This window comes from Ranitomeya imitator, chromosome 3 (genome assembly GCF_032444005.1).
Source record: "Ranitomeya imitator isolate aRanImi1 chromosome 3, aRanImi1.pri, whole genome shotgun sequence".
In the NCBI taxonomy this organism is placed as follows: domain Eukaryota; kingdom Metazoa; phylum Chordata; class Amphibia; order Anura; family Dendrobatidae; genus Ranitomeya; species Ranitomeya imitator.
Genome location: NC_091284.1, coordinates 83,652,695 through 83,796,873, shown reverse-complemented (window position 1 = coordinate 83,796,873; position 144,179 = coordinate 83,652,695). Strand labels below are relative to the sequence as shown.

General features: G+C 46.1%; 1 protein-coding gene across 1 annotated transcript; it reads left to right on the top strand.

Annotated features, from left to right (window-relative positions):
* Positions 1-55,098: 55,098 nt before the first annotated feature.
* Positions 55,099-113,646, top strand: TOMM70 (translocase of outer mitochondrial membrane 70). Its single transcript, XM_069761032.1, has 12 exons — positions 55,099-55,388; positions 68,248-68,421; positions 69,302-69,428; positions 73,177-73,286; positions 74,382-74,530; positions 77,913-78,120; positions 95,595-95,729; positions 96,666-96,773; positions 105,807-105,923; positions 107,447-107,544; positions 109,447-109,569; positions 110,229-113,646. Exons 1-12 carry the CDS (start codon positions 55,161-55,163, stop codon positions 110,380-110,382), a joined length of 1,731 nt encoding a protein of 576 aa, XP_069617133.1. The 5' UTR covers positions 55,099-55,160; the 3' UTR covers positions 110,383-113,646.
* The last annotated feature ends 30,533 nt before the right edge of the window (positions 113,647-144,179 follow it).

The window sequence follows — 144,179 nt, the reverse complement described above, 5'->3', positions numbered from 1 at the left end:
GCTTCAAGAACTGTACAATATGTAAAACAAAAGGACAGCAGCATTCTGTGAAGGCCAAGACATACAGAAACACTGGAGACATTAACTCCAAGCTGTATTGTCATACCAAATCATTCCACTTTCCTATTCTACTGAACATGCCACTCTCAGGCTAAAATGCCTACAATAATGGACAAACCTGTAGGTCTTGGGCTCTAAGCCTACAATTTTAGGCAAGTAGGTTCGATTAAAATCACATGTAGGTTAATGGGAGAAGTGCAGCGTCAGACTAGGAGGCAGTCATAACCTCCAATACTAGACTATACTACAAAAAAACTGACAAGCAACTCCTTAGTGTGAATAGGTGCAAGCTGCAATAACTGCACAATATGTAGTAGGATAGGAAAGTGGTATGATAGGACCCATCAGAGAATTGTCACCTTGCCGTGGTTGATGAACCCACATGAATTGGCCAATTTAAGCACTAAGAACCTTCCATTTTTTTGTAAGTACATCTTACTGAGTAACAATACAGCTTGGAGATAATATTTCCATTGTTTCTGTATGGGCCTTCACAGAATGCTGCTGTGCTTATATATATGGTACCTATTTCCTTACCAAAATACTTTTTAGTCTCCACACATTCCATTTAAACTGTACATTGAAGTCACGCTGGAGTTCAGTTTACTGATTTGGTCACATATCTCGGAGTTGTTACTGGATACACTGGTGCGATTTGATTTCTGTGACACTGGAGTCTGAGCTTCAGACATGTCCTGTTTATCCTTTCTGACAAGCACAGTCTATTTTTGTACGCCACTTTCTAACTCGTGTCTCAAAAGCATTTTGTGAATGGGGAAGTACAGTATGTATAATCTAGCACCCGCATTACGGCTTCACATGGATTCCCATGCATTTCCTACAACATTTCAATTTTCAAATACAAGAAATTAATCATAAATATTACCTTTTCTATATACAGTGGCATAGAGTTGTACTCAAAAGTTTACATACCCCGGCAGAATTTTTGCTTTCCTGGCCTTTTTTCAGAGAATATGAATGATAACACCAAAACGTTTTCTCCTCTCATGGTTAGTGGTTGGGTGAAGCCATTGATTGTGAAACTACTGTGTTTTCTCTAAATCATAATGACATAATGACAAACCCAGTACTTGCTAGAAGGATCCTTGCAGATGAGATGATCGTGGTTGTGCCTGAGATTGGTGAGGCAAGGGTAAGACAGAAGAAAGTTTGCATACATTGATTGGCGGGAGATAGAGAGGGGCATCATGAGCACCCTGCCTGTTGAGAGCCACCCTGATTATCAGCCACTGTGGATGGTGACCACACTCCCGCAATGAGTCTGCTAGAGCGCAGAAAATGGACCGACCTGTACTTGAGGAGGTGGATGGAAGGATCTAACACTGCTAGTCTGGAGTCAATAGAGGAGTTCCAGACTCATGGATGGGTTGTTGGATTTAACATAAAGAAAGGTTATGCGCTCCTGGAGGAAGAATCGACCGGGCACAAAGTTTATGTGAGCCGCGACGTGGTGAAACGAAAGTGCCTGCCCTCACAACTCCACAGTCTGTATACGAGAGAGGTTGTGGAGTTTGTGAAAAGTGCATGCCGACTGGGCTGGTATGAAGCGACCTTGGTACACCCCCACACATGGGAAAATATACTAGAACAAGACCAGGAGGTCTTCAAGTGGAAGGCTAAGAGGGAGGCTAGTCAGAAATGGGCTGAAGAGACCCCTAAAGGGTTGTCTTGTGAGGAAAACTCAGCCCCTAAAGGATCGTTAGCAGGGTGAGAAGAAGGTTGCTAAAATCCCCCAGAGGGACGTGAACTAGCTGAATCTCCAAGGGTTCAATAATTTAGCTTGCCAGACCTATAGGCTGGGGAGGCGAACGTAGCAAAAACAGTGCTCAGTGAAGATAACCAGGCAATAGTGGGCTACGTGGTCCAAATGTTCCGGGACATTCTACCCATACCGAGAACCAGGGCTGAAGTTTTGTCTGGTACCTGTGGGAAAACTGACAACCCATTGGGCCTTATCTTCTATGCCTGTTTGTAAAGACTGCCAAGTGTCCAGTAAAAGTTTGTTTTTATAAAACCTGTGTACCCTGGATTGATTGCTGTCAAGGGTCCAGAAGAGGAAAACCTGGAGCCAATGAAGGCCAGCAGGCCAGAAGTAAGTGTGATGCACCCCACACACAGCAGCACACCAGGATGGGGACATGTATTGTCTATAGAGTACCAGAGCGAGTGGGAGCAGCAACTCACCCATGGCTACCTTGCTTGAGCACTTTACAAGAAGATAGCATTCAAGTTGCCTTTTCCATTACTTTATATTGATGATATAGCCTCATGAAAGATCACTAAATATCAGATTGGTGGGTGTCCAACGTCGAGCACCCCCATCGACAAACTGTTCTCAATGCTAACGACACAGCCGTAGCCACGAGACAGTTGATGAAGCTGTGTTATTCAGCTATGCAAGTGCTAACATCCACCGTCCGCTAGCACAGAGAACAAGGTGCAAGGTGTCAGACCTCCATCAACCTGATCTGATATTAACCCCTTCAAGTCGCGGCCCTTTTTCGTTTTTGCGTTGTCATTTTTCACGTCCCTCCTTCCCTCCTTCCCAGAGCCATAACTTTTTTATTTTTCCATCAATATGGTCATGTGAGGGGTTATTTTTTGCGGGACGAGTTGTACTTTTGAACGACACCATTGGTTTTACCATGTTTTTTACTAGAAAACAGGAAAAAAATTCCAAGTGCGGTGAAATTGCAAAAAAAGTGCAATCCCACACTTGTTTTTTGCTTGGCTTTTTTGCTAGGTTCATTAAATGCTAAAACTAACCTGCCATTGTGATTCTCTAGGTCATTACGAGTTCCTAGACATCAAACATGTCTAGGTTATTTTTTTATCCAAGTGGTGGAAAAAAATTCTAAACTTTGCATTTTGGATTTTTTTCTCGCTACGCTGTTTAGCGATCAGGTTAATGCTTTTTTTTTATTGATAGATCAGGCGATTCCGAACGTGGCGTTACCAAATACGTGTAGTTTTTTTTTTTATTGTTTTATTTAGGATGGGGCGAAAGGGGGGTGATTTAAACTTTTACATTTTTTATATTTTTTCATATTTTGAAAAACATTTTTTTTTTACTTGTGCCATGATTCTATAGCCTCCATGGGAGGCTAGAAGCTGGCATAGCCTGATCGGCTCTGCTACATAGCAGCGATCATCAGATCGCTGCTATGTAGCTGAAATGCAGGTGTGCTGTGAGCGCCGACCACAGGGGGGCGCTCACAGCTGGCCGGCATCAGAAACCATAGAGGTTTCAAAAACCTCTATGGTTACCTTCCTGATGCATCGCCGACCCCTGATAATGTGACAGGTGCGGCGATGACATCATTTCCGGCCGCCTGGCCGGAAGCGCCGGTTAAATGCCGCTGTCTGCGTTTGACAGCGGCATTTAACAGATTAATAGCGGCGGGTGAATAGCGATTTCACCCGCCGCTATTGCGCGCACATGTCAGCTGTACAAGACAGCTGACATGTTGCGACTTTGATGTGGGCTCACCGCCGGAGCCCACATCAAAAGGGGTGACACGGCATGCGCCGTACTAGTACGGCGCATGTCGTGAAGGGGTTAATGACCAATCCTGGGGATAGGTCAACAATATATTGAAATTGTGGAACAGCCCCTAACACTGGTAATCCCCTGGTAACAAATGTAGTTTGTGAACTTGCATATATACAGTGGTATGTAAAAGTTTGGGCACTGTTATGACCTGGTGGTCAGGACAATAATGGACCTGGTGGTTAAGAGCACACGGAATGACCTGATAGTTACTGATAATAAGGACGAGCTCTGGGACGTGGGAACTCTGCTGACCGCAATCCCTAAACCTATCAAACACACTAGAAATAGCCGTGGATTGCGCCTAACGCTCCCTAGGCAACTCGGCACAGCCTAAGAAACTAGCTAGCCCTGAAGATAGAAAAATAAAGCCTACCTTGCCTCAGAGAAATTCCCCAAAGGAAAAGGCAGCCCCCCACATATGACTGTGAGTAAAGATGAAAATACAAACACAGAGATGAAATAGATTTAGCAAAGTGAGGCCCGACTTACTGAACAGACCGAGGATAGGAAAGGTTACTTTGCGGTCAGCACAAAAACCTACAAAAAGACCACGCAGAGGGCGCAAAAAGACCCTCTGCACTGACTCACGGTGCGGAGGCGCTCCCTCTGCGTCCCAGAGCTTCCAGCAAGCAAGACAACAAATTAAATAGCAAGCTGGACAGAAAAATAGCAAACCAAAGAAATACAAGCTGGAACTTAGCTTCTGATGGGAAGACAGGTCACAAGAACGATCCAGGAGTGAACAGACCAATACTGGAACATTGACAGGTGGCATGGAGCAAAGATCTAAGTTGTTATGAACGGGTGATTCAGAACCACAATGGAAAAGTGGTTAAGAGCACACAAAGTGACCTGATAGTTACTAATAACATAGGACGAGCTCTGAGACGTGGGAACTCTGCTGACCGCAATCCCTAATCCTATCATACCACACTAGAGGTAGCCGTGGAGCGCTCCTGACCAGACCTAGGCGCCTCGGGCACAGCCTGAGAAACTAGCTAGCCCTGAAGATAGAAAAATAAGCCTACCTTGCCTCAGAGAAATTCCCCAAAGGAAAAGGCAGCCCCCCACATATAATGACTGTGAGTAAAGATAAAAATACAAACACAGAGATGAAATAGATTTTAGCAAAGTGAGGCCCGACTTACTGAATAGACCGAGGATAGGAAAGATAGCTTTGCGGTCAGCACAAAAACCTACAAACAACCACGCAGAGGGCGCAAAAAGACCCTCCGCACCGACTAACGGTACGGAGGTGCTCCCTCTGCGTCTCAGAGCTTCCAGCAAGCAAGAAAAACCAATATAGCAAGCTGGACAGAAAATATAGCAAACAAAAGTAACACAAGCAAAACTTAGCTTATGCAGGGCAGACAGGCCACAAGAACGATCCAGGAGAGAGCAAGACCAATACTGGAACATTGACTGGAGGCAAGGAACAAAGAACTAGGTGGAGTTAAATAGAGCAGCACCTAACGACTTGACCTCGTCACCTGAGGAAGGAAACTCAGAAGCCGCAGACCCACTCACATCCACCAGAGGAAGCTCATAGACAGAACCAGCTGAAGTACCACTCATGACCACAGGAGGGAGCTTGACCACAGAATTCACAACAGTACTCCCCCCTTGAGGAGGGGTCACCGAACCCTCACCAGAGCCCCCAGGCCGACCAGGATGAGCCAAATGAAAGGCACGAACCAGATCGGCAGCATGAACACCAGAGGCAAAGACCCAGGAATTATCTTCCTGACCATAACCCTTCCACTTAACCAGGTACTGGAGTTTCTGTCTCGAAATACGAGAATCCAAAATCTTCACTATATACTCCAACTCCCCCTCAACCAAAACCGGGGCAGGAGGATCAACGGATGGAACCACAGGTGCCACGTATCTCCGCAACAATGACCTATGGAATACGTTATGGATGGAAAAAGAAGCTGGAAGGGTCAAACGAAAAGACACAGGATTAAGAACCTCAGAAATCCTATACGGACCAATGAAACGAGGCTTAAACTTAGGAGAGGAAACTTTCATGGGAATATAACGAGATGACAACCAAACCAAAACAGAATTCATCATCTTTCCCCCATCTCACTCTACCCCTCCACCAGACCTATCCATCAATGTCAATGGCTGCTCACTATCCCCAGTCCCACACGCCCGGTGCCTCGGGGTGATCCTCGACTCTGCCCTCTCTTTCAAGCCACATATCCAAGCCCTTGCCTCCTCCTGTCGTCTCAAACTCAAAAATATTTCCCGGATCCGTGCTTTCCTTGACCGCAACACTGCAAAAACGCTAGTGCATGCCCTCATCATCTCCCGCCTCGACTACTGCAACCTCCTACTCTCTGGACTCCCCTCTAGCACTCTGGCACCGCTCCAATCCATCCTACACTCTGCTGCCCGACTAATCCACCTGTCCCCCCGCTATTCCCCAGCCTCTCCCCTGTGTCAAGCCCTTCACTGGCTTCCTATCGCCCAGAGACTCCAGTTCAAAACCCTCACACTGACATACAAAGCCATCCACAACCTGTCTCCTCCATACATCTGTGACATGGTCTCCCGGTACCTACCTACACGCGACCTCCGATCCTCCCAAGACCTCCTTCTCTACTCCCCTCTCATCTCTTCTTCCCATAACCGCATCCAAGACTTCTCCCGTGCTTCCCCCATACTCTGGAACTCTCTACCCCAACACATCAGACTTGCGCCTACCATAGAAACCTTCAAAAAGAACCTGAAGACTCATCTCTTCCGACAAGCCTACAGCCTGCAGTGATCCTCAACCTACTGAACAGCCGTACAGCCAGCTCTTCCCTCTCCTAGTGTATCCTCACCCACCCCCTGCAGACTGTGAGCCCTCGCGGGCAGGGTCCTCCCTCCTTATGTACTCGTGTGCCTTGTTATCTGCTCATGTTTAATGTATTTGTCTATATTTGCCCCGTATTCACATGTAAAGCGCCATGGAATAAATGGCGCTATAAAAATGTATAATAATAATAAATAATAATAATAATAAAATCCCCAACACAAAAAACGTATCAACCAAATACCCTGTTTTTTACATCTTTTACTAGCACTTGCGGATTACTGCAATAATTTTTTCAAACTGAGTGTTTTTGGTTTTACTATTCTCTTTTGTGTCTTCAAATCCCCAACACGAAGTCGGGGACCCACAAAGCACCTGCGGTTAGCGAAACGTTGAGCCTTCTCCTGGGACAATGTCAAATTGTCCACTACATGAGTCCAAATCTGCTGCAACCTATCCACCACAGTATCCACACCAGGACAGTCTGAAGACTCAACCTGCCCTGAAGAGAAACGAGGATGGAAACCAGAATTGCAGAAAAACGGCGAAACCAAAGTAGCCGAGCTAGCCCGATTATTAAGGGCGAACTCAGCCAAAGGCAAAAAGGACACCCAATCATCCTGATCAGCAGAAACAAAACATCTCAGATATGTTTCCAAGGTCTGATTGGTTAGTTCAGTCTGGCCATTTGTCTGAGGATGGAAAGCCGAGGAAAAAGACAAATCAATGCCCATCCTAGCACAAAAGGCTCGCCAAAACCTCGAAACAAACTGGGAACCTCTGTCAGAAACGATGTTCTCCGGAATGCCATGTAAACGAACCACATGCTGGAAGAACAATGGCACCAAATCAGAGGAGGAAGGCAATTTAGACAAGGGTACCAAATGGACCATCTTAGAGAAGCGATCACAAACCACCCAAATGACCGACATTTTTTGAGAGACGGGGAGATCCGAAATAAAATCCATAGAGATATGTGTCCAGGGCCTCTTCGGGACTGGCAAGGGCAAAAGCAACCCACTGGCACGAGAACAGCAGGGCTTAGCCCGAGCACAAATCCCACAGGACTGCACAAACAAACGCACATCCCGCGACAGAGACGGCCACCAAAAGGATCTGGCCACCAAATCTCTGGTACCAAAGATTCCAGGATGACCAGCCAACACCGAACAATGAACCTCAGAGATAACTTTATTCGTCCACCTATCAGGGACAAACAGTTTCTCCGCTGGGCAACGGTCAGGTCTATTAGCCTGAAATTTTTGCAGCACCCGCCGCAAATCAGGGGAGATGGCAGACAAAACTACCCCCTCTTTGAGAATACCCGCCGGCTCAGGCAAACCCGGAGAATCGGGCACAAAACTCCTAGACAGGGCATCCGCCTTCACATTTTTAGAGCCCGGAAGGTACGAAACCACAAAGTCAAAACGGGAGAAAAACAGCGACCAACGAGCCTGTCTAGGATTCAACCGTTTGGCAGACTCGAGATAAGTCAAGTTCTTGTGATCAGTCAAGACCACCACGCGATGCTTAGCTCCTTCAAGCCAATGACGCCACTCCTCGAATGCCCACTTCATGGCCAGCAACTCTCGATTGCCAACATCATAATTACGCTCAGCAGGCGAAAACTTCCTGGAAAAGAAGGCGCATGGTTTCATCACCGAGCCATCTGAACTTCTTTGCGACAAAACAGCCCCTGCTCCAATCTCAGAAGCATCAACCTCGACCTGGAACGGGAGCGAAACATCTGGTTGGCACAACAGAGGGGCAGAAGAAAAACGACGCTTCAACTCTTGAAAAGCTTCCACAGCAGCAGAAGACCAATTGACCACATCAGCACCCTTCTTGGTTAAATCAGTCAACGGTTTAGCAATACTAGAAAAATTATTGATGAAGCGACGATAAAAATTAGCAAAGCCCAGGAACTTTTGCAGACTCTTCAGAGATGTCGGCTGAGTCCAATCATAAATGGCCTGAACTTTAACAGGGTCCATCTCGATAGTAGAAGGGGAAAAAATGAAACCCAAAAATGAAACCTTCTGAACACCAAAGAGACACTTTGACCCCTTCACAAACAAAGAATTCGCACGCAGGACCTGGAACACCATTCTGACCTGCTTCACGTGAGACTCCAAATCATCCGAGAAGACCAAAATATCATCCAAGTATACAATCAGGAATTTATCCAGGTACTCTCGGAAGATGTCATGCATAAAGGACTGAAACACTGATGGAGCATTAGAAAGCCCGAATGGCATAACCAGGTACTCAAAATGGCCCTCGGGCGTATTAAATGCTGTTTTCCATTCATCGCCCTGTTTAATACGCACAAGATTATACGCACCACGAAGATCTATCTTGGTGAACCAACTAGCCCCCTTAATCCGAGCAAACAAATCAGACAGCAGCGGCAAGGGGTACTGAAATTTGACTGTGATTTTATTTAGAAGGCGGTAATCAATACAAGGTCTCAGCGAACCATCCTTCTTGGCCACAAAAAAGAACCCTGCTCCCAATGGCGACGACGACGGGCGAATATGACCCTTCTCCAAGGATTCCTTTACGTAACTCCGCATAGCGGCGTGCTCAGGCACAGACAAATTAAACAGTCGACCTTTAGGAAACTTACTACCAGGAATCAAATCGACAGCACAATCGCAATCCCTATGCGGAGGTAGGGCACTGGACTTGGGCTCATCAAATACATCCCGGTAATCCGACAAGAACTCTGGGACCTCAGAAGGGGTGGATGATGAAATAGACAGAAATGGAACATCACCATGTACCCCCTGACAACCCCAGCTGGACACAGACATTGATTTCCAATCCAATACTGGGTTATGGACTTGTAGCCATGGCAACCCCAACACGACCACATCATGCAGATTATGCAACACCAAAAAGCGAATATCCTCCTGATGCGCAGGAGCCATGCACATGGTCAGCTGGGTCCAGTACTGAGGCTTATTCTTGGCCAAAGCCGTAGCATCAATTCCTCTCAATGGAATAGGATACTGCAAGGGCTCCAAGAAAAACCCACAGCACCTAGCAAACTCCAAGTCCATCAAATTCAGGGCAGCGCCTGAATCCACAAATGCCATGACAGAATAGGATGACAAAGAGCAGATCAAAGTAACGGACAAAATAAATTTCGACTGTACCGTACCAATGGTGGCAGACCTAGCGAACCGCTTAGTGCGCTTAGGACAATCGGAGATAGCATGAGTGGAATCACCACAGTAAAAACACAGCCCATTCTGACGTCTGTGTTCTTGCCGTTCAGCTCTGGTCAAAGTCCTATCGCACTGCATAGGCTCAGGTTTATGCTCAGATAATACCGCCAAATGGTGCACAGTTTTACGCTCACGCAAGCGTCGACTGATCTGAATGGCCAAAGACATAGACTCATTCAGACCAGCAGGCATAGGAAATCCCACCATGACATCCTTAAGGGCTTCAGAGAGACCCTTTCTGAAAATTGCTGCCAGCGCACATTCATTCCATTGAGTGAGCACAGACCACTTCCTAAACTTCTGACAATATATCTCTACCTCATCCTGACCCTGACACAGAGCCAGCAAATTTTTCTCTGCCTGATCCACTGAATTAGGTTCATCATAAAGCAATCCGAGCGCCAGAAAAAACGCATCAATATTACATAATGCAGGATCTCCTGGCGCAAGGGAAAATGCCCAGTCTTGAGGGTCGCCACGTAATAAAGAAATAATGATCTTAACTTGTTGAACTGGGTCACCAGAGGAGCGGGGTTTCAAAGCCAGAAACAGTTTACAATTATTTTTAAAACTCAGAAACTTGGCTCTATCTCCAGAAAACAAATCAGGAATAGGAATTCTTGGTTCTAACATAGAATTCTGGACCACAAAGTCTTGAATATTTTGTACTCTTGCAGTGAGATGATCCACACAAGAAGACAGACCTTTAATGTCCATCACTACACCTGTGTCCTGAACCACCCAAATGTCTAGGGGAAAAGAAAGACAAAACACAGTGCAGAGAAAAAAAAATGGTCTCAGAACTTCTCTTTTCCCTCTATTGAGAAGCATTAGTACTTTGGGCCTCCAGTACTGTTATGAACTGGTGATTCAGAACCACAATGGAAAAGTGGTTAAGAGCACACAAAGTGACCTGATAGTTACTAATAACATAGGACGAGCTCTGAGACGTGGGAACTCTGCTGACCGCAATCCCTAATCCTATCATACCACACTAGAGGTAGCCGTGGAGCGCTGCTGACCAGACCTAGGCGCCTCGGGCACAGCCTGAGAAACTAGCTAGCCCTGAAGATAGAAAAATAAGCCTACCTTGCCTCAGAGAAATTCCCCAAAGGAAAAGGCAGCCCCCCACATATAATGACTGTGAGTAAAGATGAAAATACAAGCACAGAGATGAAATAGATTTTAGCAAAATGAGGCCCGACTTACTGAATAGACCGAGGATAGAAAAGATAGCTTTGCGGTCAGCACAAAAACCTACAAACAACCATGCAGAGGGCGCAAAAAGACCCTCCGCACCGACTAACGGTACGGAGGTGCTCCCTCTGCGTCTCAGAGCTTCCAGCAAGCAAGAAAAACCAATATAGCAAGCTGGACAGAAAATATAGCAAACAAAAGTAACACAAGCAAAACTTAGCTTATGCAGGGCAGACAGGCCACAAGAACGATCCAGGAGAGAGCAAGACCAATACTGGAACATTGACTGGAGGCAAGGAACAAAGAACTAGGTGGAGTTAAATAGAGCAGCACCTAACGACTTGACCTCGTCACCTGAGGAAGGAAACTCAGAAGCCGCAGCCCCACTCACATCCACCAGAGGAAGCTCATAGACAGAACCAGCCAAAGTACCACTCATGACCACAGGAGGGAGCTTGACCACAGAATTCACAACACTAAGTGGAGTTAAATAGAGCAGCAGCTAACGAATTAACCTCGTCACCTGTGAAACTCAGAAACACCCACCAGAGGAAGTCCATGGACAAAACCAGCCGAAGTACCATTCATGACCACAGGAGGGAGCCCGACAACAGAATTCACAACAGTCCCCCCCCTTGAGAAGGGGTCACCGAACCCTCACCAGAGCCCCCAGGCCGACCAGGATGAGCCAAATGAAAGGCACGAACCAGATCGGCAGCATGAACATCAGAGGCAAAAACCCAGGAATTATCTTCCTGACCATAACCCTTCCACTTGACCAGGTACTGGAGTTTCCGTCTCGAAACACGAGAATCCAAAATCTTCTCCACCACATACTCCAACTCCCCCTCAACTAACACCGGGGCAGGAGGATCAACGGATGGAACCACAGGCGCCACGTATCTCCGCAATAACGACCTATGGAGCACATTATGGATGGCAAAAGAAGCAGGAAGGGCCAAACGAAATGACACAAGATTGATAACCTCAGAAATCTTATACGGACCAATGAAACGAGGCTTAAACTTAGGAGAGGAAACCTTCATAGGAACATAACGAGACGACAACCAAACCAAATCCCCAACACGAAGTCGGGGACCCACACAGCGCCGGCGGTTAGTGAAACGCTGAGCCTTCTCCTGGGACAATGTCAAATTGTCCACCACATGAGTCCAAATCTGCTGCAACTGTGACGCCCGAGAGACCGGGGTACCCAGCACCGGACCAATGGGGTCTGTCTCTTGAGGGGGATGTCACGGGTGGCTTGACCTGGTGCTGTGGCCTCAGGCAATGCACAGTGTAAAGGGTATCGTGAGGGAACAGGCACTTACTTGATCAGCAGCAGGTTCTCCCAGCGGTGATGATCCCAATCCTGGATAGATGGCTATTGTCCAAATGAAAGACTGAGGCACTGAAATGTTTAACCAGTTTACTTTAACAAAAAAGGATTTACAACCAGTCCTGTCACCGGAGTCTGTATGGGAACTCTGAGTTATTTTGACCCTGCCGGGGTCTTCGCCTCTTATTGTACGCAATATCTGTGTGGCCCTGCTGCTGTATGTGAACTGGCTGCCGGCCCAATCTGTCCCCTCCGGGTCCTGGTTCGATGGGCAACCCGAGTCCTTTTATCGGCTTACCCCCTCCGGGAGTACCGCTGAACTCTGTGTCTGTTGCTGCGTCCGACCCTAGTGAAGCTGATATCACCTCACGTTTTTCCGGTTGCTGTATTATATGTAATGAATACAGCCACGGATCCGGTATCCGTCTTTGCGCCTGTTCTGGGTAGTGATTAATGCTACCCGGTTCTCACAATGTCCTTTTTCTCTATCCCTCTTCTCCTCAGGCCGGTGATTTGGGCCTGGAAACCGTCATAGGGCTGTTAGAAATTCAGCTGTATGACCTCTCACTTTCAGCTCCTTAGCCCAACTGCCCAACTGCCAGTTCTTCTCTCAGACCAGAATGGATCAAGGGGAGTCTCTGGAGCTCCCCCTTCTGGCCGGAGGAGGTAGTGCAGTCTTGCTATTTTAGTATTTGTATTCAGTGTCAGTAACTATATTTGTGGCAAATACCTCTAGGGGTGCCACATTCCCCCTTAGTTAAGAACAGTACTCCGGGACTGTGGGACGATAACATTTTGAAATAACAATTAATATGTACAGAGTCTTAAAAATGAAAAGTTACAAAAACCACTCAAGGAAACAAAAATAGAGTTCTGTAAAAAGTCACTTCAAATAGCGTCCATTAATACAGTTCTATCCTTGAAGGTACTAGGAAAGGCACTGCACTTTGTGTCCAAGAATTTAGTTCCATTTTTCCAACGGAGTTATCAATATAACGTCTAAAGAAAGTTCAAAAAGAGCAAAAAGCAAAGTTCAAAAAGCAGTCTTTCCGGAGCTTTGACTTAGTGCCTCCGGGCTGATAAAAAGTTCAAGAATATGCAAGAAGTTCATACAGACAAGTCTCTGTAGGTACTGGGCTTAAACGTTGCAGAATGATAACAATGACTATAGTTTTATAGTTGGTAATCTGCATACCTGGCCGGTAACTGACCCTGGGTACTACGCTGTGATCTACGTAATAGCGGTGTCTCTTCATAATGGTGTACTACTGTCTACTGCGAATGTAGTATCTGCCCGCTTTGCTAAAGATAATTCCACGACTATGGAGTTGGCAAGTCCACCGTGAATGGGATCACTCTGATCAGGAATCTGTTCTTCCTGGCCTGGAATCTCCTGTAGTACGGGGTCAGCCTCTTCCTGTCTTGGGACTTCTGGTTTTGGGTTCGGTGTTGGGTAAAAGGCCACCATGGGAACCACTACTGCACCATGGTATGTTAGTAGGGTTTTGAGAAAGTCTCCTATACAGGTGTGATACATTTCCTCTTCTTTTTCCTTTACTGGTTGGACCTGCATGGGTTGAATAACTTCTGGTTCTGGCTGGACAACTTCTGTCTATTTCAATGCTTCCGGACATAATTTAAGATTGTCTCTTGACACTAGTACAGATGATAAGCCTCCGTTTTTGCTAATGAGACACATTTTAGGATTATCCATTCTTGTTGGTAAAACTGTGTGGGGTACGGCTTCCCACTGATTGTCTAGTTTATTGGTTCGACGATTTCTCTTGAGCACTTGGTCACCCGGTCTTAATGGGGTCGCTAGAGCATTCTGGTTGAAAGTTCGCTCTTGTCTTTCTCTAGTTTGCTGAAGGCTTCTTTCCACACTCTCTTGCACTTGGCGATACTGCTTTTGCCGTATGATATCCCAATTGGAGTCTTGAACTTCTGCGTCTGGTTTCAGAATTCCCATTTCTAGATCGATTGGTAATTGGCCGGGTCTTGCACGCATAAGGTAAGCTGGGGTGCAGTTGGTGGAGCTCACCGGGACATGATTATACAGATCCACCAAGTCAGGCAATTTCTCTGGCCATTGATTCCTTTCTGTCTCAGGTAAAGTCTTTAGTAGGTCTATTACAATATGGTTCATCTTCTCGCATAAGCCGTTTGTTTGTGGATGATAGGCCGTCGTCCGGATCTTTTTGCAACCATACATATTACAGAATTCTCTGAAGATCTCTGATTCAAAGGCTGTACCTTGGTCGGTGAGAACCTGTTCTGGATATCCATGGGGTCTACAAAAGTACGTTTGGAACGCTTTGGCTGCTGTTTTTGCTGTCAGATCTTTTACGGGTACTACTACCAAGAAGCGTGAATAATGGTCCACGATGGTCAAGGTATAGACATAGCCGGACCGGCTTGGTGTCAACTTCACTTGGTCCATGGCTACAAGTTCAAGTGGTTGTTTGGTGATTATGGGCTGCAGTGGTGCTCTTTGGTTCTTTTGATCGTTTCTTCTGAGGTTGCACGGGCCACAATTTCTGCACCACTGTTCGATTGATTTTCTCATCCCGACCCAATAAAATCTTTCTCTTAGAAGTACTTCTAACTTTTTCCAACCGAAGTGACCAGCACCATTATGGTAAGCTTCGAGGACCATCTTGACATCTTGTTTAGGCACGATAATCTGCCAAACCAATTCATGTGTTTTTGGATTGGTGTACCTTCTACAGAGCTTCCCTTGATACAGGAACATTTTGCCTCTCTCTTTCCAGAGTTGATGCGTCTCTTCTGGGGCATCCTCATCGGGATATGCACTTTGCTCAGTTAACAGTTCCTTCACCAACTTCACAGCCGGATTGCTGTCTTGGGTGTCAGCCCATCTATGGTGTGCTAACGGATTAAAATTCACCTCTTGTTGTTTCTGATAGGTACTCGACTGATGATGTTTTGCCTTGGGATGATGGAAGGCTGGTAGTTCAATTTCTTCAAGCTCCCCCGTTTCTTCTTCTACATCTCTCAAGTGTGGCATCCGAAATAGGGCATCGGCATTTCCACTCTTGCGACCTGCTCGATACTTGATCTTGAAGTTGTAATTAGATAACCGGGCTATCCATCGCTGTTCTAACGCACCTAATTTGGCTGTGTCCAGGTGGGTCAACGGATTGTTGTCAGTATAGACAATAAATTCTGCAGCGGCCAGATAGTGTTTGAAACGTTCAGTCACAGCCCAAACTACTGCCAGTAGTTCCAATTTGAAGGAGCTATAATTTTCTGGATTTCTTTCAGTAGGCCGGAGCTTTCTACTTGCAAAGGCGATGACTTTCTCCCGACCTTCTTGCTTTTGTGACAGCACCGCTCCTAGTCCCACATTACTGGCATCGGTGTAGAGGATGAAAGGTTGATGGTAATCTGGGTATGCCAGAACCTCTTCTCCGGTTAGTGCCTTCTTTAGTTGTTCAAAGGAGTCTTCCCTTTCATCGTTCCACTGAAAAGGAGGGTTTCGGTTTGAAAGTTTCTTCGTCTGCCCTACCAAGGCGTCTTGCAAGAGTGCTGCCAATTTGGTAAATCCTTTTATAAATCTGCGATAGTAACCCACCAATCCCAGGAATTGCCTCACTTCTTTTGCGTTGGTAGGTCTTGGCCAATCCCTTATGGCGCTTATTTTCTCGGGATCCGGTGCTACTCCCTCTGAACTCACGATGTGTCCCAGGTACTGTACCTTTGGCTTGAGAAGGTGACATTTGGATGGCTTGATTTTCATGCCATACCTGGATAAGGCTTCGAACACTTCTGCCAGGTCTATTAAGTGTTGTTCGTAAGTCTTTGAGTAGACGATCACATCATCTAGGTACAGGAGGACGGTCTCGAAGTTCTTGTGTCCGAGGCAGCATTCCATCAGCCGCTGGAAGGTACCGGATGCGTTGCAGAGTCCGAATGGCATGCGATTAAATTCACATAGACCCATTGGTGTGGTGAATGCCGTCTTTTCCTTATCTCTCTCAGCCACAGGGACTTGCCAATACCCGCTTGTTAAGTCTAAGGTGGAAAAATAATTAGCAGATTTCAAAGCAGTCAAGGACTCTTCTATCCTAGGCAAGGGGTAGGCGTCTTTATGGGTGATGTTATTAATCCGCCGGTAGTCTACGCACATTCTCATGGTTCCGTCCTTTTTTTTGACAAGCACTAGAGGGGCCGCCCAGGGGCTACAGCTGTCTCTTTTTACCCCGGCCTGTTTCATCTCCCTCAGCATATCTTTTGCACATTGATAGTGAGCGGGCGGTATGGGTCTATATCTTTCTTTTATTGGGGGATGGTCACTGGTGGGGATTGTGTGTTCTACCCCTTCTATCCGTCCGAAGTCCAATGGGTGTTTACTGAAGACTTGTTCATATTCCGTCACTAGCCTATACACCCCTTGTTTTTGATGGGTAGGTGTTGAATTTATGCCCACGTGTAGCTGTTGGCACCAATCCTCCAATTCTCCATCTGAGCCGTTGACTTCCACCTGACAGGTTGGTTCTAAGGGCTCAATGGCTGTGATGGCATTGTTGTCAACAGTATATAGCTTTGCCACTGTAGCATACCTTGGCAAAGTGACCTCTTCCTCTCCACAGTTCAAAAGTCGTACCGGCACTCGTCCCCGGTATACCTCGACTACTCCTCGTGCTGTGAGTATAGTGGGCCTGCTGTCGGTGTACACTGGTTCTATTAAGGCTTGATAATCTCGTCCCTTAGTACCAATGGCTGCTCTACACCATACCAGCATTTCTGTTTTTGGTGGGATTACAATAGACGTTGGATCACTTACCCTCACACTGCCGATTTCTCCACCTGCAACTTCTACCTGTTGCCTTAACATCAATACTTTTATTTCCCTCCGAAGAACTCTCTGCTGGCAGGATTGGGCAGTTTCAGCAATTTGCTGTAAGACAGAAATAACTTCGGAAAAGCAGTTCTCTAACACATTCATTCCTATCAATACAGTTGGTTCACAGTTCCGCCGGTCAACATCAACAACAATTATACCCTGTTTCTTCAATTCTACTTTACCAATCTTTATGGTCATCTCCCTGAATCCTAGTTTCGGTACCAACTTACCATTACTGGCCCATATACCTAGTTCAACATCAGAGGGCCCTTTATCAATATCTGCATCAGCCCAGTACCTCTTATAAAGGATATACGGTATAGATGAAATCTGGGAACCTGTGTCCAGCAAAGCGTTGAGGGGCATTCCGTCCAGCACGATAGGGATGATGGGTCGTCCTCCGATGTACCTGTCGTGCCAGGGTGTTGGGCCTTGAAAGTTCATTCCTGCGAAGCGGCCCGCATTCCCAGGGGATTCCCGTTTAAATCACAATCTCGTGCAAAGTGGCCTGGCTGCTGGCAACGGCGGAAAAATGGGCTGTCCATCCGGTTGGTAGCGGTCGCGGGGTCGTCCTCTCCATGTTGGGTATCTCCGGGGTCTCATCCATGGAACATCTTCTCTACGGTTTGACAACTCCATCTTGGGTCCTCTCATCTCCTGCATGGTTTTAGCCATTGAAGCAACAACATCAGTTAAAGAGTCAAGCTTTTGTTGAAGAGCCTCATTAGTACTGGGCCCCAGGGGCTTTGCAATGGCCCCGGACAAAGCTAATGTCACTGGCACTCCCTGTTGTTGAGGAGCCTCTGCCATGGGTTGCGCAGGCTCCTGATCCCGAGGTGCCTCTGCCACCTGGAGACGTATAGCGCTCTCCTTTAATTGGGCAAATGTCAATTCAGGGTTCTTAAAAACAAGCATGCTCACATGCCCCTGGTGGGAAGGGGTGTAGAGTCCCTCAATAAATTGATCTCTTAGCAGTTTATCCGCTCCGGTGTTAAAAATGGGTTCAGCCAGTGTAAGTAATTTAAGGGCTTCCTGCAGGTTTAAGGCAAAGTCTCTCACGCCCTCATTAACTTTTTGTTTGCAATTAAAGAATCGTACTTTAGCTTTGCTGCTGGCAGTGGTTTCAAATGTAGCTTTTAATCCAGCAAATATGCGTTCAACAGTGCCTTTTAGATCAGCTGCCCATGCTGTGACTTCTCGCTTAGCATGGCCACTTAACTGCATCATCAGGAGACTAACACGCTGAACTTCACCCACGGGGAACATGTTAAAATGGGCCAGCATCGTTTCTCTGAAATCGTCAAGGGTATTAGGCTCACCTTCATACATTGGAAGCCACGGGCCACCCGGGGTATATGGTATCAGCACCGGCATGATGGGCGCCACTCCTTGCACCGCTGCGCTACCGGACTCTCTATCGACACTCTGTCTTTCAGCTGCATTAGCGTCGCCGGGTGCTGCGGCGTCTCCGTGCTGCGACATACTGTGCCCCCTTAGTTAATCCGGACCCTTCCGGTCCTCCGCTTCTGTCGGGATAGTGTAGATTCGTTCCGCTGTGCAGCAGGATTGGTTTTCCCCTTGCTCTGACGTCAGAGCGCTCAGCTAGGTGCCGCCCACAATGACATGCCCCCTGCTGCTCCCGCCCGCCGCGCGCTCTGTAATGGCGGTTATGAGGTGATTACCTCAGGGGATGGCGGCCATCTTTACTCCATTATAACCAATGGGGAAAAGTCACTTTCAATAGTTTTCAATGGGAAATGGAATTTTCTTTAATAAAGTCAATTTTCAAGATTTTTCATCCAAGTTTTCACAGTTTTGGGCTCCAATCACGGCAAACAATACCCAGTATACGGGCTGGCTGAATCCTGTTCGTGACGTCAATTGTGACGCCCGAGAGACCGGGGTACCCAGCACCGGACCAATGGGGTCTGTCTCTTGAGGGGGATGTCACGGGTGGCTTGACCCGGTGCTGTGGCCTCAGGCAATGCACAGTGTAAAGGGTATCGTGAGGGAACAGGCACTTACTTGATCAGCAGCAGGTTCTCCCAGCGGTGATGATCCCAATCCTGGATAGATGGCTATTGTCCAAATGAAAGACTGAGGCACTGAAACGTTTAACCAGTTTACTTTAACAAAAAAGGATTTACAACCAGTCCTGTCACCGGAGTCTGTATGGGAACTCTGAGTTATTTTGACCCTGCCGGGGTCTTCGCCTCTTATTGTACGCAATATCTGTGTGGCCCTGCTGCTGTATGTGAACTGGCTGCCGGCCCAATCTGTCCCCTCCAGGTCCTGGTTCGACGGGCAACCCGAGTCCTTTAATCGGCTTACCCCCTCCGGGAGTACCGCTGAACTCTGTGTCTGTTGCTGCGTCCGACCCTAGTGAAGCTGATATCACCTCACGTTTTTCCGGTTGCTGTATTATATGTAATGAATACAGCCACGGATCCGGTATCCGTCTTTGCGCCTGTTCTGGGTAGTGATTAATGCTACCCGGTTCTCACAATGTCCTTTTTCTCTATCCCTCTTCTCCTCAGGCCGGTGATTTGGGCCTGGAAACCGTCATAGGGCTGTTAGAAATTCAGCTGTATGACCTCTCACTTTCAGCTCCTTAGCCCAACTGCCCAACTGCCAGTTCTTCTCTCAGACCAGAATGGATCAAGGGGAGTCTCTGGAGCTCCCCCTTCTGGCCGGAGGAGGTAGTGCAGTCTTGCTATTTTAGTATTTGTATTCAGTGTCAGTAACTATATTTGTGGCAAATACCTCTAGGGGTGCCACACAACCTATCCACCACAGTATCTACACCAGGACAGTCTGAAGACTCAACTTGCCCTGAAGAGAAACGAGGATGGAAACCAGTATTGCAGAAAAACGGCAAAACCAAAGTAGCCGAGCTGGCCCGATTATTAAGGGCGAACTCAGCCAACGGCAAAAAGGACACCCAATCATCCTGATCAGCAGAAACAAAGCATCTCAGATATGTTTCCAAAGTTTGATTAGTTCGTTCGGTTTGGCCATTTGTCTGAGGATGGAAAGCCGAGGAAAAAGACAAATCAATGCCCATCCTAGCACAAAAGGCTCGCCAAAACCTTGAAACAAACTGGGAACCTCTGTCAGAAACGATGTTCTCCGGGATACAATGTAAACGAACCACATGCTGGAAAAATAATGGCACCAAATCAGAGGAGGAAGGCAATTTAGACAAAGGTACCAAATGGACCATCTTAGAAAAGCGATCACAAACCACCCAAATGACCGACATCTTTTGAGAGACGGGAAGATCCGAAATAAAATCCATAGAAATATGCGTCCAGGGCCTCTTCGGGACCGGCAAGGGCAAAAGCAACCCACTGGCACGAGAACAGCAGGGCTTAGCCCGAGTACAAGTCCCACAGGACTGCACAAAAGAACGCACATCCCGCGATAAAGACGGCCACCAGAAGGATCTAGCCACCAAATCTCTGGTACCAAAGATTCCAGGATGCCCAGCCAACACTGAACAATGAATCTCAGAGATAACTCTACTAGTCCATCTATCAGGGACAAACAGTTTCTCCGCTGGGCAACGGTCAGGTCTATCAGCCTGAAATTTTTGCAGCACCCGCCGCAAATCAGGGGAGATGGCAGACAAAATTACCCCCTCTTTGAGAATACCCGCCGGCTCAGGAACACCCGAAGAGTCAGGCACAAAACTCCTTGACAGCGCATCAGCCTTCACATTCTTAGAGACCGGAAGGTACGAAACCACAAGATCAAAATGGGAGAAAAATAATGACCATCGAGCCTGTCTCGGATTCAACCGTTTGGCAGACTCAAGATAAGTCAAATTCTTGTGATCTGTCAAGACCACCACGCGATGCTTGGCTCCTTCCAGCCAATGATGCCACTCCTCGAATGCCCACTTCATGGCCAACAATTCACGATTACCAACATCATAGTTACGCTCAGCAGGCGAACACTTTCTAGAAAAGAAAGCACATGGCTTCATCACCAAGCCCTCAGAACTTCTTTGCGACAAAACAGCCCCTGCTCCAATCTCAGAAGCATCAACCTCAACCTGAAATCAGGAATTTATCCAGGTACTCTCGGAAGATGTCATGCATAAAGGACTGAAATACTGATGGAGCATTGGAAAGCCCGAATGGCATAACCAGGTACTCAAAATGGCCCTCGGGCGTATTAAATGCTGTTTTCCATTCATAGCCTTGTTTAATACGCACAAGATTATACGCCCCTCGAAGATCTATCTTGGTGAACCAACTAGCCCCTTTAATACGAGCAAACAAATCAGACAGCAACGGCAAAGGATACTGAAATTTGACTGTAATTTTATTTAGAAGGCGGTAATCAATACAAGGTCTCAAAGAACCATCCTTCTTGGCCACAAAAAAGAACCCTGCTCCTAACGGTGATGACGACGGGCGAATATGGCCTTTCTCCAAGGATTCCTTTATATAACTCCGCATAGCGGCGTGTTCTGGCACAGATAAATTGAACAATCGGCCCTTAGGAAACTTACTACCAGGAATCAAATTAATTGCACAATCGCAATCCCTATGAGGAGGTAGGGCACTGGCTTTGGGCTCATCAAATACATCCCGATAATCCGACAAAAACTCTGGAACTTCAGAAGGAGTGGAAGACGAAATAGACAAAAATGGAACATCACCATGTACCCCCTGGCAACCCCAGCTGGACACAGACATAGATTTCCAGTCCAATACTAGATTATGAACCTGTAGCCATGGCAACCCCAAAACGACCACATCATGCAGATTATGCAACATCAGAAAGCGGATATCCTCCTGATGTGCAGGAGCCATGCACATGGTCAATTGGGTCCAATACTGAGGCTTATTCTTGGCCAAAGGCGTAGCATCAATTCCTCTCAATGGAATAGGATACTGCAAGGGCTCCAAGAAAAAACCACAGCGCCTAGCATACTCCAAGTCCATCAAATTCAGGGCAGCGCCTGAATCCACAAATGCCATAACAGAATAGGATGACAAAGAACAAATCATAGTAACGGACAATAGAAATTTAGACTGTACCGTACCAATGGTGGCAGACCTAGCGAACCGCTTAGTGCGCTTAGGACAATCGGAGATAGCATGAGTGGAATCACCACAGTAAAAACATAGCCCATTCCGACGTCTGTGTTCTTGCCGTTCAGCTCTGGTCAAAGTCCTATCACATTGCATAGGCTCAGGCCCATGCTCAGATAGTACCGCCAAATGGTGCACAGCTTTACGCTCACGCAAGCGTCGATCGATCTGAATGGCCAAGGACATAGACTCATTCAGACCAGCAGGCATGGGAAACCCCACCATGACATCCTTAAGGGCTTCAGAGAGACCCTTTCTGAAGATTGCTGCCAGGGCACATTCATTCCACTGAGTGAGCACAGACCACTTTCTAAACTTCTGACAATATATCTCCGCTTCATCCTGACCCTGACACAGAGCCAGCAAGATTTTCTCTGCCTGATCCACTGAATTAGGTTCGTCATAAAGCAATCCAAGCGCCAGGAAAAACGCATCAACATCACGCAATGCCGGATCTCCTGGCGCAAGGGAAAATGCCCAGTCTTGAGGGTCACCACGTAACAAAGAAATAATGATCTTTACTTGTTGAACAGGGTCACCTGAGGAGCGAGGTTTCAAGGCAAGAAACACTTTACAATTATTTTTGAAATTCAAGAACTTAGATCTATCACCAAAAAAACAAATCAGGAATTGGAATCCTAGGCTCTGACATCGGATTCTGAACCACAAAATCTTGAATGTTTTGTATCCTTGTAGTGAGATTATCCATCCAAGAGGACAGACCTTGAATGTCCATGTTTACACCAGTGTCCTGAACCACCCAGAGGTAAAGGGGAAAATAGAGACAAAACACACTGCAAAGAAAAAAAAATGGTCTCAGAACTTCTCCTATCCCTCTATTGAGATGCATTAGTACTTTGGGCTGTACTGTTATGACCTGGTGGTCAGGACAATAATGGACCTGGTGGTTAAGAGCACATGGAATGACCTGATAGTTACTGATAATAAGGACGAGCTCTGGGACGTGGGAACTCTGCTGACCGCAATCCCTAAACTTATCAAACACACTAGAAATAGCCGTGGATTGCGCCTAACGCTCCCTATGCAACTCGGCACAGCCTAAGAAACTAGCTAGCCCGGAAGATAGAAAAATAAAGCCTACCTTGCCTCAGAGAAATTCCCCAAAGGAAAAGGCAGCCCCCCACATATAATGACTGTGAGTAAAGATGAAAATACAAACACATAGATGAAATAGATTTAGCAAAGTGAGGCCCGACTTACTGAACAGACCGAGGATAGGAAAGGTTACTTTGCGGTCAGCACAAAAACCTACAAAAAGACCACGCAGAGGGCGCAAAAAGACCCTCCGCACCGACTCACGGTGCGGAGGCGCTCCCTCTGCGTCCCAGAGCTTCCAGCAAGCAAGACAACAAATTAAATAGCAAGCTGGACAGAAAAATAGCAAACCAAAGAAATACAAGCTGGAACTTAGCTTCTGATGGGAAGACAGGTCACAAGAACGATCCAGGAGTGAACAGACCAATACTGGAACATTGACAGGTGGCATGGAGCAAAGATCTAAGTGGAGTTAAATAGAGCAGCAGCTAACGAATTAACCTCGTCACCTGTGAAACTCAGAAACACCCACCAGAGGAAGTCCATGGACAGAACCAGCCGAAGTACCATTCATGACCACAGGAGGGAGCCCGACAACAGAATTCACAACAGGGTACCTGTGGTCAAACTTACTAATATTGTGAACAGTTAAACAAGTTGAAGATTAAATATTCTCTAAAAAAAAAGCTTAAAGTTAAAGATAACAAATCTCATTAGTATTTTAGGCAAAAAAATATATTGCCATTTTTACATTTTAAAAATAAAAAAAGGAAAATTGGCCAATGCCAAAGTTGGGCACTCTGCATGGTCAGTACCTAGTAGCACTCCCTTTTGAAAGTATCCCAGCTTATAAATGTTTTTGTAGCCAGACAAGAGTCTGTCAATTCTTATTTGAGGGATTTTCATTCATTCTTCCTTGGAAAATTATTCCAATTCTGTGAGATTCCTGGGTCGTCTTGCATGCACTGCTAGTTTGAGGTCTAGCCACAGATTTTCAATAATGTTTCAGATCAGGGGATGGTGAGGGCCATTATAAAACCTTCAGCTTGCGCCTTTTGAGGTAGTCTATTGTGGATTTTGACTTGGGTTTATTATCATTATCCACTTGTAGAAGCCATCCTATTTTCAACTTCAGCTTTCTTTTTAGGTTGTATTATGTTTGCATCAATAATTTGTTGAAATTTTATTGAATCCGTTCTTCCCTCTACCCATGAAATGATCCCAGCGTCATTGGTTGCAACACAGCCCCAAAACATGATTGATCCACCCCCATGCTTAGTGGTTGGTGAGATGCTTTTTTCCTGAAATTCTGTGTCCTTTTTTCTCCACACACACCTTTGATCATTATGACCAAACAGTTCTATTTGAAGCTCATTGGTCCACAGGACTTGTTTCCAAAATGAATAAGCCTTGTTGAGATGTTATTTTGCATACTTCTGACATTGAATTTTCTGGTGAGGACACAGGATAGGTTTTCTTCTGATGACTCTTCCATGAAGGCCATATTTGTGCAGGTGTCTCTGAACAGTAAGACAATGTACCACAACTCCAGAGTTGGCTAAATTTATCTGAAGGTCTTTTGCAGTCAAGTGGGGGTTCTGATTTACCTCTCTAGCGGCTACGACCAGCTCTCGATCAAATTTTGCTTGGTCTGCCAGACCTTATCTTGATCTCCACTGTTCCTGTTAACTGCCATTTCTGAATTACATTTCGAACTGAGGAAAGGGCAGCTTGTAAACGCTTTGCTATCTTCTTATAGCCTTCTCGTGCTTGTGCTAGTATGATCATGAACAAGCCATAACCTTAACAGGCTAATTAAGGTCTGAAACCTTGGTCAAAGTTATCTGAGCACACAAATATCCAAGGGTGCATAAACTTTTGCATCAGCCCATTTTCTTTTTTGTAATTTTTAAAATGTAAAAATGACTTTATAATTTTTTTTGGTTTTGCCTAAAAAAAAAAGGAAATGTGTGATCTTTAACTTTTAAGTCTTTTAGAGATCATTTCATCTTCAACTTGCTTAACTCTTCACAATAACGGTAATTTTTACCAGGGGTGCCCACACTTTTATATGCCACTGTTTATACTTCTTCTTGTTAAAAAATAAAACTTTGCAGCTGAAATCCATTAGATTAGCAATTTAACACTGATTTTTATTTTTATTTTATTGTGAGCCCATCTCGTCCTGTTATGTAAAGTCACTGTCGTGTGTTATAAATTGTATCAGCCATGTTCCCAGTACATGTGAAATTTTTCTATCCAGCCAATCAGCGAGGCCCAATCTGCATTGGCTTTGTATGTCTATACATGTGTGTGTTAGTGGCTTATAGTAAGTGGATTGTAAATGTCTTCTCTAGTGTAAGAGGCAGAACAGATACCTGTAAATCAGCGTTACATAACTGGACAGCTCCATAAATCTACTTAGCCTTAGGAACAGGATTACACATGGCAAGGATGTCTCGTGCCGTGTGTCATTTATACAGCATTTACTCTTATGTAACACTAATTAACGGGCACCATAAAACGCCCAGTATGGAGTAATATCACACAGGGTCCTAATAAGTGCCTTACCTAAATATACAGGTAATTACTAAAGCCAGTCATACACATACTATACCTGTCGGCTAAACGCTCATTTCAGGTGTCAACCGTCTCTCCCGAGTCCCCCATAAACTGCTGAGTGTTCATGTCTTATCAAAGGGAAGTGAAGAGAAAGCCATCGACAAATGGATATGGCAGCAGCTTATGTCCTAAAGGATAAAAGGGTCTGACGCTTTTCTACTCCAGGTTGGTTTGATTTGCAGATCAAAATCGTTAATTTAAGTGAACGAGTCCACAAAAAAATGGACGGCATGTTGATACCATCCATGTTATTTGGGTGCGCTATCTGGAATTCAATGAAAAATAGTACTAGATGTATTTTCTCTCATTGGAGAAAAGTGTATGATACGAGTGGTGGACATAACGCCTATGTAGCTGCATGGGGGCCCAGAGAGGAGCGGACCTTTGACACCTACATTTTTAAAAGATATAATAGTACGTACCTGAGCCCTGTCAAGCGCTCTAGGTAGTTTATAGCCATAGGAGATGGAAGGGTTTATACCAATATATGAAGGAGTCATGTATCTAAAAGATAGAGGATGACTCCCTGACGGATGGAGGTCCCACCACTGATATCCTGAGAACGGGGCTTTGAAGAACCCCAACTGAATGGAGCAGAGGTCGATCATACACAGCTCCACTTCCAGTCTTATTTATATTTGTCGATATAGTAAAGAAAAATAGGAGACAAAAAAAGCGCAAATAGGGTCTTATCCCCAGGATTGTTTCCAATCAATTGTAAGAGAACTGCTCACCTGGTGGTGCAGAGTAAAAGCATGTAGATGTCAGCTGCTGCAGATCCTCTCAGAACCATTATCTACTATATAATTGTCTAAGGGTCACTTCCGTCTGTCCTTCTGTCTGTTTGTTTGTCTTTCTGTCACGGTTATTCATTCGCTGATTGGTCTGCTGCCTGTCATGGCTGCCGCGACCAATCAGTGACGGGCACAGTCCAGAAGAAAATGGCCGCTCCTTACTCCCCGCAGTCAGTGCCTGTCGCCCGCATACTCCCCTCCGGTCACCGCTAACACAGGGTTAATGCCGGCGGTAACCCTGTGTGTCCCTAACTTTTTACTATTGACGCTGCCTATGTGGCATCAATAGTAAAAAATGTAATGTTAAAAATAATTAAAAAAAAAAAAAAACCTGCTATACTCACCCTCTGTAGACCGCTGAGCCGCTCGCGCCGGCTGCCATCTTCCGTTGCAGGTTCCAGTGGCAAAGGTGGTATGGGAGAAGGACCTGCCATGACGTCACGGTCATGTGACAGCGACTTCATCACAGGCCCTGCGCACCTGCGCTAGAAAGACCTGCCATGACGTCACGGTCATGTGACAGCGACGTCATCACAGGTCCTGCGCTCATACCAACCCTGGGACCAGAAGCTGCCGTGGACTACAACGGGCCCTCGGAAAGGTGAGTACCGTATATGTTTATTTTATTTTTTAACCTGTGACAAACATGGCTGGGCAATATACTACGTAGCTGGGCAATATACTACGTGGTTGGGCAATATACTATGTGGCTGGGCAATATACTATGTGGCTGGGCAATATACTACGTGGCTGGGCAATATACTACGTGGCTGGGCAATATACTACGTGGCTGGGCAATATACTACGTGGTTGGGCAATATACTATGTGACTGGACAATATACTACGTGGCTGGGCAATATACTATGTGACTGGACAATATACTACGTGGCTGGGCAATATACTACGTGGCTGGGCAATATACTACGTGGTTGGGCAATATACTACGTGGTTGGGCAATATACTATGTGACTGGACAATATACTATGTGGCTGAGCAATATACTATGTGGCTGGGCAATATACTACGTGGCTGGGCAATATACTACGTGGTTGGGCAATATACTACGTGGTTGGGCAATATACTACGTGGTTGGGCAATATACTATGTGGCTGGGCAATATACTATGTGGCTGGGCAATATACTACGTGGCTGGGCAATATACTACGTGGCTGGGCAATATACTACGTGGTTGGGCAATATACTACGTGGTTGGGCAATATACTATGTGACTGGACAATATACTACGTGGCTGGGCAATATACTACGTGGCTGGGCAATATACTACGTGGTTGGGCAATATACTATGTGACTGGGCAATATACTACGTGGCTGGGCAATATACTACGTGGCTGGGCAATATACTGCGTGGCTCTGTGCTGTATACTACGTGGCTGGGCAATATACTACGTGGCTGGGCAATATACTACGTGGCTCTGTGCTGTATACTACGTGGCTGGGCAATATACTATGTGGCTGGGCAATATACTATGTGGCTGGGCAATATACTACGTGGCTGGGCAATATACTACGTGGTTGGGCAATATACTACGTGGTTGGGCAATATACTATGTGACTGGACAATATACTACGTGGCTGGGCAATATACTACGTGGCTGGGCAATATACTACGTGGCTGGGCAATATACTACGTGGTTGGGCAATATACTATGTGACTGGACAATATACTACGTGGCTGGGCAATATACTATGTGACTGGACAATATACTACGTGGCTGGGCAATATACTACGTGGCTGGGCAATATACTACGTGGTTGGGCAATATACTACGTGGTTGGGCAATATACTATGTGACTGGACAATATACTACGTGGCTGGGCAATATACTATGTGGCTGGGCAATATACTACGTGGCTGGGCAATATACTATGTGGTTGGGCAATATACTACGTGGTTGGGCAATATAGTACGTGGTTGGGCAATATACTATGTGGCTGGGCAATATACTATGTGGCTGGGCAATATACTACGTGGCTGGGCAATATACTACATGGCTGGGCAATATACTACGTGGTTGGGCAATATACTACGTGGTTGGGCAATATACTATGTGACTGGACAATATACTACGTGGCTGGGCAATATACTACGTGGCTGGGCAATATACTGCGTGGCTCTGTGCTGTATACTACGTGGCTGGGCAATATACTACGTGGCTGGGCAATATACTACGTGGCTCTGTGCTGTATACTACGTGGCTGGGCAATATACTACGTGACTGAGCAATATACTACGTGGCTGGGCAATATACTACGTGGCTGGGCAATATACTACGTGGCTGGGCAATATACTACGTGGCTGGGCAATATACTGCGTGGCTCTGTGCTGTATACTACGTGGCTGGGCAATATACTACGTGACTGAGCAATATACTACGTGGCTGGGCAATATACTACGTGGCTGGGCAATATACTACGTGGCTGGGCAATATACTATGTGACTGGACAATATACTATGTGACTGGGCAATATACTACGTCACTGGGCAATATACTACGTGGCTGGGCAATATACTGCGTGGCTCTGTGCTGTATACTACGTGGCTGGGCAATATACTACGTGGCTGGGCAATATACTACGTGGCTGGGCGATATACTACGTGGACATGCATATTCTAGAATACCCGATGCGTTAGAATCGGGCCACCATCTAGTAATAGATAAATGTGGATAAAATCCGCGCCGCTGTGACAAATGATGAAGGATATCCTTCTGTGGTCATTTCCTGAAGAAGAAGCCATGTGCTTTGAAACGCGTTGAATAAACCACCAGAATAACTATATCTGGATTCATCATTTGTCACAGCGGCGCGGATTTTATCCACATTTATCTATTATAACGTTTATATTTGTACTTAGACATTTTACATGGGAATTTATACAAAATTTTGCAAAACAAAATGAGTGATTCTATATACTAAAGGAAGAGGACATGATTTCTTCTGGATCCGAGATGTCACTCACTCCTGATGAAAATGACGCAAGTTAAAATAAAGACAGAATATCTTGACTTCCATCTTGAGAATGTTTTCAGACGAGACGTCAACAACAAATCGCTCAGAAAGTCTCTATCTGAAATTCCTAGTTTATGGCCAGCTTTACTTGCCCGAACCTACCGAAAGAAATAAGTATGTACTATAATAAACTATTACTATGTTGGATATCTCCCTCAGGAACTCTGAATATTCTAGCAATTTCTCCGACTTGTATTGTCCATTTTCTCCACCATCTTTGTCCTCCTCATCCCCTTACTGCATTTGTTACCTGTTCCTAAAACTGTACTTCCCATAACAGTATTTTAATAAAATCGCATTGAGTTGAACAAGGTACTTTTTTTGTTGTTGTCTTGGATTGCATATGATTTAATGAAATAAAAAAATTGATATGACTGTATATGAAATCAGAGGCAACATATGGGTCAGCATCCTGTATGGATGGCATTCTGTTACTGATTACAACACAGAACATTTCAGAGTCATTATACATCTACGTACAAGCCAAAAACCAATAAATAAGCTGTTTGAAGAGCAACATGTGGGGCGCAGAGTCCCGTGTGTGAATGAAGCGTTAGTGAGCATGTGCGACCGCTGCTCACTGTCTATAGGATTAGTGGTCAGACATGCCCACTAGGAAAGGTTATAAATGTTGAATAAGGGAGCCACGTAAAATTTTGATTCAGACAAAAATGGAAAACTAGGTCGGCAGAGATACTTTATTATGTAAGCTGAAGGTATTATGCTCAATATGTCAGAATTCTGGTAATTTACACAAATAAAACAGTGTTTTTATGAAAGTCAATTTCTGCACCTTGTCCGACAGGTCATGGAAAAAGGGCATGATCTAACAGAAAGTGTCATGGGTTCTGATGCTACAATGTGCTCCGAAAGTTCTGTTACAAAGTAAGAGAACTAATTTGTGGTGTAAACTCAGACTACACAGTATAAAGATGCACCAAATATTTCAAACAGTAAGAACCATGATGATACATTTTTATTACTGTCTGGTCTAAGTTTGCACTAGGAATTAGTAGTAATAAATCGCCCCTAATGTGTCACTAAGCTTCAGGGCCCTGTAAGTCCCAATACATGTGTACACGAAAAGCCGAGAACTACACATAACATGATGTTTTATTTACATCTTATTTATAAATCAGACGTGAGCTCGTCACCTTACCATCCAATCTGCTTTACAGATTAAGTTGCTAATCAGGGTCATCACATGCAGCAAAACCTGCATTCTGCATCTATGACCTTTGTCACACTTGCAGATCTTTTGTATCTGTATCTGTACAGAAACCCACAGAGATTAAAAAAAAACCAAAACCCTATAATGCAAAATGAGCACTTCTTCCATATTTTGGAGCAACTCCTGGCTTTGGCTTACATATGTTGATTGATGAGCAAATGTGCACGAATAAGGTGTTATCTGAGCATGCTCGAGCCCTAATAGAGTATCTTCCGGGTGCTCAAATACTATGTTTGAGTCGCCGCGGTTGCATGTCTTGTGGCTGTTTGACAGCCGCAACACATGCAGGCATTGCCTAACAAACAGGACATCCCAGCAAGTCTTGCGGCTGTCGAAAAGCCGAGAGACATGCAGGCGCAGGGACTCGAACATAGTATTTGAGCACACCGAAGATACTCTATTATTCGAGCATGCTCACTCATCAATAACTGCTGATACAAGATACTGCTATGTGACAGTGGCCTAGGTCTGGAAATTTTTATAAGCAGTGAAATATCTGGTATCTGTAAGAATGTAGCCCAGGGAATATAATGTGTGTAGTTGGCGTTCCACACTCTAATTTGCTGTAATCTTATGTGTGTTGGAATCAGATGCTCCTCATTCATCAAGAGGCATACACTTCATAATTAATCGTAAGATTTGTGGCATAAGGAATGTCATCGGTCATCATGAATTTGCTCACCTTGTCCAAACTGGGCGAAAATGGCTCGAGATGTCCTAAATGACATGAAAATGGCTCAAGATGACCAAAATGACATGACAAAATGGTCCGACTTTTCAAAGCTTTTTACATTAGAATTCAGGTGTAAAAGTTTTATGAACCGGGCCCCAAATGTCTATGTATTTACTTTTACAATATATAGTACTTTAAATAAGAATTTCCTTCTCTACTCCATCCCTCCCTCTCTACTCTAACTTCCTGTTTTTTTTCTACTTCTGATATTTTGTTTGAGAATTCCCAGGGATACTCAAATCAAAAGATATCAAGGGTCTGGAGCTGTGGTCACTGCTGGAGCCTCTGCCCCGACCTTGAAATGAAGCATCATCAGTGACATCCGTTTCAGGGGCCGGGCTTGTCCCTGCTTACCTCAGCATGGGTCGGTTGTCAATTCCAGTATATGTTTCGTATATTCAATAATTTAAAAAAAACTACAAGTTCAGATCACCTACATAAGTCAAATAAAAACAATAAGAAATCTAACATATTTGGTATTTCTTTATGAACTAATAAAATATCAGAATATTTAACTCCCATGGTGAATGACAAAATGACGAAACATAAAATCTAGATGGCAGATTTGCTCTTTTTTTGCCCTCTCCCCCAAAAAAAAGAAATAAAATGAGATCAGAAAGCTGTATGCAGACCCTGATTGGCCATCTATAGCTCTGGCAGTATGTTTAGGGTCGTTGTCCTACTGGAAGGTGAACCTATCCCCCAGTTTCAGGTCTCTTGCAGCCTCTAACAATCTTTCCCCCAGGATTGCTCCTTTATTTCGCTCCATCTTACTTCCCATTAGCTCTGATCAGCGTCCCTGCCAATGCTGAAAAAAAGTAGCAGGCTACAGATATTGGCCCCTGGCCGTCGGCTTTCCCCCTCTGGAGCAGAAAATTGCACGGGCGCCCACGCGTTTTTTTTTTCTTGTTTTAATTCAACCCTCATAAAGGCCTCTTTCACACTTGCGTCTGTACGAGTCCGTCACTATGCGTCGGGCTGACGTACCGACGCACGTTGTGAAATTTGTGCCCGACGTGGGCAGCGGATGCAGTTTTTCAACACATCCACTGCCCATTCTGAAGTCTGGAAGGAGGGGGCGGAGTTTTGGCAGTGCATGCGCTGTAGAAAATGGTGGACGCGCTGGACAAAAAAAGTTCACTTGAACGTTTTTTCGTGCCGACGGTCCGCCAAAACACGACGGATCCGTTGCATGACAGATGCGACCACGCGACGTTTGGCCATCCGTCACGATCCGTCGCTAATACAAGTTTATGGGAAAAAAACGCATCCTGCGAGCACATTTGCAGAATCCGTTTTTTTCCGCCAAATCCGTTTTTTCCACCGGATCCATTTTTTCCCGCCGGATCCATTTTTTCCTGCTGGATCCGTTAATTCCCGCCGTATCCACTTTTTTCCTGCCAGATCCGTTTTTTCCCGCCGGATCCGTTTTTTTCCACAATTTCCTTTTTTTTCTGCCAGATCAGGTTTTTTTTTCCATCGGATCCGTTTTTTCCCGCCGGATCTGTTTTTTTCCACAATTTCCTTTTTTTTCTGCCAGATCAGGTTTTTTTTCCATCGGATCCTTTTTTTCCCCGCCTGATCCAGTTTTTTTCCACAAGTTCCTTTTTTTTCTGCCAGATCAGTTTTTTCCGCCGGATCCATTTTTTCCCACCAGATCCGTTTTTTTCCACAAGTTCTTTTTTTTATCTGCCAGTTCCGTTTTTTTCCCGCCTGATCCGTTTTTTTCCGCCTTATCCGTTTTTTTCCACAATTTCCTTTTTTTTCTGCCAGATCAGTTTTTTTTCCATCGGATCCTTTTTTTCCCGCCTGATCCGTTTCTTTCCGCCGGATCCGTTTTTTTTCCACAAGTTCCTTTTTTTTCTGCCAGATCAGGTTTTTTTTTCCATCAGATCCTTTTTTTCCCGCCTGATCCGTTTTTTTCCACAATTTCCTTTTTTTTCTGTCAGATCATTTTTTTTTCCATCGGATCCTTTTTTTTCCCGCCTGATCCATTTTTTTTCCACAAGTTCCTTTTTTTTCTGCCAGATCAGGTTTTTTTTCCATCGGATCCTTTTTTTCCCGCCTGATCCGTTTTTTTCATCAATTTCCTTTTTTTTCTGTCAGATCAGTTTTTTTTCCATCGGATCCTTTTTTTTCCCGCCTGATCCGTTTTTTTCCGCCGGATCTGTTTTTTTCCCACAAGTTCCTTTTTTTCTGCCAGATCAGTTTTTTCCGCCGGATCCGTTTTTTCCCGCCAGATACGTTTTTTCCACAAGTTCCTTTTTTTTCTGCCAGATCAGGTTTTTTTCGCCGGATCCGTTATTTTCTCATTGAGTTGTATTAGCGCCGGATGGCCACATGTTTCATCCGTTTTTTGCAGGATCCGTCAAAACAGCTGTTTCCGCCGGACGGAAAACACATACAGAGGAACGGTTGAATCGCGATTTCACCCGCCGCTATTGCGGGCACATGTCAGTCATGTTTTTTTTTTATTGACAGATCGGGCGATTCTGAACGCGGCGATACTAAATATGTGTAGGTTTGATTTTTTTATTGTTTTATTTTTGATGGGGCAAAAGGGGGGTGATTTAAACTTTAATTTTTTTTTATTTTTTTTTTCATATTTTTAAAAACATTTTTTTTTACATTTGCCATGCTTCAATAGCCTCCATGGGAAACTAGAAGCTGGCACAACTCGATCGGCTCAGCTACATAGCAGCGATCATCAGATTGCTGCTCCGTAGCTGAATTACAGGCTTGCTATGAGTGCCGACCACAGGGTGGCGCTCACAGCAAACCGGCATCAGTAACTATAGAGGTCTCAAGGACCTCTATGGTGACCATCCTGACGCTATTGCGCGCACATGTCAGCTGTACAAAACAGCTGACCTGTCGTGACTTTGATGTGGGCTCAGCGCCGGAGCCCACATCAAAGGAGGAGACACGACATGCGCAGAACATGTTGCGTTTTTTACTGCAATGCGTTTTTTCCCCAGAAAAAACGCAACATATGCACAAAAATTGCGGAATGCATTATAAATGATGGGATGCATATGTATGCATTTTTAAATAGTTTTTATCGCATTTTTATAGCGAACAAACGCAAAAAAAATGCGAAAAATCCTGAACGTGTGCACACAGCCTCAAGGTGTATCTCCCCATCACACTCCATATGTGTCTCACTCATCATACTTCACGTCTCTTTCTCTCCCATCAGTCACTCTTAGGCCGGGGACACACACAACGTATAAAAAAAGGTCCGTTTTTGACGGACGAGAATCTCACAAATGTTACCAAAACAGTGATCCGTGTGCAGTGCGAGGATGCGATTTTCTCGCATCCAATGATCCGTGTGACATCCGTATGGCATCCGTATGGTGAGATTTTCTCAAACACTTGCAAAATGAGCAAATAATGGCTGAACCTTTCCTGTCACCTGCCCAATGCCTGAGAATTTCTCACAAGTCACACTGATGGTCCGTGTGCTGTGCGATTTTTCTCACCCCATAGACTTTCATTGGCGATTCTCGGCCAAGATACGCTGACAATCGCAGCATGCTGCGATTTCACTCGGATCCTGAATACGGCCGAGAAAATATCGGATGATGGGAGCTGCCCCATTGATTAACATTGGGACGAACGCTATGCGATTTTTTATCGCATTGCACTCGTCCGTATTACGGTTTAGTGTGACCCCGGCCTTAGCCATACAATGTATCTCTCCCCTCCCTCCATAATGCCTGGCTATGCACTGCAGAGCTGGAGCTCCTTCTTGTCTTCTTGAGGGATGAATCCCAGACAGCTCCTAATGCTGCTCCATGCACACCACATGTCTTCACTCTTCTTGGGTCCAGATGCTGCTGAGCCCACTGTGTTCTGCTCCTCTGTAAACTAGCTGTCACTCTGATGCAGTAACTGCTGGTGATAGCAGGTCACAGGGCAGTCACACACAAAATGGCTCTGCCCTGTGATGCTGCTCTTCATTCTTACTGTTGGAGCAGTAACTGCTGACATCACCATTTCCCTCCCCTTTTGGGTGGTCTAATATCCCTGGGGCAGAGCTGCTAAATCTTACTATAGCTGCTTGAGGTCTAAAACGGAAAATGCTCCCCCTAGTGGGAAATATGTATATTTGTAGAAAAATATATAATATTTTTCATATAGAAATGTTTGCAAACAGTGCAAACATTGCATTAATACATTTTAATTACTATTTTAAGCTTAATTTCATAAAAAAACAAAATACAAGAAAACTGGTGGCACCTTCCCTTTAAATGTACAGCCAATTTTTTTTTATTTCTCTGTGTTTTGGTTTGGAGAAGAGAAACTCCAGACATGGCTCCAGGAGGAGCTGAAACCATATATGATGGTCTGAGCAGGCAAATCTCTCAGTTAGAAGGACTTTGCTATATGTTATCTTTTTGTTTTACGTTATGCCAGAAAGGCCATGTTTACTTAGCTGAAGTGCTGAACCCTGATATGGTTTATGCTGTTCCATAATAAACAAGCAGGTGATTTACCACACAAAGCATTCCTGTGTCTACATTTTGAAGCTGCTGAGTCAACCCCCCACACTATTCTATATCCCTATTCTATTCTGACAGTTTGGCCTGTGAATTTACTGTACTCGGTTGATGAAATGTCGGGTTTCTTGTCAGATATGTGCCTAAAAATCGGTGGCACACACATAGTCCGTGTGATGTGCGGCGTTTTTTTGTCACACCCATAGACATGCATTGGCGAGTCTCATCCCATATACCGTATGTGGCCACTCCAACATGCTGCAATTTGTTTCCTCAGTTTGATCAGCACTGACTCATTTAATAACATTGGTGTGAGTGCACTGCGATGTTTTCTCACATTGCACTAGTTTGATTTATATGTTTGTGTGAGTGAGCTCTAAGTCTCCATATATATACTGCATAGTACCACTTCTGCCCTACAGTATATACTGGGTGTAATTTTCAGTATCTATATTATTTTGTACATATGCACTGCACAGTACCACTTCTACTGTTCTGTATACACTGTATGCTATCACTTCTGCTCTCCTGTATACACTGCACAGTACAACTTCTCCTCTCCTGCATATATACACTGCAAATTACCACTTCTCTCCTGTATACACTGTACAGTACCACTTCTCCTGTCCTATATATACACTGTACAGTATCACTTCTCCTCTCCTGTGTGTATACACTGCCCACTACTTCTCCTATCCTGTATATACTGCACATACCACTTCTCTCCTGCATATATACACTGCACAGTAACACTTTTCCTGTCCTGTATATACACTGCACAGTACTACTTCTCCTGTCCTGTATATATACACTGCACAGTACCACTCCTCCTGTATATATACACTGCACAGTACCACTCCTCCTGTCCTGTACATACACACTGCACAGTACCACTTCTCCTGTCCTGTATATATGCACTGCACAGTACCACTCCTCCTGTCCTGTATATACACTGCACAGTACCACTCCTCCTGTCCTGCATATATACACTGCACAGTACCACTCCTGCTGTATATATACACTGCACAGTACCACTCCTCCTGTATATATACACTGCACAGTACCACTCCTCCTGTATATATACACTGCACAGTACCACTCCTCCTGTATATATACACTGCACAGTACCACTCCTCCTGTATATATACACTGCACAGTACCACTCCTCCTGTATATATACACTGCACAGTACCACTCCTCCTGTATATATACACTGCACAGTACCACTCCTCCTGTATATATACACTGCACAGTACCACTCCTCCTGTATATATACACTGCACAGTACCACTTCTCCTGTCCTGTACATACACACTGCACAGTACCGCTCCTCCTGTCCTGTATATACACTGCACAGTACCACTCCCCCTGTCCTGTATATATACACTGCACAGTAACACTTCTCCTGTATATATACACTGCACAGTACCATTCCTCCTGTCCTGCATATATACACTGCACAGTACCACTTCTCCTATCCTGTATATACACTGCACAGTACCACTCCTCCTGTATATATACACTGCACAGTACCACTCCTCCTGTCCTGTATATATACACTGCACAGTACCACTCCTCCTGTCCTGTATATATACACTGCACAGTACCGCTCCTCCTGTCCTGTATATATACACTGCACAGTACCACTCCTCCTATCCTGTATATACACACTGCACAGTACCACTCCTCCTGTCCTGTATATATACACTGCACAGTACCACTCCTCCTATCCTGTATATATACACTGCACAGTACCACTCCTCCTGTCCTGTATATATACACTGCACAGTACCACTCCTCCTGTCCTGTATATATACACTGCACAGCACCACTCTTCCTGTCCTGTATATATACACTGCACAGTACCACTCCTCCTGTCCTGTATATATACACTGCACAGTACCACTTCTCCTGTCCTGTACATATACACTGCACAGTAACACTTCTCCTGTCCTATATATACACTGCACAGTAACACTTCTCCTGTATATATACACTGCACAGTACCACTCCTCCTGTCCTGCATATACCGTATACACTGCACAGTACCACTTCTCCTATCCTGTATATATACTGCACAGTACCACTCCTCCTGTATATATACACTGCACAGTACCACTCCTCCTATCCTGTATATACACACTGCACAGTACCACTTCTCCTTTCTGGTATATGCTGTACAGTACTACTACTCTCCTGTATACACTGCACAGTACCACTCCTCCTGTCCTGTATATATACACTGAACAGTACCACTCCTCCTGTCCTGTATATATACACTGAACAGTACCTCTCCTCCTGTCCTGTATATAGGCACTGCACAGTACCACTTCTCCTGTCCTGTATATATACACTGCACAGTACCACTCATCCTGTCCTGTATATATACACTGCACAGTACCACTCCTCCTGTCCTGTATATATACACTGCACAGTACCACTCCTCCTGTCCTGTATATATACACTGCACAGTACCACTCCTCCTGTCCTGTATATATACACTGCACAGTACCACTCCTCCTGTCCTGTATATATACACTGCACAGTACCACTCCTGCTGTCCTGTATATATACACTGCACAGTACCGCTCCTCCTGTCCTGTATATATACACTGAACAGTACCACTCCTCCTGTCCTGTACACCTAAGCAGATACAGTGGCAATTGTGGAGGAGGGGCGTCACTAGGGTCCCTATAAAATAGCCTCAGGCCACCACTGTCATACGGGTTTTGTCCTATCCATATGGGGGGCAGAGAGAGACGTAACAACAGTGAGGACCTTATGGTAGCTAATGCAAGTAGGGACCTACTACGTTACTGTGCGCAAGGGGAAGGCTACTGATTTCCACCTGGATAAGGGGACTATGGAATTGCCACCAGACCGGCCGGACCCTGCCTACCCTGTCATCCGGCACTCTGGATTGTGGATGCTGAAGCCTTCAGTAAAGGTAAAGAGACTGCACCCATTGTGTCCTCGTTATTCACCGTGCCTTGCAACATCCACCATCATCATCTACATGTTGTGAATTTCGCTCTTGGGCTCCCTCCGGTGGTTGTAAGTGGCACTTTTGTGAGTTCTGCTCTTGGGCTCCCTCCGGTGGTTTTAAGTGGAATGGCTGCTCCTTGGATTTAGCAGTCAGCAGCTTCTTCCACTGATTGTCTATTCTGCTCGGCTATTTAGCCTGGCCCTTTCCTTCTACTTGTTGCCACTTGTCAATGGTTCCTGGTTGGATTCACATCTCTTTGGATTTCCCTGTTTTCCTGACCAGTTCAGCAAAGTTAAGTCCTTGCTTGCTCTTTTCTGTCCACAGGTTGTGAACTTATCTGTTCTGTGCTTTCTATGTTTGTCCAGCTTGTCAGTATGAATTAATTCAGTGTAGCTGGAAGCTCTGGGAAGCAGATTTACCCTCCACACCTTTAGTCAGGTGTGGAGATTTTTGTAAACTCTGTGTGGATTTTTTGTAGTGTTTTATATTGACCGCACAGTATTCCATCCTGTCCTATCTATCTAGCTAGACTGGCCTCCTGTGCTCATCCTGGTTTCATTCTGTGTATGTCTTTTCCCTCTCCACTCACAGTCATTACTTGTGGGGGGCTATCTATCCTTTGGGGATTTTCTCTGAGGCAAGATAGTTTTCCTGTTTCTATCTTTAGGGGTAGTTAGATCTTAGGCTGTGACGAGGTGCCTAGGGAGTGTCAGGAGCATCCCACGGCTACTTCTACTGTTGTGTTGAGCTTAGGGACTTGTTATGGACCTGGTGGTTAAGAGCACCCGGAACGACCTGATGGTTAAACTAACACAGGACAAGCTCTGGGAAGTGGGAGCTCTGCTGACCGCAACCCCTAATCCTATCACACACACTAGAAATAGCTGTGGAGCGTACCTAACTCTGCCTAGACGCCTCTTCACAGCCTAAGAGCTAACTAGCCCTAGAGATAGAAAATAAAGCCTACCTTGCCTCAGAGAAATTCCCCAAAGGAAAAGGCAGCCCCCCACATATATTGACTGTGAGTTAAGATGGAATTCACAAACACAGAAATGAAACAGGATTCAGCAAAGAGAGGCCAGACTAACTAAACAGACAGAGGATAGGAAAGGTATCTTTGCGGTCAGCACAAAAACTACAAAAAGACCACGCAGAGTGTGCAAAAAGACCTCCAGACCTCCGCACCGACTCACGGTGCGGAGGTGCCACTCTGCATCCCAGAGGCAAAAACCCAGGAATTATCTTCCTGACCATAACCCTTCTATTTGACCAGGTACTGGAGTTACCGTGTCGAAATACGAGAATCCAAAATCTTCTCCACAACATACTCCAACTCCCCCTCGACCAACACCGGGGCAGGAGGATCAACGGAGGAAACCATAGGCGCCACGTATCTCCGCAATAACGACCTATGGAACACATTATGGATGGCAAAAGAAGCTGGAAGGGCCAAACGAAATGACACAGGATTGAGAACTTCAGAAATCTTATACGGACCAATGAAATGTGGCTTAAACTTAGGAGAGGAAACCTTCATAGGAACATAACGAGACGACAACCAAACCAAATCCCCATCACGAAGTCGGGAACCAACACAGTGCCGGCGGTTAGTGAAACGCTGAGCCTTCTCCTGGGACAATGTCAAATTGTCCACCACATGAGTCCAAATCTGCTGCAACCTGTCCACCACAGTATCCACACCAGGACAGTCCGAAGGCTCAACCTGCCCTGAAAAGAAACGAGGATGGAAACCAGAATTACAGAAAAAAGGCGAAACCAAAGTAGCCGAGCTGGCCCGATTATTAAGGGCGAACTCAGCCAAAGGCAAGAAGGACACCCAATCATCCTGATCAGCAGAAACAAAGCATCTCAGATATGTTTCCAAAGTCTGATTAGTTCGTTCAGTTTGGCCATTTGTCTGAGGATGGAAAGCCGAAGAAAAAGACAAATCAATGCCCATCTTAGCACAAAAGGACCACCAAAACCTCGAAACAAACTGGGAACCTCTGTCCGAGACGATGTTCTCCGGAATGCCATGCAAACGAACCACATGCTGGAAAAACAATGGCACCAAATCAGAGGAGGAAGGCAATTTAGACAAGGGTACCAAATGGACCATCTTAGAGAAGCGATCACAAACCACCCAAATGACCGACATCCTTTGAGAGACAGGGAGATCTGAAATAAAATCCATGGAAATATGCGTCCAGGGCCTCTTCGGGACTGGCAAGGGCAAAAGCAACCCACTGGCACGAGAACAGCAGGGCTTAGCCCGAGCACAAGTCCCACAGGACTGCACAAAAGAACGCACATCCCGTGACAAAGAAGGCCACCAAAAGGATCTGGCCACCAAATCTCTGGTACCAAAGATTCCAGGATGACCAGCCAACACCGAACAATGAACCTCAGAGATAACTCTACTAGTCCATCTATCAGGGACAAACAGTTTCTCCGCTGGACAACGGTCAGGTCTATCAGCCTGAAACTTCTGCAGCACCCGCCGCAAATCAGGGGAGATGGCAGACAAAATTACCCCCTCTTTTAGAATACCCGCCGGCTCAGGAACACCCAGAGAGTCAGGCACAAAACTCCTTGACAGGGCATCAGCCTTCACATTCTTAGAGCCCGGAAGGTACGAAACCACAAAATCAAAACGGGAGAAAAACAGCGACCATCGAGCCTGTCTAGGATTCAACCGTTTGGCAGACTCGAGATAAGTCAAATTCTTGTGATCCGTCAAGACCACCACGCGATGCTTGGCTCCTTCAAGCCAATGTCGCCACTCCTCGAATGCCCACTTCATGGCCAACAACTCTCGATTGCCAACATCATAATTGCGCTCAGCAGGCGAGAACTTTCTAGAAAAGAAGGCACATGGTTTCATCACCGAGCCATCAGAACTTCATTGCGACAAAACAGCCCCTGCTCCAATCTCAGAAGCATCAACCTCGACCTGAAACAGGAGCGAAACATCTGGCTGGCACAACACAGGGGCAGAAGAAAAACGACGCTTCAACTCCTGAAAAGCCTCTACAGCCGCAGAGGACCAATTGACCACATCAGCACCTTTCTTGGTCAAATCAGTCAACGGTTTAGCAACACTAGAAAAATTAGCGATGAAGCGACGGTAAAAATTAGCAAAGCCCAGGAACTTCTGCAGGCTCTTCACAGATGTCGGCTGAGTCCAATCATAAATGGCCTGAACTTTAACAGGGTCCATCTCGATAGTAGAAGGGGAAAAAATGAAACCCAAAAATGAAACCTTCTGAACTCCAAAGAGACATTTAGACCCCTTCACAAACAAGGAATTCGCACGAAGGACCTGGAACACCATTCTGACGTGCTTCACATGAGACTCCCAATCATCCGAAAAGACCAAAATATCATCCAAATATACAATCATGAATCTATCCAGGTACTCTCGGAAGATGTCATGCATTAAGGACTGAAACACAGATGGAGCATTATGTTAAGTCCTTCTCAGTCCCTGGCTTACTAGAGGTAGGGATCCTGAGTAAATGACACGCAAACAAGGTATTGTGTGATCATATACAGGGGAAGCCCAGGAGCACATCTCTCTCTCTGGGCTTTGCCCTTCCTTTATATAGAAAAGAATTATTCTTTTACAGACATGCGCACAAGCGCTCATATTTCACTATCTCTTACATAAACAATCTATACCAGTCTTTATCAGTAGAAAGTTACATCATCTGGAAGGTGAATGAAAGGCTGCTATTGAAAGAAGGAATGCACACATGATTACTTCCATAAAAGGAAATGTCAAGTCAGCAGAAATGTATCTTGTTGTAAGCGAGATTTCTCAGGAAGAAGACAAGATGGATTCCTTTAGTTCAGTCTGATCTCCACAATTCCCCCCTTTGACATTTTCTTTTATTTATTTTATTTTATTACCACAGGGCCAAAGACAAAGCCTTTATTTGGTATTACACATGTACATGCTTGTATTCAATAAGAGAATCAAATCTAGTATTAATTCTTCCGTTTAACTCTCGCAACCTTTTCTTTGTTTTGCAATAAGTACAGATATTACAAAGGGATAGCAAAATAAGCGCAATAATCAGTATTAGCAAAGGATAACATAAGAGAAGAAGGAAAAAAAACTTTATACTCTTGCATCTATTACACAAAGTTTATCTGTGCATACTGAGATACTCTTGAGCACAATCTGGAATAGTACGTATATGACTACAATAATCATAACTATATGTATTATGCTCTGCATAATCCCAGCAACCCACCCACCGATTCCTCTGAACCAGTTGGCTGGGTTAAGAAAAGAAAAGGTATCTGACCACCAGCTATCCTTATTCTGGTCATTGTCTTTGTCATACTGATCTCTGAGTCGTTGTACGTCCTTTAATTTAAATGTCATACTCATAGTACTATTCGGGTCTATATAATGACAGCAGGTGGGTCCGATGATTTGACACATACCCCCTTGTGAGGCAGTTAGGTAATCCAATACCAGGGTATGTTGGTTAGTGACTATTATAAGCTGATTCTGTACAGCTATACTAGTGTTTAGTATATCCAATATATCCCAGATCTGATCATCTAGATAATCCGTGGCTCTAACTAATTTATCCCACATCTGTGTTAACATAGGATAAATAAAAATGGTACTAGCAATTTTGTTAGGAATTCCCATTTGTACTATATGTGGCCTCCCCGAGGGACGTGGTGAGTTATCTGCAGCTCTTTTATACAGTGTGTGCTTGGGCACGGCTTGCATATTCACTTGTTTATTTGAAATTATGAATGTAGCCGGGGTTAGGCGTCCTAATGTACAAGTACCCTTTATACCTACGGGAAGCCATTTATATGCTCCTTCTCCGCATATCCAAAATGTACCTTCAGGCAGATCCCATAGAGCTGAGTGCTGCAATACCAATCTGTGAGCCAAGTCCACAAATCTAGATACATTCTGAAGCATACACCAAGAGGGTTTTTGTCCCAAGGGGCTACAGTACCCGGCTGCGGGATTCCCACATACAGGCATTCCTTTGATATACTCATCGGATTTATTACAAACCAGGTTCCCCAGCTTACTTGTACAACTGTTTGCATCACCTTGGGGGAACAATTTAGAATGTTTCCATTTTCTATTATGTATGTATCTTTCCAATACTACAGGTTTGAAAGCATCAGAGGGGGGGACGGTTGTACTGAAACTAAGCTGTAGATTTTCTGTGGGGACCTGTCCTAAATTAGTTAATCCAGTCTTATTTCTAGGTACCCATTTTCCTCCCCTAAATGCTAAATATTGTAGATGTGTGTTACTCCCTGAGAGATTACCCTGCCACCAAGGAAATTCTACCCATCCCACAATTGGTATGGCGATTGTAGTATTCCACAGCCTAGCATTACCAATTTGGTTGTTGGCCAGGTTGTCTGAACAATTAGGCCAAGCGAATATTTCTTCTGCTAATACGGGAACTGCTAGAAAAGGTATACTTGTGGCTGATACCGGCGAATGGGTACAGATCCAACAATCTGTCAGGGTTTGTGTATTGTTTAACAAGTCATGCACTAACTTTCTATGATGTTGTACGAATCTATTGTTCAAAGGGGCTAGAGAATTCAGTCTATCCCACGCCTCCGTTGAGGTTATCATTATTAACATCAATATCATGAGTTTATACTGCTTTTCTTGCAATGGCTTGCATGTATCCATGATGCCTTTCCTTCAAGCTTGACTGATGTAGGTGTTGTCAACAGGACTTGGAAGGGTCCGTCAAACCTTGGTTCTAGAGCCTTTCTGGTGTGTCTTTTTACATAGACTTGATCACCTGGTTCCAACTTGTGACTTCCTTCTGTGTTGTCAGGATCTGGAAGGGAAGCAAAAACTTGTGCATGCACCTTAGTTAATTGTTTCTGAAGATTTTGCACATAAGAAGTCAATGACTCAATATTTAACACAAGTTTCTGTGGAAAATAACATCCTAAATTGGCAGTCCTGCCAAACAAAATTTCATATGGAGACAGTTTAGTCTTACCCCTTGGGGTATTGCGTATTGAGTAAAGGGCCAGTGGAAGGCATTCTGTCCAAGGCTTTCCTGTTTCAGCCATGGCTTTCTGTATTTTTAATTTTAAAGTTCCATTCATGCGTTCCACCTTACCAGAACTTTGAGGATGGTACGGAGTGTGTAACTGACTTTCAACACCCAACATTTTCAGTACATTTTGAAATATTTCTCCAGTGAAATGAGTACCCCTATCTGACTCGATCACTTCAGGGAGACCGTAACGGGGTATCAGTTCGGCAACTAGCTTTACAGCAGTGTTTTTAGCTGAAGCCTTCCGAACTGGATAGGCCTCTGGCCACCCCGAGAACATGTCCACACATACCAACACATACTCATACCCATTACTTTTTGGCAGCTGGATAAAGTCTATTTGTAATCGCTGAAACGGGTAGAGAGGTCGGACGTGGTGCTTCATAGGGGTCTTTGTTGTCTGTCCGGGATTATGTGCCAGGCATATAGCGCATGCAGCACAATAGTCTCTTGCATAGTTGCCAAAACCTGGAGCCAACCAGACTTGCTTTGCCAGTAGTGTCATTGCATTTGCAGACACATGAGTAGGGTGGTGCAGTCCACCAACTACAATCGGATACCAGGCTCTAGGTAGACATATTAGTCCATCTTTCTTCCAAATTCCCGCTTGTTCTTCTGCCCCTTCCTTTTTCCACCTGTCCCTCTCCTCTTCTCCTGCATCTTCCTGTGCTTGTCTCAGTCTATCTTCAGTATTTTCTGTGGGGTTTACAGTATGAACCTGTTGTAAGGGTTTGACAGCTGCTGCTTTGGCTGCTTTATCAGCCCTATCATTTCCCCTAGATTCCCTAGTGTCGAGTCTCACATGTGCAGCTACCTTGATTACTGCTACTTCTTTTGTTTCTTGTGCAGCCTCTAAGATCTGTTTGATCAGAGAAGCATGTTTTACAGGTTGTCCTGACGCTGTCATGTAACCTCTAGCTCTCCAGATTACTCCAAAATCAAACACAATACCATGTGCATACCTAGAATCAGTGTATATATTAGCTGTCTGGTTCTCAGCTATTTTAAGAGCTTCAATCAATGCTGTTAGTTCTGCTTCTTGTGCAGACTGTTTCGGTGGAAGTGGTTCTGCTTTGAGAGTTTCAGATTCTGACACAACTGCATACCCTGTATGGAAGTTACCTGTGTCATCTGCAAACCTACTACCATCTATAAACAGCTCTAAATCTGGATTTTGAAGTGGTGTTTCGGATACATTGGGTAAGCCTACCGTTTCTTGTAAAATGAGCTCTGTACAATCATGTGTGTCTGTAGGGAAAAAATTTGCGTGTGGATCAGTGTCCTTATTCCCCCCTTCAGACTCGAGAGGTAGCAGTGTAGCTATATTGAGAGTCTGAAACCTAGCAAATGTGATAGTAGAGGGGAGCAACAAAGAACACTGTAGCCGCAAATGTCTGGCCATGGAAATGTGTTTTGGTTGGACCTGGTTTAATATCCCATAAACATCATGTGTAGTTTGAACTGTGAGTGGATACTCTAGGACAATTTCTGATGCTTTGTCCAACAATAGTGAGACAGCAACAACTACACGTACACAGGTTGGCGCTGCTCTAGCTACGGGATCTAACCTTGCTGAAAGATATGCAATTGGTCTTTGTTTCCCTGCATGCTTCTGGGTAAGAACTCCTGTAGCATGGGAATCAACTTCTGCAGCCATAAGCTGAAACGGTTTGGTGTAGTCTGGTAGCCCTAACGCTGGAGCTGAAACAAGGGCATCTTTTAATTGTTGGAACGAAATCTGACCTTCTTTTGTCAACAAATAAGGTTCACTTTTTACACAGTCATACAGTGGTTGCATTAGTTGACTGGCATGTATAATCCATTGTCTACAATGAGACACTATTCCTAAAAATGCTCGTAGCTGTTTATGATTTCTAGGCTCATTCATCTGTCTTATTGCTTCAGTTCTTTGTGGTGTAAGATGCTTTTTACCTTGAGAAATGCAATGACCTAGAAAGACCACTTTGGTCTGACAAACTTGTAGCTTTTGTCTATTCACTTTACACCCTTCTTTTTCTAAAAAACATAGTAAACTCACAGTGGACCTTTCTGCAGTTTCTAGATCTGGGCAGCAAAGTAGTAGGTCATCCACATACTGCAAAATTACTACCTGTGGTTCGGGTTCAAACCTCTGAAGGACTGTTTGTAGGGCATTTGAATAAAGAGTAGGGGAGTGTATCATTCCCTGTGGAAGGCGTGTCCACGCCAACTGTTTGCCCTTAAATGTAAATGCAAACAAATGCCAACTATCTTGGTGTAAAGGAACCGAGAAAAATGCATTTGAAAGATCTATTACAGTAAATACTTGAGAACTGGCTGGTATCTGTGATAGTAACGTATGAGGATTGGGTACAACTGGGGTGATTGGATCTAGAACTTTGTTTATTTCTCTTAAATCATGTACCATACGATATTTGGGCATAGAACTCTTATCAAGAGTTCTCTTTTTGACTGGATACAGAGGAGTGTTAGCAGGTGATTGTATCTCTACCAAAACTCCTTTCTCTTTATATCCCTCTATCTGTTTTGTAATCGCTAGTTCCTGCTGGGCACTCACAGGGTATTGTCTGAGCTGTGGGAGAACAGTTCCTGGTTGCACAGATAGTTTTACAGGAGAGATATGCAATAGTCCCACATCGGTGTCACCCTGTGCCCACAGTGTTTCTGGGACCATTGAGAGGTCTAGATCTGTGGTGTACTCTTTTTCTTCAGCATAATCCTCAAAAGCCTGAATTCTAACATATTGTTCTAATGTTTCTGCATCATCAGGGATAGTCAGTATAACTGTGCCATCTTCCCTAAAATTGATGTTAGCTTCTAATTTCTTTAGGACATCAGTTCCTAACAAACATGTTGGGGCACCTCTGGCATACAAAAATCTGGATGCAAAACATTTAGGTCCTAATGAGACCTCTAGGGGCACAGTATATGGCAGTGTTCGAATTACCCCATCATAACCCTCAGCAAAAGTTGTTTGTTCTGAAATATCTTCCGGATTCGGAAGAAAATCTTGATTCAAAATTGAGGAAGTTGCACCTGTATCTATCAAAAATGGAATCTCTCTCCCCCCCACATTCACCTGTATCATAGGTCTTCTAGCTGATAGGGAAGTTTGTAACACATCGAGTCAATCTGAATCTGGTATGGGACCATCTATGATGGTAGATTTCTGCTGGTTGTCCGTTTGGGGAGGGTTATTTCTGGGAACAAATTTGCCTGACTTTATATCTGCCAACTTCTTCCTGCACTCTCTTTGGAAATGACCTGGCTTTTTACAGTAGTGGCAAGGAAAGTTGTGTCTCACTCTTCCTCCTGTATTAGCTTGTGCTATTCTAACAGGCTTACGATTCTCTCTCATATCCATGACTATTCCTAAACATCGTTGTTTCACAATATTTGGTTGTTCAATTGTTCTCCAATCTGGAGTAGAGGATTTAAATTTTTCTCTGATTTTCGGATCTAGCCCCTCTATTAATTGTTTTGTAAAAAGTCTCCTTACTGAAGCATCAGTCAAATCCAATCCTTCATCCCTAAAGCTATTTTCTAATTCTTGACTATATTCTTCAATACTTTGCCCAAATTTCTGCATAATCACACCCGTAGATCCCCTTTCCCTCTGTTTTTCTCTCATGAAAAATATTAATGCCTCTGTGAACTGGGTACCTGATGCTTCTGTCTGTAAGGCACCCCCTTCTGCCACTGGTCTATTGGGCTGTAGGTGTGTCAATAATTCCTGAAAAAGTCCGGGGGACATTTTCATTCTACATAATTCTTCCCCGTCCGCCCAGACCCCAGCATGAGTCTGCATGATTTGTTGTATGTATTGTGCAAATCGGATGGGATATTGAGTGGGATCAGGCGCATTATGCAGGAGGGACATACCTTCAGCAGGGGACCAAGGAAAATACTGTCGGGTCTGGTGATATCTAGTTCCCATTACCCCGTCAGCACCAGGTTCCCTAAAGGGTCTTGGTACTACCCTAACAGGGGCAAGTACAGCGCCATGTCTAGGTGTACCACAGACTAGGCAATCATTTCTCCAATCTGGATTTTGTTGTCCACAGTGTGAACATACCCATCCTCCTACCCCACCAAGATTGGGATACAAGGCTGGAAATTGTTTTCCTCCTTCTGCTCCTCCAGATGGTACAAATGATTGGGCTTTTGGATCTAGGTAAGGTGGTGGGATTATGTCACAACTTTTTCCCTTCCCCATAATCCATTTGGAAGTGTCTGGATCATACTTCCAATTCTCCTCTTTAGCTGTTTTTGAGACCTCTATCATACAGTGTATGATTTCTTCCCACCCATTGTCTTTGATAATTCCACCTCGTTCTTTACTCAGTTTTTCCCATTCTGTACTGAACATAAGTGCTTCTGAAATTCCCAATTTTTCTCTTACCCTTCTAATCTGACTTCTGACTGTCTTCCCACATCTTTCCTGTATGATATCTGCTGCTTCCACTTGTCCTAAGACGGTTTTTGTCTGTTTATTTCCCATTTTTTTTTTTTTTTTTTTCAATATTAGCTATTTCTACCCCAGGTGACGTTTGGACAATCACTTATCCTAGGTGATGTCTCGTTGCCTTCTCTCCTAGGGAGCTAAAATATTGAAGGGCTGATCTGCTCCATTCTTTCTAATGTGCAGAATGTACTTAAGTGCTATTATGCACGCAAACAGACCCAGCAACACCATACAGATCACAAAACTTTCTATGTCAGTTAGCATACTTGTCCCAGGCTCATGGACCCGCGTCCTGGGCTCATTCTATCAAACCTTATCCAGAAATGAAGGAGGTTAAGCACTTAAATGAGAGTCAAGCATGGGCGGAGGTCTCCCCGAAAGGACGCAACCACATGACCCAGTTAGGCTGACTTCCGTGTATAAGGCTTATACCCCAACTATTTCGGCTTATTTTTCTACGCACTTTTGCTCTTCTTTCACAACATACCACAACCTTCACACTGTTCACACACTGCCAGGGACAGGACTCATAAATCTATACAATATAGTAACCCGAGTTTTATAGGTATCTACTCACTACTAGACTAACCCAGCGTGACACGGCTCATAGAGATCTTTCGGATAATACAAGGCAGATAAAAGAGAACTAATAATGTCTCTTACCTGGCCAGGTTTTTCAGTTCATTTGCCGTCCATTATCCCAGATCTCCATTGTCCGTATCTGCAGGTGAATCTCGAGCAAATACTCTCATCTCGGGTCCCTGTTCGGTGCGCCAAAGAAATGTTAAGTCCTTCTCAGTCCCTGGCTTACTAGAGGTAGGGATCCTGAGTAAATGACACGCAAACAAGGTATTGTGTGATCATATACAGGGGAAGCCCAGGAGCACATCTCTCTCTCTGGGCTTTGCCCTTCCTTTATATAGAAAAGAATTATTCTTTTACAGACATGCGCACAAGCGCTCATATTTCACTATCTCTTACATAAACAATCTATACCAGTCTTTATCAGTAGAAAGTTACATCATCTGGAAGGTGAATGAAAGGCTGCTATTGAAAGAAGGAATGCACACATGATTACTTCCATAAAAGGAAATGTCAAGTCAGCAGAAATGTATCTTGTTGTAAGCGAGATTTCTCAGGAAGAAGACAAGATGGATTCCTTTAGTTCAGTCTGATCTCCAGAATTAGAAAGCCCGAATGGCATCACCAGGTACTCAAAATGGCCCTCGGGCGTATTAAATGCTGTTTTCCATTCATCGCCCTGTTTAATACGCACAAGATTATACGCCCCTCGAAGATCTATCTTGGTGAACCAACTAGCCCCCTTAATCCGAGCAAACAAATCAGACAGCAGCGGCAAAGGGTACTGAAATTTGACCGTGATCTTATTAAGAAGGCGGTAATCAATACAAGGTCTCAAAGAACCATCCTTCTTGGCCACAAAAAAGAACCCTGCTCCCAACGGTGATGACGAAGGGCGAATATGACCTTTCTCCAAGGATTCCTTTATATAACTCCGCATAGCGGCGTGCTCTGGCACAGATAAATTGAACAGTCGGCCCTTAGGAAACTTACTACCAGGAATCAAATTAATAGCACAATCGCAATCCCTATGAGGAGGTAGGGCATTGGATTTGGGCTCATCAAATACATCCCGGTAATCCGACAAAAACTCAGGCACTTCAGAAGGAGTGGAAGACGAAATTGACAGCAATGGAACATCACTATGTACCCCTTGACAACCCCAGCTGGACACTGACATAGATTTCCAATCCAATACTGGATTATGGACCTGTAGCCATGGCAACCCCAAAACGACCACATCATGCAGATTATGCAACACCAAAAAGCGAATATCCTCCTGATGTGCAGGAGCCATGCACATGGTTAATTGAGTCCAGTACTGAGGCTTATTCTTGGCCAAAGGCGTAGCATCAATTCCTCTCAATGGAATAGGACATTGCAAGGGCTTCAAGGAAAAACCACAGCGCCTAGCATACTCCAAGTCCATCAAATTCAGGGCAGCGCCTGAATCCACAAATGCCATAACAGAATAGGACGACAAAGAGCAAATCAGAGTAACGGACAAAAGAAATTTAGACTGTACCATACCAATGGTGGCAGACCTAGCGAACCGCTTAGTGCGCTTAGGACAATCGGAGATAGCATGAGTGGAATCACCACAGTAAAAACACAGCCCATTCCGACATCTGTGTTCTTGCCGTTCAGCTCTGGTCAAAGTCCTATCACATTGCATAGGTTCAGGCCTATGCTCAGAGAATACCGCCAAATGGTGCACAGCTTTGCGCTCACGCAAGCGCCGATCGATCTGAATGGCCAAGGACATAGACTCATTCAGACCAGCAGGCGTGGGAAATCCCACCATGACATCCTTAAGGGCTTCAGAAAGACCCTTTCTGAAAATTGCCACCAGGGCACACTCATTCCACTGAGTAAGCACAGACCACTTTCAAAACTTCTGACAATATACCTCTGCTTCATCCTGACCCTGACACAAAGCCAGCAAGATTTTCTCTGCCTGATCCACTGAATTTGGTTCATCATAAAGCAATCCAAGCGCCAGAAAAAACGCATCTACATCACGCAATGCCGGATCTCCTGGCGCAAGGGAAAATGCCCAGTCTTGAGGGTCACCACGCAACAAAGAAATAATGATTTTTACTTGTTGAACGGGGTCACCAGAGGAGCGGGGTTTCAAAGCAAGAAACAATTTACAATTATTTTTGAAATTCAGGAACTTAGATGTATCCCCAGAAAACAAATCAGGAATTGGAATTCTAGGCTCTAACATCGGATTCTGAACCACAAAATCTTGAATGTTTTGTACCCTTGCAGTGAGATGAGCCACACAAGAGGACAGACCTTGAATGTCCATATCTACACCTGTGTCCTGAACCACCCAGATGTTAAGGGGAAAAGAAAGACAAATCACACTGCAGAGAAAAAAAAATGGTCTCAGAACTTCTCTTATCCCTCTATTGAGATGCATTAACACTTATGGCCAGCTGTACTGTTATGGACCTGGTGGTTAGGAGCACCCGGAACGACCTGATGGTTAAACTAACACAGGACAAGCTCTGGGAAGTGGGAGCTCTGCTGACCGCAACCCCTAATCCTATCACACACACTAGAAATAGCCGTGGAGCGTACCTAACTCTGCCTAGACGCCTCTTCACAGCCTAAGAGCTAACAAGCCCTAGAGATAGAAACTAAAGCCTACCTTGCCTCAGAGAAATTCCCCAAAGGAAAAGGCAGCCCCCCACATATATTGACTGTGAGTTAAGATGGAAGTCACAAACACAGAAATGAAACAGGATTCAGCAAAGAGAGGCCAGACTAACTAAACAGACAGAGGATAGGAAAGGTATCTTTGCGGTCAGCACAAAAACTACAAAAAGACCACGCAGAGTGTGCAAAAAGACCTCCGCACCGACTCACGGTGCGGAGGTGCCACTCTGCATCCCAGAGCTTCCTGCTAGCAAGGCAAAATCATGATAGCAAGCTGAACAAGAAAACAATGAACAAATAATTAACTAGCAGGGACTTAGCTTCTGCTGGAGTAGACAGGTCACCAGAAAGATCCAAGAGCGAACTGAACCAGTACAAGAACATTGACAGCTGGCATGGAGTAACGATCTGAGTGGAGTTAAATAGAGCAGCCAGCCAAAGAATAAACTAAGTCACCTGTGGAAGGAACCTCAGAAGCAGCAGCTCCACTCACATCCACCAGAGGGAGTCCATAGACAGAACTCGCTGAAGTACCATTCATGACCACAGGAGGGAGTTCGATAACAGAATTCACAACAGGGACTGCGGTCAGTACATGTACCACTTCCTTCAGAGCTCGTCCCATGTTGCTCCTAAACCACCAGATCATAACATCTACACTTCTGGGAAGCCCTGGGGATATACTTCACCTGTGGGAAGGTATACCATCTAGCTGCCATAACATCACCCCAGCGGACCCCCGAGCAGCGTCGGTCACCCTGACCGAATACCACAGGTGGCGTCACGAACAGTACCGTTATCTTTGAACTCTGTCTTTTATTGGGCGCCCCTCTTAGGGCCACGGTCCGGGTCGGGCCACCGTGACATCCTCGCTGAGGGAACTGAAGAACCCGGTACTGAGTACCCCATTGCCCTTACGTGGGGGCGAGCCTTTTGCGTACGCATGCATTCGATCCGCTTGCATACGTCGGACTGCGCATGTCCAGGATCTGTTTTGAGACACGCCCTCCTGGAAATATTGAACGCATGGGCATAATGAACGCAAACGCATGCAAAAAATGCATGCACACGCAGCGGGGGTTTTTTGTGCTGTCATGCGTGAGCTGCTGTGGATAAAAAACATGTGATTGCATATGCAGATGATACGCTGCGCACAGATCCGCAAATGTGAACGTAGCCTTATAACTCCTTTACGGTAGTGAGGGGCACAAACTATAGCAAAGGTCCCTGATGGGGGGTGATGGGTGTTATAGTGTGTGGGCTGGGGGGCTTGTGTCCCAGGCCGGTCCCTGATGGGGGGGGTGATGGGTGTTATAGTGGGTGGGCTGGGGGGGCTGGTGTCCCAGTCCGGCCTTATGTGAACCCCGGTGGTAAAGGTAATCCTTACATCTTCACCAATAACACTGCAGCCCTCATAGAGCTCTATAGCCACCGATAATTAAAAAAGTGATGTCCCTTGTAAGGCAGGAAGGAAACATGTCAGCGAAGAGTGGTCCTGAGTAGGGTTGAGCGAAACGGATCGTTCATTTTCAAAAGTCGCCGACTTTTGGCAAAGTCGGGTTTCATGAAACCCGACCCGATCCCTGTGTGGGGTCGGCCATGCGGTACGCGACTTTCGCGCCAAAGTCGCGTTTCGTATGACGCGCTTGGCGCCATGTTTTTCAGCCAATGAAGGGGCGTGGGCAGAGTGATGACATAGGCGTCCACGCCCCTAAGACCTATCGCCATGTTGTCGCTTGTGCGCTGTAGCGATTTGCAATGTGTAACACCAGCTTTTCAGGAGAGGGAGAGGGAGAGAGAGAGAGAGAGAGAGAGAGAGAGAGAGAGAGAGAGAAAAAAAAAAAAAAAAAAAAATCCCATTGGCTTTGCATTGGGTTTCGTGTTTCGGTCGATCCTCGACTTTTCGCCATAATCGGCCGATTTCACTCGACTCGACCTTTGAGATAGTCGGGTTTCGTGAAACCCGGCTCGACCCTAAAAAAGTCAAGGTCGCTCAACCCTAGTCCTGAGGACTGTGATACCCCAGGGCCGGCGCCTGAGTGGCCGTGTGACGTCCCTGCACCAGGGTAATGCAGTGCTGCCACACAGCCAGTAGAGGGCGCGCCCTGACCACGGTCAGCGCTCCCGGAAGTGATCCCCCCACCTGCCGGCTCCCAGGATGCACCGTGTTTCCGGTATTCCGCCTCCCTGTCTTTTCCCCGTGTCCGCAACTGTAGGGACGGATTAATCATGGCGGCGTCCAAACCCGTGGAACCGCAAGGCGGATCCGGGATCCCGCACTGGAAGCTGGCCCTAGCCGTGGGGGCCCCGCTGCTCCTGGGAGCCGGTGCGGTGTATCTATGGAACAGGCACAGGTCAGGCAAGAGAGACAGCCAGCGGAGAACACCGGAGGGAAGGGCGAGCCCGGTGCCCAGCGGGAGCAGCGCCAGCCCGGAGGCCGGTGTCAACCCCGAGATGGTGAGAATGGATGAGGCCGGGTGTGTGTGTGCCCCGCCAGCAGAGGGCGTGCGTGCCGCACATGGCAATGTCACCGTGAGTCAGCCATAGCAAGCTGCTGCCAGTGTGCGGTAATGGGACGTGCAGAGAGGAGGAGGCCCCCCAGAGAGAGGGAGGGGGCTGTAAGGGGGAGGCCCCCCAGAGAGAGAGGGGGCTGTAAGGGAGAGCCCCCCAGAGAGAGAGGGGGCTGTAAGGGGGAGCCCCCCAGAGAGAGAGAGGGGGCTGTAAGGGAGAGCCCCCCCCCCTCGAGAGAGAGGAGGCTGTAAGGGAGAGCCCCCCCCAGAGAGAGGGGGGGCTGTAAGGGGGAGCCCCCCCCAGAGAGACAGAGGGGGCTGGCTGTAAGGGAGAGCCCCCCTCGAGAGAGAGAGAGGAGGCTGTAAGGGAGAGGCCCCCCCAGAGAGAAGGGGGGCTGTAAGGGGGAGCCCCCCCAGAGAGACAGAGGGGGCTGGCTGTAAGGGAGAGCCCCCCTCGAGAGAGAGAGAGGAGGCTGTAAGGGAGAGCGCCCCCCAGAGAGAGGGGGGGCTGTAAGGGGGAGCCCCCCCAGAGAGACAGAGGGGGCTGGCTGTAAGGGAGAGCCCCCCTCGAGAGAGAGAGGAGGCTGTAAGGGAGAGGCCCCCCCAGAGAGAGGGGGGGGCTGTAAGGGGGAGCCCCCCCAGAGAGAGAGAGAGGGGGCTGTGAGGGGGAGGCCCCCCGGAGAGAGAGGGGGCTGTAAGGGAGAGGCCCCCCCCCCAGATAGAGAGGGGGCTGTAAGGGGGAGCTCGTCCCCAGAGAGAGGGGGAGCTGTAAGGGGGAGCCCCCCCCCAGAGAGAGAGGGGGCTGTAAGGGAGAGGCCCCCCCAGATAGAGAGGGGGCTTTAAGGGGGAGCTCGTCCCCAGAGAGAGAGGGGGCTGTAAGGGGGAGCCCCCCCCAGAGAGAGAGGGGGCTGTAAGGGAGAGGCCCCCCCCAGATAGAGAGGGGGCTGTAAGGGAGAGGCCCCCCCCAGATAGAGAGGGGGCTGTAAGGGAGAGGCCCCCCCAGAGAGAGAGGGGGCTGTAAGGGGGAGCCCCCCAGAGAGAGAGAGGGGGCTGTAAGGGGGAGCCCCCCAGAGAGAGAGAGGGGGCTGTAAGGGGGAGCCCCCCAGAGAGAGAGAGGGGGCTGTAAGGGAGAGCCCCCCCCCCCCCCCCCGAGAGAGAGGAGGCTGTAAGGGAGAGGCCCCCCCAGAGAGAGGGGGGGCTGTAAGGGAGAGCCCCCCTCGAGAGAGAGAGAGAGAGAGAGGGAGCTGTAAGGGGGAGGCCCCCCAGAGAGAGAGGGGGCTGTAAGGGGGAGGCCCCCCAGAGAGAGAGGGGGCTGTAAGGGGGAGGCCCCCCAGAGAGAGAGGGGGCTGTAAGGGGGAGGCCCCCCAGAGAGAGAGGGGGCTGTAAGGGGGAGGCCCCCCAGAGAGAGAGGGGGCTGTAAGGGGGAGGCCCCCCAGAGAGAGAGGGGGCTGTAAGGGGGAGGCCCCCCAGAGAGAGAGGGGGCTGTAAGGGGGAGGCCCCCCAGAGAGAGAGGGGGCTGTAAGGGGGAGGCCCCCCAGAGAGAGAGGGGGCTGTAAGGGGGAGGCCCCCCAGAGAGAGAGGGGGCTGTAAGGGGGAGGCCCCCCAGAGAGAGAGGGGGCTGTAAGGGGGAGGCCCCCCAGAGAGAGAGGGGGCTGTAAGGGGGAGGCCCCCCAGAGAGAGAGGGGGCTGTAAGGGGGAGGCCCCCCAGAGAGAGAGGGGGCTGTAAGGGGGAGGCCCCCCAGAGAGAGAGGGGGCTGTAAGGGGGAGGCCCCCCAGAGAGAGAGGGGGCTGTAAGGGGGAGGCCCCCCAGAGAGAGAGGGGGCTGTAAGGGGGAGGCCCCCCAGAGAGAGAGGGGGCTGTAAGGGGGAGGCCCCCCAGAGAGAGAGGGGGCTGTAAGGGGGAGGCCCCCCAGAGAGAGAGGGGGCTGTAAGGGGGAGGCCCCCCAGAGAGAGAGGGGGCTGTAAGGGGGAGGCCCCCCAGAGAGAGAGGGGGCTGTAAGGGGGAGGCCCCCCAGAGAGAGAGGGGGCTGTAAGGGGGAGGCCCCCCAGAGAGAGAGGGGGCTGTAAGGGGGAGGCCCCCCAGAGAGAGAGGGGGCTGTAAGGGGGAGGCCCCCCAGAGAGAGAGGGGGCTGTAAGGGGGAGGCCCCCCAGAGAGAGAGGGGGCTGTAAGGGGGAGGCCCCCCAGAGAGAGAGGGGGCTGTAAGGGGGAGGCCCCCCAGAGAGAGAGGGGGCTGTAAGGGGGAGGCCCCCCAGAGAGAGAGGGGGCTGTAAGGGGGAGGCCCCCCAGAGAGAGAGGGGGCTGTAAGGGGGAGGCCCCCCAGAGAGAGAGGGGGCTGTAAGGGGGAGGCCCCCCAGAGAGAGAGGGGGCTGTAAGGGGGAGGCCCCCCAGAGAGAGAGGGGGCTGTAAGGGGGAGGCCCCCCAGAGAGAGAGGGGGCTGTAAGGGGGAGGCCCCCCAGAGAGAGAGGGGGCTGTAAGGGGGAGGCCCCCCAGAGAGAGAGGGGGCTGTAAGGGGGAGGCCCCCCAGAGAGAGAGGGGGCTGTAAGGGGGAGGCCCCCCAGAGAGAGAGGGGGCTGTAAGGGGGAGGCCCCCCAGAGAGAGAGGGGGCTGTAAGGGGGAGGCCCCCCAGAGAGAGAGGGGGCTGTAAGGGGGAGGCCCCCCAGAGAGAGAGGGGGCTGTAAGGGGGAGGCCCCCCAGAGAGAGAGGGGGCTGTAAGGGGGAGGCCCCCCAGAGAGAGAGGGGGCTGTAAGGGGGAGGCCCCCCAGAGAGAGAGGGGGCTGTAAGGGGGAGGCCCCCCCAGAGAGAGAGGGGGCTGTAAGGGGGAGGCCCCCCAGAGAGAGAGGGGGCTGTAAGGGGGAGGCCCCCCAGAGAGAGAGGGGGCTGTAAGGGGGAGGCCCCCCAGAGAGAGAGGGGGCTGTAAGGGGGAGGCCCCCCAGAGAGAGAGGGGGCTGTAAGGGGGAGGCCCCCCAGAGAGAGAGGGGGCTGTAAGGGGGAGGCCCCCCAGAGAGAGAGGGGGCTGTAAGGGGGAGGCCCCCCAGAGAGAGAGGGGGCTGTAAGGGGGAGGCCCCCCAGAGAGAGAGGGGGCTGTAAGGGGGAGGCCCCCCAGAGAGAGAGGGGGCTGTAAGGGGGAGGCCCCCCAGAGAGAGAGGGGGCTGTAAGGAGGAGGCCCCCCAGAGAGAGGGGGCTGTAAGGGGGAGCCCCCCCAGAGAGAGAGGGGGCTGTAAGGGGGAGCCCCCCCCCCCCCCCCCCCAGAGAGAAGGGGGCTGTAAGGGGGAGCTCCCCCCCAGAGAGAAGGGGGCTGTAAGGGGGAGCCCCCCCCCCAGAGAGAAGGGGGCTGTAATGGGGATCCCCCACCCCAGAGAGAAGGGGGCTGGCGTATTGATTGCTGGGGGTTGACCTGTGGGACAGTAAGAAGGGATGGCTCGCTGGTGGTCCGGACGCTGGGATGGGATAATGGAGCAGCTTACTTACCACTTGGAGTCGGAGCGCTGGGACAGGACCAGGGGAAGGTTCACTGCTCGCGGGGGGCACCAGCGATCCAAAAACAGACAGGTGGAGCGCTCTCTATTCATGGTGTGTGGGACCTCTGGGCATCAGGGGCTGCACTCTGCTATGTCAGCAGTCTTAATGTGAATTAATGGGTAATGCTTAACCCCCTCTCTATTAAAGTCAGTGCCTGTAATTTTGGGTCACTGGGGGTCTGACCCTCAGCGATTCTTACATTATTATACCCGGTCCTACAGTTGGCATGTGACTTACAATCTTGGCAGTAAGACCAAAAGAAGATGGAGTAAAAAAGTCCCAAACAACGTAGTTAAAAATAACCCGTACAAAATGTATTAATCAAGCGCATATAACATCAATATACATATATACCTGCTGTATGCAGTGTATAGCAAACAGGAAGGTATAACAGAGGAAACATCAATACATCGAGTTACGTGTGGTCAACAATTCATCCCTGGGATACACACAGTCCATACACATATCGGAATCAAAGGGTCCCAGGGTCATATGGTAATTTGGCCAGACAGCCATACATACATCATAAAAGCCCCGGGGCCGTTGGGTGCAGTGTGGTCTATTCCCCTGACCTACTTATGGGTAAGCACACATTGTTAGAAATGTCTTTGGGTTACCATTATGGGGATTTTATGATATATGTATGGCTGTATGGCCAAATTACCACATGACCCTGGGACCCTTTGATTCTGATATATGCAAAAAAAAGTTCATTTTAGACAGCGTCAAGCCCTAAAAATACACAATGCTGTATAATGAAGACTAGGAACAAACTCGCTAAAGTGTCATCAGACAGTCCTAAGTAGCTCCATTAACGAGATCCTCATATGCTAGGGAGACCATGTTTCCATGTCTGGTTACATAGTCCTCCTTGCCCTCTTCCAATGTGTTTCCTCAAGAAGGGGAGATAAGTGCCTGGTCCCCGGCTCAGCTGCCTCAAGGACCCTCAAAGTGCTGATTCAATCCAATGAGTGAACAAGGAGGATTCGGTACAGCGGACGCGTCGTAATCGTTATCGCACCCGCTGCTCAGACGGGGAATGATGGGAGATGGAATGTCAGCTGACGCTCCCTCCTCCATCATTGTTTTCAACTGTCAGCACCTAGGGAGACCTGCCCTGCGTCGAGGCCCAGATATACTGTGGACCAACAGTTTGACATGTGCTCTGCAGGGAGGATGCAGTTCCCTTCACTGATATATGCATTTCAATGGTTCTGTACTGCGGCCCCCAAGTGCGCCCCAGCACTGTCCTGCAAATGTCTCCATGGGCGCGTAAACTAATGAAGTGGCTGAATGGGTAACAGAATATTCTGGTGGCTGTAAAATGGTACCTGACATGTGCTGTCCAAGTGGTCACCAGTCTGCTGATTGTGGGGTTTATTTTTGCATTCTCCTTTCCATCCGTTTTTAATGATGATAAACTCCCAGGAGTCGCCCTGTTCACACTAAGGCCACATTCAGACGTCGGGGGTTTTTTTTTGCGTATGAGATAATTGGGCCGTTATTCATCATTGCGTTGGGTCCGAATTGTATCTGTTTTTGGATGTTTCTCTGTCTTTACCATCAGTGTGGCATCCATTTAAAAAAATATATAAAATAAAAAGCGCCGGCTATTAACCATTTACAGTTTTCTATGTCACAGAATTGCAAAGTATCCGTAACAGTCAGATGCTGTATTGTGGCTCCGTACGTACGGCATCCAATTTTGTTTGCTTTGTTCACCCAATGACTTAAATGTCATCCGCTTTATGGAAGAAACTAGTGCATGCCGCCATATGTTTTTTCACACACCGATGTAGTCATTGTAAAAAAAAGTTCCACTGCACTGCCCCATTGAGTAACATTGGTCTGAGTGCTGTTAGTTTTTTTTTTTGTTTTTTTTACGGACAGCACTCAGTCTGAACATAGTCATGTGAATGAGCCCTCCTGGTGAGAAGAAGCCTCCTGTAGATGATGGGACTGAGCCACATATGGCGGCACTCCGTGCAGGGGGCTTGGTATCCCAGCTAATGGCTGTGACCTCCTGTGCTTAGTGATGTCCGTACCCAGCAGCTGCTTTCATTCCTTCCGGAGAGGGCAAACTCCATTGTGTACAAGGAGCCGGATTTTTCCCCCGCTCTGTACAGACGGCTGCACCATGACGCCATCTTCTCTTCCTGTTATTACGATTATGCAGATGCCAAACGTGTATCATTTTTTTTTCCTGAAAATTTCAGATATTTGAAGAGAAATTTTTTTTTTTCTTGATTTACTATTTTCTGAGACCTGTAACGTTTTCAGTTTTCTCAATGTGCGATTTACCAATCGGATTAATGTATTTTACAGATCAGATTTTTACGAACACCGTGATACCAAATGTGTGTGTGTGTGTGTGTGGGGGGGGGGGGGTAATTATTTTTAATGGGGCAAAATGGGTGATTTAAACTTATTTTTTTTCTTTTTTATAAAACCCTTTTTTGCCACTGTATCTAGTAGTCCCCTTAGGAGCAGGGCTGTGGAGTCGGTAAGCCAAACCTACAACTCTGACTCCCGACTCAACTTCTCAATTTCCTTGACACCGACTCCACAGCCCTGCATCCCATAGTTTGTAAGCTTGCGAGCAGGGCCCTCACTCCTCCTGGTATCTGTTTTGAACTGTATTTCTGTTATGATGTAATGTTTATTGTCTGTACAAGTCCCCTCTATAATTTGTAAAGCGCTGCGGAATATGTTGGCGCTATATAAATAAAATTATTATTATTATTATTATTATCTGGGAGTTGAAGCTGTGATTGATTGTATTATACATAGTACTTCAGCCCAGCTACGTATAGCAAAAATCACGATCTCCTATAAATGCCAGCTACAGTCTGAATTTCACAGGAGTATCGTAATCACAAGTACGGAGGTCTTCAGCAGCACCCATGCCTGTCATGGCTTCCCATCGGATCCCCACCTTCACGGCATGGGTGAGCTGTTTGGAGCATCAGTCAGGGACCTGACATAAAAAATAATTACATCACCTGCAAGAAAGGGATTGTTAGTCCCCTTAGGCTAGGTTCACATTGCGTTACTGGGTGTCCGCTAACAGAATCCGTTACATGGCGAAATTGGCGCAATTAACGCTATGTAACGGATCCGTTAGAGCACCCATTGACCGCAATGTGCTAACGCATCGCTAACGCATGCCATTTTTGGCATGCGTCAGCGATGTCCCGTTATTTTCAGACGGACCTTGAACGCTGCTTGCAGCGTTCATGGTCCGTTCTTCGCTAGCGCAGATCGAGCATCTGCGCTAGCGGGATTGCCAAGCGCAATTCCTTTTTGGACATTGCGTTAGCGCATTCCGTTAGCGTATCCGCTAAACGGATTGCACTAACGCAATGTGAACCTAGCCTTAGGGGACTTGAACCTGCAATTGTCTGATTGCTCATACTATACATGGCAGTACCACAGTATTGCCGCATATAGTGTAAATCTTGGTGTCCTGTGAAGCTCAGCATATAGATGAGGAAAACCTTACCGACCCCACAGCCCTGCTCAAAACAGAAGAAAATAGGACATGCCCTGTCTCGCGGACCAGAGGCACAAATTCGTTTTTAACTCTTTAATGCAGAATCACATACAAATGTAGCTTGCACTAGCCCCTGCTACGTGATTTCAGGGAGCCTATGGGTTAATCTTTCTGAGGGCTTGCTGAAGGGCACCCTGTCACAGCCATCATTGTACTCCTGTGAAGCTCTGTTGCAAGCTGAGCTTCATAGGAAACTGCGATTTACGCTATATACTGCAATATATAGCGTAAGTGATCATAGAGGGACTAAAAAAAAAATGTTTTATTACAGTTCCCAGTTTTCTCTAAGGCTATGTGCACACAGTGTGTTTTGACACGTTTTTGCGTCAGTTTTCCACTCGTAAATGGGCCAAAAATGCTATGGAATCCTTATGCAAGCTAATTCAATGACAATCCCTAAGTGTTGTGCACATGATCAGTAAATTTCCTTTCAGTATTTGCAGTGCATTTTTTTTCTTCAACATGTCAATGCTTTGTGCATTTCTGCACCATTTTTCACCCATTGACCTCAACCGAGTCTGTCAAATCCGCAGCAAAAACGCAGGTATAAAAATGTTTGCAGATTTTCTGAGTTTTTGTTTGCGTTTTTAGATGTACTTCCTATGGTGTTTCCCACACTGTCTGTGTGACCATACGGGAAACACCGGCGAGGTGGTTCTTACCGGCCGTAATTCGTTAAGACCGTCAGTCAGCGCTGCGGGATCATGCTGTCAGATGTTAGTGACCCCGGAGCGGAGATTGTGATTCGCTGTGTAAAGTTAAATAATTACATACATATACAAGTACAAAAACCCATTATACTTACCTAACAGCAAATCCCTGATGCCATTATCTCCTAGAAAAAAATGTAAAATAAGAAACCAACATATACTTGCCTGTTCACCGTAGTCCATGTAATCCTGAGTGTCCCATGGCGATGTCACTTGTAGAACAGTCAGATCGGGAGATGTGACCACTCTATCTGTTCACCAGCAATACACTGACAGGAGGTAGTCGCTCACACAGTGTACCACTGAGCTGCCCTGGGAGAGTTCACCGGAGTTCATCAGCTGATCAGCTTCGGTGCTCTCACTTACGGTACCGCTGCGTGAGAACTTTACCATGGCAGCTCAGTGATACACTGCAGGAGAGATTGCCTCCTGTCAGTGTATCGCTGGCTGTCTTTGAGAGCAGTCACATCAGTGACTGCTCTCAAAATAAACACGATCATCGTGGGACATTATGGATTATTTTCTCTGCGGACAGGTGAGGAATATTGTGGTTTATTTTATTTTTGTTGCGGGAGATGTTGGCTTCTATAGATTAGGCGTTCGGTGACTTATAGACGCCTCTCCATTAATAACCTGTGGGCTTGATGTCACCTGACAATACAAATGTGACATCAACCCCGCAAATATGAACCCCACTTGCCACCACTACAGTGCAAGTGGGTGTGCCTTTTCTGAGGCGACTGAGAGCTGATGGTTTTTATTCTGGGAGGAGTCAATATTCATGGACCCTGCCTAGGCTGTTAATATCAGCCCGCAGCTGTCTGCCTAGCCTTTGCTGGTTAGATTTTATACGGGAACCCTATGTCGATTTTTTTTCTGGGGTCCCCCTGTAAACTAGCCAGTAAAGGATTAGCAAACAGCTGTGAGCTGACATTACACTTGTGTGCAGAATTATTAGGCAAGTTGTATTTTAGAGGATTATTTTTATTATTGATCAACAACTATGTTCTCAATCAACCCAAAAGACTCATAAATATCAAAGCTTAATATTTTTGGAAGTTGGAGTGGTTTTTTTTTTAGATTTGGCTATCTTAGGAGGATATCTGTTTGTGCAGGTAACTATTACTGTGCAGAATTATTAGGCAACTTAATAAAAACCAAATATATTCCCATCTCACTTGTTTATTTTCACCAGGTAAACCAATATAACTGCACAAAATGTAGAAATAAACATTTGACATGCAAAAACAAAACCCCAAAAATGTCTCTACAGTGTTCCATCCATAGATTCTGTCAGTTGCTTGATCTGTTTACGACCAACATTGCGTGCAGCAGCCACCACAGCCTCCAGACACTGCTCCGAGAGGTGGACTGTTCGCCCTCCCTGTAGATCTCACGTTTTATGAGGGACCACAGGTTCTCTATGGGGTTCAGATCAGGTGAACAAGGGGCCATGTCATTGTTTTCATCTTTTAGACTTTTCCTGGCCAGCCACGCTGTGGAGTAGTTGGAGGCATGTGATGGAGCATTGTCCTGCATGAAAATCATGTTTTTCTTGAATGATACCGACTTCTTCCTGCACCACTGCTTGAAGATGTTGTCTTCCAGAAACTGGCAGTAGGTCTGAGAGTTGAGCTTCACTCCATCCTCAACCCGAAAAGGTCCCACAAGCTCATCTTTGATGATACCAGCCCATACCAGTACCGACCTCCACCTTGCTGGCGTCTTGAGTCGGAGTGGAGCTCTCTGCCCTTTACTGATCCAGCCTCTGGCCCATCCATCTGGCCCATCAAGAGTCACTCTCATTTCATCAGTCCATTAAACCTTTGAAAAGTCAGTCTTAAGATATTTCTTGGCCCAGTCTTGACGTTTTATCTTATGTTTCTTGTTCAAAGGTGGTCGTTTTTCAGCCTTCCTTACCTTGGCCATGTCCCTTAGTATCGCACACCTTGTGCTTTTTGTTACTCCAGTTACGTTGCAGCTCTGAAATATGACCAATTCAAGTACAAAAAGAGGATTCAGAGATCCTCCAAAAATTCAGAAAAATAGCAAAAAAGGCAGAGATGCTTACCTGCTTAGGCCTCCAAACAAATGCATCAGGATGCAGTGGACCCATGTGGTTAAGATGATGGCAACACAGGTGCAGAAATACCGATGAGGCAACCACTCACAGCCTACCAAATTAATGGAGGGGGTGGCTGCTTGGCATATGACTGCACATAAGAGACTTGTATGTGGCGCTGTTCACACAATGGGAATGCACAGCATCTGGGTTAACAGGCTATTAGTGACACCCTTCTATTAGCTCAGGCGGGCTGCCCAGCGCTATTAAGATGCATCCCATGTGAACAAACACCACAGTTTACACCTGTGTTGCCGCCATCTTAGCCACATGGGTCCACTGCATCCTGATAGTGCATTTGTTTGGAGGCCTAGGCAGGTAAGCATTTCTGCCTTTTTTGCTATAGCTCTGAAATATGGCAAAACTGGTGGCAAATGGCATTTTGGCAGCTTCACGCTTGATTTTCCTCAATTCATGGTCAGTTATTTTGCACCTTTTTTGCCCAACACGCTTCTTGCAACCCTGTGGGCTATTTGTCATGAAACGCTTGATTGTTCAGTGATCACGCTTCAAAAGGTTGGCAATTTCAAGACTGCTGCATCCCTCTGCAAGACATCTCACAATTTTGGACTTTTCAGAGCCCGTCAAATCTCTCTTCTGACCCGTTTTGCCAAAGGATAGGAAGTTGCCTAATAATTAAGCACACCTTATATAGGGTTTTGATGTCATTAGACAACACCCCTCCTCATTACAGAGATGCACATCACCTGATTTACTTAATTGGTAGTTGTCTCTCAAGCCCGAACAGCTTGGAGTAGGACAACATGTATAAAAAGTATCATGTGATCAAAATACAACTTGCCTAATAATTATGCACACAGTGTAATAGCCTGGGAACCTTTATGGCTGTTTGCTCCTTCCCAGAATATTAACATCAGCCATCGGCTTTCAATCTGCTGGTTATTAGAATTACGCAGGAGCCCACACTATTTTTTTTCTCTTTTTTTTGTTCTTTACAATTAACAGTTGCTGTTTGGTTACAGCCTATGTAGGTTCTTTCTGTTAACGCTCCTACATAGGCTGGTGACAATGTGTGTGTTTGTGTTTACTTACCGAATTAGTAATAAGGGTGTCAGGCTGACACCTTTTCATTACTAAACCTAGGGCCTGGTGTCTATGAACAGCTGCTGACACCAAGCCCTCTTCTAGCACAGCACAAATGCCTGACCTCCACTATGTTCATTATCTACATAGCGCTGTACTTGGCTTTCAACATCAGTCCCATAGTCAATGAATAGAGCAGAGGTTGAGCATGTGCACCTCCACTCCATTCTTGATGAGACTATGTAGAGCCCAGTTCATGGGACTCTCACCGATCAATTAATTTTCCCTATTCTGTGGGGATAACTTACAATGAGGTTTTCCCATGAACAAAGTACATTTTAATCAGTATATCTTGGAATAATGAGTTCCAGAATTGGATGTGTTTAAAAATATTTCTGGGGCGAGATAAATCTGATAAATGTGCCCTTGCTATGTACTGTTTAATGGCTGTGTCTGACCATGCAAAGCTGCTCCAGTTCATGGTGGGTGCATATTACAGCTGATCAAAGGAGGAAGCATAAGAGAATACTGTATATAGAAGACACACCGTGGGATTGCAGCTGTTGGATTCTGCGAAATGACACATTTCGCTGCCTGTTTTATCACAGTAGTGAGCGTTTCTGCCACATGTCCAGATTTCTAAGCTCATCATAAATCAGGTACAGTAATTTAAGAACTCAGTGACTACTGTTGCTCCAACATCACTGACTTGATTTATTAAGAGCTCAGAGGGCTGGAAATACTACAGCGACACTCACTCCTGTGATAAAACAGGCAGGGAAATGTTATCTCACAGAAAGCAGTAGTAAAGGATTAATGCTAGGCTAGTGAAAATAAAACATCCTTTTTTTTTTGCGTTTTTAATATCTCTGACTGCAAACATCGAGCCTCAGTTGCTGCAAAAAATATTTGCAATTTAAGTACCGTAGAAACACAGTGTGTAGAGGCATGCCAATAGAGCCCAGACACATTTGGGATCAGGTTCTAATGGTGTGTGTAGACCCCAGTAATGTCTCTCATTGCCCTTTCATCATAAATGCCTCGTATCTCCCGCCTCTGGTGTGTGAAGAATCTACTTGGGATCCTAAATTCTGTGTATGGAGGTTCCACAGCTATGAGGGCCTCCATCTCTGTGTCTGCACCTGTCCAGTGCTATACTGATCTTCATTATATCAGTTCTTGGTGAATGGAGGCTTCACAAGTCCTAGTTTCATGGTCTAATTACACAGTGCTTGTATTCAACTGACCTGTTTGGGGGGAGGTTTCCTTAGGCCGAGATCAGACGATTGTGAAACACGGTTGAAGTACAGAAAACAGTGTCGGGATCGGCCGCTGGTCTCCGGACCCAGACAGATCAACTTCACAGGCATATATGAGGTTTCTGATGGGGGTCTTGAGGCCTATGGCTGGCCGTACTTGTACTGTGTTTCAAGGACATCTGGATTTGGCCTTATTGATTTGCATAGTTGTGGTCACTTGCCAACTAGATTCTCATCACTAGAACATGACAAGTGGGTGAGAATCTAGTCATGCAAATGTCATACTTATGGTCACGTGCCCACCCTCTCGCACACTGTCACGACTCGACAATCTGCCGTCATGTAAAGTGACTAGAAATTTGTATAGAGCCCAGAAAACCCATTCAGGGCAAATCGACACTGTTTGCAGCTTACTCCCAGGCTGTTTGTGTATAATCATGTTTTTGTGTAATTATATTTTATTATTCTATTGTTGTGTAATCATGTATTAATATTCATTAATAAAAGATTATATTGTATACATCTGTCTGTGAATACCTCTGTTTTGGTTTATGTTTTGTATATATCCCTCTCACATTACTTGTTGTTTTCCCTTATAGACCCCTCTAGAAAAAGCACAAGGTGCAAAAAACAAAGGAAACAAGTATTTTAAAGCCGGGAAATATGACCAGGCCATTCAGTGTTACACTGAGGCCATCAGTTTGTGTCCTCCAGAGAAGAAGGTAGACATGTCTACGTTCTACCAGAACAGAGCTGCGGCCTATGAGCAACAGGTCAGAAAGTAACATTCATGGGGAGAATAACACTGCTGGGGGGCGAGTGAGGCTGCTGGGGGGGGCGAGTGAGGCTGCTGGGGGGGCGAGTGAGGCTGCTGGGGGGGGCGAGTGAGGCTGCTGGGGGGGGCGAGTGAGGCTGCTGGGGGGGCGAGTGAGGCTCCTGGGGGGCGAGTGACGCTGACGGGGCTTTTGCTTTTACCTTTTTGAAATAACTGCATTTGTAAATGAGTATATATATTTTTTTTTTTTGCATAATCTTATCAGGAAAGTTTGTCAGGAAACCACCTGGAGCTCTGCCAGCAGCAGGGCGTTCTTTTTTTATTATTATTATTATTTTTTATGGATATACCATTGAGTTTTGCATCACCCTGTGTAAGTGATTATTCGCCCTGAAGTTTTTACCTGCCAAATGATCTCTTTGGTTGAAATTGTTCATTTGCTGTGGGCCTTGACATTCAAATCGAAGACAATATTGGGCCTCATTTATTAGTACTAACAGTAGTACTGACCTTGTTGCCCACAGCAAATAGAGTTCGGAGTTTGTTCTTGTTTTTTTGCACATTAATCATTTCCCAACTTGCTTTTGATTTTCTGTTACCACCTTCCAAAAAATCTATTGTTTTTAATTGAGGGTTTGTTTGTTTGTTTGGGTAGAATCTTCAAATTTGTGTTTTTTTTTTTTTTTTTAAGAATTCATTATGCAAGATAAGTAACATGATATTTTAATATTTCGGATTGTTGCTAACGTGGCAATATCAATTATATAGATGTGTTTTTTTAGACTTTTATCAATTTTGTATGTCATTTGTTTAGAGATTGTTTCCTTTTATTATTTTTATTTTATTTATATTTTTAATTTTCCTTTTTGTTTTTTTAGCAAACGTGGAAAGAAGTTGTCCAGGACTGCACCAAAGCGGTGGAACTAAATCCCAAGTATGTGAAAGCCCTATTCCGACGGGCAAAGGCGCATGAAAGGCTTGACAACAAGAAAGAGTGCTTAGAAGGTAGATCCTCTCTACAACTACCAGTTCCTTCCCATCTGTACAAAATGTATGAAGGTTTAGGACCTCCTCGTGACCATTTACAAGTCGGGATAGACACGTGACAGTCAAATAGACCACTCTGGCTAGCGGCTGGAGCTCATCCCCACTCACGGTGGCCACTGGCCGCACTATTTTGTATTCTTACCATAAACCGGTGGTTCGCCACATATATGATCTTTCCATTTAAGAGGCAATAAGGTACAAATGTACAGCATCTGAAGTTGCACACATCACTTGATTTTTTTTTTGCTACCCATTAGAAAGTTAGAGCTCTTCTTGGTTCTTTTTTTTTTTTCTACTTTTGTTAGTAAAACTTGTTCCCCCACTGTTCCCTGGCGGTTACTGCTTACCCCTTCCCCAGCAGGCGATCATAGCCGTACATGCTATTCCATCTCTCTGTTGTCATAGCATGGCCTTCTCCTTCCTTACACTCCAGGGATGATCCTTCTGGCAGAAATCCACTTACTTGTGGTGTTTTGCCGGCAGCTCTATGAAGCTTCTTGTATCTGACTGACAACTTCACAATCTGTGACAGCTCCGAGCTCCCTACATTGTGTTCTTGGGCAGAAACACCAATCGTCAATTGTGTCAAAACACCTGGAGCAAAACCACCTTGCCAGAGCTGATTTTCTGCTTATTATGGCTAACATTAAGAGCTCTGATGTAGAGCTGGTCGTTAACAATCATGCAATGTTAGTTGGAAGGGTCCTCCAGGGTCATCGTGTCCAACCACCTGCTCAATGCAGGATTCACTAAACCATCTCAGACAGATGTCTGTCCAGCCTCTATTTGAACACTTCCATTGAAGGAGAACTCATCACTTCTCGTGGCAGCCTGTTCCAGTCATTAATCACCCTCAGTGTCAAAAAGTTTTCCTAATCTAATTTGTATCTTCTCCCTTTCAGTTTCATTCCATTGCTTCTCGTGTTTCCATTTGCAAATGAGAATGAGGATTTTCCCTCTACAGTGTGACAGCCTTTGAGAAATTTGTAAACCGCTATTAAGCAGATATGGGTCAACCAGAACAGTAAAGTTCATCTTCTATACCGAACACCTACTGTTTGGGCACAGACACCGAACACTGACATCACTAGGAAGTCTGTGTTTCTGTTTGGGTTCGGCCCCCCCGAACACCTTTATTTATCGCACCATCATATGCACGTCAAATAATAATTACTATCGGTCAGACAGCCGTGATCGAAGGTAAAACGTTTACCTCCAGTCACTGGCGTTGGCTGATGGGACTACTGCTGCCATCAGCCTACACCTGTTGCCGCCAGTAACAGCGAGAGCAGGCGTATTCATCAGCCAATGCCTGCACTCTAAATAAAAAATGGCGTGGGTTCCCTGTATTTTTGATAACCAGCCAGGCAAAACTGACAGCTGTGGGCTGCAACCCTCAGCTGTCAGCTTTAGCAAGGTTGGTTATCAAGAATAGAGGGATCCGCACACCATATTTTGTAATTATTTCAATAAATAATTTTAAAAAACTGCGTGGCGGTCCCCTCATTTTGACAACCAGCCTTGCTAACGCTGACAGCTAGGGGCTGGTATTCTCAGGCTGTAAGGGGCCATGGATATTGCCCCTCCAGCCTAAAAATAGCAGCCTGAAGCTGCCCAAAAAAAGGTGCATCTAGTAGATGCGCCAGTTCTGGCACTTTGCCCGACTCTTCCCGCTTGCCCTGTGGCGGTGGCAACTGGGGTTCATATTTGTGAGGATGATGCCATCTTTGTATTGTCCGGTGACATCAAGCCCACGGCTTGTTAATGGAGAGGCTTCTGTAAGACACCTATCTATTACTAATCCTTTAGTTATGTTGGTAATAAACACACAGTAAATATAAAGTCTTTTATTTGAAATAAAAAAGCACTTTTCCTTTTTTTTAATTTAAAAATGCCAAACAGTTATACACACCTAACATCCATTGCATTGAAGCCCTCATCTCCTGTAATGAAATGAAAAACAACCATATCTCTCACATGCCCGTCATTCTGTCTCACGCTTTAATCCATGTCTGGGGATAAACAGTTTTCATCATGGACGGTGCTAAGATAGACCATGCAGGCTGAGAACCACTGGAAGAATGAGCTGCTGCGAGCGCAGCATCAGTGACCAGCGGTGATGTCATCGAGGTTACTGCCTGTCACTGGGGCAGTGTTTCCATCGGGGCCTCTGAACTGTGGTGACCTCCGGTGAGATCACTGCTTGCACAGTGAGAACAATTCTCACTGTGGAGGTGAGTTCACCGTGAGAAAATTTCTCATTTCTGCCGGTGAACTCTGAGCTCAGAGCTACACCATTAGACTTTTTATCACTGTGCTAGCGGTGCTCTTACTGCTAGTCACTGATCCTGCACTCACCGCAGCTCATTCTCCCAGTGGTTCTCAACCTGGAAGGTGGCATAGTTTCGCCGTCAAGGTTGAAAACTGTTTATCCCCAGACATGGATTATGGCGTGGGACAAAATGACGGACTGGTGAAGGATATGGTTGTTTTTTATTTTTGTTTTATTACAGGAGATGACGACTTAAGTGGAATAGGTGTTAAGTGAGTATAACTGTTTATTATTTTTAAATAAAATATTGCTTTTGTTTATTTCAAATGAAAGACTTTATTCTTGCTGTGTGTTTATTTACAATATAACTGTAATTACTAAGCCGTGGGCTTGATGTCACCTAACAATACAAAGGTGACATCAACCCCACAAATATGAACCTCACTTGCCACCGTCACATGGCAAGTGGGAAGAGCCGAGCAAAGCGTCAGAATTGGGGCATCTAATACATGTGCCTTTTCTGGGGTGGCAGCTATTTTTAGTCTGGGGTGACCAATATCCATGGCCCCTTACCAGCCTAAGAATACCAGCCCCCAGCTGTCTGCTTTACCTTGGCTGGTTGTCAAAAAATGGGGTGGAGCTCGTGCCTTTATTATTTTATTTTTTTTAAATGTATTTGGATAATTTTAAAATATCGTGTGGACCCCTCTATTCTTGACAACCAACTTTGCTGAAACTGAGGGTGGCAGCCTGCAGCTGTTTTACCTTGCTGCTTATCAAAAATACAGGTGAAATTTTAATTATTTTTGAGCACAGGGCTGATGAATACTCCCATCAGTCACCACCTGCTCTCGCTGTTATTAGCAGCAGCAGCAGCAGGGGTAGGCTGATGGGAGCAGTAGGCAAAATGAGGAATTAAATACCCGGTACTAAATCCTTAACAGCGTGCAGCTGAATGGTACCTCAGTAGCCTGTGTGCATGCATCAGTCAGCTTGTGGAGTACAGATGCCCACCAAAAACAAATGTATGCGCAGTGTCCAAAAGAGAAAAAGGTGACACTCGGCCAGGACAGAGCCTTGTCCTACCCAACACTTTTTCCAATTGGAAATGCAACCATTTATCACCTGTCTTTGAGTATGATCACTGAGCCAGTTATGAATCCACCTAACCGTAGCCTTGTCAATCCCATACTTGGTCATTTTTCAGTAAGGGTAGTATGAGATACTTTATCATAGTGGTCTGATTCTTCCGATGAGAAATGAGGGTATTCTGCCTTAATGTGAAGAAGTGCCGCTTTTTATTTCTTTTTTGGTCTCTGCACTCATTTTTTGTACCTGTCAGAAGTCAGCAGACCGTCGCACACTGGGATACCTGAGAATAGAAAATGAAAGTGACAGTTCTGCGGCCTCATCTGTTGTATCTTGTGTCTGTAGATGTCACTGCCGTTTGCATCTTGGAAGGATTCCAGAACCAGAACAGCATGCTGCTCGCAGATAAAGTACTTAAGCTGCTTGGGAAGGAAAAAGCCAAAGACAAATACAAGGTATTGCTGTATAACGGGTGACACAAGTATGTCTTAAAGGGATATTCCAGTGTTACAAATGAGTAAATCATCAGGATATGCTGTAACTTTGTGATTGGTGGGGAGGTCCAACCTTAGGGACACTCGCTGATCTTGAGTATTGGGACACTACGCAGGTGAAATTCTACATTTCCATTCCCTATACAATGGCCATGTTTTTGTGCAGGCAGTTGCAGCCATCCTCATTCATTTAAAGGGAACCAGTCACCTGAATTTGGCGGAACTGGTTTTTGGTCATATGGGCGGAGTTTTCGGGTGTTTGATTCACCCTTTCCTTACCCGCTGGCTGCATGCTGGCCGCAATATTGGATTGAATTTCATTCTCTGTCCTCCGTAGTACACGCCTGCGCAAGGCAAGATTCCCCACCATTGGCCTGAGCAAACATCGCTGTCCGATCAGCTGGCAAAAGTAGAAGACCTATTAATCATCCAGATCATTTATGCGAGCCACTAGATCATTGTGGGCTGCATGTCTCTCTGTGAACAGGATTTCTGCTGACTACAAAATGCGTAAATTATTGGGATAAAAGCATTGCACTAGGGGGCATAAAGGCCAGTGCACACCACTGTATTTTCTGTCCTAGTGTCATCCGACAAGACATTGGATTGCACGCGGACCAATGTTTTTCTATGGGGACATGCACATCCGATGCTTTCTTTCCTCGGACCGAGCTGGTACGAGAAACAAATTACAACATGTTTGAGTTTGATCCGATTATTGGATTGCACTCGACCATGTCAATAATCAGACTGCACTTGGATGTCATCTGAGTGCAGTCCGATTTCCACACACTGACTGAATGGAGGAGATGGAATCATTTTGTTCTCCAACTGATCCTCACAGTGTGCTCTGATTCTCATCCGAGAGACTTGTATAACAGTATGCACACAGTCTGACTAGAGTTTGATCAGTGTCATTTGCTTAATTGGCGCATGGGACAATCTACTGCGTCTGACCATAGCCAATGAGCGCTGATCTGCTTTGTATGTTTCCCATTGGCTCTCGTTGTGACCAGGGATCCTACTCGCCTAATGTATTTTTTTTTCTGCTTCTAGAACAGGGAGCCACTGATGCCTTCACCACAGTTCATCAAATCCTATTTTAGCTCTTTCACGGACGATATCATCTCTCAGCCCCTGCACAAAGAAGAGAAGTCAGATGAGGATAAGGATAAAGAAGGAGAAGCCGCTGTGGTCAAGGAGAAGTAAGTCCCTGCTAATGTCTGTAGTCCTAGTACACAAGATAAGCCAGCCGAAGCCGTGCGTGTCTGTTCAGGAGAGGTGGTCAGTCCCACGTGCCTGCACCGCTTCTCCAGTCTTGGTTTTCAGGCTCTGCTTGTCTCATCGGGGTGCGCCGTCATGTTTACGCCACTTAATACTTTGTATAGCCATACCGTGGAGCCACAAAGTTTATAGAAGAATCTACAAATACTATACTGTAAAATGTATGCCATCACATAACAACCCAACCATGGCCAAACGTCCCCTGTCTGGTGATCGTTGTTTTTGGCTACATATCAGTGCACTTTCTGAACATGTCCACATAACAACCCGACTACCCAAGACTTAGCGGAGGTTCACAGTCCATCTACGGACCAGACTCCGGTCTGCTGACCCAAACGCCTAACTAATATGTTTATGAAGTTGTCGAGGTCAGGAGACCCGGGGCTGTTGTAGACATCTCAGCCCATCATTGGACCATGAATGTCGGACTTGTAAAACCTGCCTTCGAGTATGTGCACATGTTGTCTTTGAGACACCGGCAGCCGTTTTCCTGAATGGCTTCACTCGCAGTTTTGTAGAGGTTCTGCCACCAGCATCTTATAGAGAGTGTGGACAGGTCACTTCTCTTAGCCGCTTCAGGGTTCGGAAACCATGAAGCAGCGAACTCCTTTACCCTGACCAGTCCAAATGTGTCCGATATCTCTGGATCGCTTCAATGAATCCCGTTGATACTAAGATTGTTTTTTTTTTTTTCGTGACACATTGTACTTCGTTAGTGATAAATTTAGGCTGAAATTGTGTGCATTTATTTGTGAAAATATTGGAATATTTCAATTTTTACATCCTTAAACCATATTATGTTTGAAGTGACATGGAGGAGCTTGTATGACAGAAAATACCCAAAAGTGACACCATTCTAAAAACTGCACCCCTCAAAGTGCTGAAAACCACATTCAAGACGTTTATTAACCCTTCAGGTGCTTCACAAGAACTAAAGCAATGTGGAAGGCAAAAAATTGACTTTCATTTTTTCTCATCATAAATGTTCATTTGGCTCCAGATTTTTAAATTTTTTTTCCTACGCCTCATTGGGGTACACAGGACCATGGGTGTTATGCTGCTGCCACTAGGAAAAATAACCGTACAATTTGTGAGTACATCTACCCTATATGTGGTGGAAAACTACTGAAGCGCCATTTGACAAGCCTCTGACATGCCAGAACAGCAGAAATCCAAACAAGTGACCCCATTTTGGAAACTGCACCTCTTGAGGAATTCATGTAGCAGTCCAGTGAGTGTTTTTACCTCTCGGGCAATTCACAGAATTGGGCTGTGTCAATTGAAAATTACCATTTTTTTTTTCTACTAAAATGTTGCTTGGGAGAAAATGTACCACAAAATGTTACCCAATGTCTCCTGACCACACCGATATGTGGTTGAAAACAACTTCTGAGGCACAGTGCAAAGGTCAGAAGTGAAGTGTCAGCGTACACATTTTGATGGAATAGATTGCGGGTGCCATGTCATATTGGCAGAGCCCCTGAGGTACCAGAACAGCAGAACCTATGAATGAACCTCTCTATGAATTCATCTAAGGGTGTAGTGATTATATTGGCATCACAGGTGTGTCACAGAATTTTATACCATTGGACGGTGAAGAAAAAATAATTACATTTTTACCACAAAAATGTTGTTTTATCCCCAGATATTACATTTTCATACTGGGAAATGGGTTAAAATGGCAGTAGATTTTGGTAAAAAAAAAAAAAAAAAATTTGCTGAATCTGGAACTACCTCATATATGGCTGTACACTACTACCAAGTGGTGGAACGCGCTTTTACACTTGCCTAAATAGACTGACACCGCCGTATCACAGGCCAGAAAGCGTCCACAGTGCCTCCATCTGCCTCATTATAAGGAATCTTCTGCTGGGGATTCCGTCTGAATCACGTATTTCAGAGATTTACACTGAAACCTCGGTGTAAGTGCTCAGCACAGAGCGCAGGATAGATGTGCTCCTAACCTTACTGCGATCTTTGGGCGGCAGAATGAGCAAATAAACAGCAGGTGAAGAATTTAGTTTTATTTTTTATAACGCAGTTCCTCGTGCGTTATAAGTGATTAGGTAACTTTATTCTTCGGGTTTATGCGATAATAGCGATATCAGATTTATGTTGGGTTTTTCTGTTTGGCTTCTGTCACACTAAAAAAACAAACACATTTATATTTTTGCAAAACAAGGTTTTTTCATCACCATATTTTGAGAGCTATAATTTTTCCATATTTCTGCCAACTGTCCTGTGACGGCTTGTTTTTGCTGGATCAGTTGAATTTTATATTCAGAAATGGTTTATATTTTTTTTGTTTTTTTTTATGCTGTTCACGAAGTGGTAAAATTAATGAGGCAGCTTTTATTCTTCAGCTCTGTACGATTACAGCGATACCACAGTTATATATATATTTTTTCTTTTGGCACTTTTACCCAAAACTTTTATAGAAACAAAATCATATTTGCTTTGCTTTGTTCTGAGAGCTAAAACTTTTTTCGTTTTCCGCTGACAGAGCTGCATGACGGCTTGTGTTCTGTGGGACAAGATGGTGTTTTCAGCGATACCATTTAGCTTTTTGATTGCGTTTTATTGCATATTGCACTTTGTTCGGCAGTATGATGATAAAGCATAGGTTTTTGCTACTTTTTTTTCTGTAATGTATAAATTTTCTGATCTTTTTTTTTTTTTTTTTACCTCCCTACTTTACTTTCCTTGCTCTTATCACTGATCTAACACTCTCCAATTCTTTTGCGTTGCAGGGCATTAGATCAGCGTCTCGCAGGCAGGGAGGAGGCCTGTCCGCTCTCAGCAGAAGCTTACAGGTCACCGTACCTAGTTGACCCTGCAGCCAACCTTCGGCCTGGGTTCACCATGAAGACCATTGCGTTGTGCCGATTGGAGCACAGCAAGAGCTCCCTCCGTCTGCTGTCGGTCGCTGTCAATAGTGACAGCGACCATCAGAGGGGTTAATCGCCCGTATTGGGCGCTAGCACCGATCGCTCTCACTTTTGATCACACCAGCGCTCACAGTGAGTCCACACTATCGTCATGCTGTACATGTACAGCATTTTGCGGGAGCACACCTATCGCTGTGCCATAAATATGAGGTCATTATTGAGGTTTGAGCAGACATGTGAATTCATTCTTAATTTTGCATAAAAAAGGATAATGTAAAGATCCCCATTTAGTGTCCATTTACATGTAGAAAAGATCCTCAACTTGTAGATGAGATTTGTTTCATTTCCTCTACATTGCACAGTGTGAACATTCACCTTTTACCTTCTTTCTTTCTTTTCTTACTTCGGTCTTCAGATCCGGTTATTTAAAAGCCAAACAATACATGGAAGAAGAAAACTACGACAAAATAATCAGTGAATGCACAAAAGAAGTGGAGGCCAAAGGCAGGTACATGGCTGAAGCTTTACTACTGAGAGCCACCTTCTACCTGCTCATCGGAAACTCTGCTGCTGCCAAGCCAGACTTGGATCAGGTTATTAGCATGGAAGACGCCAATGTTAAGGTAAATAATGAATTCAATTCACATTGTAATTTGCAAACATTTTAGGAAAAACTGTGTATTAATGTTCGTATAAGACACTGGGGAAGATTTAGAAGACCAGCTGCAAAGGAAAGTAGAGCAATTGCCTATTGCAACCCATCGGGTGGTAGAGCTGATCTACACCCGGCAGGTTCACCTGATCATAGCTTATTACAGGCGTGTCTTGTTCTTTCTTACTTTGTAGTTTAATTAGTAATATTTTTTTAAGTGTACATTTGAAGGTCCTTTTCTATTTCACACACAGCATAAAAGTTTGACCAACCTTAGCGCTGTCCACTATTGTCTCTATTCTCACGTGCGGTATCGGCTCTCCCAGGGATTGCGTGACATTGTCACCTGATCCCTGCGGCCAATCAGCGCTGGCTTCACTCTCCCCTCAATGTCACTCAATCCCCGGGAAAGCCGGCACCAGAGGTGAGTATATGTTTTATTTTACTAGGGGGAAACCTAAGGATTGAGGAGGTGGGCTGTTGTGAATTCTGTGATCAAGCTCCCTCCTGTGGTCACGAGTGGTACTGCGGCTTCTGAGTTTCCTTCCTCAGGTGATGAGGTTAGGTCGTTAGGTGCTGCTCTATTTAACTCCACCTAGTGCTTTGATCCTGGCCTCCAGTCAATGTTCTAGTATTGGTCTTGCTTCCTCCTGGATCGTTCCTGTGGCCTGTCTGCTCAGCATAAGCTAAGTTCTGCTTGTGTACTTTTGTTGCTTTATTTTCTGTCCAGCTTGCTTTTTTGGTTTTGCTTGCTTGCTGGAAGCTCTGAGACACAGAGGGAGCACCTCCGTACCGTTAGTCGGTGCGGAGGGTCTTTTTGCCCCTCTGCGTGGTTGTTTGTAGGTTTTTGTGTTGACCGCAAAGCTATCTTCCTATCCTCGGTCTATTCAGTAAGTCGGGCCTCACTTTGCTAAATCTATTTCATCTCTGTGTTTGTATTTTCATCTTAACTCACAGTCATTATATGTGGGGGGCTGCCTTTTCCTTTGGGGAATTTCTCTGAGCCAAGGTAGGCTTATTTTTCTATCTTCAGGCTAGCTAGTTTCTCAGGCTGTGCCGAGTTGCATAGGGAGCGTTAGGCGCAATCCACGGCTACCTCTAGTGTGGTTTGATAGGTTTAGGGATTGCGGTCAGCAGAGTTTCCACGTCTCAGAGCTCGTCCTATGTTTTGTGGTTTTTGTCAGGTCACTTGTGTGCTCTGAACGTCAAGGTCCATTGTGGTTCTGAATTACCTATTCATAACAGTACTGGAGGCCCAAAGTACTATGCTTCTCAATAGAGGGGAAAAAAGAAGTTCTGAGACCATTTTTTTTTCTTTGCACTGTGTTTTGCCTTTTTTTCCCCTAGACATTTGGGTGGTTCAGGACACAGGTGTAGTGATGGACATTGTTGTGAATTCTGTGGTCACAAGTGGTATTGCAGTCTCTGGGCTTCCTCCCTCAGGTGTTTTGGTGAGCTCGTTGGCTGCCTTGCTATTTAGCTCCACCTGAGTCTGTCTTCCTTGCTCCTTGGCAATGTTCCAGTGTTGGATCTGAGCTACTGCATCTTTCCTTGGGCCTGCTGCTCTGCTAGATAAGTGCTTCTAGTTTGTTTTCTGTTTTTTCTGTCCAGCTTGTTATTATCTTTTGCTGGAAGCTCTGAGAAGCAAAGGGGTGCACCGCCGTGCTGTTAGTTCGGCACGGTGGGTCTTTTTTGCCCCTTTGCGTGGTTTTCGTTTTAGGGTTTTTTGTAGACTGCATAGTTCTCTTTGCTATCCTCGCTCTGTCTAGAATATCGGGCCTCACTTTGCTGAATCTATTTCATTCCTACGTTTGTCTTTTCATCTTGCTAACAGTCATTATATGTGGGGGCTGCCTATTCCTTTGGGGTATTTCTCTGAGGTAAGTCAGGCTTGTATTTCTATCTTCAGGCTAGTCAGCTCCTCAGGCAGTGCCGAGTTGCATAGGTAGTGATAGGCGCAATCCACTGCTGCTTCCAGTTGTGTGAGGATAGATCAGGTACTGCAGTCTACAGAGATTCCACGTCTCAGAGCTCGTCCTATTGTTTTGGGTTTTTGCCAGATCTCTGTATGTGCGCTGATTACTGCACGCTGTGTTGCCTGATTGCCAGCCATAACAGTACAAGGAGCCATTCAATGATTTCCAATAGAGGGAAAAAAGAAATCCTGACATTTTTTTTTCTTAGCTCTGTCTTCAGTCTTTTTTTTCCCCTAGACATTAGAGTGCTTCAGGACACAGCTGTGGACATGGATATTCAGGCTCTGTGCTCCTCAATGGATAATCTCGTTGTAAATGTACAAAAGATTCAAGATACTATTGATCAGAAATCGATGCTAGAACCAAGAATTCCGATTCCTGATTTGTTTTTTGGTGACAGAACTAAGTTCCTGAGCTTCAGAAATAATTGTAAGCTATTTTTGGCCTTGAAACCTCATTCTTCTGGTAATCCTATTCAACAGATTTTGATTATTATTTCTTTTTTGCGCGGCGACCCACAGGACTGGGCGTTTTCTCTTGCACCAGGAGATTCTGCATTGAGTAATATTGATGCATTTTTCCAGGCGCTGGGATTGCTTTACGATGAGCCTAATTCAGTGGATCAAGCTGAGAAAAATCTGCTGGCTTTATGCCAGGGTCAGGATGATGTGGAACTATATTGTCAGAAATTTAGAAAATGGTCAGTACTCACTCTGTGGAATGAATCTGCACTAGCGGCTTTGTTCAGAAAGGGTCTCTCTGAAGCTCTTAAGGATGTAATGGTGGGATTTCCTATGCCTGCTGGTTTGAATGAGTCTATGTCCTTGGCCATTCAGATCGGTCGTCGCTTGCGCGAGCGTAAATCTGTGCACCATCTGGCGGTATTGTCTGAGAGTAAGCCTGAGCCTATGCAGTGCAACAGGACTATGACTAAAGTAGAACGGCACGAACACAGACGTCTGAACAGACTGTGTTTCTATTGTGGTGATTCTACTCATGCTATTTCTAATTGTCCTAAACGCACTAGGCGGTTCGATAGCTCTGCCGTTATTGGTACTGTACAGTCCAAATTCCTTTTGTCCATTACCTTAATGTGCTCTTTGTCATCATATTCTGTCATGGCGTTTGTGGATTCAGGCGCTGCCCTGAATCTGATGGATTTGGATTATGCTAAACGTTGTGGATTTTTCTTGGAGCCTTTGCGGTGTCCTATTCCGTTGAGAGGAATTGATGCTACACCTCTGGCCAAGAATAAGCCTCAGTACTGGGCCCAGCTGACCATGTGCATGGCTCCTGCACATCAGGAGGATATTCGCTTTTTGGTACTGCATAATTTGCATGATGTGGTCGTGTTGGGGTTGCCATGGCTACAAACCCATAATCCAGTATTGGATTGGAACTCTATGTCGGTAACCAGCTGGGGTTGTCAGGGAGTACATGGTGATGTTCCATTTCTGTCTATTTCGTCATCCATTCCTTCTGACATCCCAGAGTTCTTGTCGGACTTTCAGGATGTATTTGAAGAGTCCAAGTCTGATGCCCTTCCTCCGCATAGGAATTGTGATTGTGCTATCGATTTGATTCCTGGTAGTAAATTCCCTAAGGGTCGTTTATTTAATTTGTCCGTACCTGAACACACCGCTATGCGCAGTTATGTGAAGGAGTCCCTGGAGAAGGGACATATTCGCCCATCGTCGTCACCATTGGGAGCAGGGTTCTTTTTTGTAGCCAAGAAGGATGGTTCGCTAAGACCGTGTATTGATTACCGCCTTCTTAATAAGATCACTGTTAAGTTTCAGTATCCCTTGCCATTGATTTCTGACTTGTTTGCTCGGATTAAGGGGGCTAGTTGGTTTACTAAGATTGATCTTCGTGGTGCGTATAATCTGGTGAGAATCAGGCAGGGAGATGAATGGAAAACGGCATTTAATACGCCCGAGGGTCATTTTGAGTATCTGGTGATGCCGTTCGGACTTGCCAATGCTCCATCTGTTTTTCAGTCTTTTATGCATGACATTTTTCGTGAGTATCTGGATAAATTCTTGATTGTTTACTTGGATGACATTTTGATCTTCTCAGATGATTGGGAGTCTCATGTAAAGCAAGTCAGAATGGTTTTCCAGGTACTGCGTGCTAATTCCTTGTTCGTGAAGGGATCTAAGTGTCTCTTCGGTGTGCAGAAAGTTTCATTTTTGGGGTTCATCTTTTCCCCTTCTACTATCGAGATGGATCCGGTTAAGGTTCAGGCCATCCAGGATTGGACTCAGCCGACATCTCTAAAAAGTTTGCAGAAATTCCTGGGCTTTGCTAATTTTTATCGTCGCTTCATCTGTAATTTTTCTAGCATTGCCAGACCATTGACCGATTTGACCAAGAAGGGTGCTGATTTGGTTAATTGGTCTTCTGCTGCCGTGGAAGCTTTTCAGGAGTTGAAGCGTCGTTTTTGCTGTGCCCCTGTGTTGTGTCAACCTGATGTTTCTCTTCCGTTCCAGGTCGAGGTTGATGCTTCTGAAATTGGTGCAGGGGCGGTTTTGTCACAGAGAGGTTCTGGTTGCTCAGTGTTCAAACCATGTGCTTTCTTTTCCAGGAAATTTTCTGCTGCTGAGCGTAATTATGATGTGGGCAACCGAGAGTTGCTGGCCATGAAGTGGGCATTCGAGGAGTGGCGTCATTGGCTTGAGGGTGCTAAGCATCGCGTGGTGGTTTTGACTGATCATAAGAACCTTACTTATCTTGAGTCTGCCAAGCGCTTGAATCCTAGACAGGCCCGTTGGTCGTTATTTTTTGCTCGTTTTGATTTTGTGATTTCATACCTTCCGGGCTCTAAAAATGTGAAGGCGGATGCTCTGTCTAGGAGTTTTGTGCCCGACTCTCCGGGGTTATCTGAGCCGGCGAGTATCCTCAAGGAAGGAGTCATTGTGTCTGCCATCTCCCCTGATTTGCGGAGAGTGTTGCAGAAATTTCAGGCTAATAAACCTGATCGTTGTCCGGCCGAGAAACTGTTCGTCCCTGATAGGTGGACTAGTAAAGTTATCTCTGAACTTCATTGTTCGGTGCTGGCCGGTCATCCAGGAATCTTTGGTACCAGGGAGTTGGTTGCTAGATCCTTCTGGTGGCCATCTCTGTCGCGGGATGTGCGTGCTTTTGTGCAGTCCTGTGGAATTTGTGCTAGGGCTAAGCCCTGCTGTTCACGTGCCAGTGGGTTGCTTTTGCCCTTGCTGGTCCCGAAGAGGCCTTGGACACATATTTCGATGGATTTCATTTCTGACCTTCCCGTTTCTCAAAAGATGTCTGTCATTTGGGTGGTCTGTGATCGCTTTTCTAAAATGGTCCATCTGGTGCCCTTGGTTAAATTGCCTTCCTCCTCTGATTTGGTGCCTTTGTTCTTCCAGCATGTGGTTCGTTTACATGGCATTCCTGAGAATATTGTTTCTGACAGAGGTTCCCAGTTTGTCTCAAGGTTCTGGCGAGCCTTTTGTGGTAGGATGGGCATTGACCTATCTTTTTCCTCGGCCTTCCATCCTCAGACTAATGGCCAGACCGAACGAACCAATCAGACCTTGGAAACATATCTGAGATGTTTTGTTTCCGCTGACCAGGATGATTGGGTGTCATTTTTGCCGTTGGCTGAGTTCGCCCTTAATAATCGGGCCAGCTCGGCTACCTTGGTCTCTCCATTTTTCTGCAATTCTGGGTTCCATCCTCGTTTCTCTTCAGGACAGGTTGAGTCTTCGGACTGTCCTGGTGTGGATTATGTGGTGGACAGGTTGCAGCAGATCTGGACTCAGGTAGTGGACAATTTGACCTTGTCCCAGGAGAAGGCTCAGCTTTTCGCTAATCGCAGACGCCGTGTGGGACCCCGACTTCGTGTTGGGGATCTGGTTTGGTTATCTTCTCGTCATATACCTATGAAGGTTTCCTCTCCTAAATTTAAACCTCGTTTTATTGGTCCGTATAGGATTTCTGAGATTCTCAATCCGGTGTCTTTTCGTCTGACCCTCCCAGACTCCTTTTCCATACATAATGTATTCCATAGGTCGTTGTTGAGGAGATACGTGGCACCTATGGTTCCATCTGTGGAGCCTCCTGCCCCTGTTTTGGTGGAGGGGGAATTGGAGTATATTGTGGAGAAGATTTTGGATTCTCGTGTCTCTAGACGGAAACTCCAGTATCTGGTCAAATGGAAGGGTTATGCTCAGGAAGATAATTCCTGGGTTTTTGCCTCTGATGTCCATGCCCCAGATCTTGTTCGTGCCTTTCATGTGGCTCATCCTGGTCGGCCTGGGGGTTCTGGTGAGGGTTCGGTGACCCCTCCTCAAGGGGGGGGTACTGTTGTGAATTCTGTGGTCACAAGTGGTATTGCAGTCTCTGGGCTTCCTCCCTCAGGTGTTTTGGTGAGCTCGTTGGCTGCCTTGCTATTTAGCTCCACCTGAGTCTGTCTTCCTTGCTCCTTGGCAATGTTCCAGTGTTGGATCTGAGCTACTGCATCTTTCCTTGGGCCTGCTGCTCTGCTAGATAAGTGCTTCTAGTTTGTTTTCTGTTTTTTCTGTCCAGCTTGTTATTATCTTTTGCTGGAAGCTCTGAGAAGCAAAGGGGTGCACCGCCGTGCTGTTAGTTCGGCACGGTGGGTCTTTTTTGCCCCTTTGCGTGGTTTTCGTTTTAGGGTTTTTTGTAGACTGCATAGTTCTCTTTGCTATCCTCGCTCTGTCTAGAATATCGGGCCTCACTTTGCTGAATCTATTTCATTCCTACGTTTGTCTTTTCATCTTGCTAACAGTCATTATATGTGGGGGCTGCCTATTCCTTTGGGGTATTTCTCTGAGGTAAGTCAGGCTTGTATTTCTATCTTCAGGCTAGTCAGCTCCTCAGGCAGTGCCGAGTTGCATAGGTAGTGATAGGCGCAATCCACTGCTGCTTCCAGTTGTGTGAGGATAGATCAGGTACTGCAGTCTACAGAGATTCCACGTCTCAGAGCTCGTCCTATTGTTTTGGGTTTTTGCCAGATCTCTGTATGTGCGCTGATTACTGCACGCTGTGTTGCCTGATTGCCAGCCATAACAGTACAAGGAGCCATTCAATGATTTCCAATAGAGGGAAAAAAGAAATCCTGACATTTTTTTTTCTTAGCTCTGTCTTCAGTCTTTTTTTTCCCCTAGACATTAGAGTGCTTCAGGACACAGCTGTGGACATGGATATTCAGGCTCTGTGCTCCTCAATGGATAATCTCGTTGTAAATGTACAAAAGATTCAAGATACTATTGATCAGAAATCGATGCTAGAACCAAGAATTCCGATTCCTGATTTGTTTTTTGGTGACAGAACTAAGTTCCTGAGCTTCAGAAATAATTGTAAGCTATTTTTGGCCTTGAAACCTCATTCTTCTGGTAATCCTATTCAACAGATTTTGATTATTATTTCTTTTTTGCGCGGCGACCCACAGGACTGGGCGTTTTCTCTTGCACCAGGAGATTCTGCATTGAGTAATATTGATGCATTTTTCCAGGCGCTGGGATTGCTTTACGATGAGCCTAATTCAGTGGATCAAGCTGAGAAAAATCTGCTGGCTTTATGCCAGGGTCAGGATGATGTGGAACTATATTGTCAGAAATTTAGAAAATGGTCAGTACTCACTCTGTGGAATGAATCTGCACTAGCGGCTTTGTTCAGAAAGGGTCTCTCTGAAGCTCTTAAGGATGTAATGGTGGGATTTCCTATGCCTGCTGGTTTGAATGAGTCTATGTCCTTGGCCATTCAGATCGGTCGTCGCTTGCGCGAGCGTAAATCTGTGCACCATCTGGCGGTATTGTCTGAGAGTAAGCCTGAGCCTATGCAGTGCAACAGGACTATGACTAAAGTAGAACGGCACGAACACAGACGTCTGAACAGACTGTGTTTCTATTGTGGTGATTCTACTCATGCTATTTCTAATTGTCCTAAACGCACTAGGCGGTTCGATAGCTCTGCCGTTATTGGTACTGTACAGTCCAAATTCCTTTTGTCCATTACCTTAATGTGCTCTTTGTCATCATATTCTGTCATGGCGTTTGTGGATTCAGGCGCTGCCCTGAATCTGATGGATTTGGATTATGCTAAACGTTGTGGATTTTTCTTGGAGCCTTTGCGGTGTCCTATTCCGTTGAGAGGAATTGATGCTACACCTTTGGCCAAGAATAAGCCTCAGTACTGGGCCCAGCTGACCATGTGCATGGCTCCTGCACATCAGGAGGATATTCGCTTTTTGGTACTGCATAATTTGCATGATGTGGTCGTGTTGGGGTTGCCATGGCTACAAACCCATAATCCAGTATTGGATTGGAACTCTATGTCGGTAACCAGCTGGGGTTGTCAGGGAGTACATGGTGATGTTCCATTTCTGTCTATTTCGTCATCCATTCCTTCTGACATCCCAGAGTTCTTGTCGGACTTTCAGGATGTATTTGAAGAGTCCAAGTCTGATGCCCTTCCTCCGCATAGGAATTGTGATTGTGCTATCGATTTGATTCCTGGTAGTAAATTCCCTAAGGGTCGTTTATTTAATTTGTCCGTACCTGAACACACCGCTATGCGCAGTTATGTGAAGGAGTCCCTGGAGAAGGGACATATTCGCCCATCGTCGTCACCATTGGGAGCAGGGTTCTTTTTTGTAGCCAAGAAGGATGGTTCGCTAAGACCGTGTATTGATTACCGCCTTCTTAATAAGATCACTGTTAAGTTTCAGTATCCCTTGCCATTGATTTCTGACTTGTTTGCTCGGATTAAGGGGGCTAGTTGGTTTACTAAGATTGATCTTCGTGGTGCGTATAATCTGGTGAGAATCAGGCAGGGAGATGAATGGAAAACGGCATTTAATACGCCCGAGGGTCATTTTGAGTATCTGGTGATGCCGTTCGGACTTGCCAATGCTCCATCTGTTTTTCAGTCTTTTATGCATGACATTTTTCGTGAGTATCTGGATAAATTCTTGATTGTTTACTTGGATGACATTTTGATCTTCTCAGATGATTGGGAGTCTCATGTAAAGCAAGTCAGAATGGTTTTCCAGGTACTGCGTGCTAATTCCTTGTTCGTGAAGGGATCTAAGTGTCTCTTCGGTGTGCAGAAAGTTTCATTTTTGGGGTTCATCTTTTCCCCTTCTACTATCGAGATGGATCCGGTTAAGGTTCAGGCCATCCAGGATTGGACTCAGCCGACATCTCTAAAAAGTTTGCAGAAATTCCTGGGCTTTGCTAATTTTTATCGTCGCTTCATCTGTAATTTTTCTAGCATTGCCAGACCATTGACCGATTTGACCAAGAAGGGTGCTGATTTGGTTAATTGGTCTTCTGCTGCCGTGGAAGCTTTTCAGGAGTTGAAGCGTCGTTTTTGCTGTGCCCCTGTGTTGTGTCAACCTGATGTTTCTCTTCCGTTCCAGGTCGAGGTTGATGCTTCTGAAATTGGTGCAGGGGCGGTTTTGTCACAGAGAGGTTCTGGTTGCTCAGTGTTCAAACCATGTGCTTTCTTTTCCAGGAAATTTTCTGCTGCTGAGCGTAATTATGATGTGGGCAACCGAGAGTTGCTGGCCATGAAGTGGGCATTCGAGGAGTGGCGTCATTGGCTTGAGGGTGCTAAGCATCGCGTGGTGGTTTTGACTGATCATAAGAACCTTACTTATCTTGAGTCTGCCAAGCGCTTGAATCCTAGACAGGCCCGTTGGTCGTTATTTTTTGCTCGTTTTGATTTTGTGATTTCATACCTTCCGGGCTCTAAAAATGTGAAGGCGGATGCTCTGTCTAGGAGTTTTGTGCCCGACTCTCCGGGGTTATCTGAGCCGGCGAGTATCCTCAAGGAAGGAGTCATTGTGTCTGCCATCTCCCCTGATTTGCGGAGAGTGTTGCAGAAATTTCAGGCTAATAAACCTGATCGTTGTCCGGCCGAGAAACTGTTCGTCCCTGATAGGTGGACTAGTAAAGTTATCTCTGAACTTCATTGTTCGGTGCTGGCCGGTCATCCAGGAATCTTTGGTACCAGGGAGTTGGTTGCTAGATCCTTCTGGTGGCCATCTCTGTCGCGGGATGTGCGTGCTTTTGTGCAGTCCTGTGGAATTTGTGCTAGGGCTAAGCCCTGCTGTTCACGTGCCAGTGGGTTGCTTTTGCCCTTGCCGGTCCCGAAGAGGCCTTGGACACATATTTCGATGGATTTCATTTCTGACCTTCCCGTTTCTCAAAAGATGTCTGTCATTTGGGTGGTCTGTGATCGCTTTTCTAAAATGGTCCATCTGGTGCCCTTGGTTAAATTGCCTTCCTCCTCTGATTTGGTGCCTTTGTTCTTCCAGCATGTGGTTCGTTTACATGGCATTCCTGAGAATATTGTTTCTGACAGAGGTTCCCAGTTTGTCTCAAGGTTCTGGCGAGCCTTTTGTGGTAGGATGGGCATTGACCTATCTTTTTCCTCGGCCTTCCATCCTCAGACTAATGGCCAGACCGAACGAACCAATCAGACCTTGGAAACATATCTGAGATGTTTTGTTTCCGCTGACCAGGATGATTGGGTGTCATTTTTGCCGTTGGCTGAGTTCGCCCTTAATAATCGGGCCAGCTCGGCTACCTTGGTCTCTCCATTTTTCTGCAATTCTGGGTTCCATCCTCGTTTCTCTTCAGGACAGGTTGAGTCTTCGGACTGTCCTGGTGTGGATTATGTGGTGGACAGGTTGCAGCAGATCTGGACTCAGGTAGTGGACAATTTGACCTTGTCCCAGGAGAAGGCTCAGCTTTTCGCTAATCGCAGACGCCGTGTGGGACCCCGACTTCGTGTTGGGGATCTGGTTTGGTTATCTTCTCGTCATATACCTATGAAGGTTTCCTCTCCTAAATTTAAACCTCGTTTTATTGGTCCGTATAGGATTTCTGAGATTCTCAATCCGGTGTCTTTTCGTCTGACCCTCCCAGACTCCTTTTCCATACATAATGTATTCCATAGGTCGTTGTTGAGGAGATACGTGGCACCTATGGTTCCATCTGTGGAGCCTCCTGCCCCTGTTTTGGTGGAGGGGGAATTGGAGTATATTGTGGAGAAGATTTTGGATTCTCGTGTCTCTAGACGGAAACTCCAGTATCTGGTCAAATGGAAGGGTTATGCTCAGGAAGATAATTCCTGGGTTTTTGCCTCTGATGTCCATGCCCCAGATCTTGTTCGTGCCTTTCATGTGGCTCATCCTGGTCGGCCTGGGGGTTCTGGTGAGGGTTCGGTGACCCCTCCTCAAGGGGGGGGTACTGTTGTGAATTCTGTGGTCACAAGTGGTATTGCAGTCTCTGGGCTTCCTCCCTCAGGTGTTTTGGTGAGCTCGTTGGCTGCCTTGCTATTTAGCTCCACCTGAGTCTGTCTTCCTTGCTCCTTGGCAATGTTCCAGTGTTGGATCTGAGCTACTGCATCTTTCCTTGGGCCTGCTGCTCTGCTAGATAAGTGCTTCTAGTTTGTTTTCTGTTTTTTCTGTCCAGCTTGTTATTATCTTTTGCTGGAAGCTCTGAGAAGCAAAGGGGTGCACCGCCGTGCTGTTAGTTCGGCACGGTGGGTCTTTTTTGCCCCTTTGCGTGGTTTTCGTTTTAGGGTTTTTTGTAGACTGCATAGTTCTCTTTGCTATCCTCGCTCTGTCTAGAATATCGGGCCTCACTTTGCTGAATCTATTTCATTCCTACGTTTGTCTTTTCATCTTGCTAACAGTCATTATATGTGGGGGCTGCCTATTCCTTTGGGGTATTTCTCTGAGGTAAGTCAGGCTTGTATTTCTATCTTCAGGCTAGTCAGCTCCTCAGGCAGTGCCGAGTTGCATAGGTAGTGATAGGCGCAATCCACTGCTGCTTCCAGTTGTGTGAGGACAGTTCAGGTACTGCAGTCTACAGAGATTCCACGTCTCAGAGCTCGTCCTATTGTTTTGGGTTTTTGCCAGATCTCTGTATGTGCGCTGATTACTGCACGCTGTGTTGCCTGATTGCCAGCCATAACAGGACATTAAAGGTCTGTCTTCATGTGTGCATCTTCTCACTGCAAGAGTACAAAATATTCAAGACTTTGTGGCTCAGAATTCTATGTTAGAACCAAGAATTCCTATTCCTGATTTGTTTTCTGGAGATAGAGCTAAATTTCTGAGTTTCAAAAATAATTGCAAACTGTTTCTGGCGTTGAAACCTCGCTCCTCTGGTGACCCAGTTCAACAAGTTAAGATCATTATTTCTTTATTACGTGGCGACCCTCAAGACTGGGCATTTTCCCTTGCGCCAGGAGATCCTGCATTATGTAATATTGATGCGTTTTTTCTGGCGCTCGGATTACTGTACGATGAACCTAATTCAGTGGATCAGGCAGAGAAAAATTTGCTGGCTCTGTGTCAGGGTCAGGATGAGATAGAGATTTATTGTCAGAAGTTTAGAAAGTGGTCCGTGCTCACTCAATGGAATGAATGTGCTTTGGCAGCAATCTTCAGAAAGGGTCTCTCTTTTGAAGCCCTTAAGGATGTCATGGTGGGATTTCCTATGTCTGCTGATCTTAATGAGTCTGTCTTTGGCCATTCAGATCGGTCGACGCTGGCGTGAGCGTAAATCTGTGCACCATTTGGCGGTATTATCTGAGCATAAACCTGAGCCTATGCAGTGCGATAGGACTTTGACCAGAGCTGAAAGGCAGGAACACAGACGTCAGAATGGGCTGTGTTTCTATTGTGGTGATTCCACTCATGCTATCTCCGATTGTCCTAAGCGCACTAAGCGGTTCGCTAGGTCTGCCACCATTGGTACGGTACAGTCGAAATTTCTTTTGTCCGTTACTTTGATCTGCTCTTTGTCTTCCTATTCTGTCATGGCATTTGTGGATTCAGGCGCTGCCCTGAATTTGATGGACTTGGAGTTTGCTAGGCGCTGTGGGTTTGTCTTGGAGCCCTTGCAGTGTCTTATTCCATTGAGAGGAATTGATGCTACGCCTTTGGCCAAGAATAAGCCTCAGTACTGGACCCAGCTGACCATGTGCATGGCTCCTGCGCACCAGGAGGATATTCGCTTTCTGGTGTTGCAAAATCTGCATGATGTGGTCGTGTTGGGGTTGCCATGGCTACAAGTCCATAACCCAGTATTAGATTGGAAATCAATGTCTGTGTCCAGCTGGGGTTGTCAGGGGGTACATGGTGATGTTCCATTTCTGTCTATTTCATCATCCACCCCTTCTGAGGTCCCAGAGTTCTTGTCTGATTACCGGGATGTATTCGATGAGCCCAAGTCCAATGCCCTACCTCCGCATAGGGATTGTGATTGTGCTATCGAGTTGATTCCTGGTAGTAAGTTTCCTAAGGGTCGACTGTTTAATTTATCTGTACCTGAGCACACCGCTATGCGGAGTTACGTAAAAGAATCCTTGGAGAAGGGTCATATTCGGCCGTCGTCATCGCCATTGGGAGCAGGGTTTTTTTTTGTGGCCAAGAAGGATGGTTCGCTGAGACCTTGTATTGATTACCGCCTTCTTAATAAAATCACGGTCAAATTTCAGTACCCCTTGCCGCTGCTATCTGATTTGTTTGCTCGGATTAAGGGGGCTAGTTGGTTCACCAAGATAGATCTTCGTGGTGCATATAATCTTGTGCGTATTAAACGGGGCGATGAATGGAAAACTGCATTTAATACGCCCGAGGGTCATTTTGAGTACCTAGTTATGCCATTCGGACTTGCCAATGCTCCATCAGTATTTCAGTCCTTTATGCATGACATCTTCCGAGAGTACCTGGATAAATTCCTGATTGTATACTTGGATGATATTTTGGTCTTCTCGGATGATTGGGAGTCTCATGTGAAGCAGGTCAGAATGGTGTTCCAGGTCCTGCGTGCTAATTCTTTGTTTGTGAAGGGATCAAAGTGTCTCTTTGGTGTTCAGAAGGTTTCATTTTTGGGGTTCATTTTTTCCCCTTCTACCATCGAGATGGACCCTGTTAAGGTCCAGGCCATTTATGATTGGACTCAGCCGACATCTCTGAAGAGTCTGCAAAAGTTCCTTGGCTTTGCTAATTTTTATCGTCGCTTCATCTGTAATTTTTCTAGTATTGCTAAACCATTGACCGATTTGACCAAGAAGGGTGCTGATGTGGTCAATTGGTCTTCTGCTGCTGTGGAAGCTTTTCAAGAGTTAAAGCGTCGTTTTTCTTCTACCCCTGTGTTGTCAACCAGATGTTTCGCTTCCGTTTCAGGTCGAGGTTGATGCTTCTGAAATTGGAGCGGGGGCTGTTTTGTCGCAAAGAGGTGCTGATTGCTCGGTCGCAAAGAGGTGCTGATTGCTCGGTGATGAAGCCATGCGCCTTCTTTTCCAGGAAGTTTTCGCCTGCTGAGCGAAATTATGATGTTGGCAATCGAGAGTTGCTGGCCATGAAGTGGGCATTCGAGGAGTGGCGTCATTGGCTTGAAGGAGCTAAGCATCGCGTGGTGGTCTTGACTGATCACAAGAACTTGACTTATCTCGAGTCTGCCAAACGGTTGAATCCTAGACAAGCTCGTTGGTCGCTGTTTTTCTCCCGTTTTGACTTTGTGGTTTCGTACCTTCCGGGCTCTAAAAATGTGAAGGCGGATGCCCTGTCTAGGAGTTTTGTGCCCGACTCTCCGGGTTTGCCTGAGCCGGCGGGTATTCTCAAAGAAGGGAGTAATTGTGTCTGCCATACACCATATAGGTCTGGATACACATGATGAGAGCATTATACTGCCTCTGTACAAATCCCTAGTTAGACCGCACATGGAGTACTGTGTCCAGTTTTGGGCACCGGTGCTCAGGAAGGATATAATGGAACTAGAGAGAGTACAAAGGAGGGCAACAAAATTAATAAAGGGGATGGGAGAACTACAATACCCAGATAGATTAGCGAAATTAGGATTATTTAGTCTAGAAAAAAGACGACTGAGGGGCGATCTAATAACCATGTATAAGTATATAAGGGGACAATACAAATATCTCGCTGAGGATCTGTTTATACCAAGGAAGGTGACGGGCACAAGGGGGCATTCTTTGCGTCTGGAGGAGAGAAGGTTTTTCCACCAACATAGAAGAGGATTCTTTACTGTTAGGGCAGTGAGAATCTGGAATTGCTTGCCTGAGGAGGTGGTGATGGCGAACTCAGTCGAGGGGTTCAAGAGAGGCCTGGATGTCTTCCTGGAGCAGAACAATATTGTATCATACAATTATTAGGTTCTGTAGAAGGACGTAGATCTGGGTATTTATTATGATGGAATATAGGCTGAACTGGATGGACAAGTGTCTTTTTTCGGCCTTACTAACTATGTTACTATGTTACTATGTTTGTCCCTGATAGGTGGACGAATAATGTTATCTCTGAGGTTCATTGTTCGGTGTTGGCTGGTCATCCTGGAATCTTTGGTACCAGAGATTTGGTGGCTAGATCCTTTTGGTGGCCGTCTCTGTCGCGGGATGTGCGTTCTTTTGTGCAGTCCTGTGGGATTTGTGCTCGGGCTAAGCCCTGCTGTTCTCGTGCCAGTGGGTTGCTTTTGCCCTTGCCGATCCCGAAGAGGCCTTGGACACATCTCTATGGATTTTATTTCGGATCTCCCCGTTTCTCAAAAAATGTCGGTCATTTGGGTAGTTTGTGATCGCTTCTCTAAGATGGTCCATTTGGTACCCTTGTCTAGATTGCCTTCCTCCTCTGATTTGGTGCCATTGTTCTTCCAGCATGTGGTTCGTTTACATGGCATTCCAGAGAACATCGTTTCTGACAGAGGTTCCCAGTTTGTTTCGAGGTTTTGGCGAGCCTTTTGTGCTAGGATGGGCATTGATTTGTCTTTTTCCTCGGCTTTCTATCCTCAGACAAATGGCCAGACTGTTCGAACCAATCAGACCTTGGAAACATATCTGAGATGTTTTGTTTCTGCTGATCAGGATGATTGGGTGTCCTTTTTGCCTTTGGCTGAGTTCGCTCTTAATAATCGGGCCAGCTCGGCTACCTTGGTTTCACCGTTTTTCTGCAATTCTGGGTTCCATCCTCGTTTCTCTTCAGGGCAGGTTGAGTCTTCGGACTGTCCTGGTGTGGATACTGTGGTGGACAGGTTGCAGCGGATTTGGACTCATGTAGTGGACAATTTGACCTTGTCCCAGGAGAAGGCTCAACGTTTCGCTAATCGCAGACGCTGTGTGGGTCCCCGACTTCGTGTTGGGGATTTGGTTTGGTTGTCATCTCGTTATATTCCTATGAAGGTTTAAGCCTCGTTTCATTGGTCCGTATAGGATTTCTGAGGTTCTTAATCCTGTGTCTTTTCGTTTGACCCTTCCAGATTTCTTTTTCCATCTATAACGTATTCCATAGGTCATTGTTGCGGAGATACGTGGCGCCTGTGGTTCCATCTGTTGATCCTCCTGCCCCGGTTTTGGTGGAGGGGGAGTTGGAGTATATAGTGGAGAAGATTTTGGATTCTCGTGTTTCGAGACGGAAACTCCAGTATCTGGTTAAGTGGAAGAGTTATGGTCAGGAAGATAATTCCTGGGTCTTTGCCTCTGATGTCCATGCTGTCGATCTTGTTCGTGCCTTTCATATGGCTCATCTTGGTCGGCCTGGGGGCTCTGGTGAGGGTTCGGTGACCCCTCCTCAAGGGGGGGGTACTGTTGTGAATTCTGTGATCAAGCTCCCTCCTGTGGTCACGAGTGGTACTGCGGCTTCTGAGTTTCCTTCCTCAGGTGATGAGGTTAGGTCGTTAGGTGCTGCTCTATTTAACTCCACCTAGTGCTTTGATCCTGGCCTCCAGTCAATGTTCTAGTATTGGTCTTGCTTCCTCCTGGATCGTTCCTGTGGCCTGTCTGCTCAGCATAAGCTAAGTTCTGCTTGTGTACTTTTGTTGCTTTATTTTCTGTCCAGCTTGCTTTTTTGGTTTTGCTTGCTTGCTGGAAGCTCTGAGATGCAGAGGGAGCACCTCCGTACCGTTAGTCGGTGCGGAGGGTTTTTTTGCCCCTCTGCGTGGTTGTTTGTAGGTTTTTGTGTTGACAGCAAAGCTATCTTCCTATCCTCGGTCTATTCAGTAAGTCGGGCCTCACTTTGCTAAATCTATTTCATCTCTGTGTTTGTATTTTCATCTTAACTCACAGTCATTATATGTGGGGGGCTGCCTTTTCCTTTGGGGAATTTCTCTGAGGCAAGGTAGGCTTATTTTTCTATCTTCAGGGCTAGCTAGTTTCTCAGGCTGTGCCGAGTTGCATAGGGAGCGTTAGGCGCAATCCACGGCTACCTCTAGTGTGGTTTGATAGGTTTAGGGATTGCGGTCAGCAGAGTTTCCACGTCTCAGAGCTCGTCCTATGTTTTGTGGTTTTTGTCAGGTCACTTGTGTGCTCTGAACGTCAAGGTCCATTGTGGTTCTGAATTACCTATTCATAACAGTGGGCGTCCATGTATTGCACAACTCCTCTGTGTAATACAATACGCTTACCCTGTACACTTACACGAACATGTCTTTCCTTTGTGCATTCTTAGTTACGCGCAAATGCCCTAATCAAACGCGGCAGTATGTATATGCAGCAACAACTGCCGATGTGGTCTACGCAAGATTTCAACACAGCTGCAGACATAGACCCCCAAAACGCAGATGTTTACCACCACAGAGGGCAGGTAAGTGGCCATGTATTTTGATGTTAACTGTGTCATACCAGAACAGTTGTTATCGCCTATATGCAGGATAGGTGATAAATACTTGATCAGTCGGGGTGCTCCACCAAAGCAGTGGACGTCTGCACAGAGCAGCGGGTAAGCACGGGCACTGCTGCACCATCATCCTCAATACAACTGCGAGAACACTTGGCTTTTTTCCACAGTCCCATAGCTTGACCAATAATCTATTCCCAATCAGTGGGGTCTCAGTGGTCAGACCACCAGTTTAGTAATTATTACCAATCCTTCGAATCAGTGATACTCATCTTACCGGATCGCTCTTAGAAAATTATTCAAATAAGCATCACTGGCAATATTATAATCAATAAAGGGAATGTGAGAGCAGTGTGATGTAGGGGCAGAGAGCCTGATAAAAGCGATGTGTCACTCGATTTCAATGAAATCAGTGTTTTATCAGCAGGGGATTATCACTATAGGACTAGATATTTGTGTCTCCTGGTCCAACCCCGCATCCACCACTAATTATCAGCTTTCTGCCTATGCCCAGTGTACACAGAAAGCTGTCAATCAGTGGTGTGGGCGGAGTTATACAGGGCTCAGCATTCTTAGCTCTGCTACATCTGCAGCAGAGAAAACTGTGATTGGATCACAACTGCTGCACCCAGTAACCTAAGTGATAAGTCACTGGAATCAGGGTCTCAGTGCCTAAATTGTGCTGCTGTCGGATTTCATAGCAAAACCCTGCTGACAGATTCCCTTTAATACTATTGTGTGCTTGAGCTCAGTATGCTTTTACTGTCAATTAAAAAAAAATGTTGAATTGTATTAATACAAAGTTAGGAAAATGTTTATTTTGTAAGCTTGATAAGTCAATGATGTGTATGTCTTATAAGATGTGGCTGAAGTAGCAATTGTAAGGTTGTCCCTTTATTACAGCTCAAAATCCTGCTAGACCAAGTGGACGAAGCGGTTGCAGACTTTGATGAATGTATTAGATTGCGACCAGATTCTGCTTTGGCTCAGGCACAGAAATGCTTTGCCCTGGTAAGTATTGGCCTCTGCCGGTCTCCAATGTATGAAGCCAGTGTTACTCGCTCTTGGAATCGAGAAGCCCAGGGCCCGATTCATCATTCAATGGGTGTCCTTTTTTTGTTTAGTTTTTTTCAGCTGTTTTTCATTTGCAACCTTTTTTTAAGACTAATTTATGAGAATTTTGGGGCTTTCCAGATGTTTTCAGCTGATTTCATCAATTTCAACGTTGTAAAATATGGCAATTTTTGCACTTATGCAGGCCTGGAATTTTTGTTCAAATGTAGCGACATTTCAGCAGAACATGCGTCTCCTGGCGCAAAAAAAAAAAAGTTGCAACAAAAAATAGAGCATTTTTGATTCTGTACAATGTTTAGGAATCATACACCAGTTTGAAGAACTTGCACTGAAAACGTTATCAAATACCGTATTTTCCGGCGTATAAGACGACTTTTTAACCCCTAAAAATTGTCCCAAAAGTTGGGGGTCGTCTTATACACCGGGTACGGGTGCACGGAGCAATCCTGGATGGTTCCCAGGGTCTGAAGGAGAGGAGACTCTCCTTCAGGCCCTGGGATCCATATTCATGTAAAAAATCTACTATATAAAGCTGAATGTGTGTATGTGTGTCCGGGATTGGCATCTGCACCGTCGCAGCTACAGCAACAAAATTTTGCACAGTCACACGTCTGGACCCTGAGAGCGTCATAGGCTATGTTGTGAGGTGAAATTTTAACCCCGCGCGTTCCAATTCACCAATTTTGCCCCTATCTACATAATGGGGAAAAAGTGAAATGAAAAGTTTTGGAGGCGTCACAGCTACAGCCACAAAATTTTGCACAGTCACACGTCTGGACCCTGAGAGCGTCATAGGCTATGTTGTGAGGTGAAATTTTAACCCCGTGCTTTCCAATTCACCAAACTATTTTTCCCCTATCTACATAATGGGGAAAAGTGAAAGGAAAAGTGTTGGAGGCAAATTGACAGCTGCCAGATGTGAACAAGGGGGACTTAAAGAATGAGAGCGATGGCACCAAAGAGTATATACCGTACAGTTGCTAAGGTAGGGCCCCGACATGGGATACTCACCACACACGGGGATATGAACACACACACAAAATGCGCCACACACTACCATGTGCTTGAACACATATTACCCTCAGCACACATTTCACCACACATACACCAACCTCGCCACATAAAAGTCGAAACACAAAAGTCGCCGCTCAAAACTCACCACGCGCAAAACTCGCCACATGCAAAAACTAGGCTCACGCAAAACTCGCCACAAGTGCAAAACTCACCTCATGGAAAACTCGCCACACGCAAAACTTGCACACGGGGAAAAATTGCCACATGCACAAAATTTGCAACACATGCAAAAGTTGCCTCACACAAAACTTTCACATACTCAAAAGGCACCAGACATAAAACTCACCACGCGCAAAACTCGCCATGCGCAAAACTTGCTGCACACAACTTGCTACACTAACCTGTCACATGCAACTCGACACAAAAAGTTGCTACACGCATGTTGCCACACAAAACTCATCTCACAAAAGTCGCTACATGCATGTCGCCACACACAACTCAACACACCCAACTTGACAGACGAAACTCGCCCTAAAACACACACAAGTCTGGTATTAGCCTTCAAAAATAAAAATCTGATTAATAAGCAGACAAACTACAAGAGCAACAAATGTACCATATAGGAAATACAGCAGCTGTCAGTCACATGACCTGTCTATTATGTGTATGTGTGAGCTAATATATACTGCCAGGGGGAGGGCTTCCTGTTGGCTGGGGATTTATCAGGCTGCCAATTTATCTTACAAATACTGAGGTAAAAATACTGAGCAAATAACGTGTTAACGAGGTCTATACATACTATATATAGGAGGAGATGACATACAGGTATATACTATATACAGGAGGATATGACACACAGGTATATACTATATACAGGAGCAGATTACCTACAGGTATATACTATATACAGGAGGAGATGACATACAGGTATATGCTATATATAGAAGATGACATACAGGTATATACTATACACAGGAGGAGATGACACACAGATATATACTATATACAGGGGAGATGACACACAGGCATATACTATATACAGGAGGAGATGACATACAGGTATATACTATATATAGGAGGAGATGACATACAGGTATATACTATATATAGGAGGAGATGACATACAGGTATATACTATATATAGGAGGAGATGACATACGGGTATATACTATATATAGGAGGAGATGACATACAGGTATATACTATATACAGGGGAGTTGACACACAGCAGGTATATACTATATACAGGGGAGATGACATACAGGTATATACTATATACAGGAGATGACATACAGGTGTATACTATATATAAGGGAGATGACAAACATGTATATACTGAGGTGAAAATGAGAGGTGTGAGGTGAAAATGCAAAGGTGTGAGTGCAAAATGAGAGGAGTGAGGGAAAATAGTGTAGTGATCGGAAAATGACAGATGTGAGGTCGAAATGACAAGTGTTAGGCGGGAATGAGAGGAGTGAGGGAGAAAATGAGAGGAGTGAGGGAGAAAATGAGAGATGTGAGGGGGGAAAATGAGAGATGTGATGGGGAAAATGAGAGATGTGATTGGGAAAATGAGAGGCGTGATGGGAAAATAAGAGATATGAGGTGCTATAACTAACCACAGATATTTACTATGCCCAGGCAACGCCGGGCTCTTCAGCTAGTAAAGAATAAAAACAAAAATATGTATATACTCACCCCTCCGACGGACCCTGGCTCTCACCGCTGCAAGCGTCTGCCTCCGTTCCTAAGAATGCAGTGAGTGAAGGACCTTCGATGACGTCGCGGCTCACCTGACCGCGACGTCATCGAAGGTCCTTCACTCACTGCATTCTTAGGAACGGAGGCAGACGCTTGCAGCGGTGAGAGCCAGGGTCCGTCGGAGGGGTGAGTATATCCATATATTTGTTTTTATTCTTTATTTTTTACATGAATATGGATCCCAGGGCCTGAAGGAGAGTCTCCTCTCCTCCAGACCTTGGGAACCACACGCCGTATAAGATGACTGGGCGTATAAGATGACCCCCATCTTATACGGCGGGTATATCCCAAATTCCATATTTTATATGGAAAAGTTGGGGGTCGTCTTATACGCCCAGTCGTCTTTTATACCCCAGAAAATACGGTACTTCAAGAAAATAAAATGACTTAAAAAGGGCAGAAATGTTTGTGCCATTAGATAAAAAAAGAGAATAAAACTGCCTTTATAATAATAATAATAATAATTTTATTTATATAGCGCCAACATATTCCGCAGCGCTTTACAAATTATAGAGGGGACTTGTACAGACAATAAACATTACAGCATAACAGAAATACAGTTCAAAACAGATACCAGGAGGAGTGAGGGCCCTGCTCGCAAGCTTACAAACTATGGGGAAAAGGGGAGACACGAGAGGTGGATGGTAACAATTGCTTTAGTTATTCGGACCGGCCATAGTGTAAGGCTCGGGTGTTCATGTAAAGCTGCATGAACCAGTTAACTTCCTAAGTATGTAGCAGTACAGACACAGAGGGCTAATACTGCATAAAGTGTAAAAGTGTATGAGAACATGATGCGAGGAACCTTTTTTTTTTTTTTTTTTTTTTTTTATTATAAATAGGCCACACAGGGATCGTTAGGTTAATGCATTGAGGCGGTAGGCCAGTCTGAACAAATGAGTTTTTAGGGCACGCTTAAAACTGTGGGGATTGGGGATTAATCGTATTAACCTAGGTAGTGCATTCCAAAGAATCGGCGCAGCACGTGTAAAGTCTTGGAGACGGGAGTGGGAGGTTCTGATTATTGAGGATGCTAACCTGAGGTCATTAGCGGAGCGGAGGGCACGGGTAGGGTGGTAGACTGATACCAGGGAGGAGGTGTAGGGTGGTGCTGAGCCATGGAGTGCTTTGTGGATGAGGGTAGTAGTTTTGTACTGGATTCTGTGTGATCTGCCACCAAATTTAACAAAACAAACTGCATGCATTATTAAACAGATCTTGGACTTGATGATACCGGTGTACTTACATAGAAAATCCATGTCAGAACGGACGAATAATCATAATTTTATAATGAGCATTAGCTGGACTAGTGTAGTGTAACATTGTACAGCCAAGATGCAGCGAGTATGTATTTTGTTTCAAGGCTCACACAGAATGTTATCCAAAATGCCAACATGGTCGCACAGCATGCACTTAAAGGGGTTGTCTAATACTTTTATCGTCCAATCTGTGGGGGGCACCAGTGCCAGTTAGCTGTTCTCGATGCCGGCCGGATGTAATCCATTTTGGAACAGCACAGCTCCATTAGCTATAGAGTGCCCGCATTTATCCAAATAGGTGTGCATGTGCAGTTCCCCGCTGCGGCCACTATACAGTTGATGGAGCTGTTCTGTTTTGCTCCGCAACTGATCATATCCGTCCGGCAACAGCTGATTGGCACTGATCTCATATTGATAACTAGAAAATGTAATTTGAATACATTTTGGAATGGGGTTGATTTACCCTATTTTGCTGTGTCCATAGGTACTCCTGCGCAGTGCCTTGACAAGATACAGACTTTGCAGGAGTGAGGGTCCCAGTGGAAAGCAGGCAGTCTGTGTCACTGGTGACAAGTGGAACGTGTGAAACCTGTTCTTTCCTATACAAGTCTATATAGAGGATAACACACAGTTAGATCGCTGTGCAGAGCCGGCTCCAGCACTTCTTTCACTATGACTGCCATATACAAGGAGAGTGTGCGCACTATGGAGACTCTGCTTTCCTCCTCCCCCTATGGAGGCTCTGCTTTCCTCCTCGCCCTATGGAGACTCTGCTTTCCTCCTCGCCCTATGGAGGCTCTGCTTCCCTCCCTCGCCCTATGGAGGTCTACTTTCCCCCTCGCCCTATGGAGGCTCTGCTTTCCCCCTCGCCCTATGGAGGCTCTGCTTTCCCCCTCCCCCTATGGAGGCTCTGCTTTCCCCCTCCCCTATGGCGGCTCTGCTTTCCCCCTATGGAGGCTCTGCTTTCCCCCTCCCCCTACGGAGGCTCTGCTTTCCCCCTCCCCCTATGGAGGCTCTGCTTTCCCCCTCCCCCTATGGAGGCTCTGCTTTCCCCCTCCCCCTATGGAGGCTCTGCTTTCCCCCTCCCCCTATGGAGGCTCTGCTTTCCCCCTCCCCCTATGGAGGCTCTGCTTTCCCCCTCCCCCTATGGAGGCTCTGCTTTCCCCCTCCCCCTATGGAGGCTCTGCTTTCCCCCTCCCCCTACGGAGGCTCTGCTTTCCCCCTCCCCCTACGGAGGCTCTGCTTTCCCCCTCCCCCTATGGAGGCTCTGCTTTCCCCCTCCCCCTACGGAGGCTCTGCTTTCCCCCTATGGAGGCTCTGCTTTCCCCCTATGGAGGCTCTGCTTTCCCCCTCCCCCTATGGAGGCTCTGCTTTTCCCCCTATGGAGGCTCTGCTTTCCCCCTCCCCCTATGGAGGCTCTGCTTTCCCCCTCCCCCTATGGAGGCTCTGCTTTCCCCCTTGCCCTATATGAAGGCTCTGCTTTCCCCCTATGGAGGCTCTGCTTTCCCCCTTGCCATATGAAGGCTCTGCTTTCCCCCTATGGAGGCTCTGCTTTCCCCCTTGCCCTATGAAGGCTCTGCTTTCCCCCTCCCCCTATGGAGGCTCTGCTTTCCCCCTCCCCCTATGGAGGCTCTGCTTTCCCCCTTGCCCTATGAAGGCTCTGCTTTCCCCCTCCCCCTATGGAGGCTCTGCTTTCCCCCTCGCCCTATGGAGGCTCTGCTTTCCCCCTCGCCCTATGGAGGCTCTGCTTTCCCCCTTGCCCTATGGAGGCTCTGCTTTCCCCCTCCCCCTATGGAGGCTCTGCTTTCCCCCTCCCACTATGGAGGCTCTGCTTTCCCCCTCCCACTATGGAGGCTCTGCTTTCCCACTCGCCCTATGGAGGCTCTGCTGTCCCCCTATGGAGGCTCTGCTTTCCCCCTCCCCCTATGGAGGCTCTGCTTTCCCCCTCCCCCCTATGGAGGCTCTGCTTTCCCCCTCGCCCTATGGAGGCTCTGCTTTCCCCCTCGCCCTATGGAGGCTCTGCTTTCCCCCTCTCCCTATGGAGGCTCTGCTTTCCCCCTCGCCCTATGGAGGCTCCGCTTTCCCCCTCGCCCTATGGAGGCTCTGCTTTCCCCCTCCCCCTATGGAGGCTCTGCTTTCCCCCTTGCCCTATGAAGGCTCTGCTTTCCCCCTCCCCCTATGGAGGCTCTGCTTTCCCCCTCGCCCTATGGAGGCTCTGCTTTCCCCCTCCCCCTATGGAGGCTCTGCTTTCCCCCTCGCCCTATGGAGGCTCTGCTTTCCCCCTCCCCCTATGGAGGCTCTGCTTTCCCCCTCCCCCTATGGAGGCTCTGCTTTCCCCCTCCCCCTATGGAGGCTCTGCTTTCCCCCTCCCCCTATGGAGGCTCTGCTTTCCCACTCGCCCTATGGAGGCTCTGCTGTCCCCCTATGAAGGCTCTGCTTTCCCCCTCCCCCTATGGAGGCTCTGCTTTCCCCCTCCCCCTATGGAGGCTCTGCTTTCCCCCTCCCCCTATGGAGGCTCTGCTTTCCCCCTCGCCCTATGAAGGCTCTGCTTTCCCCCTCCCCCTATGGAGGCTCTGCTTTGCCCCTCGCCCTATGGAGGCTCTGCTTTCCCCCTCGCCCTATGGAGGCTCTGCTTTCCCCCTTGCCCTATGGAGGCTCTGCTTTCCCCCTCCCCCTATGGAGGCTCTGCTTTCCCCCTCCCCCTATGGAGGCTCTGCTTTCCCCCTCCCCCTATGGAGGCTCTGCTTTCCCCCTCCCCCTATGGAGGCTCTGCTTTCCCCCTCCCCCTATGGAGGCTCTGCTTTCCCCCTCCCCCTATGGAGGCTCTGCTTTCCCACTCGCCCTATGGAGGCTCTGCTGTCCCCCTATGGAGGCTCTGCTTTCCCCCTCCCCCTATGGAGGCTCTGCTTTCCCCCTCGCCCTATGGAGGCTCTGCTTTCCCCCTCCCCCTATGGAGGCTCTGCTTTCCCCCTCGCCCTATGGAGGCTCTGCTTTCCCCCTCGCCCTATGGAGGCTCTGCTTTCCCCCTCGCCCTATGGAGGCTCTGCTTTCCCCCTCGCCCTATGGAGGCTCTGCTTTCCCACTCGCCCTATGGAGGCTCTGCTTTCCCCCTCGCCCTATGGAGGCTCTGCTTTCCCCCTCGCCCTATGGAGGCTCTGCTTTCCCCCTCGCCCTATGGAGGCTCTGCTTTCCCCCTCGCCCTATGGAGGCTCTGCTTTCCCACTCGCCCTATGGAGGCTCTGCTGTCCCCCTATGGAGGCTCTGCTTTCCCCCTCGCCCTATGGAGGCTCTGCTTTCCCCCTCCCCCTATGGAGGCTCTGCTTTCCCCCTCCCCCTATGGAGGCTCTGCTTTCCCCCTCCCCCTATGGAGGCTCTGCTTTCCCCCTCCCCCTATGGAGGCTCTGCTTTCCCACTCGCCCTATGGAGGCTCTGCTGTCCCCCTATGGAGGCTCTGCTTTCCCCCTCCCCCTATGGAGGCTCTGCTTTCCCCCTCCCCCTATGGAGGCTCTGCTTTCCCCCTCGCCCTATGGAGGCTCTGCTTTCCCCCTCGCCCTATGGAGGCTCTGCTTTCCCCCTCGCCCTATGGAGGCTCTGCTTTCCCCCTCGCCCTATGGAGGCTCTGCTTTCCCACTCGCCCTATGGAGGCTCTGCTTTCCCACTCGCCCTATGGAGGCTCTGCTTTCCCCCTCGCCCTATGGAGGCTCTGCTTTCCCCCTCGCCCTATGGAGGCTCTGCTTTCCCCCTCGCCCTATGGAGGCTCTGCTTTCCCCCTCGCCCTATGGAGGCTCTGCTTTCCCCCTCGCCCTATGGAGGCTCTGCTTTCCCCCTCGCCCTATGGAGGCTCTGCTTTCCCCCTCCCCCTATGGAGGCTCTGCTGTCCCCCTCGCCCTATGGAGGCTCTGCTTTCCCCCTCGCCCTATGGAGGCTCTGCTTTCTCCCTCCCACTATGGAGGCTCTGCTTTCCCCCTCGCCCTATGGAGGCTCTGCTTTCCCCCTCGCCCTATGGAGGCTCTGCTTTCCCCCTCCCCCTATGGAGGCTCTGCTTTCCCCCTCCCCCTATGGAGGCTCTGCTTTCCCCCTCCCCCTATGGAGGCTCTGCTTTCCCCCTCCCCCTATGGAGGCTCTGCTTTCCCCCTCCCCCTATGGAGGCTCTGCTTTCCCACTCGCCCTATGGAGGCTCTGCTGTCCCCCTATGGAGGCTCTGCTTTCCCCCTCCCCCTATGGAGGCTCTGCTTTCCCCCTCGCCCTATGGAGGCTCTGCTTTCCCCCTCGCCCTATGGAGGCTCTGCTTTCCCACTCGCCCTATGGAGGCTCTGCTTTCCCACTCGCCCTATGGAGGCTCTGCTTTCCCCCTCGCCCTATGGAGGCTCTGCTTTCCCCCTCGCCCTATGGAGGCTCTGCTTTCCCCCTCGCCCTATGGAGGCTCTGCTTTCCCCCTCGCCCTATGGAGGCTCTGCTTTCCCCCTCGCCCTATGGAGGCTCTGCTTTCCCCCTCCCCCTATGGAGGCTCTGCTGTCCCCCTATGGAGGCTCTGCTTTCCCCCTCGCCCTATGGAGGCTCTGCTTTCTCCCTCCCACTATGGAGGCTCTGCTTTCCCTGCTCTCATGGTAGCAGATCTGTACAGAGTACTGACAAGAAAGGAAAATTATCCCTTCTACAAAATGTATTCAAGTTGCATTTCTACTTTTAATTGGAAAAAAAAGTTTAGTTACTCTTTAAATTCTCTCTGTGTAAGTAAAGTATAAGGTTGTATTTCGAACCACAGATTTATCACTTGGTCTTGTTCTAAAGGAGAACTCCAGCCAAGGACTGAAATCTTGGCTTTCAGATGAGTTGTTACCGTTCCGTGCCGCCGAGTAGATGGCGATACATGATGTGGGCAGCGACACGCGGATAAAAGTATTGGGAAGTTATTAATGTCCCATCTTTCTTCTAGTACCGTAAAGCCTATACTGGTAGCAATCCACTTCTGATCAAAGCTGCAATGAAAGGGTTTGAAGACGTCATTAAGAAGTTTCCAAAATGTGCGGAAGGCTATGCTCTTTATGCCCAGGTAAAGCATTGCCGTGGCATCCATGTGCCTTACTAGGACATATGGAAAGTTGTTATCCAGGTGGGAGAATCCTTTAACGGTTTAGTTGTCTTCTGTCTGTACGGTGCATGGACGTAAAGTCACTACACACATACCTGCGCCTATTACTGGTGCTCATTCAGTGCCAAGCAAGCACAAATGTAATGTAGTATAATAATTCAGGTGTTCCAAAAACTGCACGTGATGGGAAAAACTGCATCTAATCTATGGCATTGCTGGATGCCACTGCAACCATGAAGTCCACCCCGACCGCCAGGGGTTGTTTCCTGACACTTCAGCACTTACCGTCCAGGCTGTCACTCCTGTCATACCCTGCTAGATGCCTGGAGCTGCATTATGCCATTGTCATGTACAGTATGTACGGATGGTCCATAGCCTTCATACCTGTATGAGTGCATGTGCAGAGATCGGATAAAAATACACCCCTCAACATTGTAATTGCAACACCGACGAGGAAAAGTCATAGAATGCTGGAAATCACACGATGGCTAGACATGTTATTGATATGCAAATGATGGAAAATTGGAAACAAATTTGTTCAAAACATCGTAATGACTGAGTATAAGCATCAAGTGCAATTACAGCCCTGGCTGCTATCAGTGAGGTTATTAGTGATTGTCTGACGAATGTTCTGCCACACTATAAGCACTTGAGCAAATCATCAAGATCCGCTTCTGGCAGCTCCTTTTCACCATGGCCTGCAGTGTCTCTGGACTTGTCTCCCATTAAGCACATCTGGGACTTCATTGGTTGGCAGTTGCAAAGGTAGCTGCATGCAGAGGATCTTGATGATTTGCTAAAGTGCCTTCAGCGTGGCACAACATTCCTCACTGATGGCAGCCATGGTGTATAAGTGCGGGGATTTCTGCGAGTGGCTCATACTCGATATTGAATAAATTGAGATGTCTTGAAAATGTTTCCATTTTTTTCATCGTCTGCCGATCAGTAACATATCTATCCATCCTGTGATCTCCATAATTAAACAACGTTTCCTTCTTGGTGTTGTAATCTTAATGTTGAGCAGTGTATTTCTGTAAACCTGTCAGTTTTCTGATTATCACCCACAGACTGAAGTCACGCTGGGTCCTGTTGTTCTGCTGTTCCCACTCTGCCATCTGTGCGCCAGGTGTAGGGTGTCAGGTTTTGCCTAGAAAATGTCACTTCTCTAATTTGGAGAATGTCTCCTTGGATACAGATATCCTTGTTAGATGATTGGAATTGGGAGTTTTATTTCTGTTTTCTCATATCCTTGCGCACTGTGGTGTACATGCATTGGGGAAATGCGATCATGTCCTTGAACACATGTCAAAATGCACCTTTTATCCCCAGTATTAATGACCACCGCAGAAAAAAAAAACTTTTTATATAAAATAAGAATCCAGCTGGTATGAAGCGTCACATCGGAGGCATTGATGGATGCATGAGATGTGATGTGAAGGCTGTGATATTGGAGAATAAATCCTCCGGTGTTCTTGTTTGTGCAGGCACTAACAGATCAGCAACAGTTTGGGAAAGCCGATGAGATGTACGATCAATGCATAGATCTCGAGCCGGACAATGCCACCACATATGTACATAAAGGGTAAGTGGTTCCCAATTATTTATGATAGGAATAAAACCCTGCCATAAGATGTCAGTGCAAGGAGGAATCGAAATGTGTAGTGAATATTTCCCCCTTATTATCAATTCTTGGCTTCACCCTGAGTGCGGCACCACAAGTACCACTATTTGGTGATGTGCATTAGGCTACAGGATAAGTGAAAATGAACAGATTATTTCAGTAGCATGTGTATGATGGTGGGAAGGGGACCTTACACCTTACATAGCTGATGGCTATTCCTACCAACATGCAAAATACGCATTCTAAAAAAGGTTGTCTGGTCCCACAAGAAAAGAAAAGTGTCAGGCACTCTGTGACTGCTGGCTAGTAAATCGTGACAGCATGCAACTCACACACTGTCATTATTCTCCCGTAGTCCCTGTGCAGGTGGGTGGTCACGTAACTGCATGTATGCCATTTGCATGCTTTCGGTCACGTGCCGACTAGTCTCTTGCTCTTCTCTCAGTTGTCTTCTATGGAGATAAGCCGGGAGAGACTAGTCGGCACATGATAGCGTGACCACCACATGGGAAATACAGGGAAATCTCATCACTTTCTCATGATGTCTGTCACGTAGAGTGCCTGCAACTTTTGTTCTGAGACCAGGGAATCCCTTTAAGCTGTCCATACACTTTAGATAGTAGTCAGACGAATCAGCTAATCGCTCTTTCTCTCTCGGCTCCCACATACACAAGAACGCTCATCCAAGAGCTCCTCTGTTCTCTGAGAGACAGCGACTTACCTCTGTGCTAAACATAAGGATCTACAGGTTCAGAGCCTTTTCTAGAGCAGCACGGTGGCTCAGTGCTTAGGACTGGCTTAGAAATGGAGAGGTGTCAATAAGACACCTATCCGTTACAAATCCAATAGTTAAGGGGTTAAATAAAGACACAGCCCGAATAAAGTATTTTAATCAAACACAACACAGTTTGTCATCTTTATTGTACTCTTAATTCCTCGATGCCCTCGATCTCCTACAATAAACATAAAACAATAAACCAACAATATACCCATACCTGGCCATCGGTGTCCCACGCCATAATCCATATCTGGGGGGTATACAGTTTACAACCAGGACGGTGCCGAGATGCGACCACCTCAGCTGTAAACCGCTAATGAATGAATGAGATGCTGGGAGCGGAGCTTCAGTGCCTAGCGGTGACGCCACTGAAGCTGCGATCCCTCACAGCCTGTGTGTTACCATAGTTCTTGACACTATTTTCCTATAAGAGAATAATAATACAGGCAACATCTTTACTACAGTCTGGTATCTCTATCACACGCCTCATCTATCTGGCCTCCAATGAACTGGGCAGCATGGTGGCTCAGTGAATAGCACAGCAGCCTTGCAGCTGCAAGGAGTTTGCGTGGGTTTCCTCCAACTCCCAACGACATAATGATAGGGAATCTAGATAGTGAGCCCCAGTGGGGACAGCGAAGATGATGTCTGTAAGGTGCTGTGCAGTTAATGGAGCTGAATAAGTGAGTAAAATAAATAGATCTCAGGGGAGATTCATGAAGCCCCCATACACATTAGATTGCCGATTGCTTTTTTTTTTTTTTTTTTTTTTTTTTTTTTGTGTGTCTTGGGACCTTTATTAAGCTCAGCTATTAGTGAATGTTTCCTCAGTGAGGACAGGGAATAAGTTAGTATAAGAGGATCAGGCAGTGGAAATCCACCTGACCAATGCAGGGACGTCCACTTCATCCAATATGTATGGTCACCTTTAGAGTAACTCTTAACTACCCTAACCCAGCTGGACTCGAGAACGCAGACCCTGAATTTATTCAGTAAATGTTGGGCTCCTCCAGTGGTTTCCTACATAATTTGTAATTTTCAGTTTCCTCCATGATTTGTTTTTTCTTTTTTCTCTTCTTTCACAGCTTACTTCAGCTGCAGTGGAAACAAGACCTTGACAAAGGCTTAGACCTGATCAGCAAAGCCATTGAAATAGATAACAAATGTGACTTTGCATACGAGACCATGGGGACAATAGAAGTTCAGAGGTAAGCTCCGCTGCTTGCGAGTGCCGTGGCTTCTCTAACTTTTATGTATACGCAGTAGAAATAGAAAGTCCGGCATCCAATAGAAAAAACATGGAGCTTTCTTTTCGCATATGTAATAGAATTCAGTACATTCATGGTAAGCGTAAAATCACTGACGCGTTTCAGGCCCGTAGTCATAGCAGATCCACAAGGCCTGAAATGCATCACTGCTTTTTTATGTCTGGAAATAAAGCTGCAACTTTTTAGGCTATGTGCACACGCTGTGGATTTTGCTGCAGTTTTCCATGAGTTTTTCAGTACCACGTAAACCTATGGAAAACAAAATCCGCAGTGCACATGCTGCGGAAAAAAAACGAGCGGAAACGCAGCGGTTCATATTCCGCAGCATGTCAATTTTTTGTGCGGATTCTGCAGCGGTTTACACCTGCTCCATAAGTGGAATCCGCGGTAAATCTGCAGTGCGGTTTACCTGCAGATTTACCAGAATCAGTGCGGAAAAATCCGCACAAAATTCCGCAACGTGTGCACATAGCCTTACTATATCGGATACTGAAATCTCTATTCCTGCAGTGCTATCCGGACCACCACACTGCCGCTCTTACACAGCTGCTACTTTCTGTTCTATTCTACCACAACCACACCGTATATTTCTGTTCCAGGGGAAATCTGGACAAAGCCATTGACATGTTCAATAAAGCCATCAACTTGGCGAAATCTGAAATGGAAATGGCCCATCTGTACTCACTATGTGACGCCGCCTATGCCCAGACTGAAGTCGCCAAGAAATACGGCCTGAAGCCTCCAACGCTGTAAACGGACTTCCAGCGATGAGCAAATGTGACAGCTCCGAAATATTGATCTTTTAAGACAAGTAATTTCTCCCAGAAGAGTTTTTGCATCCAAAACGAAAAATTGGAATGGCGGCCCCTCGTTTTTCTGCTTGTGGTGTTGTCATTCATCCCTTCTGTTAGATGTTTTTGGTATTGTGGGGCGAGGGTGTCTGGGATGATTTCCCTCTGCCGATATCAAGGGAAAAGTTAAGACACCGCTGCATGAGAACAGGAGGACACAGTTTGCCATGCAAATAAAACTGCTGAATTAAGTTCATTTCTGTTTTGTCAGGGAATGGGTGGTTATCGTGTGAGCAATGTTTCTTAAATTTCTTTTATTTTAATTTTTTTTTTATATATATATTTTGGTACTTTTTACTGTTTGTTTTTCTTGATATCTGTTATATATCCTATTCCTCTTGTACATAACTGATCACACCAGACTGATTTTTTTTTTCCTTTTACTGAGTGAAAATAAACTATTTGGTTTTTTTTCTTTTTTTTTTTTTTTAGCTGCCAGCTGTGAAAAATAAATGCTTTGCATGCCCAACCTTCATCCCTACCTCTGATGAGAAATTGTGTTTTTGATGTATACTGCCAAATGAGCTGCAGTGCCCCCCTACAAGTCTACGGCCAGATTGACAGGCATATATGGAGGCCGTTAGTACAGGGCAGAGACCCGCCACTTGGCGTCAGGTTTTTTGTTTCGATCACACACATGTGAACCCAGTGGGTAAAAAAATTAAACCACAAATAAATTGGCTCGTAGTGATGACCAAACGTGCTTGGATAAGGTGTTATCTGAGCATGCTCGGGTGCTAACCCGAGTGCTTTCAGCGTGCTTGAATAATACATTCGAGGCTGCACGTCTCATGACTGTTTGACGGCCGCCTCACATGCAGGGATTGCCTGTTTGTTAGGTGATGCCTGCGTGGTTTGCGGCTGTCGAACAGCTGCAAGAGCCTCGAACATATTTTTCGAGCACGCAAGTCCATGCGGTTGTTTGACAGGCGCAACGCATGCAGGCATCGCCTAACAAACAGGCAATCTGTGCATGTGTGGCGGCCGTCAAACCGCCGCGGGGACTCGAACGTATTATTTGAGCACGCTGAAGACACTTGGTTAGCACCCGAGCATGCTGAGAACACCTTATCCCAGCACATTCGCTCATCACTTATTGGTTGTAAATTGATTTTGAAATTGTGTAGGTTGTTTCATGGCTACTTTTACAAGCTGCTGTGCTGAACGTTTGTGTATTTAGGAAACAATTTTGTGTAGGTGCCACCAAAGAAGAACATATTTCCAGTTCCATAGGTGCCACACTTTCACTCTTTTGACTTACCATGAAAAATTTATTCTTAAAAATACCACATTTCAAAGTTGTATTAAAGTTGACCCTTCAGACTTTCCATGCAGTGACTTACGGACGAGCCTGTCGTAGATGCAGCCAATCAGATGTGCAGTGGAGAGGGAGCAGCTACAGCGTGAACCAATGACAAGGCAGGAGGCGTGTCTTAGACTACCGCAGACTCCCTGCAGGAGCTGTAGCAAAGCTGTAGTCCCAGGTCACAGCTCTGCCCGAATAGAGCGGAACTACAAAGCAGGAAAGGAGCAGAAACTGAGAAGAGTATAGTGGGGAAGCATCACCTGTCAGCACGGGAATGAAGCAAATGTTAATTAGCTCCTTTAACAAGAAGATAAAAAAATGCACTCATATTTCTGCAATGCCATTATTATTTATTAGTAGATAGAATCGGATTGAAAAAAGTGCCATAGTTAAAACATGGCGCATCTTGGAAAAACACGGAGTTCTCATTTGACTCTTGTATCAGACTAAGGCTGGGCACACACTTGGTCTCACTCTTGGGCACATATGCTCAGGAGCTATGTGGCCACAGTCCTGATGGATGCCTAATCATCAGCCTCCCATAGGGACCCATTGTAAAGAAGGCTGTTGCACGTTTCTTTGCATATGCCGAGGACTGTGTGTCAGACGGAGGCTGACAGAACTCACATTTCGTCATCCATCTGGTGCAAGGGTCTATAGGAAAGTTACAGTATTCGTCAAAGCAAAAGCTCCCATCGTTTGCTGTAGGCAAAGTGCACAGATGCAGTGTGCGCATGGCCTTCATCTTGAACCCACTCGGAGGAGATGTGAAGATAAATGCTCTCTGTCTCATAACTTTCTTTAGCTGTCATATAAGACCTCCCGCTCGCAGTCTGGATATGGGAGTATCCGGATTCATTGCACTGATTATATTGGGGTCTGTAGGGGTTTTTGTAGGTTTGATCACAAGAATAGAAATGCATAAAAAATACCGGGAACCTCAAAATGCAAGTATGGACACCTAGACTTGGTCTGACACGTCTCACTAGAAGCAGATTAGTTGAGCCATTAAAGTACTATTACTTTAAAAAAAAAAATAATGGCTGCAAGAAATGTTGGACGATGTCCCCCTAAACTTTATATGTGAGGGTGAATGCAGACTTGTCACCTGTGACGCTTGCAGGAGACTTGGTGCTATTTGTAGTTTGGGTCTTTGACAATGTTTATGAAGACTATTGTTTTTGTACAAAGAGCAATGCAGTAATACCATTTTCAGGTTTTATGGTTTTTGCATATGGTGCCCTCTATTTCTGCATACAGTTGGTCATCTTTCGATGGGGTAAAGCACCAGCTATGGAGTATAGTCCAGGAACTTGGTCGTGTCAGGACTGGAGTGGCTACCGTCTGAGGACATCATGTTCTTCCCTCTATATGTGACAGCAGACAGGTCTTATTTTCTCCAGTTCACCAGTAAACCATTTATGGTCTCCAGAACTGAGAAAACTTGTCCATAGTCCTCAGCCTTTTCTTCCAGTTCAGACTGGCAAAAAAGTTGGCCAACAAAACCAACTTTTCTCTGTCCGAGATCCGGTCTCTTTACCTCGTCTGACTAAACATAAGGGCTTCTGACAAATGTTTCCTGTAGAGCATTTATGGCGTCAGATGTGATCTAGAGCTTGTAGGTTTTTACAATGTTTTATTTGCATGGCTTCTTCCATGTTTGTGCCATTCAGTTCTCCATTACGTAGACGCAGCATGAGCCGAATCCAGCGTGCATTCCAGGTCTCCAACTGTATGCCTGCTAAATGGAAGCACTAAAACTAATTCTGTTTTTTTTTGTTTTTTTTCTTTTTGTAATTGATCTTTCCCTCCTAATGATAAAAAAAAATCCATACCAATAAATATTACATCACAATTAAATGACTTGTAATGTGTTCTTTGGCAAGAGAACCTGCCGTACCTTGTTTGGGAAGGTTCACAGGCTAATGTAATGTGCATTATCTGCAGTTTACTAATATACTCCATTTCTTATCATTCCGACACCCACGACTCTGTGGTGAGGAAACTGAATCCCCACAACTATAATTTCACAGGAACAAAGGGATTCACAAAACACTGGTCTGGCATCCATGTCTGAACTCCACAGTGAACTTTTTTTTTTTTTGTTGTTGTTTTAGCTGAAGGGCCGTTGTTCTGGGTGCCTCTGGTATTTGCTTGACTCTCGTGTGCGCCATCATGACGTCTGGCCTTGTAAACCCCGGAGGAACTCAAGATGTCTGCATTCAAGCACTTGCCAGAGAAGTTTGCAAGACCCTGGTCCAGCTGCCAAGAAGTACAGACGTGGATCACAGGCGAGGGTCCTGCAAACCTTTTTGCTCAAGTGTAAATGTACTCTATGGCCAAATGTATGGGCTGTACTGAAGAGTACAATAGCGGGACGAGTTGTTCCTTTGAAAGACACCATTCGTTTTATCATGTGACGTACTGGAAAGTGGGAAAAAAATTCCAAGTGTGTTGAAATTGCAAACAAAATGCAATTTCATAATTATTTTGAGATTTTTTTTTTTTTATCATGTTCACTGTAGGGTAATACTGACCTGGCAATATGATTCTCCAAATCCACATGCATAGTTTTCTTGTTCTCATTTTCTTTTTTTAAGTGGTGAAAAATGCAGAAATTTGTAAAAAAACAAAAAAATGTTCTCCGTGTGTGTGTGTGTATGTATGTGTATATGTATGTGTGTGTGTATATATATATATATATATATATATATATATATATATATATATATTTTGCATTTAATAGTCTCCTTAGGAGACTTGAAGCTGCAATTATCTGATCGCTTGGGCTACACATAGGTGCTTCCGCCCTGCTATGTACATCAGAAATCACGATCTCCTTTGAACGTTGGCCACGGGCAGGCTTTCATAGGAGAATTTTTAGTCAGATGTGACATCATTTCAAGTGACATCTTTAAGTGTATCGTCAGAAATATGCCAGGAATCGGCCAGACAGTAAGACTAATCACTGTATCCTAATTTTACTTGTATCTCCTTTCTTCCCCTGCTATTTAACCATACTCACATTTTCCCTCACTGTTTTCACTCCACCAATCTCACCCCTATCCTTCTCACACTGTGAGAAACTATCGCAGTCCCTCACACTTAAAACCTGTGCCGCTGACCCCCACCACCCTGCTTCCTCTCTCTGGGGCACTTTGGAATGCCCGCTCTGCCTGCAACAAGCTCCACATGATCCACGATCTCTTTACTTCCCGCAACCTTACCTTCCTGGCCCTCACTGAGACCTGGCTGACGCCCCCTGACACTGCCTCCCCTGCTGCACTGAGTTACGGTGGCCTCCACTTTACCCACACACCTCGCCCTGGCAACAGACATGGTGGGGGAGTGGGTTTCCTTTTTTCTAAAAACTGCTACTTCAACCCTATCCAACCCCCACCTTCCCTTAACCTCCCTTCTTTCGAGGTTCACTCTGTCCGTATCTACTCTCCCTCTAATCTCCAAATGGCTGTCATATACCGACCACCGGGCTCAGCCACTGCCTTCATTGACCAATTTTCCACCTGGCATCTTCACTTTCTCTCTGCTGACATCCCCACCATCATAATGGGTGACTTTAATATCCCTACTGACACCCGCCAACCAGCAGCCTTCAAGCTCCTGGCCCTTACCTCATCCTTTGGACTTACTCAGTGGTCCTCCACAGCCACCCACACAGACGGACATACGCTAGACCTCATCTTCACCCGCCTCTGTTCCTTATCTAATCTCACAACCTCTCCCTTCCCCTTATCTGACCACCATCTACTCACCTTCTCTTTCTTGTCCTCCTCACCTGCCCCCATGTCCAGCCAGTACATCCTCGCAAAAACCTTGCACACCTAGACAATCACAGACTCTCTGCTACCCCTGTCCTCCATATCTTTACTCCACGACACAGATAGCGCCACCGCTTTCTATAACTCCACCCTCACATCAGCCATAGACTCAGTCGCCCCTCTCATGCATGGCAAGGTGCGAAAAATCAATAGGCAACCTTGGCATAACAACTCAGACAAGCATCCAGGGTCGCTGAGCGGCGTTGGAAAAAAACACGCCTGCCAGACAACTTCACCACTTCAAACTAGCCCTCACTTTTGCTAAACAATCCTATTTCACTAACCTTGTATCTTCACTATCCTACAACTCAAAACCAAATCTCTTCTGAGGACTTTGCCACCTACTTCAAAAACAAGATCGACCAAACAAGGCAAACCTTTACTTCTCCACTACCCCAACCACTCCAAATACCAGACCTCTGCCCTTCCCCAATAACTTCCCTCTCCAACATCACTGAAGGAGAACTTACTCGCCTCCTTTCTAAATCACACCTCACCACCTGTGCACTTGACCCCATCCCTTCCCACTTGCTCCCCAACCTCACTAACACGCTCATACCAGCCCGAACCCATCTCTTCAACCTATCTCTATCTTCTGGTACTTTCCCCTCTGCCGTCAAACATGCCACCATCACACCCATCCTCAAAAAAACCTAACTTTGACCCAACTGCTATGCCCAGCTATCGCCCCATATCACTGCTCCCGTTTGCTTCCAAACTCCTTGAGCAGCATGTCCATGGTCAACTTTCCTCCCACCTCTCATCTAACTCTCTCCTTGACAACCTCCAATCTGGCTTCTGCCCCCACCACTCCACCGAAACTGCTCTGGCCAAAATTACTAATGACTTACAGCCAAAGCTAACAGACAGTTCTCCATCCTCCTCCTTCTCGATCTGTCCTCTTTCTCCTTCGCCTCATTGGGGGACACAGGACAGTGGGTGTATGCTTCTGCCGCCAGGAGGCTGACACTAAGTAAACATAAAAAAAAGTTTATCTCCTCCTCTGTCGTATACACCCCAACACTGGCTACCAGAGAATCCAGTTCATGCTTAGTGTCTGAAGGAGGCACACCTCTGGGTCCCGGATCCTTCGGACCCTTGTTTTTCTACATCTTATGGATTGAGAAGGGCGATGGACCCTTTTTGAGGGGGTCTGATCTCCCCAAACCAGCAACGGGCAAGCACGCGAGAGTATCCTCCACGTATCCTTTCCCACGACGTGGGATTGCACGCCGAACTTGGCCCTGACCACCCTAAGGTATATTAGACCATAGGCTGTACAGGTGCCCTCAGATGTCCGTGTGACCCCCCTGTTTTTCTACACCTATGTTTCAGCTGCGGTGATAAGAGGGGTGGTGGACGGTCCCTCTCCTTATCCCAGAGCGGAAAATGGAGCTTGGGTTCCTACACCCTCATGTATTTTCCTCTCCCACTGCTAGTTTTAAAAAAAAAAAAACACGCTGGTCCTCTTTTTGCAGAGGGTTCAGCTTGAAAGAGGGGGGGAGGCTAAAAAGGAGGGCTCCTGATGCAGCGCAGATTACCTTTTAGTCAGGTTCGAGCGTTCCTGTGCTGGTCTGACGCCGGGTTAATAGCGGCGCCGTAGTCCCCCAAAGCTCCGGTCGGCGCTTCAGTTCCCCAGCGCTTCAGCGGTCCGGTGTGGCCGGCGCCGCAGCCTTTCCAGAAGGGACCAGGCTCCGACCTAGCATTCCAGGGAGCACTTCCGGGTCAAGCAGGCCCGGCTTCCGTCCTGGACAGCGCGCTGTGAGGCCCCGCCCCATCCGGTGCATCTTCCGGGCTGCCCCCTCCTCTCGCTGGGGCAAAATCGAGGTCCCGGCTTCGGCCTGCTTCAGGCAGCATCGGCACTACAATCTAAGCGGTCTGCCCCCTGAGGGCAGTTAAGGATAAAGGTGGCACATTTGCTCTTCTTTTGGTGTTCGGTTCTACACTGTATGCAGGGGACACAGGACCTGGGGTAAGTGCTTCTCCCTCCAGCCTGACAGCAGAAGCATTATTTTTTTCCCAGTCTAAGGCCCTGGGTAGAGCATTTACGGAACACTGTCTAGAAGGGTCAAATCTCACACGGTCCTATATACCGTCTGTGTGTAGCCTGTCGTTTTGCCTTTCCGCATGCCCAGAGCAATCGTCTCAGTGAGGCCTGTGACTCCCAACGCGCTAAGGAGCCCCCTCCCTGCTAGTTCCCTAGCAATCTCCCTGGCGGTTATTCCTGCCCCTCAGGAAGAGTCTGGGGTGGTTCCACCGGAATGGGTCATGTCATTATCGCAATCCATGGCATCCATAACTAAAGCAATCGAGTCCCTTCAGACCCCGGCTGGAGTCAGGGACAGCAGTTCATCTGTCTTAAGGTACCTTCACAGTGAACAACGATAGCGATCTGTGACGTTGCAGCGTCCTGGATAGCGATATCGTTGTGTTTGACACGCAGCAGCGATCAGGATCCTGCTGTGACATCGCTGGTCGGAGCTAGAAGGCCAGCACCTTATTTCGTCGCTGGATCACCGCTGACATCGCTGAATCGGCGTGTGTGACGCCGATCCAGCGATGTCTTCACTGGTAACCAGGGTAAACATCGGGTTACTAAGCGCAGGGCCCCACTTAGTAACCCGATATTTACCCTGGTTACCTAAAAAAAAAAAAAAACACTACATACTTACATTCCGGTGTCTGTCGCGTCCCTCGCCGTCAGCTTCCCGCACTGACTGTGAGGGCCGGCCGTAAAGCAGAGCACAGCGGTGAGGTAACCACTGTGCTTTACGGCCGGCGCTCAGTCAGTGCGGGAAGCTGACTGCGAGGGACGCGACAGACACCGGAATGTAAGTATGTAGTGTGTGTTTGTTTTTTAGGTAAATATCGGGTTACTAAGCGTGGCCCTGCGCTTAGTAACCCGATGTTTACCCGGGGACCTCGGGATCGTTGGTCGCTGGAGAGCTGTCTGTGTGACAGCTCTCCAGCGACCACACAGCGACGCTGCAGCGATCGGCATCGTTGTCTATATTGCTGCAGCGTCGCTTAATGTGACGGTACCCTTAGAGAAAGCTTCGGATTCTCAGGGGCCTCCGGCCTGCAGGGGCTGCGCTCACTAGGCAGACACGGGGGAAGCGAAATCTCACAGCGTCTCCCGGGCCATCAGGTGCATCAGCATCATGGAGTTCCGTCTCTCGCTCTCCTTCCCTAGCGGAAAGCGGGGAACTCGGGTCAGATTATGATTCAGAGGGGTCCCTTAATTTAGAGACCCCTGGATTTCAGGAGTCAGTACATAGCCTGATTGAGGCTGTCAATCAGACCCTGGGAATAGAAAACGAAGCCATTTTACACTTGGATCACAAGGTTCCTTTTAAGCGGGCCAGACTATCTCATAAGGTGTTTTCCTCTCACCCCGAGTTTGAGGACCTGGTTCAGCGAAACCGGGAACACCCGGACAAACACTTTTCAGGGCAAAAAGCCTTGAAAGCAAGATACCCTTTTTCTCCTGAGCTACGTAGTAAATGGGCGGAATCTCCTTCGGTAGATCCGCCGGTGTCCCGCTTAGCCTCTAATACTCTGTTATCCCTTCCCAACGGCTCTTCTAATAAGGATCCCACGGATCGTCTTATAGAAAGTTTGGCTCGTTCTGTTTTTGAATCTTCAGGTTCAGCCCTTTTTCCCTCTTTTGCGGCAACTTGGGTTGCTAAAGCCATGATGTCTTGGTCAGAATCTTGGACAAAGGCTCTTCAAGAGAGAGACTTGCCAGCGGAGTTGACAGAAATGTAAAGTCAGATAACCCTTTCTGGGAGCTATCTGATTAATGCATCCTTAGGGTACCGTCACACAGTGGCACTTTGATCGCTAGGACTGCACAATCCGTGACGTTCCAGCGATATCGTTACGATCTCGCTGTGTCTGACACGCTACTGCGATCAGGGACCCCGCTGAGAATCGTACGTCGTAGCAGATCGTTTGAAACTTTCTTTCGTCGCTGGATCTCCCGCTGACATCACTGAATCGGCGTGTGTGACGCCGATTCAGCGATGTCTTCACTGGTAACCAGGGTAAACATCGGGTTACTAAGCGCAGGACCGCGCTTAGTAACCCGATGTTTACCCTGGTTACCAGCGTAAACGTAAAAAAACAAACACTACATACTTACCTTCTGTGTCTGTCCTCCGGCGCTGTGCTTCTCTGCACTGGCTGTGAGCGCCGGCCAGCCGGAAAGCACAGCGGTTTAGAACTTGGCGGGCAGACTCTACCTCTAAGAAATCTCTTACAACCCTCCAGTATCAAGGGGGTCGCTTATTCGGAGAGAAGCTGGATCAGCTTATTTCTGATACCACAGGAGGGAAAAGCAGAGTGCTAGACAGCCGTTTTGTCGTCAATTTCAGGCCTGTTTCAAACCCCTTCGCAATAACAGATGGACCCCAGCGTCAGGTTCCGCTGTGCAGGTTCGACCCAATCTGGACCGAAACAATCGGATCTCCTATAGAGTCAACCCGGGGGGAGAATACTTTCCCAGCCGCCTAGATCCAGGGGGTCCAGGGCTCAAAGGTTTTCAGCCAAGTGACTGGAGGCATCCTCGGATCGCCGCTGACAGAGTAGGCGGGCGCCTACTTTTGTTTCACCAGGCCTGGCTCCATTCAATTCACGACAGGTGGGTGGGAGAGCTCGTGTCCTCAGGGTACAAGATAGAGCTGGTTTGCCAACCTCCACACTTGTTCTTCCCATCCCGTCTTCCCAGGTCCGGGTCCCGGCGTCAAGCCCTGTTCAATTCTATAGTCCCTTCATCTCCGCGGGGTCATCACTTCTGTTCCAAGGGAGGAGAGATTTCAGAGGTTCTATTCCAACCTATTTGTAGTACCCAAAAAGGACGGATCAGTAAGGCCCATTCTGGATCTGAAACGCTTAAACAGGTTCGTCAACATTCGTCACTTTCGGATGGAATCTCTCCGGTCAGTCATTGCGTCGATGGAAAAGGGGCTGTTCTTGGCCTCGATAGACATTCAGGATGCCTACCTGCATATTCCCATTTTTCCTTCCCATCATCAAAGATTTCTCCGGTTTGCCATAAACAACACACTTCCAGTTCACAACTTTACCCTTCGGGCTGGCCTCCGCCCCCAGGGTGTTCACAAAGGTCATGTCTACCGTGGTGTCCATTCTGCACTCCCGAGGCATAGTAGTCTTGCCATATTTAGACGACCTTCTCATCAAAGGGCCGACCTTTCAGGCCTGCGAGGAGAATGTCAGCATTTCTCTAGACACTCTCTCATCTAGGTTGGTGAAAGTGAATTTAAAGAAGTCATCCCTGGTACCATCCTGGAGAATCTCATTTCTAGGGATAATTTTCAACACCTCTCAAGCCCTCTCGATCCTGCCCCAGGACAAGGTCCTAGCCCTTCGGCGAGAGGTGAGGATTCTTCAGCAGCCGTACTTTCATACAATCCGGTCCTGCATGAGGGTCTTAGGAAGGATGGTTGCAACAATAGAAGCAGTACCATTTGCACAGCTTCATCTTCGGCCTCTCCAGCATTCGCTTTTAGCAGCATGGGACAAGAATCCATCCCTCAACCTCAGGTTCCGGTTGTCTCTCCAGGTCAGACAGGCTCTTTCATTGTGGATAAACAGCCCGTCCCTTCTAAAGGGGAAACCCTTTCCTCCAACCAATTGGCTAGTGGTTACAACAGATGCCAGTCTCCTAGGTTGGGGAGCGGTGTTCTTTCACCACACTGCTCAGGGGCACTGGTCCTCCCGGGAGTCAGCCCTTCCTATCAATCTCTTAGAGATTCAGGCAGTTCGACTGGCTTTGCAGTATTTCCATCATCTTCTGGCGGGTCACCCGGTCTGGATTCAATCGGACAATGCCACAGCCTTGGCATACATAAATCATCAGGGGGGCACCCACAGCAAGGCAGCCATGCAGGAAGTAAAGCAAATTCTGTGCTGGGCCGAGAGAAATCACTCGGTGATTTCGGCAATCCACATTCCGGGCGAGGAGAACTGGACGGCGGACTTCCTCAGTCAGCAGGGCCTGGCTTCCGGGGAATGGTCTCTCCATCCCGAGGTTTTTCAGGAAATATGCCATCAATGGGGGAGGAATGCCGTCCGGGAGGAATGCCGAGGTACCCAGATTTGTCGCCCGGTATCGAGATCCACAGGCAATCGCCGTGGATGCGCTAGTTCTGACCTGGAACCAGTTTCATCTCCCATATCTGTTTCCCCCTCTGGCACTGCTCCCGAAAGTAATCAAGAAAATCAAGTCAGGAAGAGTGCCAGCTATTCTGGTCGCCCCGGATTGGCCACGGCGGTCGTGGTACGCGGACCTAGTACAGCTCTCCGGAGCTCCGTGGCAGCTCCCCAACCGTCCAGATCTTCTACCTCAAGGGCCGATTTACCACCAGAACTCAGGGGTCCTGCGTTTGACGGCCTGGCCTTTGAATGTTGGGTGTTAACTCAAGCCGAGTTCTCCCAAGAGGTGGCGGATACCATGATCAGTGCCTGAAAGACCGTTTCGGCTCGGATTTATTATTACACTTGGAAGGTTTTTCTTTCATGGTGCAGAGAGCGCGGGCTGCCTCCTCTGCCTTTTTCCGTTCCAAATATTCTTGCCTTTCTTTAGGCAGTGAAAAGCCAACCACCAGAGTTAAGGACCAGTGCGCATTGGTTGGATTCGGTGACGCCATTAAGGTATATGATCTCCTTTACAATCTCCCCCCACCCCCCCACCCTTTTTTGCCATTTTGCACACGTTATATCTTGGTTGCTTACCACAAGTTTGCACATTGCACCTTTGCTATATGGTGGTTGGCCATACGGCCAAGTATATTATGGGCCATTTTATTTAACCCCATAAGTCATTTTTGTGTCATATGCTCACTTTTGTTTACATTTTTTATCATTTTTATAGCACCTGTGGTATTCACTATTATTTTATCCCTGATTGATTTTTTTTTTAAAAAAAGGAGTCCTGACATTAACCCTTTTTGGTGCACCTTATACCTATTTAGGCTTTTATATATATTCCTGGTATTTTATTCTTGTTATTATATGTCTTTTATATCCTTCCAATTTGTGCACATATAAATATGTTTATTACCACTACAAATAAAGAATTATTGTAATAATACGTATATCCTTGCTATGTTATTTTCTTGGAGTTAGGTCCTTAACCCTGGTGGTTGGCTTTTCACTACTTATCTGAGTGGTTTCCACTCACTCTACTTGTTATCACTGGGGTCCATCTGTTTTTTTAAACACACATATTAGATCTGATATAAGTATATATTGCCCCTTCATGGTGTTAAAAAAATTTTTGTCTTTCTCCAGGCAGGTCTAGATTCAGGGCTGGCTCCAAGTACTCTTAAAAGGCAGATTTCAGCCTTATCGGTCCTTTTACAGCGCAGAATTGCTACTAACCTACAGGTAAGGACCTTTTTTCAGGGAGTCGCTCATAAGGTCCCGCCTTATAAAACTCCTTTGGAAGCTTGGGACCTTAATTTGGTCTTAAGGGCTTTACAGGAAGTTCCTTTCGAACCGCTTCAGGATATTTCCTTAACTTTACTTACTTGGAAGGTCGTATTCTTAGTGGCCATAACTTCCATAAGGCGGGTATCAGAGCTGGCAGCCCTTTCCTGTCGTGCTCCTTTTTTACGGTTCCATCAGGATAAGGTGGTGCTCAGACCAGCGCCCTCCTTTTTGCCGAAGGTTGTTTCCTCGTTCCACATTAATGAGGATGTAGTTCTTTCCTCTTTTTGTCCGGCACCGACGCACTGTGTGGAAAAAGCTCTCCATACATTGGACCTAGTGAGAGCGCTGAGTAGGTACATTTCTCGAACAGCTCCTTTTTGACAGACGGATGCTCTATTTGTCCTCCCAGAGGGTCGCAGAAAGGGATTCGCGGCCTCAAAATCTACCTTGGCCAGGTGGATACATTCAGCTATTCAGGAGGCCTACTGTGCCAAGGGCATGGTAGTTCCGGCTGGAATCAAAGCTCACTCCACTAGAGCAGTGGGGGCTTCCTGGGCGATTCAGCACCAGGCCTCAGCAGAACAGGTTTGCAGAGCTGCGACTTGGTCTAGTCTGCATACCTTTGCCAAACATTACAATGTCCATTCCCAGATCTCTGCAGATGCAGGTCTGGGTAGAAGGATTCTTCAGGCAGCAGTAACGCACTTATAATGACAGCTGCTTGTCCCCCAATGAGGCGAAGGAGAAAGAGATTTTTTTGTTACTCACCGTAAAATCCTTTTCTCCGAGATGCTCATTGGGGGACACAGTTCCCTCCCTGGTAGCCTGATGGCTGCTTTTTGTTGTATCTGAATTTATCAGGCAGTAGGTCTTTTCTAGACATAAGTTTTCTGTATTTATGCTGTTATATTATTTCTTGCTTTTTGTTCTCCTACTGCTTTAGCACCAAACTGGATTCTCTGGTAGCCAGTGTCGGGGTGTATACGACGGAGGAGGAGCTAAACTTTTTCTATGTTTACTTAGTGTCAGCCTCTTGGCGGCAGAAGCATACACCCATTGTCCTGTGTCCCCCAATGAGCGTCTCTGAGAAAAGGATTTTACGGTGAGTAACACAAATACCCCTATTTCGACACAGTCGTCCACCTCCTACTGCTACAAATTCTTTTTTCCCTCGGCATCAAAGGCCTTGCCCTGTCCTGGATTGCCTCATACCTTTCCGACCGCACATTTAGCGTTTCCCACTCCCATACAACCTCCTCACCCCACCCTCTCTCTGTTGGAGTTCCTCAAGGCTCTGTCCTAGGGCCTCTACTTTTTTCCATCTATACCCTTAGCCTAGGACAACTCATAAAGTCCCATGGCTTCCAATACCACCTATATGCAGACGACACTCAGATCTACCTCTCTGGCTCAGATGTCGCCTCTCTTCTGTCCAGAATCCCGGAGTGTCTGTCAGACATATCCTCCTTCAACTCTCGCTTCCTAAAACTCAATGTAGACAAAACCGAACTCATCATCTTTCCCCCACCTCGCGTATCCACCCCTACCGGAACTATCTATTATAGTAAATGGCATCACGCTCTCTCCCGCACCCGAAATCCGCTGCCTCGGGGTAACTCTCGATTCTGCCCTGTCCTTCAAACTGCACGTCCAAACCCTTGCCACCTCCTGTCAATATTGCCAGAATCCGTCCCTTCCTCAGCCCACAATCTACTAAAACTCTTGCGCATGCCCTCATCTCCCACCTTGATTACTGCAACACCCTCCTCTGTGGCCTCCCCGCTAACTCCCTTGCATCACTGCAGTCTGTCCTCAACTCTGCTGCTCGGCTAATCCACCTCTCTCCTCGCTACTCCCCTGCTTCACCCCTCTGCAAATCCCTCCACTGGCTCCCAGTTCCCCAACAAATCCAGTTTAAACTACTAACACTGATCTACAAAGCCATCCACAACCTGTCCCCTCCCTATATATCTGAACTAATCTCCCAATATCTTCCCTCACGTAATCTTCGATCCTCCCAAGACCTCCTGCTCTCCTCCACACTTATTTGCTCTTCACACAACCGCCTCCAAGATTTCTCCCGAATATCCCCCATCCTCTGGAATTCTACGCCTCAACACGTCTGAATATCCACCACCCTCGGATCCTTCAGACGAAACCTGAAAACTCATCTCTTCAGGAAAGCCTACAGCCTGCAATAACCATTCTGCCGCCTCACCAACCGCCCGAGCAGCCGCCACGTCACCGAACACCCGAGCTGCCGCCTCACCAACCACCAGTGCTGCAGCACACCGACCTCCTGTCTCTTCCCCGTTATCCTGAAGAATGTAAGTCCGCAAGGACAGGGTCCTCTCCCCTCTGTACCAGTCTGTCACTGTAAATTTGTTTACTGTTAACGATATCTATAACCCTGTATGTAACCGCTTTTCACATGTACAGCACCATGGAATTAATGGTGCTATATAAATAAATAATAATAAAATAATTGTAATGACCGGCATGGGGGTCTTCAGCAGACCCCGGCTCTCGTTGTAACCTATCGGCGACCCAGGATCACATCAGGGAGTGCTATTGGGCGGGTGGAATGACACATCCCAATGCCGGCTTGTGTTAAATGTCACTGAGATTGGCAGCAGCATTTAACAGGTTAACAGCCATGGCAAACCCACAGAAGTGATACCAGTTAAAAAAAACCTTCACTCCTCAAATTATTCTAAACAGCTGTCAGGTAATTTGTTAACTTTTCAGGTGCTACACCGGTATTAAAATTGGATGAAAAGAAATTACCGTAATTACATTTTTTCCTCTGGCAGCAAATTTTTGATTTGCACAAGAGGTAATAGTAGAAAATGGAACCCTTAAAGGTATTCTGCAGTTTCTCCTGAAAGGGGCAATATCACAAATGTGATCATGTATAAGCACACAGCAGGGTGTGGAAGTGAAAATGCGCTTTGTTGTTTTTGGAGGGTAAATTTGGCTGGAATAGACTAAACACCATGACACATTGGTAGAGTTTCTAAGGTGCCAAAACAGCAGAAACCACCTACAAGCTTGATCCCATTTGGAAAACTCTACCCCTCAAGGATCTCATCTATGGTTGTGTGGAACATTTTGAACTCAAACTGCCAAACAGAATTTTAAAAGATTGCATCATGAAAACAAACAATTAAAGGGGTAATGGAAGAAAATCCTATTAATTTGTTACACAATTTTTACCAACGTAACATTTTAGGTGAAAAACCTTATTTTCATGGCCCAATTCTATAAAATTCTGTATGGTAGTTAATGGATTAAAGATGCCCACTGCACCCCTACATGAATTTCTTTTGTGGGGTTTTATTTCCCAAATAAGGGTGTTTCTGTTTTGTGTTTTTTTTTGTTTTTTGCAGCTCAAGGGCTCTGCAAATGCAATATGGTGTCCAAAATGGCCACATAGAAGGATAGGAGTGCTATTTGGTGTTTGGAGTGCAGATTTCATTTGAATAGATTGTGAGTACTGTTAGCAGAGCCCACTGAGGTGCCAGAACAGCAAAAAAAAATACCCTTCATTTATTTTAGAAACTGCATTGCTCGAAGATTTTGGAATACATCCTCTGGTATAGTGAGTATTTTAAACCTACATAAGGTAATGGAAGGCTGGAATGAGGCTGTGTTCCCACAATGAGCTTTTGGTGAGTTTTTGACGTTGCATTTTATTTTATTTTTTTAGAAAATATGCAAGTAACCCATTTTAATGGATGCAGAAAATCTGCTACATCAAAAACTCCCCAAAAGATCATTGTGGGAACGCAGCCTTACACTTGCCTATAATTCAGTTTACCATGACAGCCTCTCGCCTTTCTCTATTTCGCCAGTGTTTTCAAAATAAATCGGACACCCCAGAGGATACTTAAAAAAAAAAAAAAATAGGAGGACAATGCTAACATGAGATACCACAAAAACTTTTTTTTTTAAATCTGGACAATGGCGTGAAGGACTTTATTTTCAAAGGCCAAGTCCTTGCCCACAGCACCATTTATCTTAGGCCTGTTTAGCACATCCTGGTATTTCCGGTACCAGAAAAAAACAGTACAGGAGATATCCGTTTGTGTATACATGTGGCTACTACTGTGCATGCAGGCGGCGGCGGCTGCTAGTAGTAATAGTCCCATCAGCCTACACTTACTGCTAATAACAGCGATAGCATGCGGTGGCACCTGCAGAGCAGTGGAGAATGATGACAGCCCTCTTCAGTATCTGGCAGCGGGGAACAGCACTGGGGAACACCTGTGCTGTGCTGCTGAGTGGACTACAAGTTCCAGAGACTCTAAGCAAGGGCCGTTGAGCGGAGTGAGGGCTGCCATTAAGGCTACTTTCACACTAGCGTCAGACGACGCACGTCGCAATGCGTCGTTTTGCAGAAAAAACGCATCCTGCAAAGTTGTCTGCAGGATGCGTTTTTTCTCCATAGGCTTGTATTTGCGACGCATTGCCACACGTCGCAACCGTCGTGGGACGGTTGCGTCGTGCTGTGGCGGACCGTCGGCACCAAAAAAAACGTTGTATTTAACGTTTTTTGGTGCGTTGTCTGCCATTTCCCACCGCGCATGCGCAGCCGGAACTCCTCCCCGGAGCTCACAATGGGGCAGCTGATGCGTTGTAAAACTGCATCTGCTGCCCCCGTTGTGCTGCGCTTTCACAGCATGCGTCGGCACGTCGCCGACGCATTGCGTCGTGCGTCGTACAATGCCAGTGTGAAAGTAGCCTAAGTCCCATGGCTGCAGATAAGTCAATAGTTAAATGTTTAAGACGAGCATAGTTTGGTGTTTTCCTTACTAGCTTCCATTGTTTTGAGTTTTTTTGGCTTTTATCTGTACGGTTTATCTCCATTAAATATGTGCTCCATGGACAATGCCACCAGGTATGCATCTTGTGAGATGTATGCATGCCTTGAACAGCCGTTTGAGGGTGTATATGTCTGCTCTCGATGCCAGCGAGTTACATGTTTGGAAGCCCAGGTACTGAATCTAAATGTGCAGCTGGAAACACTCGGAGCATTGCAGACCTGGAGAGGAGTTTAGAGCTCACTGAGCTTGCGCAGATGGAGCCAGTGATATGGAGGAGGGGTGGACGTGGGGAAGATCAGGACAGAGAAGTAAGCAGTTGGGTAAATGTTACCAGAAGGGGTAGGGGGAAAAGTGTCAGGGAGCCCAGTCCTGATCTGGCATAACCTAGTAAATGTGCCAGTTTGGCTGATATTCACAGATTTAGAAAAGCCAAGCTTCACATGCCAGAAATGCAAGCTTGCGTCCGTGTTGGAGGAAAAGTTGAAAAATCTAGAGGAGAGGTTAGCTACATTGAAAATCATTAAAGGGAACCTGTCACCCCCAAAATCGAAGATGAGCTAAGCCCACCAGCATCAGGGGCTTATCTACAGCATTCTGTAATGCTGTAGATAAGCCCCCAATGTATCCTGAAAGATGAGCAAAAGAGGTTAGATTATACTCACCCAGGGGCGGTCCCGCTGCGGTCTGGTCCAGTCGCGGTCCGGTCCGGGGCATCCCATCTTCTTACGATGATGTCTTCTTGTAGACACGCTCCGGCGCAAGCATACTTTGCCCTGTTGAGGAAAGGACCTGGGAAAGGTCAGAGAGGCCCAGCGTCTGTGCACTGCAGTACTTTGCCCTCTACAGGGCAGACAAAGTACGCCGGAGCGTGAATACAAGAAGAGGATGTCATCGTAAGAAGATGGGAGGCCCCGGACCGCTGCACCCATCGTACTGGGACCGCCCCTAGGTGAGTATAATATAACCTCTTTTTCTCATCTTTCAGGATACATCGCGGGGTTATCTACAGCATTACAGAATGCTGTAGATAAGACCCTGATGCTGGTGGGCTTAGCTCACCTTCGATTTTGGGGGTGGCAGGTTCCCTTTAAGGAGGATGAAGAGTTCTTTGCCAGAGCAGAATTATCTCTTCATGTTACAGAAAGAGAAGAAATTTGAAGTGCACCTGAAGAAACAGAGGAATGGAAGCATGTGACCCAGAGAAGCAGGATGGTCAGGAGGCAGTCAGCACCCATACTGCTCAGGAACCAGTACCAGGCTCTCACGCAGGAGAACAATGAAGAAATACATCAAGATAAGGCTTTGCCCACAAAGAACAACATTGTACGCCCTCAGAGTCCTCCTGGATAGAGAAAGAAAAATGTTGTGAAAAAGAATCGGAGAGTTGTGGTCATGGGGGATTCCCTGTTGAGAGGAAGAGAGGCCGCTATCTGCAGACTGGTTATAACCTCAAGAGAAATATGCTGTCTTCCAGGTGCAAAAATTAAAGATGTGTCTCACAGGATATCAGGACTCTTCAGACCTATAGATGACCACCCATTCCTGCTAATACATGTGGGGACAAATGACACCTGAAGAAAGGACCTGGAAACCATCTGCAGTGACTTTGAAAACTTAGGTAAGAAAGTAAAAGAACTGGGAGCGCAGGTGGTTTTCTCATCCATTCTCCCAGTGGATGGCCATGGAACAAGGATGTGGAATAAGATTCTGCAGGTGAACAACTGGTTATGTCAATGGTGCCGTCAACAAGGATTTGGATTTCTGGATCATGGAGCGAATTACCTATGTGATGGACTACTTGCTAGAGATGGGGTGCACCATACGAAGACTGGAAAACATGTATTTGAAAGTCACCTTGCTACACTCATCAGGAGAGCTTTAAACTAGAACAATGTGGGAAGGGAAGCAAAAGGCCAGAAAAAGCTATACACCTGACAAATACTATTGAGAACTCTGCTATTAGAAGTGGAAAGGAAGAACAAAGACAAAAAAATTATTAAATAATATTGGAGAATGAGAAACCACTCACAAACTAAAATGTTTCTATATGAATGCACAAAGCATGGGCAACAAACAAGGAGAATTGGAACTACTAACACGGGAAAAGAAATGTCATTGGAATCACTGAAACTTGGTGGGACGATACACATGATTGGAATACAAAGCTAGAACGATACAACTTATTTGCAAGAAATAGACTTGATAAATGAGGAGGAGGTGTCGTATGTTAGAAAAGCGTATGGCCATGTGCACACGTTACCGGATTTTACTGCAGCAGTTTTCCAAGAGGTTTACAGTACCATGTAAACCTATAGAAAACCCAATCCGCTGTGCACAAGGTGCGGAAAAAAACGCGTGGAAACGCAGCGTTCTTTTTTCCGCAGCATGTCAATTCTTTGTGTGGATCTGCAGCGTTTCTGCACCCATAGACTTGCATTAAGTCAGGCACATCCGCAGCAAAATATATAGCGTGTGGGCGGTGACTGCATGTATGTGGGGTCTGCGGGCTGTCAGTGGGTCTGCAGGGGTCTGTCGGGGGTTTGTGCGGGGCTGTTGGGGTCTGCGGGCTATCCGGGGGTCTTTGGGGGTGTGCGTGCGTGTGTGCAGACATCGTCCGATGGGATTACAAGTCCCATCGGGCTATGCCTGCGCTACAGTGACAGTGATTGACACATTAGCCAATGATGGGTCAGTAGTAGTCCCATTTTCCGGCTAATGTGTTGAATGTAAAAAAAACAAAAAAACACACATACAGTACATACAACATACATACAGTAAATACAACATACAACAGTACATACAACATATGACATACAGCACATACAGTACAGACAAAGTTTGGACACACCTTCTCATTCAAAGATTTTTCTGTATTTTCATGACTATGAAAATTGTACATTCACACTGAAAGCATCAAAACTATGAATTAACACGTGGAATTATACACTTAACAAAAAAGTGTGAAACAACTGAAATTATGTCTTATACTCTAGGTTCTTCAAAGTAGCCCCCTTTTGCTTTGATGACTGCTTTGCACTCTTGGCATTCTCTTGATGAGCTTCAAGAGGTAGTCATCGGGAATGGTTTTCACTTCTCAGGTGTGCCCTGTCAGGTTTAGTAAGTGGAATTTCTTGCCTTATAAACGGGGTTGGGACCATCAGTTGTAGAGTTGAAGAGCCTAGAATATAAGACATAATTTCAGTTGTTTCACACTTTTTTGTTAAGTATATAATTCCACATGTGTTAATTCATAGTTTTGATGCCTTCAGTGTGAATGTACAATTTTCATAGTCATGAAAATACAGAAAAATCTTTAAATGAGGTGTCTAAACTTTTGGTCTGTACTGTACAATATACAACAATACATACAACATATAACATACAACAGTACATACAACATATGACATACAGCACATACAACAGTACATACAACATGACATACAGTACATACATACAGTACATACGACACATACATATAGACATACAGTACACACAACATAGAGTACATACTCACTATCCATTGTCACCTGTAAAAAAATATTAAAATAATAAAGAAACAATATATTCCCTGATCCGCAGATATCCAATTAATACAAGTGTCCCACAACGATCTCCCGTGGAGAGCAGCCACATTAGCTGATGCGACCGCTCTCCAGGGGCTCCAAGAATACAATGACGGAAGGTATCCTTCCGCAATATATTCCTCCGCCGCTGTGAAAAATAGTCCCTATTCTCACTTGTGGCACTGCTGTGTGGGAAAACTCCCACGCAGCTTTGCCATAAAGTGAGACCCTGAACTCAGGTAACATCTTCAGTGATGCACTGCAGGAGCCATTGTCTCCTGTCAGTGTGTCACTGAAGGTCTATAAAGCAGTGACATCGAGTCACTGTTCTATAGGGGAGATCGTCGTGGGACACTCGTTATTAATTGGACTACGGCGGAAAGTGAGTATACGGTTGGTTTATTATTTTTAATTTTTTGCAGGCGATTGAGTATGGTAAGTATGGTGAAATTAAGAATATTAAAATACTTTTTTCAGCTGTGTCTTTCTTTTTTTTAACCCTTTCACTACTATAGGATTAATAATGGATAGACATCTTATTGACGCCTCTCTATAATTAACCGGGTTTAATGTTACCTTACATTAGCAAGGTGACATTAACCCCTTATTACCCCATATCGCACCGCTACAGGGGAGTGGGAAGAGAGGGGCTTAGTGCGGGAATTGGTGCATTTTACAGATGCGCCATTTCTGGGGCGGCTGAGGGCTGGTATTTGTAGCCAGGGCGGCAAATATCCATGGCCCCCTCTATAGGCTATGAATGTCTGCGTAGCCTTTCTGGCTATAAAATATAGGAGGACCCCACGTCATTTTTTTTGGGGGGGTCCCCCTATTTTAATAGCCAGTAAAGGTTACTCAGACAGCTGCGGGCTGACATTCATAGCCTGGGAAGGGGCCATGGGTATTAACCCCTTCCCAGGCTACAAATATTGGCCCCCAGCTGTCGTTTTTCCCCCTCTGGCGCAGAAAAGTGCACGGGAGCCCACGCCATTTTATCCGTTTGTTTTTTTTTTATTAAACATGTTCATTAATCAACATCGGCCTTGCTATTATTTATCTATGGAAATATATAGATGGATATCTATAGATATATCTATAGATATAACTGGCTATATCTATCTATGGATATATTTATAGATAGATAGTTATATATACAGTATAAATACATATATGGATAGATATATCTATCTATCTGGCTACTTTCACACATCAGGTTTTTGCCGTCAGGCACAAGCTGGCGAGTTTTGAAAAAAACGGATCTGTTTGGTTTTTTCCGCCGGATCCGTTTTTTCTCATAGAGTTGTATTAGCGCCGGATTGCGCCTGATGACCACAAGTTTCATCATTTTTTTTGCCGGATACATCAAAAAAGCTGTTTCCGGCGGACGGAGAAAACATACAGAGGAGCGCTTTTTCTGTCCAACGAAAAAACGGCCAATGACAGATCCGGCAAAAAACGTGTGAAACTGAGATGTGAATTGATGAATCTGGCCTCCGCATCTGGATTTTCATGCATTTTTCCATTCAGATCATGCACATTTTCCCTTCTCTCTCTCTCTCTCTCAAAAAAAAACGGATCAGTTGCATCAGTTTTCCACTATTAGCTACGGATCCGTTTTTTTTTAAATTTGACGGATCCTGCCTGTCGGAAAAAAAACTGGTGTGTGAAAGTAGCCTAACTATCCATATATCTAACTACATCTATCCATAGATATATCTATAGATATATGAATAGATAGATCTATGTATCTATCTATAGATCTATCTATATTTATATCTATCAATCTACCTATATTTACGTATATCTATCTGTGTGTAATGGAGTGTGGGTTGGACAAATGTAAAAGAGGAGGTTGGACAAGAATTGACATCACAATTTATTAACATCTTTATTTAACTTTCAAAAACGCATAAAAAACGCACCTGCGTTTTCTGCCAAAAGCTGCGGATTTAGTGCAGAAAAATACGCATGCAATTCTGCAACATGTGCACATACCCTATATCTGCACAGAGATTGAAGATTCAGAGACTGGGAGTTCTGTGGAAACTGTTTGGGTAAGAATACAAGGAGAGAACAACGGAAAGGACACCATTGGAGCATCTTATGGGGCCTAAAACTTTTGTGCAGCATTATATGGGGCATAATATTCTATGGAGCATCTTATGGGGCCATCATTAACCTTTTATGCAACATTATATGGGGTATATTTTAATATGGAGCATCTTATGGGGCCGATCATGAACTTTATGGAGCATTATATGGGGCTCCTGATTCAATATGGATATTCAAAAACAATTAACCTACTGATGTCTCAATTAATTTTACTTTTATTGGTATCTATTTTTATTTTTGAAATTTACGAGTTGCTGCTGCATTTCCCACCCTAGATAAACACAAATGTGATACCCAATGGTATTATATAGGAATACCCTATTAACTCAGTAAATGTTTATAAAAGATATATAAATAATTAAATTCCATAGAACCACCATATGTGCAAAAAATTAAGTGGAAGCCACTTGGAAGAAAAAGACTAATCTGTGCTCCAAACGTGATAAAACTAAGAACCACCAAAACAGAGAATGTATAATAAAAATATATATCTTTATTTAGAAATAATATCACAATAGAAAGGCACTCAATAAATGTGCACATATCAAGATATGCGTAAAAAAATGGAAGTTATTAAAAATTATTTTTTGTATGTAAAAAAGACCAATTTTGCATGTAGCGGAAAGGTATAATTAGCAAGATATAATATACAGTTAGGTCCATATATATTTGGACAGAGACAACATTTTTCTAATTTTGGTTATAGACATTACCACAATGAACTTTAACCCCTTCATGACCCAGCCTATTTTGACCTTAAAGACCTTGCCGTTTTTTGCAATTCTGACCAGTGTCCCTTTATGAGGTAATAACTCAGGAACGCTTCAACTGATCCTAGCGGTTCTGAGATTGTTTTTTCGTGACATATTGGGCTTCATGTTAGTGGTAAATTTAGATCAATAAATTCTGCGTTTATTTGTGATAAAAACGGAAATTTGGCGAAAATTTTGAAAATTTCGCAATTTTCACATTTTGAATTTTTATTCTGTTAAACCAGAGAGATATGTGACACAAAATAGTTAATAAATAACATTTCCCACATGTTTACTTTACATCAGCACAATTTTGGAAACAAAATTTTTTTTTGTTAGGAAGTTATAAGGGTTAAAATTTGACCAGCGATTTGTCATTTTTACAACGAAATTTACAAAACCATTTTTTTTAGGGACCACCTCACATTTGAAGTCAGTTTGAGGGGTCTATATGGCTGAAAATACCCAAAAGTGACACCATTCTAAAAACTGCACCCCTCAAGGTACTCAAAACCACATTCAAGAAGTTTATTAACCCTTCAGGTGCTTCACAGCAGCAGAAGCAACATGGAAGGAAAAAATGAACATTTAACTTTTTAGTCACAAAAATTATCTTTTAGCAACAATTTTTTTATTTTCCCAATGGTAAAAGGAGAAACTGAACCACGAAAGTTGTTGTCCAATTTGTCCTGAGTACGCTGATACCTCATATGTGGGGGTAAACCACTGTTTGGGCGCACGGCAGGGCTTGGAAGGGAAGGAGCGCCATTTGACTTTTTGAATAAAAAATTGGCTCCACTCTTTAGCGGACACCATGTCACGTTTGGAGAGCCCCCGTGTGCCTAAAATTTGGAGCTCCTCCACAAGTGACCCCATTTTGGAAACTAGACGCCCCAAGGAACTTATCTAGATGCATAGTGAGCACTTTGAACCCCCAGGTGCTTCACAAATTGATCCGTAAAAATGAAAAAGTACTTTTTTTTTCACAAAAAAATTCTTTTAGCCTCAATTTTTTCATTTTCACATGGGCAACAGGATAAAATGGATCCTAAAATGTGTTGGGCAATTTCTCCTGAGTACGCCGATACCTCATATGTGGGGGTAAACCACTGTTTGGGCACATGGTAAGGCTCGGAAGGGAAGGAGCGCCATTTGACTTTTTGAATGAAAAATTATTTCCATCGTCAGCGGACACCATGTCGCGTTTGGAGAGCTCCTGTGTGCCTAAACATTGGCGCTCCCCCACAAGTGACCCCATTTTGGAAACTAGACCCCCCAAGGAACTTATTTAGATGCCTAATGAGCACTTTAAACCCTCAGGTGCTTCACAAATTGATCTGTAATAATGAAAAAGTACTTTTTTTTCACAAACAAATTCTTTTCGCCTCAATTTTTTCATTTTCACATGGGCAGTAGGATAAAATGGATCATAAAATTTGTTGGGCAATTTCTCCCGAGTACGCCGATACCTCATATGTGGGGGTAAACCACTGTTAGGGCACACGGCAGGGCTCGGAAGGGAAGGCGCGCCATTTGACTTTTTGAATGGAAAATTAGCTCCAATTGTTAGCGGACACCATGTCGCGTTTGGAGAGCCCCTGTGTGCCTATGCATTGGAGCTCCCCCACAAGTGACCCCATTTTGGAAACTAGACCCCCCAAGGAACTTATCTAGATGCATATTGAGCACTTTAAACCCCCAGGTGCTTCACAGAAATTTATAACGCAGAGCCATGAAAATAAAAAATAATTTTTCTATCCTCAAAAATGATTTTTTAGCCTGGAATTTCCTATTTTGCCAAGGATAATAGGAGAAATTGGACCCCAAATATTGTTGTCCAGTTTGTCCTGAGTACGCTGATACCCCATATGTGGGGGTAAACCACTGTTTGGGCGCATGGCAGGGCTCGGAAGGGATGGCACGCCATTTGGCTTTTTAAATGGAAAATTAGCTCCAATCATTAGCGGACACCATGTCACGTTTGGAGAGCCCCTGTGTGCCTAAACATTGGAGATCCCCCAGAAATGACCCCATTTTGGAAACTAGACCCCCAAAGGAACTAATCTAGATGTGTGGTGAGGACTTTGAACCCCCAAGTGCTTCACAGAAGTTTATAACGCAGAGCCATGAAAATAAAAAAAAAAAAATATTTTCTCAAAAATGATCTTTTAGCCTGCAATTTTTTATTTACAAAGGGTAACAGGAGAAATTTGACCCCAAAAGTTGTTGTCCAGTTTCTCCTGAGTACGCTGATACCCCATATGTGGGGGTAAACAAGACTTTGATGGAATGCTCTGTGGGCGTCACGTTGCGTTTGCAGAGCCCCTGATGTGGCTTAACACCCCACAAGTGACCCCATTTTGGAAACTAGACCCCGAAAGGAACTTATCTAGATGTGTGGTGAGCACTTTGAACCCCCAAGTGCTTCATAGAAGTTTATAATGCAGAGCCATGAAAATAATAAATACGTTTTCTTTCCTCAAAAATAATTTTTAGCCCAGAATTTTTTATTTTCCCAAGGGTTACAGGAGAAATTGGACCCCAAAAGTTGTTGTCCAGTTTCTCCTGAGTACGCTGATACCCCATGTGTGGGGGTAAACCACTGTTTGGGCACACGTCGGGGCTCAGAAGGGAAGTAGTGACTTTTGAAATGCAGACTTTGATGGAATGGTCTGCGGGCGTCACATTGCGTTTGCAGAGCCCCTGGTGTGCCTAAACAGTAGAAACCCCCCACAAGTGACCCCATTTTAGAAACTAGACCCCCCAAGGAACTTATCTAGATATGTGGTGAGCACTTTGAACCCCCAAGTGCTTCACAGACGTTTACAACGCAGAGCCGTGAAAATAAAAAATCATTTTTCTTTCCTCAAAAATGATGTTTTTGCAAGCATTTCTTTATTTTCACAAGGGTAACAGGAGAAACTGGACCCCAGTAATTGTTGCGCAGTTTATCCTGAGTATGCTGGTACCCCATATGTGGGGGTAAACCACTGTTTGGGCACACGTCGGGGCTCGGAATTGAGGGAGCACCATTTGACTTTTTGAATACGAGATTGGCTGGAATCAATGGTGGCGCCATGTTGCGTTTGGAGACCCCCTGATGTGCCTAAACAGTGGAAACCCCTCAATTCTAACTCCAACACTAACCCCCCCACACCCCTAACCCAAATCCCAACTGTAGCCATAACCCTAATCACAACCCTAACCCAAACACACCCCTAACCCTAATCCCAACTGTAGCCACAACCCTAATTCCAACCCTAACCCTAAGGCTATGTGCCCACGTTGCGGATTCGTGTGAGATTTTTCAGCATCATTTTTGAAAAATCCGCGGGTAAAAGGCACTGCGTTTTACCTGCGGATTTTCCGCGGATTTCCAGTGTTTTTGTGCGGATTTCACCTGCGGATTCCTATTGAGGAACAGGTGTAAAACGCTGCGGAATCCGCACAAAGAATTGACATGCTGCGGAAAATACAAAGCAGCGTTTCCGCGCGGTATTTTCCGCACCATGGGCACAGCGGATTTGGTTTTTCATATGTTTACATGGTACTGTAAACCTGATGGAACACTGCTGCGAATCCGCAGCGGCCAATCCGCACCGTGTGCACATAGCCTAATTCTAAAGGTATGTGCACACGCTGCGGAAAACGCTGCGGATCCGCAGCAGTTTCCCATGAGTTTACAGTTCAATGTAAACCTACGGGAAACAAAAATCTCTGTACACATGCTGCGGAAAAACTGCACGGAAACGCAGCGGTTTACATTCCGCAGCATGTCACTTCTTTGTGCGGATTCCGCAGCGGTTTTACAACTGCTCCAATAGAAAATCGCAATTGTAAAACCGCAGTGAAATGCGCAGAAAAAAAGCGGTAAATCCGCCATAAATCCGCAGCGGTTTAGCACTGCGGATTTATCAAATCCGCAGCGGAAAAATCCGCAGAGGACCAGAATACGTGTGCACATACCGAAACCCTAACCCTAGCCCTAACCCTACCCCTAACCCTACCCCTAACCCTAACCCTACCCCTAACCCTATTCTAACATTAGTGGAAAAAAAAATATTTCTTTATTTTTTTATTGTCCCTACCTATGGGGGTGACAAAGGGGGGGGGTCATTTATTATTTTTTTTATTTTGATCACTGAGATATAATCTATCTCAGTGATCAAAATGTACTTTGGAACGAATCTGCCGGCCGGCAGATTCGGCGGGCGCACTGCGCATGCGCCCTCCATTTTGGAAGATGGCGGCGCCCAGGGAGAAGACGGACGGAGCCCGCAGGATCGGTAAGTATGATGGGGTGGGGGGGAGCACGGGGGGGGGATCGGAGCATGGGGGGTGGAATCGGAGCGCGGCAGGCGTGGAACGGAGCACGGGGGGCGTGGAACGGAGCACGGGGGGGCTGGAACGGAGCACGGGGGGTGGAACGGAGCACGGGGGGGTGGATCGGAGTGCAGGGGGGGTGATTGGAGCACGGGGGGGTGATTGGAGCACGGGGGGAGCGGACAAGAGCACGGGGGGGAGCGGAGCACTGGACGGAGGGGAGCCGGAGCAGTGTACCGGACAGATCGGGGGGTTGGCGGGGCGATCGGTGGGGTGGGGTGGGGGCACATTAGTATTTCCAGCCATGGCCGATGATATTTCAGCATCGGCCATGGCTGGATTGTAATATTTCACCCGTTATAATAGGTGAAATATTACAAATCGCTCTGATTGGCAGTTTCACTTTCAACAGCCAATCAGAGCGATCGTAGCCACGAGGGGGTGAAGCCACCCCCCCTGGGCTAAACTACCACTCCCCCTGTCCCTGCAGATCGGGTGAAATGGGAGTTAACCCTTTCACCCGATCTGCAGGGACGCAATCTTTCCATGACGCCATGGGTCATGATTGGCACCGATTTTCATGACGCCTACGTGGCGTCATGGGTCGGGAAGGGGTTAAACAAAACAATTCAGATGCAGTTGAAGTTCAGACTTTCAGCTTTCATTTGAGGGTATCCACATTAAAATTGGATGAAGAGTTTAGGAGTTTCAGCTCCTTAACATGTGCCACCCTGCTTTTAAAGGGCCAAAAGTAATTGGACAGATTCAATAATTTTAAATAAAATGTTCATTTTTAGTACGTGGTTGAAAACCCTTTGTTGGCAATGACTGCCTGAAGTCTTGAACTCATGGACATCACCAGACGCTGTGTTTCCTCCTTTTTGATGCTCTGCCAGGCCTTCACTGCGGTGGTTTTTAGTTGCTGTTTGTTTGTGGGCCTTTCTGTCTGAAGTTTAGTCTTTAACAAGTGAAATGCATGCTCAATTGGGTTGAGATCAGGTGACCGACTTGGCCATACAAGAATATTCCACTTCTTTGCTTTAATAAACTCCTGGGTTGCTTTGGCTTTATATTTTGGGTCATTGTCCAGCTGTAGTATGAAACGACCAATCAGTTTGGCTGCATTTGGCTGGATCTGAGCACACAGTATGGCTCTGAATACCTCAGAATTCATTTGGCTGCTTCTGTCCTGTGTCACATCATCAATAAACACTAGTGACCCAGTGCCACTGGCAGCCATGCATGCCCGCACCATCACACTGCCTCCGCCGTGTTTTACACATGATGTGGTATGCTTTGGATCATGAGCTGTACCACACCTTCGCCATACTTTTCTCTTTTCATCATTCTGGTAGAGGTTGATCTTGGTTTCATCTGTCCAAAGAATGTTCTTCCAGAACTGTGCTGGCTTTTTTTAGATGTTTTTAGCAAAGCCCAGTCTAGCCTTTTTCTTCTTGATGCTTATGAGTGGCTTGCACCGTGCAGTGAACCCTCTGTATTTACTTTCATGCAGTCTTCTCTTTATGGTAGATTTGGATATTGATACGCCGACCTCCTGGAGAGTGTTGTTCACTTGGCTGTTGTGAAGGGGTTTCTCTTCACCATGGAGATTATTCTGCGCTCATCCACCACTGTTGTCTTCCGTGGGCGCCCAGGTCTTTTTGCATTGACGAGTTCACCAGTGCTTTCTTTCTTTCTCAGGATGTAAAACTGTAGATTTTGTCACTCCTAATATTGTAGCAATTCCTCGGATGGGTTTTTTCTGTTTTCGCAGCATAAGGATGGCTTGTTTCACCTGCATGGAGAGCTCCTTTGACCGCATGTTTACTTCACAGCAAAACCTTCCAAATGCAAGCACCACACCTCAAATCAACTCCAGGCCTTTTATCTGCTTAATTTAGAATGACATAACGATTGTCCAATTACTTTTGGTCCCTTTAAAAACAGGGTGGCACATGTTAAGGAGCTGAAACTCCTACACCCTTCATCCAATTTTAATGTGGATACCCTCAAATGAAAGCTGAAAGTCTGAACTTCAATTGCATCTGAATTGTTTTGTTTAAAATTCATTGTTGTAATGTCTATAACCAAAATTAGAAAAATGTTGTCTCTGTCCAAATATTTATGGACCTAACTGTGTGTATGTATGTATGTCCGGGATTGGCATATGCACCGTCGCAGCTACAGCCACAAAATTTTGCACAGTCACACGTCTGGACCTCGAGAGCGTCACAGGCTATATTGTGAGGCGAAATTTTAACCCCGCGTGCTCCAATTCACCAAAAAATGTTGCCCCTATCTACATAATGGGGAAAAGGTGAAAGGAAAAGTGTTGGATGCAAATTGACAACTGCCAGATGTGAACAAGGGGGGCTTAAAGAGTGAGAGTGATGGCGCAAAGAATATATACCATACAGTTGCTAAGGTGGGGCCCCGACATGGGATACTCACCACACACAGGCATATGAACACACACAAAATGCACCACAAACTACCACGTGCTTGAGCACATATACCACCCTTAGCACACATTTCACCACACATACACCAACCTCGCCACATAAAAGTTGAAACACAAAAGTCGCCACTCAAAACTCACCATACGCAAAATTCACCACATGCAAAAGTAGGCTCACGCAAAACTCACCACACGTGCAAAACTCACCTCATGGAAAATTCGCCACATGCAAAACTTGCACACGTGGAAAAATTGCCACATGTACAAAAGTTGCAACACATGCAAAAGTTGCCTCACACAAAACTTGCACATACTCAAAACGCACCACACATAAAACTCGCCATGCGCAAAACTCGCCATGCGCAAGACTTGCTGCACACAACTTGCTACACTAACCTGTCACATACAACTCGACACAAAAAGTTGCTACATACATACATGTCGCCACACAAAACTCAACACACACAACTTGACACATGAAACTCGCCCTAAAACACACAAGTCTGGTATTATCCTTCAAAAATAAAAATTTGATTAATAAGCAGACAAACTGCAAGAGCAACAAATGTACCATATAGGAAATGCGGCAGCTGTCAGTCACATGACTGTTGTGAATTCTGCTCTTGGGCTCCCTCCGGTGGTTATGAGTGGTAGTGCTGCGGTAGTTGGATCGCAGCATTTATCAGGCTGGGCTATTTAAGTCCTGCTTTATCCTTTAGTCAGTGCCAGTTGTCCATTGTTTTTGGAGGATTTACATCCATACTTGGTCTCTCCTGGTCTGCTGTTGTGAATTCTGTGGCAGAGCTCCCTCCTGTGGTCACAAGTGGTACTTCGGCTGATTCTCTCTGTGAGCTTCTGTTGGTGGAGGGAAGTGGTACTGCGGCTTCTGAGTTTCCTCCCTCAGGTGATCTGGTGAGGTCGTTAGGTGCTTCTCTACTTAACTCCACCTAATGCTTTGATCCTGGCTTCCTGTCAATGTTCCAGTGTTGGACTTGCTTTTCCCTGGATCATTCCTGTGGCCTGCTGCTCTGCATAGCTAAGTTCTTCTTTGCTATTTGTTTGCTATTTTTTCTGTCCAGCTTGTCTAATTTGTTGCTGGAAGCTCTGGGACGCAAAGGGTGTACCTCCGTGCCGTTAGTTCGGTACGGAGGGTCTTTTTGCCCCCTTTGCATGGTTTTCTTTAGGGTTTTGTGTAGACCGCAAAGTTATCTTTTCTATCCTCGCTCTGTTAAGAAAGTCGGGCCTCACTTTGCTGAATCTATTTCATCTCTACGTTTGTCTTTTCATCTTAACTCACAGTCATTATATGTGGGGGGCTGCCTTTTCCTTTGGGGTATTTCTCTGAGGCAAGGTAGGCTTATTTTCTATCTTCAGGCTAGTTAGTTTCTCAGGCTGTGCCGAGTTGCATAGGCAGAGTTAGGCGCAATCCACGGCTGCCTCTAGTGTTGTTTGGAGAGGATTAGGGATTGCGGTCTGCAGAGTTCCCACGTCTCAGAGCTCGTTCTATGATTTTGGGTTATTGTCAGATCACTGTATGTGCTCTGACCGCTATGTCCATTGTGGTACTGAATTGCCTTTCCTAACAGTCTGCTGTTCATTTCTTCAAAGATAAGTTCTGGCCTTGTTTTTGCTGTCCACCTGCTGTGGACCTTATAGTCTGTGCATTGTCTTGTTTTGTCTTGTCCAGCTTTGTCTGTGAAGGATTTTTTGCAGCCTAGCTTTGTCTCTGGAGATGCAGATATACCCTCCATTTCTTTAGTCAGATGTGGTGTTTTGTATTTTCTGTGGTGGATATTTTCTAGTGTTTTAATACTGACCGCATAGTACTCTGTCCTATTCTTCCTTTTTAGCTAGTATGGCCTCCTATGCTAAATCCTGATTTCATGTTTGCGTATGTTATTTCCATCTCCTTTCACAGTCAATATTTGTGGGCGGCTCTCTATCCTTTGGGGATTTTCTCTGAGGCAAGATAGTTTTCCCGTTTCTGTCTTTAGGGGTAGTTAGTTCTTAGGCTGTGTCGAGGGGTCTAGGGAGTGTTAGGTACCCCCCACGGCTACTTCTAGTTGCGCTGCTAGTTCAGGGTTTGCGGTCAGTAAAGGTACCACCTTCTCCAGAGTACGTCTCATGCTGCTCCTAGGCCACCAGATCATAACAGTACAACTGGCCAACAATGAGTTAAATGCATCTCAGAAGAAGGGAAGGAAGCTTTTGAGCCATTTTTTTTTCTCCAGTCTATTCTGTGTTCTCTTCCCTCTTAATCTCTGGGTGGCTACGGAACCTAGTATTAACATGAATGTTCAGGAGTTAGTTTCTCGGGTGGATCAGCTTGCTGCTAGGGTACAGGGTATTTCAGATTTTATTATTCAGACTCCTGCCTTAGAACCTAAGATTCCCACTCCTGATTTATTTTTTGGTGACAGATCCAAATTTTTGAGTTTCAAAAATAATTGTAAACTGTTTTTTGCATTGAGACCCCGTTCTTCTGGTGATCCCATTCAGCAGGTTAAAATCATCATATCCTTGCTGCGTTGTGACCCACAGGATTGGGCATTTTCCCTGGAATCTGGCAATCCTGCTTTGCTTAATGTTGATTCTTTCTTTCAAGCATTGGGGTTATTGTATGATGAGCCTAATTCTGTGGATCAAGCTGAGAAGATCTTGTTGGCCCTGTGTCAGGGTCAAGAAGCGGCAGAATCGTATTGCCAGAAATTTAGAAAATGGTCTGTACTGACTAAATGGAATGAGGATGCCTTGGCGGCAATTTTCAGAAAGGGTCTTTCTGAATCCGTTAAAGATGTTATGGTGGGGTTCCCCACGCCTGCTGGTCTGAGTGATTCTATGTCTCTGGCCATTCAGATTGATCGGCGCTTGCGCGAGCGCAGAGTTGTGCACACTGTGGCGTTGTCCTCCGAGAGGAGCCCTGAGCCTCTGCAGTGTGATAGGATTTTGTCTAGAGCTGAACGACAAGGATTTAGGCGTCAGAATAGGATGTGTTTTTACTGCGGCGATTCTGCTCATGTTATTTCTGATTGCCCTAAGCGTACAAAGAGAATCGCTAGTTCTGT

Coding starts and splice junctions, on each gene's coding strand:
- TOMM70 (XM_069761032.1), top strand. CDS start 55,161: ATGGCGGCGTCCAAACCCGTGGAACCGCAAGGCGGATCCGGGATCCCG. Junction 68,422..69,301: donor CTGCGGCCTATGAGCAACAG/GTCAGAAAGTAA, acceptor TTGTTTTTTTAG/CAAACGTGGAAAGAAGTTGT. Junction 74,531..77,912: donor GCCGCTGTGGTCAAGGAGAA/GTAAGTCCCTGC, acceptor TTCGGTCTTCAG/ATCCGGTTATTTAAAAGCCA.